Source organism: Eleutherodactylus coqui, chromosome 4, assembly GCF_035609145.1.
Source record: "Eleutherodactylus coqui strain aEleCoq1 chromosome 4, aEleCoq1.hap1, whole genome shotgun sequence".
NCBI lineage: Eukaryota > Metazoa > Chordata > Amphibia > Anura > Eleutherodactylidae > Eleutherodactylus > Eleutherodactylus coqui.
The window spans coordinates 110,140,075-110,279,039 of record NC_089840.1 but is presented as its reverse complement, the minus strand read 5'-3'; the positions used below and the strand labels follow the sequence as shown (position 1 = coordinate 110,279,039).

Sequence of the window (138,965 nt, the reverse complement as noted above, 5' to 3'; positions counted from 1 at the left end):
CATGGTTACATGCGTTAAAAACAGATCGCAGTCAACATCATGTGAGTGCAATCTTTTTCCTTTTTTTTTTTCTTTCTGCACCCACTGATTTGAATGTGCGGTTTTCCTCAGAATGTGCTTTTGTATTTTTATTTTTTTTTATACTCAAAATGTCCGTCAAATTAAGGCTACCTAGACACAGGTGAGTACGGTATCGCGCTCGTGAATGTGCGATTTACCCACGGATTTGAGGCATTTCTCAGGCAAAACCGCCTTGCATGGCATCTATGAAGATCCATGCGTGGGTAACCTCGCATCGCACTTGCATGCACATCGCGCAGCATGTAACGCATTACAGGTCCCATTGAAATCAAAAGGGTGCTGCGGTGTGAGGAACACGAAAAGCTAGAGCCTGCCACAATTTTTTCACACACTGCGTTGTGGGAAAACATTGCTTTTGTATAGGACGCCATTCAAAAGAGTGGGGTTCATATTTGCAAGAGATTTGTCCATCTCGCGATGCACAACTCTCACATGATTTTCTTGGTCATATGAAAGTGGTCCCAAAAAATAAGAAAATCGCTTCGTGAATATCTGCATTCAAATCAACATGTTCTATTTCAGTCCACTGTTTTCAGTCTGCAAATTGCAGATAAAAATCCTGTACGTGACGCCAGAGTGTATTCACGAGTGATTCTTCCATCCGAGTCCGAGATGGCCAGAACGTGCACAGAAAAAGAACGCATTCACTCAGCCCAACAGCTCAAGTTTGAAAGACCGCTGCGTGTCGTATTCTCGTCCGTGCGGCTGTCTGTGTTCCGAGAATCTTGGGTGCAACGTGCTATCAGCAGTGCGAATACGGCCTAAAGGCTACTATGCAGATTTGCACGCGTCTCAGTGTATTTTTGCGGAATGAACAATTCTTTTTTGCGCACGTATCAGCATATTTTACTCAACTTTTTCCGCCTGCAGGGCATGTTCATTTGCCCACGGCAAACAAGACGGACTGCTTGAAAAGACTAATTAGTTGCAGGTGTGTTAAGCTAATTTCACACGGGCGAGTGCGACATCAGTCCGTGGAACTTGTCCCAATATCGCTCTCGCCAACATGCGATGTTCCCACGGATGTGAGGCTTTTCTGTGGCCAAACCACCTTGTATCACTCAGGAAGGTAGCGATCCTCCGCCATGGCGGATCACGGAGCGTTTCCCATTGTGTTCTGAAGGAACACCCAATGATAGGGCATGCCGCGATGTTTCTCTCACACCGCAATCCGGGAGAAAATGTATCACCAGTGTATCACGCATCTCCTCGCATATTACGCCTCACCCTTGACTTTTAGAAGGACCATGAGCGCGCAAATGTGCAGAGACGTAGAGCATGCTGCGTTTTGGTTTGGCCAAAACATGCGTGCAAAATACTGAAATGTTAATGAACGCACTGAAAACACTGCGCTCTATTCCCTGCGTATTGCGCGGGTGAATACAGCCATGCGATGGCGCCCTAACGGTGATACGTGTAATCGCGGTCCGTGAGGTTGATGTGCACAACAATTTCCGCCATTAAAAGCCGAGCAGCTTCAATGTCTCTTATTATAAGTGTATGGGGTGTAACAGCCGCTATAGTGTGGCCCCTTCCTCACAGCCTCCTGCCCTTGTAGGGCAGAAGATGCCACGTACATGCGCGCTGCTCTCCCCGGACTCCTCCCCGAGTCCCAGGGAACAAAGCTCTCCACAGCGCCGCGCTACTTCCTTCATTCCGACCTGCGTCACACTTATCGCTACTGCGCATGTCCGCACTGAAAACTGCGGGAGGAGTTTACTGCGGAAGTATGGGTGACGTAACGGAGCCCGGTACGTGCGCGACGTGATTACGTCACCTACCAAAATATCAAGAACCATCATGGCTGCCCGGAGAGGTGAGAGAGAAGTGGGTTATGTGACTGGCGGCGACTTCGTGCTGCCTTATAGTTATGACTCCATGTACTCTTGTTCTTAGTTATGACGAGCACAGGTGATAATGCAGCCCTGTGAGTGTGTGGTGGGCGCAGCATGTCGTCCCCTGCCTGGTGGGCTGGAGGGTGATATGTTATGACATCAGTGAGGCTCAGCTGGGTGTGTGCTGCATCCTTACAGTGTCTGCCACTGTTTCCTGGTCACATGACCAGAGCGAATAGCGCGCAGCCCTTCGGGGCATGTTCATACGATGCAGATTATAATAGATCTGTGTGGGTGACCAGCCCCAACAGTGACTAGCCCCCACTGGGCGGACCCCATTGACTATAATGGGGTCTGTCTGCTTTCTGTCCAGTTGCCTGACTTTTGGCCAAAAAACCCCAAAACCCATGCAGCGCTTTTTCCTCCAGTACCTTTAGTTGCGTCTATGAAGGAACATCCGGCCGAAGGATCTAACCCAGGTGTGAAACCGGCCTAACGACCTGCAATGGATCCGCACGTGGATTTCGCCCTCGCGAATGGCTAAAATTCACATGTGGAGTTTCGGATTTCCTGTGATCTGCGTTTAGTGATGTCACTTTATTATTCCATTTCGAAATCCGTGTTGTGAACGCGGCGATGTGAATTCCGGTTTATACGACAGCGCAGGGGTTTTGGAGTGCACGTCATAGTCTGCTGTGTGATTGGACCTTTACCGATCATCTGCAGCTGATGTTCGTACGGCGTGGGCAGCGCTCACACCTGCGCCACGGGCACTTCAGGGTGTACAGTTTTGGAGGAGAGAATATGAAATGAAAATAGGGGGAAAATAACCCAGAAAGTAAACCGGCTTCCGTTTGCTTCCATTCCATCAGTTGTTTGTGGGTGAAGAAATAACGCTGCAGACTGCGCTAATTTCCCATTAGAAAAAAAAAATTTGAATCCATACAAAAGCAAGCTGAAGCCTTTCCGGATGTTCTCTGTTTTTTTTTTTTTTAAAAGCCCATTAAAAATAAATTGGGGGGAGGGGAGAGGTGAAATGGAAACTCAGCGGCCGTATCTGGCAATAGAATAACAGAAATGTTTCCTCTTAAAGGGGTTGTCCCGCGCCGAAACGGGATTTTTTTTTATTCAATAGGCCCCCCGTTCGGCGCGAGACAAACCCGATGCATGTGTTTAAAAAAAAAAAACGTTTAGTACTTACCCGAATCCCCGCGCTGCAGCGACTTCTTCCTTACCTTACTAAGATGGCCGCCAGGATCTTCACCCACGATGCACCGCGGGTCTTCTCCCATGGTGCACCGTGGGCTCTATGCGGTCCATTGCCGATTCCAGCCTCCTGATTGGCTGGAACTGGCACACGTGACGGGGCGGAGCTACGAGGAGCAGCTCTCTGGCACGAGCGGCCCCATTCAGAAGGGAGAAGACCGGACTGCGCAAGCGCGTCTAATCGGGAGATTAGACGCTGAAATTAGACGGCACCATGGAGACGGGGACGCTAGCAACGGAACAGGTAAGTGAATAACTTCTGTATGGCTCATAATTAATGCACAATGTACATTACAAAGTGCATTAATATGGCCATACAGAAGTACTGAACCCCACTTGCTGCCGCGAGACAACCCCTTTAATTTCAATGGAAACAAATCACAGCGCACTCGTGTATCGCATGGTGTGCAATGTATTTAAGGTCCCATTGAAATGGATAGGTGATGCGTTCTAAGGCCTCATGTCCACGAGGAAAATCAGGCCCGCTACGGATTCTACATGGAGAATCCGTAGCGGGTCCCTCCTGCCCCGCGGACATGAGGGCTTAAAATAAGAATTAACTTACCTGCAGCGGACCGGGGAGATCTTCTCTTCTTCACGGCCGTGATCTTCTTTCTTCGGCCGTCGAATGTACTCGGCACGCCGCCGTGCACATCCGCCCGGCCGAAGAAAGAGGATCCGGCCGTGAAGAAGAGAAGAACTGCCCGGTCCGCTGCGGGTAAGTTATTCTTATTTTAGGTCTCCCACGGATCCGGACGGCTTCCATAGGCTTCAATAGAAGCCTACAGGAGCCGTCCAACGGGAGACCCGCACGAAAATGGAGCATGTCACGTTTTTTTCATGCTCCATTTTTTAAAAATTCCCTTTTATTGACCATCCGCGGATATTTATCTACCCGCGGGTGGTCAATGCATCCCTATGGGATGCGGATTCGCATGCGGGTGATCCGCTGCGGATTTTAAATCCTATTTTGCCTGTGGACATGAGGCCTAAGGAACGCGAAAAATACAACATTTCTTTTCTTCATAGCGTTTCGGTGAGTGAAAACATCGCTCAGGTGTATGACTATTCAAAAGAATAGAGTTCCTATTTGGACGAGTTTTGTGAGTCTCGCAACGCACAAAACTCGGGCGAGACCGACCTTTTATAGTTTTGTGGGGAGAAAATTAAATATTCAACCTGTTCAGCTCATTTTGCTCTAAAACCTGACGCCGACAGATCAACTGCATTTTCAATGTGTTGGCCGGGCTCACACAAGTGCGTTGTCATCGTGCGTGCAACTTTGCAATGCCAACAGCACATTGATTCCTATTGGGCCACTTGCCTATGTGGTGGGTTTTCGCAGCATGTCCTGTGTTGGCACATGTTATGCGTGCATTGTACACCTGCTCGTGCGTGAGAGGCACGCATGCTGCGTGCAGCAACCGTGTTTCCCTGATAAGCCTTACCCTGATTTTCAGAGGGGAACTTGAAATATAAGCCCTCCCCCAAAAATACGCCCTAGCTACACTACATGAAAAAAAAAATACTCGCCTTGTGGGCGGCGTCCCGATCCCTCTCGCTGCTCTCCAGGCGCTGCGTCAGTCTTCCATGTCGTCCTCGGGGGCGACAGAGCATTCTCTTCCTGATAACGTGGGTTGAATCCCCTGCCTATAGCAACAGAATGCTGTGATTGGCTGAGGCTGTGGTCCTGAGCCAATCACAGCTATTTAATGATGTCATTCACTGAATGGCTGTGATTGGCTTATTAAGCGCCGGCTGTGATTGGCTGAGGCTGCGGTCCTGAGCCAATCACAGCATTTTCTTGCTGGAAGTGGGGTATTCAATCCACTCTACCAGGAAGCGAATGCTCTTTTGGTGCTGAGGACGACACGGAAGATTGCCGGCGTGGCTGGAAAGCAGCGAGTGGGACCAGGACTCCTCCTGCGAGGTGAGTTATAAGACACCCCCAAAAAATAAGACACTGTGCCTCTTTTGGAGCAAATATTAATGTAAAGCAGTGTCTTATTTTCGAGGAAACACTGTATTTACAGCCGAGTGAACTCGGCCTAATCCTGAGGTCAGGAAGAGAAGTTGTATAAACTGCTGATGACCAGGACACTTTGTAGCAAAGCAACATATTTCAACTTGAGGCCAATAATATCAACTTTCCTTACAGCATGGAGAGGTGTCAGTGTCTCCAAGCTGTAGTTGTCACTTTGTCACCTTCCCCAATTGATTACCTTGATTGAGATTAGGGCTGTTAGTATTGCTGAATAGAAGCAAAATGAGACTTGTAAAGCATCACGCGCTGCCAGTTGTACTCCTGTCTGATGGCCACATGGATGGCTCGTTACCGACAGACCATGTAGTTGCTGCCTTACAAGTGCTGCTGATGTACTCCTAGTTATTCATAGAGGCAGTGACAAAAGTATCCGTCCATCAAGTATACCTTCCATCCTCTATAGAAGAATACTAGCTGCTTTGTTCACCGCTGCAATGTTAAATGAGCTGACCTGCATTACAGTTAATATAAAGTGTGTTATGTTGTCCTTTTAAAGATCCCAGCAGTGATGATGAATCCTATGAAGTACTGGACATAACAGAATATGCCAGACGTCACCATTGGTGGAGTCGAGTTTTTGGACGGAATTCTGGACCCTTGACGGAAAAGTATTCTGTAGCAACACAGATTGTCATGGGTGGAGTGACCGGCTGGTAAGATATGTTATGCTCTGCACTCACAAAACTTCTTCATCATTAAGGGCTTTAAGACCTCTTTCACTCGGGCTACAAAATGATCGCTACAAAACGCATGTATGTGAAGCCCATGGTTTCCAATGGGTTCTTTCACATAAGAGATGTTTTGTAGCCTGAAAGAACTCATTGGAAACCATGAGCTTCACATACATGCCTTTTGTAGCGATTATTTTGTAGCCCGTGTGAAGAGGCCTAAAGGGGTTGTACCACAAGTGCAAGTTATCGTCTATCCATAGGGTAGGAGATAACTTGTTGATTGGTGGGGGTCTCACCAATCTCAAGTCTTGTGTCCCCCGTCGTCCTCACTGCTGGGCTACTGCCTCCACCACAGTAAGGACGTGTATGTCTTCATGTAAGGCCTCCCTCACACAGGCGTTTCAGCAGTGTTCTCATGCATTTTTTACAACATTTTGTCTGCGTTTTCAGCACAGCTGAAACTGCAGACAAGGAAGCTGAAAAGAAAAATCAATACTCACCTAGCTGATGCCATCCGGGTCCCTGCCGCTGTTCTCTGGAGCTCCCGGCGCTTGTCATTGTCGACAGAGGATCTATTGCTAGTGACGGGGTTTGAAGGCCCCACCTCCAGCAACTGATTGCTCTGATTGGCTGAGCCCGTTGAGTGTCAGCAGAGTCAGCCAATCACAGCCAGCGCTGGATGCACCAATCTCAGCTATTCATTTCATTTAGATTGCTCTGATTGGCGGAGCTGGGTCTAATACGTTGACTTGCATAGCAGGGTACTGGTGAGTGACTGAACTGCTTATATATCACTATTGACTGCAGCATGTAAAAGGGTAAAGTGTTACTGTTCTCTGCTCCCGGCCATTGGAGCAGGATTCCAGCTGCAGTAGACAGCCGAGCTTTGGCTTTTCCCGGTGTAGGATTTCTGTTCCAGCCTTAGTAGGCCATTGTATAAACACTCGCATGTACTTGTGACCACTATGGTTCCACATCTAGTCAGTTGCAGACTGAGAATAGAATGGTGTGCAACTAAATTTTAGCCCATAACCTCACAGACAAAAACTAATGCAAGCGTGTACAGTACTTAATAAATCTAGCTTTCATTATTTTACGTTGATCTAACAGTTCCGTAGCAGTGCTTGCCGGATTGATTGATCACTTGTACTTTCCATATTTTCAGGTGTGCTGGGTTTTTGTTCCAGAAAGTTGGGAAGCTGGCAGCGACCGCCGTGGGTGGTGGCTTCCTTCTGCTTCAGGTAATACAGTAATGTTCAGTGTGTGAATGCCCAGACAAGGCATCCATTGCTTTCCAGCAACATCTGATTATAAATCATATTTCACAATACTACCAGTAAATTTTAACTATATCAATAAGACACGTAGAGAACGATTGTAGTTGGAGGTAATATGACAGATGCTTCCAGGCAAAAGTGAACATCTGCCTGAGCAACAGAGTTCCATCAGTTAGAGGTTTGAACCACTCAGTTGCTGTTACCAGCTGGCTCCCAAAACCTCTCATCAGTGATCGAAATGCCACTCAGAAAAGACAGTAGTGAAAGTCATAAAACCTGGACTACGGAGCAAGTGAAGAAGGTCATTTGGTTGGATGAGTCGACCTTTACACTGTTTCCATCTTCTGGTTGAATTTATGTCTGAAGAATGCCATACCAAGTTCTGACAGCAAAAGGTTTCCCTACAGCATATTAGTCAGGGTGTTTCTTTTTTGTTTTTTGTGTGTGTGTGTGTGTGTGTGTGTGTGTGTGTTTGTTTGGTATTTTTGTCCACCTCCTGTACATGTGAAATCTTTTTTTTCCTCCAGTCCAGGCTTACACATAGCAGCTTGAAACTTTTTACTAGCGAAAATTAGAGCTTGACATCTGTCTATTGTACGTTCATCTCCTTGTCATCCAAATCGGCCTTTGGCTAAAGAAAAGCATATCAATAACTTCACCGAAACTGTGATATAAGGTTAATAGTCTCAATGACACAAACCCAGTAAAGTACAAGGGGAGGACAGGAAGGGGTTGAAAGAAATCTACTAGCAGGATAGAATCTGTTTACGGAGATCACCTATATTGCTTTTAAACAAATAGCTGGGGTGCTGTTGCACCTTAGCTTGGCAGGAGAGGCAAAGAACAGACAAGGTGGCTACATCTATGGCACTTTTGCAGAAAGCAGTGTGATGTGGCCACAATTTGTTCTCAGCCAGTCAGGAGCCTCTGATTTGCATATGGTGCGCAGTTGCTACCGTTGGGCTAATGGGAGTTTGACACAAAACTTGTATGTTTAAGAGCAATTTAGTGATGCCCTTAAGGTGCTCATACACCTTGGCTGTCAACCAAACACTGGTCCCCAACTCAACCATATCTTTGCACTCTTGGCTCACCAATTGAGGTGCAGCTTAACAAAGGTAAGGAGGAAATGTGCAGCAAAAATGCAGTCCTAAGCTCTAGCTCACGACCTGAAGGTTGCGGGTTCAATCGCCGCTTGGTTCAGGCTGCCAGCTCAAGGTTGACTCACCCTTCCATCCTTCCAAGCTCAGTAAAATGAGTACCCAGATTGCTGGGAGGTAAAAGATAACTAGGGAAGGCAACTGCAAACCACCCTGCAAAAACAGTCTGCCAAGAAAACGTCCCAATGTGATGTCACCGTAACCGCCAGTCATGACTCGGTGCTTGCACTAGCGGACTTTATCTTGCCTCAACCAATGTTGAAATCAAACACAATCCTTCTTTCCCAACTCCTCCTCTCCACAGAGAGATATACACTTGAGATAGTTGGCCGTCCAATCTCTAATGTATATGGGTAACGTTCATTAGAGGGATGTATCTTGGTGAAGAGAGACAGCTGCATTAATATTTATTAATTTAATTTCATATTTTCTCTTCCTAGATTGCGAGTCATGGGGGTTATATACAAATAGATTGGAAGCGAGTTGAAAAGGATGTAAACAAGGCAAAGAGAAAGATAAAGAAACAGGCAAATAAGTCTGTGCCAGAAATTAATAATTTAATTGAGGAGGTAAGAAAATGTCTATAGAGAATAAACTTTGTGTATTTAGCTTTACAGCTTGTTGTGTATTTGCTCTTCAGCTGCAGGCTCCAAACTGACACCTTGCTGTCAGTTGTGTCTGTAAAGGCCCATTTACACGTAACAATTATTGCTTAAAGGGGTTGTCCCGCGGCAGCAAGTGGGTCTATACACTTCTGTATGGCCATATTAATGCACTTTGTAATGTACATTGTGCATTAGTTATGAGCCATACAGAAGTTATCAAAAGTTTTATACTTACCTGCTCCGTTGCTGGCGTCCTCGTCTCCATGGTGCCGACTAATTTTCGGCCTCCGATGGCCAAATTAGCCGCGCTTGCGCAGTCCGGGTCTTCTGCTCTCTTCAATGCAGCCGCTCGTGCAGAATGCCGGCTCCGTGTAGCTCCGCCCCGTCACGTGGCGATTCCAGCCAATCAGGAGGCTGGAATCGGCAATGGACCGCACAGAAGAGCTGCGGTCCACGGAGGGAGCAGACCCCGGTGGCCATCTTCAGCAGGTGAGTATGAAGACGCCGGACCGCCGGGATTCAGGTAAGCACTCTCCGGTTTGTTTTTTTAACCCCTGCATCGGGGTTGTCTCGCGCCGAACGGGGGGGGGGGTTAAAAAAAAAAAAAAAAAACCCGTTTCAGCGCGGGACAACCCCTTTTAAATGTCATTTAAACAAACAAATTTGAGCGATAATCAGTGCAAACGCAAAAAAAGTCAGTGAAAAAAAACTATCGCTGGATAGCTGGCTTCTCGTTCTAGTCTAAATGCTCTGCACGAGCGCTGACTACCTTCTCGATTTACATCAATGCTTGTGCAGTTGTTTAAACGACTGTTGGCCCATGTAAAAGGACCATTAAGAAAGTTGCATTGTTTATAAATTGCTACTAAGGAGCAACTGGTAATACTAAATGGTTTCCAGCCGACTTTTAGCATGGCCGGACTAATGCCTCATTTACATGGGAAGGGCTGTTGTGTAAACGATGCCCAGCAGCTCGTCACAGTGAGGCTTGCTTCTATGCTGTAAAGGGCCATTTAAATGGGACGATTATCGCGCAAAAATCATTCAAACTAACAAATGCGCAATAATCGTCATGTCTGCAAAACATTGTTTACTTTTCTTCTGTTGCTCACTTTGAACCAGCATGAAAATCATCGCAGGATCGCTGACTTCTTGCTGCGTGCAAACGCTCCCTACTCAGCGCTGATCTGCCTGTCCTAATGCTCTGCACAAGCGCTAACAGCTTAGCAGTGACGTCAGCACTCGTGCGGTCATTTAGCCGACAGTCGTTCCATGTTAATGAAACATTACAAAGGAGCGAGTATCACTGGCATCGCTCAGAGCGCTGTTAGAATGGAAGTGGAGCGTGCCGGGAAGCGTTCTCCCCTCCACCTGCCACCTTTCCCAGTAAGAAGACAGTCATTCAAAAGTGAACAACTGCTGTTTATACTGAACGGCGCGTTGTTCTGTTTTCTGCATGTAGAAACTGGCTGAACAACTCTTGATCAGTCGCTGCATGCATTTACAGGCGACAATTATCGCTCAAATCAGAACAATAATCGTCACTTAGAAATGGGCCATTACTCTTTAAAATGGCTGAATATGGATATACATGTATAACATTATACATTTATGACATAAGTGTCCACCTCTGATGCTGTCTACAGTGATATGTTACAGCAATGATTACCGGCCATGGTCATTTCTATAGGGACTGGTGCTAAGCTATATCAACTCCAGAATGGCAAATTTGTAAATTTCTATGATCTTACTATAATGGCGTTGTGACAGTCAGTCACTGTGTGCTGCTATGGCTCATCCATTGTGATACCATGCACTAGAGATGATGCCAGTTTGGACAGCTCCTCTTAAAGGGGTTGTCTCGCGAAAGCAAGTGGGGTTAAGTACTTCTGTATGGCCATATTATGTATGGCCGATTCCAGCCAATCAGGAGGCTGGAATCGGCACATGTGACGGGGGCGGAGCTACGTGATGACGCGTAGAAGGGGGCGGAGACAGAATGCCGCTCGTGCCGGACCGAACAGATGGGAGAAGACCCTTCTGCGCAAGCGCGTCTAATCGGGAGATTAGACGCTGAAATTAGACGGAGCCATGGAGACGGGGACGCCAGCGCAGGGAAGGTAAGTGAATAACTTCTGTATGGCTCATATTTAATGCACGATGTATATTAGAAAGTACATTAATATGGCCATACAGAAGTACTTAACCCCACTTGCTTTCGCGAGACAACCCCTTTAATTCACTGGTAAACTGGCCAGATGCATAGCAGATTGTTTTTCTTTTACCCATTCAAACCAATTTGTGTAACCTAAAAAATCACCTCTGAACAGTATTCTACAAGTTACTTGTGATGTACTCGTCCAATAATCTGTACAAATGGAGGACACTTATTTTTGAGGAATATTTTTAAAATTCATTAAATGCCTTTTTCAATCTTAATTGGTTTTAATGATTTCCCTTCTGTTTTCTTATCTTGCAGTCACAAGATTTTATCAAGCAGAACATTGTAGTGTCCGGGGGGTTTATTGGCGGATTCTTACTGGGCCTTGCGTCTTAGGAAGTCACAAAGAGGCGGACAATGAGAAGTGTTACATAAAACTGAACACCGTGTGGAAGTGAATGGAAAATGCCCGTCTAACAAAGATGCCTTGTTCTGTTTCTCTGTAGGATGGTTTTCTTATAAATGCTTACCTACACGGAGTGCTTGCAAAGAGCTCATGGCGTAGTCTGCACAAACCTCTCCATACTGAACTTTGTATACGTTCTGCCAGAACATTATTGCATCGCTGTTCATCTACTGACATTAGTTCATTTCATGAGCAGTTTTCTTTTGAGATTATGTCATGACACTCTTCATGATGGGTCTAAAAAGTTTGTTAGCGATCATCAATGCTTTTTTTTTATATATATATATATTTAATGGTGTGTGTAACTTTTTTTTTTCTTGACTAGTGCCAAAACTATGTATGTAATTGGCAAACAGAGCCCAGTTGGTGAATGTAACTCTTACAGAAAAAAAATATGAAGTTATACTGTGCAATAGATTACTATCAAGAATTAGGAGTGGCAGAAATAAAACTGAAACCTACCATTTAGCTTTGTTTTTCTTAGATTTTGACTATTTTTTTATAAGGCTCCTTATACAATAAGTATAAGTAATGATCATTCCCCTCCTTGCTAAAATGCAGATGTGGCGGTGACCATAATCAAAATTTGCATGGAAATTCAATTTAGAATGTAAAGTTTTCTCTTTCCCACAAATGAATGGTGACCCATATCAAAACATTGTAGTAGTAAGGCCTCTTTTCCATGGCGCACGTGGATATTTCATGCGAATTTCTGCAGCAGAGGTACTGTGGGTCATCTTAAAATTGTTTTTTTTTTCTTGTGGGAGATCGCAGATTTTTTCCTCTCAAATGTACGTGGATGCACTACGGATCACCCGCACGGAAAAAATCCGCAACCTTACCTCCCAGCCTTTTCCCTCCACCTCCCTAATTGCTTCTAACATTCAAATCTGCATCGGATCCACAAGTACATTTAAATGTATTTGCAGATGCACTGCCGATCCTAAGCTCCCATAGAGATAAATGGAGCCAGATCCATTTATTAAATACCTACACTATAGTAATGCAAGTATCTCAGATGTATTGTTTGCTAAATACAATGTCCTAATCTTTTTGTTTACAGCAGTTTCATGAACCTGCCCCCTTATGTCCAGATTCACACCGGACCATTTGGTATAGATTTTACTACGTCTTTTGTAGCCACTTGATTTGGCTTAGAAAGAAGGAAGAAAAGCACAAACTGATGCTCTCATACATTGCCGTGCTTGTGAATGATATATGGATAGGCTCTGTTTCCAAATTTCTTGTGGATTTCACCTTCTCTATTGTGTGAGGTGAGATCCTCATGTTAATACTACATGCAACTATACTGCAAATTTTTAAAGGGTCTCTGGTATACTTTTCATTTTTTTAGGGTTCTCTCTTGTCTGCAGAAGCTGCCATGTGTGACTCTGTTTGCTGAGCCACACCAACTTCTCAAGAAGTGGCAGGAGCTGCATAAAAATGAGAAGTATTGTAATGTTTTGCACACATGGCTTTTTTTTTTCACCATCAGGATATTGGTGAAAATACATTGCTAAATTCCCTTCTATGATAGGACCTACATCAGAAAGTAAATGGCGGAAGTCTGTGACCCAGAAAACGGCATATAATATGTTATGAGTGCCAAGAGCTGACTGCATGTTCATGGAACAATGTTCAATTTACCCTAAGGCCACTTTCACACGGGCGACAAAATCGCAATACGACAGCGCTGCAAAACGCATGTATGTGAAGCCCATGCTTTCTAATAGGTTCCTTCACATTAGCGATGTTTTGTAGCCTGCAACATTGCGACACAGAAAGAAAATTAGCAGAGTGCTGAATATTGCCGCGATTTGCTATGTTTTGTAGTCCATGCTTCCCTATGAAGCCTTCCGCGGTTTTCCTGTGGTGTGATGCAATTTTTACTATAGGAAATCCTACTATTTCCCCTAAAATAAGCCCTAGCTGCATAAAAAAACTAACACGCTGTCTGCTCCACCACACTTCTCCTCCATCAGAGAGTTCAAAATTCCCAGCTTCAGGAAGTGTTGTCTTGAGGCTAATGAACTTGAGCGATAACTGTTCAGTGTAAATGCATAAAAATAGTTTGCTACTCGTTTACTATTTTGTTATCACTGACTTTCAGTTAGCATAAAGAACATCGATGGATCACAGTCGTAAATGGTGAGAAGCCCATGATCCAGTCATGAAGTCTTTTTATCTAAACAGTCTGCGCGACCGATAATGACCTTAGCAGTCATTTAAACCAGGGGTCCCCAACTCCAGTCCTCAGGGACCACCAACAAGTCATGTTTTTAGGATATCCTATAGTAAGAACACCTGTGGCAATGTCTAAGGCACCGACAATAATTGCATCACCTGTGCAACCCTGAGGAAATCCTGAAAACATGACCTGTTGGGGGTCCCTGAGGACGGGAGTTGGGGAACACTGATTTAAAGGACTGGTTTTCCCTCTAAATAGGGCATTAACAAGTGGGATCAATTGTCTAAAGTGCAAATGTGCTAAGCAGTTGGCTAGTGCATTTGTTATGGACATTTTTACTGTTACTCATGGGGCACTATGGGAATGAGCCACTTTTTTTTTTTGTAATCGACGGCTACGGTACCATTGCAGCCATTAGGATTAAGCTTAGCGCAGATCCCTGTGCCTTAAACCTACAGGTGCTGCTATCAATACAGACAGCGCATCTAGGGGATTTGGAGAGGGGCTTTCTCCACCGCATCAGCACCTCTACAATCGGCCCAATCAACAATGCCACAATTGCTGTTTTTGTTCACATTTTGCAAAAACAGCATAAAAAGAGATTTATAGAAAATCAGCACCCCAAAATAGTACCAATGAACATGACAACTCATTCCACAAAAAACAAACCCTCACACAGCGCGGTAGATAAGAAAAATAAAAAGGTATGTCTCTCTGAATACAATGATGGAAGAAAAATAATACATGAATTTGGTATTGTGTTACGTTGTGCTCCTGGGACCTGTAGTTCTCTGGGTTTCCAGGTGCACAGTACCACAGGTGTGGGATGATTGAGCTGGCTGGGTGTGTATTGCTACAGTCAGCCAATCACCACCGATCTGCTTGTAAATACCAGCCGCTCTTGCTAGAGGGTTCTGGTCATTTATCGTTCTTTCCTCTTGTGACCCTCGTATTTGGAGTCATGCATGTTTTACTTGGTGTTGCTGCATGCATGAGGTTCTGGGTAGGATTCCCTTGTCTATTAGTGTGAAGAGTGTCCTGTTCTCCTTGTATGCCATTTACCATCTACAGTGAGTTAGACCCCTAGGTGCCAGCATGGAGTCGTCCCTATTGGGACAATAATTGGGATAATAAGTTATCTTAGAGTAGAGACTCGCGAGACAACGAGGACCCTTTTTGCAGGCTCATGAGCTTAAGTATCTTGGCCAAAACACAAACCAATACCTTGTACGTACTTTAGCTATTCCATCTGCTTATGTATGTTGGTATTCTAGGTAAGTGTTTTGGTGGTTGTCATTGTTGGATGTCTACTCGCAAGTCTCGTTTACTGTTCAGAGCGTTTTGTGTGTGTGTGTGCGCCATGTGGCTATTTTGGTTTACAGTTATATCAAATTAGAAGCGGATGTGACCTATTACCATAGTTGTTCTGACTCGTAAAATAAAGTTACCGTAATTTGCACATGAATGTGGGTCAGAAACGCCATCTTTTCTCCTTAGGGACAGCACGTAGACTGTTAGTGAGAAGTCTCAAAAGGCCATTTATGCTCCTCTGGGTAATATGCAAATAAGGGAGATGGAATAATACCTCCACAGTGCCACCTATTGAAAGGCAGCATTCCTTCAAGCCAAAGTTAGACTCTTTATACAAGCCTAGTAACAATGACTGGGAAATAAGAGCAAAGCCAGACTCCATGTACATACAGCTGTTTCAGGGTTTTTGCCCTTCATCAGTATAGAGTAGGAGTCTGGCTTTGCTAGTAGTGAGAGGCCTGGAACAGGTGTCCGTAACGCTTTTCGCCTTAAGGAGAGCACCTAGACTGTGAGTGAGGAGACTCAAAATGTATGTGTGATGTACCCGCGGATATGAGGCGTTTTTGAAAGAAAAAATTTTCATCACTTCTGCCATGTAAATATCCTGTTTTCAATGGGAAGCCTCCATCATACTTGTGTGCACATCGCACGCCATGGAATGTGTTTTCCTGTCCCATTGAAAACAATAGGCGAAAATATAGGACATGCCGCATATATTAACACATGTGTATGACTCTATTCAAAATAATCGGGTTAGATTTGTATTCAACATATTCGTGTGAGATTTGTGCGTCTCACAACAGTGCACATGGGAGCTTATGGTAGCTGCCGGAGAAGGAAGGTGGGAGAGAGTTTAGCAGCGTGACTGCTAAACTCCCATCCCCTTCCCTGCTGCTCTCCTTGCTGGCTGTTTGCAATGGGAAGGGGTGGGATGTGGGCATAGCTAAGCTCTGTTCCGCCCCCTCCCATTGCTGGCTGCGACAAGGGGCGGAGAAGAAGCGGGTCTTGGCACACTACCTCCTGCCCTGTCCTGCCCGCTTCCCTTGCAGAGAGATGGTGAGGAAGAGGGGGAGAACAGCTTAGCAGAGCTAAACTGTCTCCCCTCGCCCAACTGCATTGCGGGCTCAGCGTATATGCTCCTGACTCGGGCCATCTGAACGGCCGCCCAAGCATTAGCTTTGTGCGCCCGTTCACGCATTTTTACGGGTAAAAACACCAACGACCGGGTGAATAAGCCCTGGGATGAAGAAAAATTAAAAGTTTGAATATTGCACAATTTTCAAAATTTTCTGTAAATGTAAGATATTTTTTAATGACTAAATGCAAAATGTTTCAATCAATTGACCACTGACAAAGTACAATGTGTCACCAAAAAACAATCCTACAATCACATTCCAAACATTACTATGTAAGGCAGTTTTCACACAGCCGAAAAAATCGCACAAGATTTGTGCGTAGTGGGACGCACAAATCTTGCAGGATATGAACCCTATTCTTTTGAATGGAGTCATATACATGAGCGATGCAATGCAGGAAACAAATCGCGATATGTCCTATTTTTTAGGCATGCCCCGATATCACCCATTGTTTTCAATGGGGATGGCGTCAGTATCGCCCCGAGTACTAAGTGCACACAAGTGCGATGCGATATCTCCTTATTGAAAACAATAGGAGACACTCCGTGACGATCACTACCTCCACGATGTAATGCAAGGCCATTCTGAAATAAAAACGCCTAGCGCCCGTGTGGACATTGCATGTTGGTGTGCACGATATCGGACTGTGATATACACCTGATATTGCACTTGCCCGTGTGAACTTAGCCTAAAGTGACACTTGTCAAATTTGAAAAATGGGGCATGGTCAGGAAGGCTAATATGGGCTGCAAAAGGAAGGTGTTAACAGACATTGTAGCACATTGTTTACAAACACACTGAAGAGAAAAGCGGTAAAGTTAGGGTGAATGCCCATGAACTATCTTTCGGGCCGAAATACGTTGGCTGCTGCATGGGCTCCTATGGGAGTCAAATGACAGCGGCCGGAGAAGGGAGGTGGGGGGAAGTTTAGCAGCGTGACTGCTAAACTCTCTCCCTCTTCTCTCCTCCCTTCCGGGGAGAGGGCGGGATGGGACGGAGATAAGCATCGCCCCGTCCAGCCTCTTCCCATTGCTGGCTGCAAACAAGGGGTGGGGTGAAGGCGGCACTAAGCTCCCACCTCCTCCCCGCCCCTTGTCTGCAGCCAGCAGTAAGAGGAGGAGGAACGGGGTGGTGCTTAGCTCCGCCTCTGCCCTGTCCCCTCCCATTGGAATCAGCCAGAGGGGAGGGGGAGGAAGGGGAAGGCTCACCGGCATGGCAGCCTCGCGCATATGCGCCGGGACCCACCATGCCGTGTGAACGGGCACACAAATGTTGGATTTGTGCGCCCACTCACGAGCTTTTACGCCCCAGATGGTAGCGTATTTCGGCCAGCCGTGAAAACAGCGGCTGATATACGTTCGTGCGGATGAAACCTGAGGGTGGTTTTATACAGGTGAGCAAATTGTGTGATTTTCAACTGATGCGAAAGTCAGTTAAAAAAGCAGATTATCTAACCAATGATTTTTAATGGTTTCCATCCCATCTGCAATGTTTTTATTAATGAGATGATGAGAGAACAAAAAATCACGGCATGCTCTATCTTTCAGCGATGTGCGAATCCCCCCCCCCAAAGTACAGTAAAATACGGCGATGCGTGTGTAAAAAAGCAACGTTCATCTTGCAAAGACGCTACAATCAAGCGTGCGAAAAATATGTGTACCCATATATGAAGCCGGCCTCAGTTCGAGACACATTACTGAAGAAATTGTAGATTCTGATTTATGGTGACGCTGTTAAATAAAGTTGCATAGTAAAAAAAAGTGTGACTGCTGAATAGCTGAGTCGTCACTAGGCAACCAGCAGGGAAACAATGCTGTCTCCATGGCAGCAGCAGCCAGTGACTTGCACCACGGACAGGGCTGCGGATCACCATGGCTCTCCCACTGCTGCCAGGAAACTCCTTTAACCGGAATGTAAGTAGCATTGTAACCTGCAGAATTATTCCTGTTCCCACCTGTCGGCGGTCAGGAGGCTGTCAGTCTATCAGAGCTGCCAATGTTCTGGAGGGTCCAATGCAGATCACACTTCAGTTACTTTTCTACATGTCCTTGCTTTGGAAAACTCTGTGTTTTATCTTATGCACTAGTGACAAAAAACTAATTAACTGAACTAATTTCACTGCAACCAGCAGGGGAGTGTGGGGGCAAGGAAGATAGCAAATGTATGGGTAGGTTATTAAAGTACATTGATTTTCATTGAGCCGCTCACACTAGCGTTTTTTTATTGCGTACAATACACTCATAAAAAACGCAGTTTGTAATTTATAGTGTACTGCAGGCGTACAGCCCTATTGTTCTCTATGGGTTGCGTATTAAACGCGGTACATACAAGATACATTGTGTATGTGCAATGCCGCTAATAGACAGTAGGGAATTAAAAAACAAAAACTACTCACACTGTGCATGACAGTTTGGGTGAGATACACATATGTAGTGATAGCTGTCTCACTGCCAGCTCACACAATGGTAAAACGCTGCAGAATACACACAGCTTTTTACGCATACTGCCATGTGAATGAGCCCTCAGACATGTACATCCATATGTCAGACTGTATGGATGTATAGACTACTTAGGGCGCTTTCAGACGACTGCATGCTCAACTATGCTTGCCACTATGGATCGGAGTTGCACATGAACAAGGGGTTTTTTTCCCACCGGCCGTTCAAATTCTGCGCCAGAACGCGGAAGTTTGAAAAAACCAATGGAAAGGTAAGTCCTGCCCTATCTTTCCCGCAAATAGTTAATTAATGGTTTTCTTTTTGCCCGTTATGGGACAAAACCACGCCCATGTGTTTAAACCCTTAATGTGCTTCTAGATGGAACGATTATCATTCAAAAAATCGTTCAAACGAGTACAAGTGAACGATAATCGTTTGGTCTAAACATGAGCAAGAATGAGCAACAAACGAAAATCTGTCACTTTTCGCTCGTCGTTTATTTTCTGCAGCCATAAAAATCATCGTCGGCTCGTTCACCTATCGTTGGGTATAAACACCCATCATTCAGTCTTTCACATTGGTAAGGCTCATTTTAGACAAGCTAACTCTCGCTTGAACGAGCGGGTGACATCATCGTTGGCTCGTCCACTTTCCTTCAGTCTGTTTAGACAGGCAGGTACATCATTGGCTCGTTCAGAAAAGCATCATTCAGTGTCATTCAGTCTTTCACAAATGTGAACTGAACAAGCGCCGCTTAAACTGAACGATAAGTGAACGATCCAGCGATGGTTTGTATGCTGGCATAAGGCTCCATTCACACGGGGCAGTTTGGTTGCAATAAAAACTGCACCAAAAAGTGTATTGGTGAAACCACGTGTGTCGTCTGTAGTAAAATGTGTCAAAAAATGCACGCAGTTTTGCAAATGCACTTTTTGGTGTGTTTTTAGTTGCAACTGAACCGCCCCTTTGTGAATGGAGCCTAAAATGAATGACAAGCGAAAAGGGAAGATTCTCGTTCGCTGCTCAGTCGTTGACTCGCGTTTAGCCCAAACATTGAACGCTGCTCCTTTGAACGAGCAACGATGTATCTGCCGGTCTAACTGGACTGCACAAAAGCCAACAAGCTAGCGGCGATGGCACTCGCTCCTTCAAACAAGAATCAGGTCATCTTAAAGGAGCCTTATATTAGCCTTGCACTGCGTCCGTATCTAATATTCGGATGTATGAATGCCATCCGGGATCATGAAAGGGAAAGGATCACTTTACGGATCTACTGCACAGCATTGTACTGTTCACTGTATTTGCTACCTCGGGGCACATGTGTTTGGAAGTTTGATGCATGCTACAGAACTAGAACAGGTATCTAACAAAAAGTGCCAGAGTGTCAGTGAGTCCTACTGTAAGGCCATGTGCACTTTTCATCCATAATCCAGAAATTACGTACGTCAGGAAACGTGCATCATAAGTATCCTGTCCAATCCATAACTGTTGAAAAAAAGTCTCATACAAGTTAAAGGGAGCTTAAAGGTGAAGAAACGGGGAGTTTGGGGAGCTGTGTTTCATGCTCACCTGATTCCCCATTCCTGCGCTGTGTCCCCGCGAAGATGACAAATGCACACAGCATGACTCTTTTCAGCTGTCTCTGTGCTCACACTCTCCTATAGAGATGAATGGAAGGTGATGACAGGTTCTCTTTAATGGCGTTTTCCATATGAGGAGTAAAACAAACAAGTGTTGTTACATAAAATTTGCATCATGCATCTCAAGAATGATGTTGATCCACTATTCATATAATATATGGATATGCAAGACTCACATTGGTAAGAGATTGGTCACACATTGCAGGTTTGGTCAGTGTTTTGTATCAGTATTTGTAAGCCAATACTGGACCAGAACTGGATCTTAGGGCTCGTTCAGATGAACGTAATTTTTGTGCTACTAGCAGCACACAGAATGCGCTTCTATTAGGAACCAATAGGCTGCTATAGAAGCATTCACATGAGAGAATGTTAGGTGCGCGAAACGGCGCCTAACTAACAAAGATAGGACATGAGAGTGCAGGTGGCATGTAGCTCCGTGGTGCGTACAAAAGATAGGACCTGTCCTATAATTGCAGCATGCTACACAGGACTTTCCATTGACTTCTACTGGGAGCCAGATAGTGTGCAGCGATGTGTGAACGGGCTACTTCAAGTAGCTGGAAGCAGCCCGTTCACGCGATCTTTACAGCGTGAAAATTAAGTTCGTCTGAATGAGCCCTAAAAGAGCTTTTCCAGGTAGCATCAGCTGGCAGTGCCAGGGCTACATCCAGGTCGGAAGGATAACCACTGCTCCGACCCCTGTGCAATGCCCGGCACTCGTAATTGCAGGCGCATGTGGATTAGCTTCATTGTCATTTAATTGAGCTAGGTCTAAAACACATGGACGTATGCACAACTTCACTCGGCGCTACAGGGAGTATTTGAGCATGAACAGATTTTTTTTTCCTGATATCTCCTGCCCTATCTTTTCTTGCATGTACTATTAACAGGTGAGAATGCCGCTAGTGAAAACTGAACTATTGAAATCAATGGGGGGTTTTTTCGTCACATTATGCGGCCGCGATTATCACGGCCGTGTAACGGGACTAAAACATGCCCATGTGAAGAAGCCATGAAGGTGCATATAGACTCAATGATTATCGTTCAGAAAATCGTTCAAATGACAAGACCTGAACAGAACCTATCTTCACCATTAATGAAAATTACTGAAACGGAGACCAAGGGGTCTCCGTTTCAGCAGGTTTCCATTTGTTTACAGCATTTTGTGCTGAAAAGATTACCCCTCATGGACCTTGTTATTCTTTCCTGCACAATATGAAAAGAACGAATGGAAAACCTGCTGAAATTTAGATATTAACTATTACTCTCTGTTTCAGCCATTTTTATTATAGGCAGAGATGAGTTTTGCTAAAGTCCCGTCCAGGGTGCTATTTACAGAAGTTTAAACGGAAAGTAGAATGGAACCCGTGGATGAATCCCATAACAAATGTGAACAGTTTCTAAGCATTGTTGAATTGAGGCTTCTTTCACACGAGTGCATATTGGCCGGCATTTTCACGGCCAGCCAATATACGCTTCCATCTGGGGCATAGAAGCTCGTGAACGGGCGCGCAAATCTAACATTTGCAAATCTCCATGCTGTCGACCATTTCCCCTCCCTCCCCATCGCAGGCTCACCTCTCGTCTCCTCCCCGCTTGTTCGCATTGCAGTGTTCATGCAAGTAAGCTGACGCCCTTCTGCCTTTTTCTTGTGTAATACGGATACGTTACAGATAATATTGCATCAGTGTTTGATCTGTATTTTCATAGTTACATAGAAAATAGATGACTGTGTCCTGAAAAAGACCCAGTGTAATAAATAGTGAAAGAACCCAAAATTTTAGGCCATCCAAGAAATAGCATCTACACCAAAATAACACAGCAGATTCTTGTATGCTGAATGTTACCTCTGGCTATATACAGGTAATATATTTTTATGGGTGTCAGAAGAAGGACTGCATTAGGTTGTACTGTTGTTTCCTGGAAAATAAATTAACACAGTATGAAATATAAGGGGGTGATTTCTTCTTCCAGCTAGGGAAAGAAAAGTTTCATAAGTCGCAACATTTTGGCTACTCTAATGATGTTTCCATGTGGATGGGTGAAGACAAGCCAGGTATTGGAGGAGAGATGCTTCTTGGACAGAAGTTGAAACCAAAATTCAGTTTCTTCCCTCGAGGAGTGGGCAGTGATGCGCCATCTTGGGTAGCTTTTGACAAACAGGTATGTACAGGGGCATAACTGGTGACTGTGAATGAAGACAGGAAGCCCTCAATGATCCCCAGCTCTGCCTCCACTTACGGCTTCTTTCCCACAAGCGTATATCGGCCACCATTTTCACGGCCAGACGATATACACTACTTTGGGAGTGATAAAACTGGTGAATGGGTGCACAAATCAAACGTTTGTGTGCCCGTTTAGACGGCATGGGTCCTGGCGCATATACGCCGAGACTACTATGCCGTCGCCCCTTTCCCCTCCCTCCCCATCGCAGGCTCACCTCTGCTCTCCTTCCTGCGTGTTCTTTCCAATAGGAGGGGTTGGGGTAGAGCTAAGTGCCTCCCGATTTTGCGCGATCGCGATTTTAACATTACAAATCCCATAGACCCCTGCAGAAGAAAAAACGCTGCGAACTTCGCAGTGAAAAAAAACTGTAGTGGGTAGTCACCCTTAGGCAGGGAGTTCCATAGTTTCACTGCTCTTACAGTAAAGAACCCCCTTCTATGTTGGTGTAGAAACCTTCTTTCTTCTAGACGTAAAGAATGCCCCCTTGTTACTGTCAACCTATTTATATTTTGCTCTCATTTCATTGTTTTGCTCCTTATTTTACTCAATTTCAGGTATTATCATTTAAAGCATACTTTGAAGAGGAAGTTCATCAGAGAAGGGAAGAAGTTTACCGTGTCCGTCAGTGTAAAATATATTTCTACCTGGAAGATGACACAATTCAAGTAGTAGAACCTGAAATGAAAAACAGTGGAATTCCTCAGGGTTTGTACTGTGCTTTTTTAATACCATTAGTCAGATTATTAGGTTCACATCCACAAGGTAAAGCCATGAGCGCGGACCACGTACAGCCATATGTTTAGCCCTCTTGCTTCTAATTGATTTAGTCCAATTAATTAGAAACAATTATGGCATTGCTCCATAATATGACATACAATTGTGCATGCTGTAATTGTTTCTAATTAATTGGACTTTAAAAGGATTGTTCACTTTGGATAATCCCTTTCTGTTAGAAGAGTCTGCAGATAATGATCTGATCACTGGTTCCTCTCTAGTTGGAATAAGCTATTATTTGTGGTGAATATAGTATTTAATTTCCCCTGCAGCTCACCACTAGGAAAACTAAGCACTAAGGCCTATGGCACACTAGCATGTTTGGGGTTGTGTGCTCTCCATGTTATTAATGGGCAGCATACAGCCCCATTGTAGCCTATAGGGCTATGCATATTGATGTTTTCTCATGCGGACTGATAGTCTACGTGAAAAACCTCATTGTATGTCTTAGGGCCCATTTACATGGAGGGATGATCGCTCAAAGATCGCTCAAACGACAGTTTGAGTGACATCTTTGAGCGATCATTTTGCATAAACTATTAAGTAGCTGCTCAGCTACTTAATAGCAATTAAGTGTGCAAATGAAGCCTTGGCTGAATGCAGTTAATAGCCAAGGCTATTATCTGCATTCAGATTCTTTGTTCTCCAGGAGGAAACAACACTATCAGCACTCCCCGTGGAGAACTGCTGATATGACTGAAGGACGATTTTTAGGTTGGACTGAATTTAACGATCAGCTAGCAGTGCCCGAAAAGCGCACGCGGGTCACTGCTGGGGCACGGGTCACATCCCACTGCAAAAATTCTGGCAGCAAGATCCAACCAGGCCGTCTGCTCTAAGCTCTTAGTTGGGAATCCCCAGCTCCAGTTTACATTGGGTCTGCGCAGCCTGGGGTTCATGCCGGAGGGGATGGAAGCTAGGGTGGGGGAGTTTATGGGAACGGAGGGCTTGCGGCCTCTGACGGACTTGTGAGGGACACGAGGGGGGGCCCCCGGGTTCTTGGATGCAATACCTCCAGATACGCAGTTATTTGGGGAATATAATGCCAGAGTGGGGCTGGAACCTGAGGATCACCCCCTTCGAGAAGCTGTGCCGTGTTTCGGAGGCACCTAGGCACATGGGTTTCATTGCTCTATAACAAGTTGCAAGAGGAGCGCCTGGACAGTCACCTCCCTAGATGGATAGGGGCATGGGAGGAAACCTTAAGTATGTACTTTCCCAGGGAACTCTGGGGCAGAGCCTTTCAGTTAACACACAAGATGTCTATATCTAACAAGGTCCAGGAGCTAAATTTCAAGATTATTTTGCAATGGTACATGACTCTGGAGGGGCTGCATAGTTTCTTCCCGTCAACCTCTGATGTCTACTGGCGCTGCCGGGCTGGGGTGGGCTTGATGCTTCACATATGGTGGAATACCCCCACATTAACCAGATGGCTACGGAATGGCACTTGTGAGTAAAACTATTAAACAGCGTAAAGAGGTGCATGCTCAGGAGTTCATACCTGGATACCTTCCTTCCCCCCTTCTTTTTCCTGACCCCTGTCTCCCACTGTTTGTGGTTTATGCGAAATAGTTTTTCATGTTACTAGCTATGAACCTAAAGTTTGCAATTTTGGCTTATAATTCTTTACAGTAAATCTATTCAGCAAGTAGCAAACTGCCATTGACATTCTCAATTGTACTGTACATGCTAATGATTGTGTAACATCAATAAACACTTATTGAACATAATAGAATAATTTCACATTTACACATTTCACAGCTAATCATAATAAGGTTACGATGGGTGAACAAACTGAACATCAATAAGTATTTAATAGAGAATTTAATTTCTGTGATGTAACATAAAGTAATTAAAATGAGAAGATGAAAGGGTACATCTAGTAATAATGCCAGTACATCTGGAGTACATGATTACATTTGTCTGGTTCAAAAGAACAGTTCATTATAAATGTGTTGACTTGTTGCTTTGTGTACTGTGATGAGAAGGAATGATACAAGGACATTTGTTAAAAAAGTATTCATTATTGTAAATTGTATTTTTCCATCGCTTTGTGAGCATATGAACTGGCTAAAGGAATAATGTGCTTTTAAACCATTATTAGTTACTTTCACACATGTGATCCTCTATCTGTCATCAGCCTACCTTCAGGGCTGAACGCATGTTTATTATTTTCTTTTCCTCTAAAATGGGTTTCTAGACTTTTTTTTATTGATTTTTTAAATCATATTTATGTAGGGTCAATGATCTATAATCTAGACTATTAAATCCCTACATAGTGGATTAACAGGCATTTGTGGGTATTTTTATTGAACGCCTTTATATTGGTCCAATTTAATAACCTGGTGCTTATAGTGATTGCGCCTAAGATACCCCTCCTTCATGTACTTACATGAAGTATTACATTTATTTGAGTTGGTGTTTTCCCATTTTAGATAGATATATTTTGTTTTGAATAGAGTCTTTTTAATTAGCAATAATAAGGCCTCCTGCACACGGGCAAGTTAGACACCGCATGCGGGATTCCTGCAGCAGGGTTCGACCCGCTGCCCGGCCGGTGACCCCTGTGTGGCCACCTGCACACGGGTGGGTCGGACCCCGCATGCGGGATTCCTGCAGCGGAGTTCGACCCGGCGCTAGGCCTGCTTACCTGTCCGGCATCTTCTCCTGTGCTGTCAATGTGTCGGGCGGCACATGTGAAGTACAGGGGACTTCGCTATAGTGATGACGTGACCTCTTGTGCTGTGAATGTGCTGGCCGCGCATGCGCAGTTGAGAGGACGCCGCGCCGTCACCATAGTGATGACGTTGCTCATGCGGCCATTCTGCAATGATGACTGCGGAATGGCTGCAGCACTAACAGCTTCCATTGACCTCAATGGAAGCGGGCCGTGTGTATCCCATGCTAAATCGCAGCATGCTACGATTTCTTTCCCGCAAGCGGAAAATCGCGATCGATTTCCACTGGTGGGCAGGAAATCACGTTTTTCCATAGCATGCTATGGGCTGGATTTGCTGAGAAATCCAGAGGCGGAATCCCGCTGCGGATTGCGCAATGCAAATCTGCCTGTGTGCAGAAGGCCTAAAGCTTATATTTTAGAGAATTCTTTCAGTGATAGGGACTTTCTCGGCAGGATTCTATTATTTGTTCAGTGAAAATCTATGATCCAAAAACTACACCCAAGAAAAGCACCATTATAAAATGCAGACATTATTTAAAAAAGGCAAGCAATATTACATGTTATAGTCAATATTGCATGTTATAGTGAAGGGTTGGTAGTCCATAGATTATTCTGATTTTCAGACTTGGAGTCGGGAAGGATTTTATTTCCCCTAAAGTGAGGAAAATTGGCTTCTACCTCATTGGGTTTTTTTCGCCCTCATCTGGATCAAAAATGCAGGAAAATAGCCTGAAATAGATAGTCTTTTTTCAGGTTCAAATACTATGCTACTATGTTGTCATGGAAATGAAGCGACTATCCATGTGGGTCTGACAGGTCATACAGAGAAGATTTCCCTCCGATGTCATTAATAAATGAGGAGCCTGAAAGATGGCCCAAGGAAATTAAGATATTAGAGCCTAAAATTATGGTAGTACAATGAAGAGGGACAATCAATGCCAGCGATGATCTAAAGTTCCTAGTTAGTTAGAAAACTACTGAAGGTATATACTATAGTTCATACATAGTGCTTGTTTCATTTCACATCCTTTGTGGTTTTTGTAGAATGGTGGTATTTTTACACGACTACGATCAGTGTCATAGTATCGTACCGCTGCAGTGTTATAGAAATCATAGCAATTGCTTTCTTTTAATGAAGGGACAATAATCAGACGTCATCGTATTCCACTTCCACCCCCTAATGATGACCAATTTTACACCGTGGATCACTTCAACATCAACAAAGACCTTGTGTTTTACTCAAGAACTTTCAAGATTGTAAACTGTGATGAATTTACTAGAAACTTCCTACGGAAACTTGGAATAAGAGTAAATCCACCAGGTTCAATCCCATCAGATCCCTACTCAACTATTCGCAAACAGGTAAATCCATTTGCCAATATGGTGCATGATTCCCCAAACACTTTTTATCATGCAATTTTTTTAGAATAATGGTTGTAAAAAAGCAGAATAATTATAACCACCATTTTTATTTCACATTTTTTTTCAATATTCTATACTTGGAAAATTAAATGCTGGTGCTTGTATTCTGCCTTCAACTACTAGCTGCCTTAAATTAGGCCATGCTATAGTTTAAGCAGGAGGGCAAGCACGGGCATTTTCAATTTCAGGAAAATATTTTTGTACCCCAGAAAGAGATATGAACCCACAAAAAAAATTTATATATATATATATATATATATATATATATATATAAATACTGGGTTTATGCATTCTAAATGTCTATGGAAAATTAGTTGTGTTTACCTAAGTAGACTATTGATTTATTTAAGTTGATCTTGGTGAGCACAGCCTACAAGCTACAGTCTATAGGGGAGCCAGGCAGTTCCCTGGCTGCTGGAGGAAACAAGGAACCAACAAGTGAAATTTGTACCAATGGGATTCTACTGGTCCCAGAGATAAGCTGAAAAATCCAATGGCTATAACCAACCTTAAGGCCTATTTACACGCAACGATTATCGCTCAAAATTCGGTCGAATAAACGCAAATGAGTGATCATTGTTGCGTTTAAATGCTGCCATCGTTCACTTTTTGGCTGAACAATGATTTTAAGGTGAGCTTAACATCCATCGTTCAGCCGCAGAGAGTAAACACAGGAGTCAGAGATAACATTGTATTTTGCCAACAGCCTGTGCGAGAACAATGGAGCTGTGTGCAGCTCTCAGAGCACATGCTGGGCTCTGCAAACAGCTCCCGGAGGCCCTTTTACATGCAAATGAAGATGATAAAGTTTTAATGAACATTAGTGTCCATTAACACTTTTTTGCAAAATGATCGCTAAAACTGTCAATCTTTCAATCATTTCAAAGATTGTCTTTGCATGTAAATGGGCCTTTACTCTCGTCCACTTATATCACACTGGATACACATTTCACTTGAGAGAGGTCAGTGATAAAACATGTCCAATGTTCATATATGTTCATGGTGTTGGTTTCCTTGAAAAATATCCATATATGTATTTCTACAAAAATACTATGACTGGTAAAATTCTAAAAATAAATAGAAAAGGAAGAAATATATAATAACATGGGGTTAAATGGGAATAGAAAGAAAAAGAAAACAGGAAGAAAATGGTGATGTTGCAGAAGGGGGATAGAGGAAGAAAAAGAGATTAAGAAGTATATGATGAGTAATGATGAGATATTTCTTGACATACATTTTTATTTTGATGGCTGAAGTGTGACACCTGCTTGAAAAAGGCTCGTGCCTTCAGCCGAAATAGTGGTTGTGGTATGCGGACATCCAACTTTGTCTTTCTATCCATGAAGTGTGATGCTTTCCTTTTTGTAGATGGCAGATAACATGAAGCCGCTACGCCCATATGAAAGTATGGATACTCTGAAACAGTTCCTAGAACACGACAGACAGGTTTTGCGGTTTTACTGTCTATGGGATGATACAGCTTCACCTTTTGGAGATACAAGAAAGCTCATATTACATTATTTTCTAGCTGATGACACAGTTGAAATTATAGAGATCATACCTCCAAATTCTGGACGGGACTCTGTTCCTGTCTTTCTTCATCGAGGAAAACTACTTAAGGTAATTAATACTAGCAGAAATGCAAACCTAATTGTATTGTAATTTACTGTATACATGGCTGATTAGTGCATAAAAAAATTCCATAGCAATCAAAAAAGCATGGCTGGACCTTGTTATTATATTAAAACCTGTGCTTTTCCAAAAAGTCTTTGAGTTTCTGGGCTAACCCAACTTTGATCACTTTTAGAGATGAGCAAGCGTACTCGGAAAAGCACTACTCGCTCGAGTAATTTGCTTTATCCGAGTATCGCTGTGCTCGGGTCTGAAGATTCGGGTGCCGCTGCGGCTGACAGGTGAGTCGCAGCGGGGAGCAGGGGAGAGCGAGCGGGAGAGAGGGAGAGAAAGATCTTACCTCCGTTCCTCCCCGCTCTCCCCTGCAGCTCCCCATTCCGTCCCGGCACCCGAATCTTCAGGGACGAGCACAGCGATACTCGGATAAAGCAAATTACTCGAGCGAGTAGTGCTTTTCCGAGTACGCTCGCTCATCTCTAATCACTTTCTTTTTGCATATTATCATACATGTCACTCCAAAACAAATATTTTCTGTCAATAACATACATTGTAGTTAGGGCTCGTTCACACTTGTGCTTCATAAATCCCTTGTTTGACTTCATCCTAAGAGCCAAACAATGGCAAAACCAGAAGGCCAGATCTGGTACATGCCAGAATGGCACCAGATGGTACCCATTTGCTATAATGGGTTCCGCCCAGCTGCCATTCTGCATTTTCCTGACATTTCTCGCCTTCTGAAGTTCTATTTCATCCTAGATTTTTAGTGTAACAAAGTCTTTCTTAAAAATGACCTTTGCACAAAATGATGGCACAATAAACCTTTTATATTACAAGGCAAACAATGACACAAAATTATGGTAAAAATATCACTGACATTGAAGAATATGAACTTTAAAAAGAGCATAACCAACCTTGGAGCCCAGTAACGAACTTTGAAGTGGGCCAATGGCCATATAACACAAAGGAACACACAGATATGGTTAGTTTATCTGAATCATTTACTCTGGATTGATGATCCCTATATTGAAGTAAATTCAATAACGAAAGTTGACATAGCAACACGGCCCACATTTGTCCTGTTTCTAGTTTCCCAGGTTGCTGGCTAGAATGTTCTTAACTGTTTTTTTTCAATGCATGCTTGAGGAGTATACGGAGGGTATGTGTTTATTACATGGTTGTAAAGCAAGTTATAAAGTATTATTTTCCTTCATATTGAATCCATCTCTGTACCTTTCACAGCAAGTCCCAAAAATAATGTACAACCCTGGAGAGATCACGTCTCGCACTGTCCTCAATGTTTTTGGCCCAATGGGACATGGAGGTCGTTATATTCTGGATAATCTTAAAGTAAGTTTTTTTACATAATTTTCCAGCAGAATATTATGATTACTTGTATCTGTAAGAGGAAGTCAATATTAATTTGATAACTATATTTGTATTCATAGTGTGATCTAATAATAAAGCTGGACTCTGTGTTAGCATTATGTATTTGGACGGCCGCTGTCATCTTCCGTCATCTCTTTCCTCCTGTGGTCACCAGCGGCAGACTTCACATCCTCCTGTTTCACGTGCCATCTTTCACTGCTGCTCTTAAGCACGTCCACCCAAATTTCCTGTCACTGGCCAATCCTGATGTCTTGTTCTATATGGGGCTCCCTGTCCTACTGAGCTCATAGTCTCTCTAGTGTGCAAAAGTGTTATTTGTCCTGTCTGCTTTCATGTGTTTTGACCCATGCACTCAGCTTTTCCTGTCTTCTCCATTCCTGACCACAGCTTGTTTATTAACCACACTTACTCTCTGCTGCCTGCCCTGATCCTTGGCCTGATTCATCATTACATAAGAGTACCGCCTGTCCCGAGCTTGGCTTTATTCCATGAACATGTCTCTTTCTGCTCCTCCAGTACCACGTTACTGTAACCTTGACCAGTTCACGTCAACTACCACCTAACCAAGACTATTTCTGGGGTAACGGTCTGGGGTTCTTTGTAGCAAAGACCAAATCCTGATTAGTGAGGTTAAAAAGTGAAAACCAGGGGACTCCAGATGCTGCTGCCAGATCTAGGCCTAAGTCAAATCAGTTTGTGGAATGGCCAGTCCACATCTGCTGTCTGGACGGATTATTTATGGAGATATACTTTAAGGCTGGGTTCACACTGGGCGGATTCCGGGCAGAGCTCTTGCGCTTTGGCTGCAGCGAAAAACCGCGAGATTTACGCCGGGAATCCGCTGCTTTAAAACCCGCAGCACTAGCCGTGGGTTTTGAAGCGGCCTGGCTGCATGCTCTTCCGCTGCAGCCGGCGCTCCCATAGAGGAGAGCACGGCCGCAGCGGAAGAAGAAAAAAAATGAACATGCTGCGGCTGGTGAATCTGCGCCGCAGCACCGGCTTTGCTGCAACTTATTCGCTGTCCTGTGTGGACGAGATTTCTGAGAAATCTCGTCCACATAGCTGGCTAATCCTGGGATTAGCGTCTGCAAGCGGATTTGCCGCGGCGAAATTCCGGATGGAATTTCCGCGGCAAATCCACCCAGTGTGAACCCAGCCTAAGTATTTCTAGAGTTTGAAGTACATAGTTCCCATTTGATGAACATTATTTTTACCTTTTATCATAAAGACAAAGGGACCCAGATTTTATTTACCCATGTTTAAGTAGACCCATTTAAAACACTTCAAGCACACTAAGATGTTAGCAGAGGCCTTTCAGAAAAAATGCTACAATGAAAAGAACATTTTTTCATCTCTTACTTTGAGCTGTGTGTGTATGGATGTAAAAAAATGATGATTGGAATTCATACAAAGTCTCCATAACAACTTTGCACCTGCGATAAATCATTGCAGAAGATGTTCAAGGTAAAATCTAGTATCCATTAAAAGTTCACAGCCTTATTGAAATCGAAGAGCAGATAAAACCTTTCTCAAAGATTGACTGCTTATCCATTTTGAACTCTTGTTTTTAATCACAGCATACAATAACACACATAAGTTATGTAATGCCTACTGCAGCAAACCAGCAATTGGCAGAAGCATATAGGTAGAAACTTACACAAAACCATGTGAAAAAGTCCCAAAGTATCAGCTGATGATCATTGTTTTTTCTACTTTTTTGATTAATTGTTTTCCTTTTTTTCTTTATGCGTTTTTATATGCTTTTCTGTAAGTTTCTAATTATATGCGTCCTCCCATTGGTGGTTTGCTGGAGTAGGTATTATATAGCATGTGCTTTCTTGTGACTATATGCTATTATTAAGAACAAGAGTGCAAAATGCATAAGCAGTCAATCTTTGAAAATGGTTTAATTTGCTCTTTGATTTCAAACAGATTCTATCATGCAAAACTTTACCTTGAAATTTGAACTTCCCAGTTCACCTGAGTTGCTGTGCACCCAAACACATATGTGAGTGTGGTGAGCTGACAGTTTTGTTTATTACAGAAGATATGGTTTATTGCCAGTGGCGTACATAGAAGAGAGGGGGCCCACAGCAAAAATAGAAATGGGCCCAGAGACGTAACTTGAAGCTTCTGGGCCCCGGTGCAAAATCTATAACAGGGCCCCCAACTATAAAGCTTTATTCACAGTACTGGGCTCCCAATATGGAGAACAGAGGCCTTATGGGCCCCCTAGGGCTCCTGGGCCCGGGTGCAACTGCATCCCCTGCACCCCCTATAGTTATACCCCTGAATGGGCCCCTTATTAAGTTGCTGGATTTTGGCACACAGAATAGAAGGGTCTGGTCTTCGTTTTCCCTTCCACTCCCTTAAAGGGGTTATCCAGGCAGCGGCTGCCAGGATACACTGGGGTTGGAAAGGAAGTACTGTTACGATCCCTGTGTAGCGACCGGCGCTCATAATTGCAAGAGCTGCTCTTATTGAAATCAGTGGGAGTTGTGCTTGCAATTACGGGCGCTGGCTGCTACACATGGTTCAGTAGTGCTTTCTCTCCGACCCTGGTGTATCGCAATGGCTGCTGCTTGGATACTCCCTTTAAGACAATTTGCAAGTGTCAGTTAGGCTGGAGAAGGGAGTCTTGCACTGGACATATACACCAAAAGATCCTCCCGACCTTTACTGCCAATGTATCTCACATAGATGTATACCGGCCCAAGGGAAGCTAAAAGGCACTCTGACTCGTGTTGGGTGCTCTATGGATATGCTCAGCATTTACACTGGGAGCTTTTTCCATTGCAAACATGATATGAACATAATCTTAGGCTGGCTTCAAATGGACGTATTTACATACATATTTGCGCAGAGAATAGAACCCATAGATTTCAATGGGTTTGTTCACATGTGTGGATTTTTCCTGCGCTTTTCAGTTGTACAAAAAGAATGCAGCATGCTCTATTTTCCTGTGCATTTGCGCACCAAAGAGGAGATGCGTGGAACACTGCTTAATTGCGCAGGACAGAGAACACATCTGGAACTCATTAGACTAATTAGCCATTTCATTTGTTACGTGATTTTTTGCTGAATGTTAATGCAAATGTTCTTGCGTGCGGAAAAAGTATAGTAGAATACACCTTTGCGCTTATAAAAAGCTTAGTTCATTCCGCAAAAAACTCTGTGCAAATACGCATACGCTCATGTAAATCTGTCCTTACATGTGGATTTTGGTTCAAATTTTCGGCAAACATTCTCAGTAACTCTATAAAACAATCAAGGTATGCTGCAAATTTGTAATTTCCTCAGCGTGCCCTGAAATATGTACTCACTTATTTTTGCTACATGTGAATGCAGTTTTGAAAACTCCATTGATATGTTTTGTAGTGTGTGGAATCTGCAATGTCTGAACGTGCCCATTATCTTAGAAGAATACAATAGTATCACAGTTTACCATTAGCATTAACATTCTTATCCTTTTACCGCCTTTTCAGACGGGATCTGTGCATCAGGAGTTTTACAAAGACAGTGACCTGACAATTGGCGCTGCTGTCAATGCATGGGGGAGAAAGATAATCTTGTGCGACTGCGATGAATTTACCAAGAATTATTACAGAACAAAATATGGAATTGGTAAGACGGTTGTACAAATAATACAGAGGATGCTTTATTGTCTATAGATTGTACGATTCTTCAAAAATCTTTAAAAAAAGTCAGCTGGGCATATAAGGGGGTGTTAACTTTCTATAGACAGGAAAATGCTGGAATTGATAAGAACTACTGACGTGAATTATGCAAATATGTGGTCTACTTGATATAGCAGACACTATTGTGGCCCCTGTGGACAATTTGCGAGTGTTTTCAATCCCAGACATGGTAGCCATTCTGAAATTTTACATAACCGATCATGGTGCTGGGTGGGACATGTGCATCTGTTGGATGTAGGGTAAGTTTTGGCCCACAGGGTGGTGCCTATGTTTACTACAAATTACGGGATGGGGTATGCAAAGTGAGTTACATTGTTGCTGCGGTGGTTGAGAGGGCAAGCAAGTATGAGAGGTCTGTGCAAAGTTGGGTTTGGTCTGACTTATGAGCTGTGAAAGAAGCCCTGGAGCCGGCTGAGGAGAGGTAGGAATAGAAACCATGGTGCCTCCTGGTTGAAGCTGAGAGTGCCCGGTCAGTTTGGATTGTCAGACTGAGGGGGTTCTGGTTGTTGACCTGTTGTATTGTTGTAAGTGGAAGGAAGTCCACTATAGATGCTATGATAGATACCAATGTGAACTGTTAGGCCTAATTCCCACGGGCGAAAATCCGCGGCTTTGCCCCACAGCTATTAGGTTCTATTGAACCTAATAGCGCAATGCTCACGGTGCGGAATTCCACCATGGAATTCCGCCCCGTAAAATTACCCGTAATCACCCTCAGCCTGTTCTTTTTGCCGCGGGCATACGCACGGACAGCTTCCATTGCAGTCAATGGAAGCTTTCCATCACGCTATCTTCTGCTGTAGCACAGTGGTAGATAGCGTAAAAATGCTTCTCCGCCCACCACCGCCCGCATCATTTGACGCTACCAGTGCGTCATGTGACGCTGTGGGCGTGTCATATGACGCTGCTGGCGCGTCACATGACGCTGCCGTCGCGTCGTGCTGTACTGCGCATGGGCAACGGCACGGGATGCAGGACATCGGGCAGCAGATCCGGAGGTGAGTATAGGGTCTCTGGGGGGCGCCATGATGGACCCCGCTGTGAAATTCCGCTTGCAGAGCCCGTCACGGCTGTAGGCTCTAGGCCTTAGGGGGTCTCACACAAACTGATTCCAATTGCGGAAGCATTGAAAGGCATAAACTTTCAATTTTTCCTTCGCACTTGTGGATACGAATTGCATATTCCGCGAGCGGAATAAAAATCGCAGCATGCTGTGGACTCCATGCAGACGGCCTCCATCGAGCCGCGGAAGTTATCCGCAATACATAAAAAGCAGGTACGTAGGGTGACTGGGCCGGGCTCACTGCTGGAATCACAGCGGGCGGCCTTCAGTGTGGCCACTGAGTCATGCCAGACCTGCTGAGTAATTAAAGAGACTGTGCCATTTAGACAGAACAATAGTTGCCTAAACGATTGCACGAGCGCTGGCGTCACCGCTTGGTCACTTGCGCTCTCCCAGAGTGTTTAAACACCGCTGGGTTCATGCTGGATTTTCGCTTAGTGCTTCACATTCTATCGTGCTCACCTGTGTGTAGGTAGGCTAAGTAAATGTTTGTATTGCCTATAAAATAGCAATGCTGGATCATCTTTTCTTACAACTCTGTGTTTTGCTTTCCTTTTCTCATACTCCTCCTTCTCCTGGAAAGTTATACAATTTCAAGTTGATCTTAGAATTCCCTTTGTCAATAGGGTGTGTCCTTGAACAGTCTGACCTTATTATTGGATACTAGACTGTGTATGGATGCACACTACCGCCAAGGGAATTTTGATGCCCTATTGTCAATTTATTCATACTTTCCAAGGAGGAATGTAAAAGGCACAATGCAGAGTTCTAAAAAACAGATTTTTCAGCATTGCTCTTTTGTGGAGATTATAGGTATTTACTAAAACTGACAAGTGAGGAGAGCTGAGGGGTGCTCTGTAATAGCAACATCCCCGGAGATGCCAATTTATTGCCCTACTGAGAATGTAATTGTTTTATAGATTGTCACTTCATTATTTCAAGCATTATATTTTTACCTCTTTGTATAAAATAACATGTCACCCAAAAGATTAATGTTCCTAAGAGAGGGGAGGGGGACAGTGGATGGAGACACTTAGAACAATACTGACCTGTCGAGAACAGAATCGCGGTATTGGTAATTTCAGTAAATTGATTTTAGATTCATCCAGGGCTTTATGGAAGAGAAGCTGAGTTTTTATTGCATTATTATTGATTACAAACACATCAGTGCAACTTAAATCAATTACATTTGTCAAATGTAAAGCAAATAAGGTACAATCAAATTACCGCTCTGCTCGGGTCAGCTCGATGATCACATTATCCTTGTCCTTGTAAGACCCTTTGGTAGCACACAGAAGGTAATTTTATTTGAAGTACTGATTTGCAGTGGATCGTAAGAAAAGATGAGTAGGAAAATATACAAATACAGTAAACTGGGGAATTTTGGTTTAAAGATTATTTCTTCATTGAATAAAAATGACATGTAATTATGAACCCTTAGGCCCCCTTCACACGGGTGTATTTGTGCACACATAATTTGCACACACAATACACAGAGAAGAGGCTCAGTTGATTTCAATGGGTTCGTTCACATGCGTGTATTCTCCTGTACATTTCGGTTGTGCAAAAAAACCTCCAGCATGCTCTATTTTCCTGCGCATTAAGGCCGGATTCACACAGGCGTATGCGCAAAAATGCATGTATTAGTTCAACATGTTTGCACCATGAATGTCACGCTTTTGCACATGTTTTTGCACATTTTACTGTCATTTTTGCCCTGTGAGAACTACCCGTCCTGTAATTTAAAAGGCTATGTAGCCTAATTACTTTCAGGTGGGTTCTTTTTCCTGCAAAATTGTGGGAGACCCACAGCGTTTTACAGATACGTACGTGGGCTTGAGTCCAAAGGGCTTAAAAGGGTTCTGTTATTAAAAAAAAATTCTATACTCGCCTATTCCTTCCCTGTCAGTCTCTTTACCACAGCTTCTCATCACTGAGCTTCTGCAGTGCCCCGGGTCACCTCACCTCCAGCCGGCCGGCTTGTTATGAAGGCTGCATTCCTCGCATTGTCTTCTGGCTGGGTCAGTGAAGGTCACATCCCTGTGCTGCAGTGTTCACTGCCTAGGAAGGAATTCTGGTCTATTGCAGAAACAGCGGACATAAATAGTCTCTGCAATAGCTCGGCATTCCCTCCTAGGCTGTGAACTAGTAATGTAGTGTACATTGCTGGGCAGGAAGGAGACTGCCTGTGAATGTACGTAACATCACAGGAAGCAGAGGAATCAGCCAGCTGGAGGTGAGATGACCCCCCCACCGGGACTGAAGGAGACAGGAGAAGATAGGTGAGTTGAAGATCTGGTAAGCAGACTGATGGGAAGGAAAAGGGAAGCATAGAGTTTTTGTTTTCCAATGACAGAACCCCTTTAACCCATCTATACACAAAACTTGAAATATTTTTTTTTTTGTAATGACAGAACCCATTGTTTTTAATAGGTTTATTCACACTTTCTCTTTTTCGCACCCATTTTGAGTCCAAAAAAAATACCCTGCAACATTTTTGTACGTATTTGCACACCTAAGGCACCATAGGTGCGCACCTGATCCCCGCAAAATTGCGCAATGACTTATTAGCCTGCACAGTGTTGACAACCGATGTTAACGATCCCTGGCAGCATAGAAAGTACAGTTAAAAGCGCCAATACACAAGCATATCTGCACCTACGCTCGTCTGTAGAAGCTTTAACAAGCAGTAAATATGTTTGGTTGTATACTGACACTCACCTCTTCACACTGCTGCATAACAAGACATTTTTCTCCCTCCGAAGTGTTAGCTGGCAGAACATATGGGAGATGTTATCACTGCCATATTCTTTGCCTATGAAATTGGTTGAAGGCTTAGGGACCTTTTAGACAAGCCAATTTATTGTTTGAACGAGCGAACGAGCAAATGACATCACTGCTAGCTTGCTTGCTCTTTAGACAGGTAGATACATCGTTGGCTCGTTTAAATGAGAAATTGTTCGGAATCTTTCACATTTGCTGTATAAGGCCCCCTGCACATGGGCGGAAATTCCGCGTCGGGATTTCCCGCAGAATTTCCGCCCGTGGAAGATGCCATAGGATTGCGTTAGAAAACACAATCCTAGGCAGACGGCCGCGATTTGTCCGCGCGAAATCACGCATAGAAAACAAATCGTGGCGCGCTCTATTTCTGTACGGGGCTCGCAGAGCCCCGCACCGAAATGTCACTTCCCGGCCACCAGCTCTGGTCTGCGCATGCGCCGGCTGGCTGGCAGCCGGCATATGAAAGAGTCGGAGCCGCGGGAGAGGTAAGCGCCACGCTGGTCCCTGCAGGGGCTCAGGTCGGGTCCCGCTGCAAAAATTATCGCAGCGGGATCCAACCCGGCCGTCTGCAGGCGGCCTAAGTGAATGAGAAGGATTGAATGAGTGCAGTTTAAATTAAACGATAAGTAAATGAACCAATGATGATTTTTATGCCTGCATAAAATAAACGAGAGGCAAAAAGAAAACAATTCTGGATCGGTCGGCGTGCGTTTGGATTGAACGATTATTGTACATCAGACTACTGACATTTTCAGAAAGATCTCATCAAAATGCCAAACCATAAACCCCTAGTGCTTTTTTTCTCGAAATGCTATACATTGGCTTCTTGATAAATTTCAACTCTCTAAGGACGGTTTCACACGGCCGAGAAACTCTCGTGAGAGTTGCGAAATGCACAACTATGACCTATTTTTTTACGTTCCTTGGAACGCATCACCCATTGTTTTCAATGGGACAGTAAAACACATGGCACAGCGTGTGATGTGCATGCGAGTGCAATGCGGTGTTTCCTAGTGAAAACAAGGGTAAACACTTGCCGATCCTCTAATGCAGCTGAAAGCTGCACAGGGGGATAGCTACTTTACTGAAGTGATGGGAGGCGTTTTTGTCCGAAAAACGCCTCACATCGGTGTGAAAATGTGTGAAACCACCTTTTAAAGGTTGCTATTAGAGATGAGCGAACCTACTCGGCCACGCCCCTTTTTCGCCCGAGCGCCGCGATTTTCGAGTACTTCCGTACTCGGGTGAAAAGATTCGGGGGCGCCGTGGGTGAGTGGGGGGTTGCAGTGGGGAGTGGGGGGGAGAGGGAGAGAGAGAGGGCTTCCCCCTGTTCCCCACTGCTACCCCCGCTCCTCCACGCCTCCCCCTGCCCCCCGGCGCCCCCCGAATCTTTTCACCCGAGTACGGAAGTACTCGAAAATCGCGGTGCTCGATCGAGTAATTACTCAAAACTAGTATATTCGCTCATCTCTAGTTGCTATCCAATGGTTGATGCTACAGAGCCTACTCTCCCTTCAGGATTGGAGCTTATTTAGGCTATGTCACATCTGTGCTGGAACTTCAGCCCAAATCTTGCACAAATGCTAGGAGACCAACCAACCCCATTATAGCGATTGGTGTCCTGCATGTGCCACATCTGTTGCCTTTTTTTTGTTGATCCACTTTTAGGCCAAAGCTGACCAATGAAAACCAAAGCACTGGTGTGAACCCAGGCATAGAAACGATATATCAGGTCACGCAACATATATTACTTCCCATAAGAGGCCGTCCTAATTTGTTCAGATAAAGATAAGTTGATCTGATGGGTCCTGCAGTTTTTTCAATAACTTTTTATCATCTTCTAGAGGATTTCACACCAGTCCAGTACAAAGCTCCCCAACTGCTAAAGATTGAGAAGCAAATTCCACCTTACAATGGTTTTGGTTCTGAGGAAGACTCTCTTTGTTTTTGTTTTGGACTCCTACCAAAACCGCCACAACGGGATTTCAAGAAGTTTATGGAAAAAGACAGGTATTTTATTGTATCACCTAAAATTCTACAATATATTAGTATGGTCCTTCATTACATATCAGTTGAGAAATGTAATTTGGATATAACTAGGAAACATACTTAAAGGCGTTATTTTCTGTAGAGACCTTATTTTCGAGCAGCATATATCCAAGTATTTTAGGTTAAACTGTTAGTCAGAACAGAGAGGCTAGAAATAGTTTATTTCTCTTTCTGGAGGACCCAGCAAGTTTGTGTATCACACAGACAGCCCAATGATTTCAGGGGACATTATGTAATGTCTTATTTCCTCTGTGGCGGTGTTGTAGGGGAATTGAACATATGTTGCTGAGTTCCTTGGCAGATTACGGTAGGACCTTGAGGGTCCTATTGACAGGACAACCTGTGATTAGCTTATTTTTGGGGGACTCTTCTAATGAACCAGATCGTATCAGGGAAGCTTTAAGGATTCATGCCTACAGGAAAGCCTGTGCCCTGTGCACAATGTACATGGTCTCCATGCCCTGCCATATGGTGCTTTAATGAGGCATAGTGAGACATAATGCTGACTGTAATGCTGTGTGACAGGAGTTTATGCATTATATTATATTTATAAAATAAATCATCAAGCATTAGAAGTAGTTGTCATTTTGCTGCTATAGTGACCCAGAGTGGGGTATCTTCGAGTGGTGTGTGCCCATCTCATGTAGTCTGTCTTTTGTTCGTCTGTGTTCTGTGTTAGTGCTACCAATCTTTGTGGTGGTGAGTCTGACTCCTCTACCTAGTTGATTGGAGAGTTAGACAAGCTAGGAGGTGGAGCCTAGAGTAGACAGAGAGAAAGAGTAGAGATGTAGGCAATGGGCAGAGCCTCGGGCCTATCTCATTTGCCATGGGATACATCCTCTCCAGGGACTGAAGCTAAGAGTTCGGATCCTGCTTGAGGAGTTGGTGGTCATGGTTGCACGTTCCCTGCTAATCAACTGGGTCAAGGGACAAGTTCAGCGTAAGGCAAGAGTTTACTGAGTGTGCAGTAACAGTCAAAGGAGAGACAGAGCAAGCAATGGAAGAGTGAGTTGTATGCATTCCTCTTCGTGTCAGGAGTTTACCTCCGGAGAATGTCCATCAGATAACTGAGACTCATGACGTCTAAATGTCGGGAGAGAAAATGTACAAGGAGTGTTTTACTTAAAGACTGTCAAAGTGTTTTATACTTGGAAAATCGAACTTGAAATTGTGAGTAAAGAAAACCGCGTGCCTCAGGTTTAAAACTATAATTTGGCTGTGGACTCATTTATTCAATACGGCTGACGGCTCACCCGGGAACAGACACTGGTGTCATGTGACAGATAAGTGATGGACTGATTGACATGGTTGTTAATACAACCTGAGCAAGGTTGGGCAATCCGGAGCTTTGGATACACCGGGAAGAGGCAGTAGAGCCAATCGTGACATACCATCAGGTTTACCCTGCTGTACTCCTGGCCCCAAAGGGCCGACCTGGCCCACTAGAAAGGCCCACTTGGCATCACAAACAGGATGATACCTCCATGCCTTTCATGTTGGAGTATGCAAGAATGGACTTTCGTTGCCTAAACTGTAGATTACGAACAGAATTTTTATTGGGGCAATGGCTGCTAAAATGCTCTACATGTTAAGAGAGGAATGTGTGGAGCTGCTCGGAGAGGTGACATTGCTAGACATTCAAAGGCCAAATGTCGCCCAGCCAACCCCTTCTTCCCGCCAGCAAAAGCCCAACAAATCTTCCCGCCAGCAAAAGCCCGCCAGTGGTGAAAAAAAGTAGGGGGGTGGAAATTCCCCACTGAAGAGCTTAAAGAGCGAGGCGACAGAAACCACCCTGGGATGAGTCAGCAGTGAACTCTGCAGTTGCAAAACTGTGCGCTCAAGAGTTGGAGGAAGAGCCTAGAGTGGTGAGCAGTGAGGACTCTGATGTGATGTCTGCTTCTTTAGTGATGCAAGGCGTGCCAGCCGGCTATCCACCTGCCAGACCCCAACAGTATTTTGGGGATGAGAGAGAGGTGCAGACCTTTTCTCTGTGGAGACACCGCTGTCTGGGGACTCATCTGGATTGAGTTCCGCTGGAGAGGGAGACAAGATGGACACCAAGGCTGTGCCAATCGATGCTACCCTCCAGAGCTGAGACAGGAGGTTGCGCTGCCTGACCCCCAAGCAACCCTTAGGGCTCAGCCCCACTTCTTCGGAGGCAATGTACTCGCTAGCTCAGGCCGAGTTGGCTCCCACTACTGCTCTTGTCAGGACAGAAGAGGAGTTAGTGATAGAGGTTGTTTCTGCTCCAGCGGGTGTGGTGGAGGACTTGCCCGCCGCAGAGACTCAGAAGCACTACCCCCATTTTACTGCCACAGGAGCAGTACTTTATTACTATCCACCCTGGATTCTACTGCACAGAGACATTATCGGGGCCCAGCAGGCCGTGCTGGCTCATTTACAACCTTTTATCAGAGAATATAGAGATCAGAACTTTCCCTGTGTTTTCCGAGATGACCGGACTATGGAGAAAAGGGGTCCGCCCTATTACACTGTCTCAGCTGGGATGAAAGAGCCTCATGTTTGTTTGCTGCATCTATTGCTGATGGGCACATGTGAGAGCTACCCAAGTTTTGTGGCGACTTCTGCAGTGGTAGAGGAGCGTACCGAGGAGGACATTGAGGTTTGTAATTTAATGTGTCCCAGTCTGTCCCTCTGCTCCTCCATCGGGATTCGATCATGGGGAAGTGATCCAACCCCCATGGGTTTCTCCATGGAATCGAAGACTGAGTAACCCACTCGCCCGATAGGACCTCGTGGTTTGAAGAAGTATTAGAAAAAAAAACACGTGGACAATTTTTTGTTGAACTCCTGTTAATAAGGTATAATGTGGTTTCTTTAATTTTTTTTCTTCCTTTCACCAGTGACAGAGTAGACAGAGAGAGAGTAGAGATGTTAGTCGGTGGAGGAGGACATGTGAGTGGCAGACTGAAGCTTTTGTGCTTTTGCCATGGGATACATCCCCTCTAGGGACTGAAGCTAAGGGTTCAGATCCTGCTGGAGGAATTGGTGGTCGTGATTGCATGTTCCATGCTAATCTACTGGGTCAAGGGACAAGTTGAACTTATATCAATGTTACAATCACACATAGAAAGTTTCATTGATTCCGACAACTCCTTCTAGGAGAGGGATTGTTTTACAATGAGTGAATATATCCAACTGCTATGAGATAGCTTACAAGAATGGAACTGAAGTCTCATAAGTTCAAGCACACAGAAGAGGATAATCCAATCAAGGGAAAACAATGGTCTCTGATGCTGAAGCATAGCTTTTACATCAGTCAATGTCACTAAAGCCTTTGAACTATACAGTGAAATGGGAAGCAGGAAAGATTATCCCTGTATTCTCTATATCACGGATGGAAGGGAAAGTTTTAATCAGATCACTGCTACCTATGAGCTGTGACTATGTATTTGCAGGGAAGGCATAATACTGCATAATAACGGAATTAATCTGGTGCCTTGATTGCCAGTAGATAAATAGCTAATCAAAAAATCATGTGAGATAAAATTAAACGAATACATAAATAAATTTAAAAAATGCCCTGTCCAAAATAAAGGCTAGAAAAGGACATTCATAGTAACATAAAGCATACTGTGCAGCTTGCTTAGCAATAGTTTATTTACATAAACCCTAAAAACGTAAATAAAAACGTAAAACCCTACATAGCTCTTTGGGCACTTTGGACGCTAAGTGATTACTACTGTTGTCTTGCAGCACTGGGTTCAACTCTTACCAACAGCAACATCTGCATAGAGTTTGTTGTTCTCACTGTGTTTGTATGGATTTTTTTCCACATGCTAAAAAACATACCGACAGGTTAATTTCGCAACCAGATTGAGACCAATATGAATGATGACAATTTCTGTACCATGTTATATAAATAAAACATATCAATAAATGATATGCTATAAGTAAACCAGTGGGTGAATTCCAAAATTTAAGATGTCTCTGCAATTTATGGGCCTCATGTATAAAGACGAGCAGTGGGCTACCATTCTTTAGCCATTTTAGTGCTACAGGGCTCTCTTCTTACATGTGATGCAGACACCTACTGCACCTTAATGGAGCACACATAATGTTTTTCTGCTTTGAGAAGATTATAAAGGAAAGAATTCTCCTGCAAACCTTCTGTTACATCCACGCATCAACAGGGCACCACGGCTCAGCCCGGACGCAAGGCTGCGTTCACACAAACGCCCTAAGCACACACAAAATGCATACTGAACACCAAGGTAGGACTGCAAACTGGTCTTTTGGGCAGACATAACATATCCCTACCCTAACAGGATAACCACCACGTGAAAACCTGCCTGCAAGCAGGGCGATCATCCTGACAAGGACGGCCCCCACGCTGGAACCTAGGGACCTGCCTATCCCTGGATGGCAATCGATCTAAAGCAGGACAGGACACAGCTCACACCAACTCACAGAACAAGACTGTTCACACTTGATGTCTGGAAACCTACACATACATTGAACATGTTGCTGTTCACACCGACACACTAGGGATTGCATTCAACACAGAACAGGCCACTTGCACAGACCCAATGAACACATCACTGTTCACACACATGTCCAGCCACCTGCACAGACAGGTACCACACATCATGCATAAAAGCAAAGCCTTAGGGTGACAGAGAAACCCAACACAGAAACCCGACTCAGAGCTCACATGCATACAGATAAACCATTGCTAGTGCAAGTGTCCTCACACCAAGGGGAAAGAGTCAGACACCATACTGACATACAGGGAACCGTGTCAGGCATCACCCACCTGACACATACATAAGAGATCAGACTACCGGAGGTTGCACCTGACAAAGGGAAGGGAAGTGGGGGTCTGCATATAATGCAGGTAGGGACTACAGGTGTCTAGACTGTCCTCAGGGATGGTGAGAGAGACACTACAGACTAGATATGCATAACACCAAAGCAAGCACATAGTGGGATTAACACAGAATGCATAAACAGGATAAAATTACTAGCATCCTCTAATCAGAGGAGCTGGTATTTATGTGCAGCAGACCAAAGGGAATTGGCTGGCTGGAAAAATCCACACCCAGCCAGCTCAATTATCCCACAGATGAGAAGGTGTGCTCATGGAATCTCATAGAACTTCAGATCCCAAAAGCACAACCTATCACCTTCATTATTTGATAGCTTAGAGGCATATAGCAGTAGTATGGTCGGAGACAGTATACAAATTACTTGCTGACATCTTTGAATGAAACCCTTCTCTTCCTCCTATTTTAGGAATGGCTTGGACAGCTATGTTCTTCGGTTCGTTGCACAACTTCTCACTGAGAATCCCATTGATAAAGAACGAACGTTCATCATCTCCTACTTCTTAAGTGATGACACAATAGCTGTGTTTGAGCCACTACAAAGAAATTCAGGTACAAAATCTGGACTTTCCTATAATTTTCTGAAAGCTCTTTCTACATGAAAGCTTTAAATGTAGGGTTAAATTTTTCCTTCTTAGCCTATATTCTCTGAATAAATGTAAGAAATCATACATTCTCTAAAGGAATTATTAGAGTAGACAGTCTTAAAAAGTACATTTTGAGAATTTTCACTTTACTTGTAGACCTCTAAATTGTAGGTAATACATAAGGCTTACCATAGACATGTGATTTTTGATAGCAGATCCTTCCCATTTCAATGACATTCACCAACAATAGCAGACATTTCTCCTTTAGCCCCGATCCCTGCACCCTCCACCAGTAAACCGGTGTCATTTTCAACACTCCAGACCTTTCACTGTTCAGGTCTTCAGCTGTCTTAGTATTTAAGCCAACTGAACCAGTGAAGGAGTTTTGCCCCCAAATGCGTTTTCCAATGCTGATTGTCTATTTAACTAATTAAAGGAGAAATTTTCACCCAATTGTTCTGATTATTCAATTATTTTTGGAGTGTTGTGCTGATCCACCAGTCTTTTTTTTATTTGTACTCCTCCATTCACCTATGCCCACTTAGGTGGAGCATTCTACTGGTGGGCAGCACCTCTAGAACTTCTTGCACACTCCAAACCTTCACAGCGCTTGCTTTTTCTGGCCCATTAATTCCATACAGGATTAATATTCTGTATCTATTCACTAGCAATTTCATGTCTATTCCCAAGTGTTCCCTGATAACAGTTAAGAGACTACATTTCAATCTGTCTATTCCGGTTTTCCAAGATAAGCAGTGTCAGAGTTGTCTGGTATTTGCTTTTCTATTTTCTTTCATAGAAATAATAGTCTCGGTAATGCGTCTGGAAAGGAGTCTGGACCCACTGTGTCAGTATTAGTTTTAGCTTTGGGCTAAATTGGAGGCACAGTCTAAAGGATCTAGCTATTTTCATCTTAAGACACCAGTGTTACTCAGGCAAGTTGTAGAAGTTTTGAACAGCTTTAAATAATTAGATGGCTGAGCAGCAACCGTCTGACTTGCTCCTGTCCATCGCAGCGAGTGGCATCCTGTTATAATAACTAAGCCAACAACTATCTTATGTCTATAGCTATTTCAAGACTTTTCAAGAGTCAGTTCAAGCTAAAAATGATAAATATGTATGAAATACTTAAAGGGTTTTTTTCATTAAAAAAAATCAATACTTACCTATTCCTTTCCAGGAAGTCTTCTTACCACATCTTCTCGCTGATATTCTCTAGTCCCCCAGATAACCTCACCGCAAGCCGGCTGGATCCTCTTATTCTTGTTATGTGTCCATTTTATGCATTCTTCCGGCAGGTCAGTGTAGGTTACGTCACTAGTGATGTACCGTTCACTGCCTAGGATGGAATGCCGATCTATTGCCGAGACTGCGCATATGCACTGTCTCTCCACAAGAGTTTTCATATGCTATTGCAGAGAGACAGCGCATATGCGCAGTCTTGGCAATAGCTCGGCACTCCCTGTTGGGCTATGAATGCTATGTCACTAGTAACATAGCGTACATTGACCTGCAGAGAATGGATGCTTCGTCACTGGAAGAAGAAGAATCATCTGGCTTGCGGTGAGGTGGCCTGGGGTACTGCAGGAGACAGGAGAAGATTGGCGGGGAGAAGATGCGGTAAGAAGACTGATGGGGAGGAATAGGTAAGCATAGAGTTTTCTAATGACAGAACTCCTTTAACCCATCTATACACAAAACTTGAAATTTGTGTATTTTTGAGCCAAAATACATATTTGTTTCTTAAAAAAGACCATACCTGTGTTTGGTGGTGCACATGTCATAGCAGATAGGTTTTTGCAGCCTTATCTGTGGGATTATGTTTCTAGGAATCATAGGTGGCAAATTTTTGGAAAGATGTCGCATCAAGAAACCTGGACAGGAACTATTCAAGACTGAGATATCAGAATATTTCAAAGCTCAAGACCTCTTTGTTGGTGCCCGGGTTAATTTCAATGGACACAAGTTTATCTTAGTTGATGCAGATGAATATGTCTTCAGCTACATGGAGAAGAATGTCCAGGAGGTGAGTATAATGTTACATTTGCTGTAATACCATTTATCAGGTAATTAGGAATATAAGAAGGGGTGGCGGGTGCAGCTCAGAGGGGTAAACACCTCTCCACTTAAAAATCAGTAAAACTTCAACCAATTATCTCATGATGGCAAAGGCGTATAACCTTAAAAAGTAAGTTATTAAACATGTTCAGGGTGCATGAAAAATCTGAAAAGACATTTTATGTAATACATAGATCAGCATGTAAAGAAAAAAACAACTTTGTACGTGGGGTAAATGGTTAGCAACAATTATCCCATCCAGGTTAAAGTCCTTTTAGACAAGTCGATTCTCATTTGAACAAGCGAGTGACGTCACTGCTAACCTATTTTCTCTCGTGCAGTCAAACGTTTGTGCACCCGTTCATATGGCCTGGTGAGGCTGGCGCAAATGCGCCGACCTCACCAGGCCATCTCCAACTTCCCCTTCCCCGTGCAGGCTCACCTCTCTTCCTCTCCACTTGTTCTGTGCAATGGGAGGGGATGGGGCGGAGCTAAGTACCAGTCCGCCCCACCTCCTCCCATTGATGGCTATGGGCAAGGGGCAGAGAGAGGTCGGACGCTTAGCTCCACCCATGTCCCGTCCCTTGTCCATAGTCATCAATGGGAGGAGGCGGGGTGGATCGGCTCTTAGCTCCACCCCACATCCTGTCCCCTCCCATTGCACAGAACGAGTGGGGAGGAAAAGAGGTGAGCCTGCAAGGGGGGGGAGGAGAACAGAGGGAGGGAATTTAGCAGCCACACTGTTAAACTCCCTCCCACCTACGGCCACTGCCATGGGCTCCCAAAGGAGCCCATGCAGCGGCCGACATATTTCAGCCCCAAACATAGTTCCAGGACTATGTTTTTTGGGTCCAACGTAAAAACACCTGGCGCTATATTGGCTTGGCCGGGCGTTTTTACGTCTCACAAATACGCCCATATGATCTAATGCACTGGAATCCAATGCATCAGATCAAAGCGCATATTGGCCGGCCGTGAAAAACACCCAACGTAAAAACACCCGGCGCTATATTGGCTTGGCCGGACGTTTTTACGTCTCACAAATACGCCCATATGATCTAATGCACTGGAATCCAATGCATCAGATCAAAGCGCATATTGGCCGGCCGTGAAAACATATATTTAACATTTTCTGCCTTAAAGGAGTTGATTTAAACAAGTTTTCCCCTACGTGATAGAGAATGTCAATTTCTGGGGCCCACGCTAATCTGAAGAACGGCCGTTTGAAGCATTCCTGAATGAATAGAGCAGCAGTCTCATGTGCGCTTCTGTTCTATTTATTTCAATGGGCCTGCTAGAGATTCAACTTACCAATGGGCTTTCATGCACTTGTCTACTAAAGCAGGCTCGTGTTTGAGTAAATTATTTGCATTTATGATAACATTTTTTTAAAGGGAACCTATCATAATGAAAATCCAGTCCATTCTGCAGGCATCAAGTTTTAGATCCGGAGGAGGTGAGCAGATTGATGCATTTAGTTTTGTAGGAAAAGATTCAGTATAACTTGTATTTTAATCAATTTAAGCTCTGCTCATACTGACCTTAGAGGTCCAGTGGGCGTGATTCACAGCCTTTTCTGTATGCACGTTCATACACAAATAACTATCAATCACTGATAGCTCCGCCCACTGGACCTTTAAGCTCAGAATGAGCAGAGATATAAAAGTATAAATTACAAGTTATACAGAATCTTTTCCCATAAAACTATATATCAGTCCGCTCAGCTCATCCTGCTCTATAACATCATGCCTGCAGTTTGGAAACACGTTCCAGCCGACAGGGTCCCTTTAATGACAAAATTTGTATTTATACCAAACAAAATAAATAATGAATGGAAAGGATTCTGAGAACTGTAAAACTATATTTAAGAAACAATTTTAAGATATCATATAGCATAGAGTGGGTAACTCGAGAGCCCAATACACCTCATAACCCGGCATTCCACATCAACTCTTACCCAAGGCATTGACATTGGCTCAATTGTGACAGTTAAAAATAACCACTCAAAAATCTGAATCATCATTTAGAAGTTGAGCTTGGCCCGAATGTGAACAAGATAAGAAAAATTTAGATGCTTTATCTTAAAATATTCACAATCTCTAAAAACATCACCAGGCAGCGACATTCCATGGTTTATTAATGCATTCTTCAGGCCAGAAACAGCTCATTTAGTTCCTGAACTGTGTTAGGGACACTTGGCATTTGTATTACTGCTGGGTATTTTGTAATTTTTTTAAAGATATTTTACATACGTAAACCCGCTTGTACACTCATTCTTTTCTTAGTCATCTGTGAAGGAATCAAATTGGAAAAAGACACTCATTAAAAAACCCTTTTTTTAAAATAATGGGACCACCTGGTTGATGCACACCTCCATATGTCTACGCTCTGACACATACCTGTGATGGAAATGGACATGATAGAACAAAGCCTTAGAGTAACTTTTGTATTCATTTGCGCACCAAGGGTCCTCATAAAATTCTATAGGAGGTGCACAAATGCTCGCACAAATGCAGAAAACACTGCGCAATTCTGTGAAAAAAAGAACACATCTCAAACTCATTAGGCCAAATAGCCATTTAAATCAGGGCGTCTTTGTCTGCCGCGTGCGCAAAAAGAACAATTAAAATGTGCTGGTACGTGTGCAAATACTTAGCACTGGGGATTGCAAAAAAACACATATGCCGATTTGAATCCACCCTTGAGGTGCTTTTAGGTGAGCCGATTTATCATATGAACGAGCAAATGACGTTGTTCAAAATTTTTTTTAAAGAATTGTTCAGTCTTTCACATTCACTGTATGAGTGACTGAGAACGACTGCACAACTGCCAATGATGGTTTTTATGCCGGCATCAAATGAATGACGAGCGAAAAGTGAACGATTCTCATTTGTCTTTCGATTGTTGGCCCACATTAAGACAGAACAATTATCGCTCACTTTTGCTTGTTTGAACGATAATCGTTCCGTCTGAAAGCACGCTTACCTGTGCATTGTAAGTACTTTTCTCACTCCAAGAAACGTGCGAGTCGCATGGTAAAGTGGTGGTGTCATCAATGCAGCTGCTTCTCTAAAGGCAGCCAAGCTGGTGATCATCTGTTATCACTAGAGGAAGCTGCTTATCTGCTGCATAGATAATCCACAGTCCACAGAAAAGTCTTCTTCACACTGGCGAGCGCGATATTGCCAAGAGAAAGTCGTGGCAAATGAGAATGAAACCATTGAAAAGCATGAGTTTCATAATACTGCATTTTCACTCACTCTCGCATCGTGTGAAAATCGCACGCTTTTATTGCCAGAGAGAAGGCAGCCTAAGGGCGCATTCAGACGACCGTATATCGGCCGAGTTTTCACGCCCAGCCGATATACGGTGTCCCTCTCTGCAGGGGAAGGAGGCTGGAAGAGACGGGAGCAGTGCTCTGAGCTCCCGCCCCCTCTCTGCCTCCTCTCCACCCCCTCTGCACTATTTTCAATGAGGAGAGGTGGGACGGGGGCGAAGCCAATTCCCGAAACTTAGCCCCGCCCCCATGCCACCCCCTATCATTACAAATAGTGCAGAGTGGCGGAGAGGGGGTGGAGAGGGGGCGGGAGCTCAGAGCACTGCTCCCGGCTCTTCAAGCCTCCTCCCCCTGCAGAGAGAGACACCGTATATCGGCCGGCGTGAATACCCGGCCGATATACAGTCATCTGAATAAGCCCTTATGCTCTGTTCAGACAGTTTTTTTTTATGTGGATTCTACAGCTAAACTGTTGACAAAATCCATGTGTTTTTCACCATGGTTTTTGATGTGGATCTGTGTTGAAATTTGCATGCTTTATGTGTGAATTTTGATGCAGCTTTTTGGGGGAACAATACATGGGTGTGTATTTGTCCCTTTATGCGGCCATGAAAATATCAGCCCCATAATGGGATGAAACGAAGCCATTGATTTCAATGGTTTCGTTTCCACTATCAGGATTCTCCGGCATTAATACAGCATGCAAGAAAAAATAGCACTTGTTCTATCTTCCCACTTTTTTTTTCAAACTTGCACAGAATAGCGTGGAGTTTGTAAGGTGAAAAAAATATATTTTTACCTTGTTCATGTGCAACTACACTCCATAGCGGAAGAAGCCCAAAAGAAGAAGACCTTTGGTGCACAAATTCATAAAGAAATAGAACATGTTCTATTTTTTTTTTTTGTTCACGACGAAAATGCGAATGATCCTGTTGAAATCAATTGGTTATATTTTCTACATATTCATTTTGTGTGCGCAAATACACCTGTGTGAAGTTGGCCTTAAGGGTGCATTCATACGACTGTATATCGGCCGCGTATTCACGCCGGCCGATATACGGCATCTCTCTTTGCAGGGGGAGGAGGCTGGAAGAGCCGGGAGCAGTGCTCTGAGCTCCTGCCCCCTCTCTGCCTCCTCTCCACCCCTCTGCACTATTTTCAATGAGGAGAGGTGGGACGGGGCGGAGCTAATTTCCTGGAACTTACCCCCGCCCCGCCCCGCCTCCTCCCATTGCAAATAGTGCAGAGGGGCGAAGAGGGGGTGGAGAGGAGGTAGAGAGGGGGCGGGAGCTCAGAGCACTGCTCCCGACTCTTCCAGCCTCCTCTCCCTGCAGAGAGAGATGCCGTATATCGGCGCGGCCGATATACGGTCGTCTGAATGCACCCAAAGGATAAGATTTCTTGAAATCTCAACCACATTGCTTTCGCTGTAAAATGCTGCTGGTTCCGCACATGCAAACGTGGCCTTAGGGTATGTTCACACACACATGCCAGTGCAGAATCCATGTAAATTCTTCCCATAAATCTTTATCGCATTGTTTCAGATTTTTTTATATGGATTTTTCAATCCTTGTCGTTAAAAACTGAAATGTTATGTATTTCACATGGATTCCACATCAAATTGGAGAATTTGAATCCAAAAAGGAATCCATGCAATTAAACTGTAGTAATAAGCTTAAACAGACAAACGTGATTGTGTAACTTTTTGCACATGAAGAAAGCTGGCTCTAATTAGGCATTTAATTGCCATTCTATTCCATGGGGAGGCTGTAACACGCAAGCATATCAACGGGCATTTCGATTAAAAAAAAACAACTAATGATCGATCTGCTTGCACGAACATATCAGCCTGCTTCTGCCATCTCCCAACCTCGTTCATGCGAAAATACGTTTCGTACCGGCGAACATATTTATGCATACGCTCATCCAGATAAGCCCTAATTGACATTCTAGCAGAGGAAACTCTTCTATAATTTCCATATGATGGGATCAGTGAAAAAAGGACCAAAGTCCACTTTAGCTGAAAATTGATCATTTTAATTAGAGAATTTTACAACTGGCCAAGCCCATAGTATGCAATGAAATGGAACTGTGAACACTGTAGTACACGCACAGAACGTTTCTAAAGCAGAAAACATGGCTGAAAGTCATAGAATCATCATCTGAAACATTACCCGATTGTTGCCGCAAGTGCAAGGGACTCTCACTGTTCTTCCAGCAACTGTGTTTTATTTGCACGGCTCTGTGATGACTACGATCATTTTTGTCATTTATCCACCTTCGCCAACGCATACTACAACATTAAAGCAGTTGTCTGAGTTATATTTTATGTTACACCCTCGTTCCCCATGCAGTAACATAGCTAGTATATACTCACCTCTGCCCACTGTGTTCCACACCACTACTTTGGATCTCCCCTCTAACATCAGGTTTATGGGATGCCACAGGCTGCTGCAGCCAATGACAGAGGACAGTGATTAATCGCTATGGTCTGTCATTGGCTGCAGCAGCCTGTGTTGTCCTGTAAACAGGCGGGACTGCAGCCTGTGGACAAACAATGGGAGTGGAGGACTGAGCAGCGGCGCAGGACACAGCAGGGAGCGGAGAGAGGCGAGTATATGCAGGTTAGTTATGTTACGGCATGGGGAACAGGGTTTTGACATAAAATAAAACTGGGGCAACAGTAATCTACAAAATGGCAAATTCTGTTTAAAAACACATATAAGCGAGCTTTGATAGTTTTTTTTTCGGCCCTAGGCATTCATTTGCCCTGACAGGGATATAGACAGGAGTTTCTTGCTAGGATTACCACCTTTAATAACAACCCACCCCTACACAGATATCAGTAATCAGGTGCACAGTTATGTGAAAACCAAACTCCATAGTCATAGTCACAACTACTGTCCCATAACCATAGTGCTACATAAGGCCAGAGTCACGCAGGCATGTTTATGCACAATACGGAGTGAATAGAACCTATTGATTTCAATGCGTTCGTTTACATGCGCATATTTTTCCTGTGCATTTCGGTCGCGCAAAAAAGCACGTAGCATGATCTAGTTCCTGTACACTTGTGCAACAAAACCCCCCATAGAAGTCAATAGGGATGCGCAAATGCACGCAAAATACACTAGGAGATGTGTGAACCAGTCCGTGATCGTGCAGGAAAAAGAAAACATCTGGAACTCATTAAACTAACTAGCCATTTCAATGGGTGCATATTTTTTTGCCACGTGCAACTGTTCATGCTGTAAAGTATGACAATGTGTGCGCAAAAAAAAAACATTGTTCGTTTCGCTAAAATGCTACGCTCATGCACTCTCAAATACGCATGCCTAAATGGCCTGAAAAACATTTTTGTTAGCATTAAAAAGATAATTTATGAACGTGTTGTGCAGAAATTGGGAATGAATAGCAGTAGCAAAATGGGATGAAACAAAATCATTGATTTTCAATGGTTTTGTTTTCACTATCGGGATGCCCGCACGATAATACTACCCGCCAGAAAAGAGAAGACTTGACCTATCTTTCTCACACATCGTTTTTCTACGTTTGAAAAACTGGCATGCAGTAGCGCGGAGTGTGAATGGTCAAAAAAAAGAAAAAAGCCCCTGTTCATGCGCCAATATGCTCTGTAGTGGCAAGTGTATCAGCGCATGCGCCCATGTGTTTTTACCCTAAAACAACAAAACCATGTATAAAATACATGAACACGACATGTCAGCTTGGATTGTAATCTTTCTTGAGGAAGGAACAGATGTGAGCTAAGAAATCTACGACACATCTCTGCATAACACAGAAGATAGATGAAGAATTTAGTTAGTAATGTTGTCATAAAGCTCTATAGAACTAAACAGCAAGTAATGAGCACTTACTACCACTAGGTGGAGTCCTAGCATAAGCTATGAACATGTGCGCTCAGGCGCTTTTACTTGTCCTTGTGGCTTAACCAAATGTTATCTTACAGTCATAATTGTGTTCTTCTACAGACAAATAGGCTCAAAAAAAACTTTTTACTGGGAAACCGTAAATGTTTCATCTTAATGAGTTCACATAATGCATTGAATGAAAATCCTTGTATGGTTATGCATTCTCAGCATCTCATGCCATAAATTTAGTTATAATTGCTCAGTGAATATTAGAATCAGAACAAAATAAAAGCACTAAATTAAAGGAGACCTGCTGTCTTGATGGGTCCTTATGGCTTATCTGAATATTGCAAACGATGATGGAAATGTATTATTACTGGCGCATCAGTATCTCTCTCCATGTAGTAAGATACATTAAATTGGCACAAGCCATGTTAATGACTCCAGTGTTGGCTGAAAACTTGATCCTCGTGGTCCTCAGTACGCTAAGGACATGTTCGACATATACATCTGCAGATTCATGGGTCTATGCAATAAACATACATTGGGTCACCATAGTAGTGCTGGGCTGGCCAGGTTGATGCTTGGGGTGATGAACCACAAATTCGTGTAAGCACCTCAGTATACAGGCACTGGTATATTTTTCATTGGAGGAGGCACTAAACTGAATCTGGCGTTGACGGAAGGCATAGTTTCATTTGGTTTGCTATGAGGAATTTCATCTCCAACTGCACCCACAATATTCTCTAGCCCAAAGAGCTATAATGTAGATAGTTCTGAACTATATAAGCCCTATCTGAATTTGATTTCAATGGGTTCATTTACACGTACATATTAAGCTCGCACAATTCGGACTCGCAAAAAATACACAGCATGCTCTGTTGGCAAATGCACAGGGAAAGAAACTAATGGCCATTTCAGTGGCTGAGAACATCGGTGCATGTTTTTTTTCGAAGCACAGTTATGCACGACTTGTGCGCGCAAAAAATACAGTAAATACACGCAAATGTGAGCTCAAATATGCAACGCCCATTTTGCAAAAATGCACTGCAAAAACATGCTCATGTGAATCCGACCTTAGGAGAAGCTGCTGCATCTCTTCATTGTTGTGCACCTTATAAGGCTAGTATTTGGAGGAATAAAAGGATCTTATGTTGTGAGTTGTTGTCTTATTGCATGAGGAGTATTTCACTACTTCCCACAGTGTAGTTTCCATTCTGCCTTTTTTTCTATTTTGAGAAGCACTTGCTTTTTTTGAATCCAGCCTTAGAGTCCTCCTTTTCCTTGCAGACCTAATTTTTCTAACTTATTTATACATTTTATATAGAGACAATTCTATATTATTTGCATTTGCACTCATTAACTACACTAAGACCATGACACAAGACCACTCAGGGTGCCACTAGAAAGCAAATCCTACATACTAGGTTAATCCAGTAGATGTCCTGAATTAAAGGCTAGATCCACTTACTGAAACTATATTTTCTATTGTCTCAAATCTAGAATGAAAAATGTAGCAAATTTTCAATAATTTTTGAAGAAAAATTACCGTTTTGTGTCTACAGCTCACATGCAGACTGTTCATCTTCAAGGTATTAGACAACAAATTCTGTAGTGTACCTGCATTCTTCCACTTGTTCTGCACTTTTTACTAATGTACATTTAGTGGATTAGTCAGAAGTACAGAACTGATAGAAGGGAATAGGACTGTAGGAACAGACTACACCGAATAATAATAACCTTTATTTATATAGCGCATGCATATTACATCACTTGGTATTGGGTTCTGCCCCCATTGGTGCTCGCAATCTATATTCACCGACCTGTATGTTTTTGCAGTGTGGGAGGAAACCAGAGTAGCCATAGGAAACCCATGCAAACACGGGGAGAACATACAAACTCCATGCTGATGTTGCCCTTGGTCAAGTTTGAATCTAGGACTCCAGCACTGCAAGCAAGAGTGCTATTGAGCCAGCATGCTGACCCCAGAATTTGTTGTCAGTTACCATGAAGCTGTATATTATGTGTAATGAACTGGTAAAAACAAAATGTTAGGATATTTTAATTAAGGGGTTGTCCAGCTGTAAACTATTTTTGACCTCTCCTCAAGACAAGCCATCAATAGTAGATTGGCGGGGGTCTTCTCTCTGGGACTCCCGTCAATCAACTCTTTACTTCATGTGCGCAGGAAGGCAAGTTTCCCAATCACTTCAATGGGAACTTTGCTCGTAACACTAAGCTGGACCACTGTAGTTGGAATGGAGCTGTGTGCTTCCAGCCTGGCAAACAACTAGTCCATGGGATCCTAATTAGTACTTTCAAATGTCACATTACGGCTAGTTTTACACGGGTGAGGGTGATATCGGATATTGCACTTTTCACCATATGAAACCCCTGTTGGTATGAGGCGTTTTCATGTGAAAACAGCCTCGCATCACTGCGAGGAATCCCTTCATCCCATTGCCTTCAATAGGGAGGCAGCAATCTCCCTCTTGAAAGCAATGGGTGAACTCCGCGATCCTCTGTGACAGCAGCGGCAGGGGATTCCTCCAACCTCGCGGGGAATCCTTTCACCGCTGCTGCGGCTGAAGGGATTCCTTGCGGGAATGACGGAATACCCTACCACTGCTGTCACAGAGGATCGCGGAGTTCACCCATTGCTTTCAATGGGGTCGGCACTGCTGCCTCCAGCCTCATTGAAAACAATGGGAAAAATTGCAGGAAAATAGAACATACTGCAATGTGTTTCTCGCATGGCATCGCATCACGGTGCTGTGCAGGAAAACATCGCTTATGTGTATGACCCCATTCAAATGAATGGGGTTTATATTTGTGCGAGATTTGTGCGTCTCGCAACGCACAAATCCCACACGATTGTGTCCCCCATGTGAAGTCTCATTCCCTATATCCCTACATTGCAGCATAAACTAACCATAAATCAGAACAGCCTCCATATCTCTATGAGGGACACCTCCACTACCCAGAGATGCACCAAACTTGTTTGTGATTACTCTCTGTGAGAAATTATCTTCTCTTAACCTACTAAAAACCATGGTTCTCTTATCTTAACACAACATAACTCATTGTAAAGTAATTAAAAGTATAAAGAAACTGCAGCACAGAAAGTTATCATAACATGTTGAACGTCATGTTAAACTCTGATACATCTGTACATGTAGCTACGCAAGAGGGAGTACAATGAGCAGGTATACAATGTATCATGTCATCTATGAGTTATAGCGTGGAACTCTGTTTTAAAAGAATATAGAACTACGAAGAAACTTTGGAATTTTCCACATCTGTCTGTCTACTATTATACAATTATGACCATAAATCCCATATCTATATATAAGGTTATGGCCTAACCATCCATTTCTCATTTTTCTCTTAGTTCCCTATGGCTGACATTGCTTCAATCATAAGTAAACTAAGAAGTATTGGCGAATCAAACTCTAGGGAGATAAAGCAACATTTTGTGGCTAATGATCCAAGGAACAAGAATGAGATGATGTATGAAACATTCAGGTATGGAATGAGAATGTAAAACACGGCTGTGAGATCATAGGGTGTTCTATATTCAGCACTTCTAAAGGGAGCCTATCATGCAAAAGCTTTGACTGTATGATGATTTCATGGTGACCAGACGGGGTCGAGGGTAGACTTGGCTTCCCTCTGGTTTCCACAGGCTCTCTATGTAGAGTAGTGTGCTGAGTGGTCTGATCTATCAGCAGGATTTACAAAGCCACCGAATGAATTAAGTGACCTCCATAGACCGTCAGCTTGCTCTTGAATATATTCACAGCTGCACTTCCTAAGCATATAACTATAATTCTTGTGTTTGCGGGACACATAGCACTTGGCATTTCAGCTACTGTATATATTCAAGATGTCAACACGTGAAAATGTTTAACCAGCTACTGACACGTGTTGCTACATCGCCTTATTAATAACATTAGCAGCAAAACTCCATGTGACAGCTTCTACAAAAATCTATATTACTATATTTGTATTCTTTATTAAGGTGGCACTCCAGTGATTTTTTTCTATCCCTGCTCCCCTCACCTGATTGCTTATTACACTCTGGGGGTCTCCTCTGTTTATTGCAGTCACTTCCATGCAGTGCAGCCCCCTGTCTGATGCTTATCAAGCAATCGTTGTGTTCTTTACAGCGCAAGGTGATCACTCAAACATTGAGCGATCACCTTGCACTCCAAGCAGGGGATGCAGTAGACAACCGGGATGTCCCCGCTGGTCTTCTGCATCCACCAGTTCTCTGCTCGGAGCACCCAGCTGTTATACAGCCGAGCGCTCCCAGCGGAGTATAGGGAATGCAGCTGGGACGGCTCTCTTCTTCATACCCAGCCTGTCTTCAGAGAGTGGAGTACAGCTGAAACAATAGTATCAGCTGCATCCCGCTGTGAATTCCTGATAACTGATCACTGATCTTTCAGAATACTAAAAGATCAGCGATCGGCGACGGCTTAACGAAAACTGCACGATGTCAGTGCAGTTAGACACAACGATTATCACTCAAAAGATGGCTTTGAGGAATTTTTGAGCGAAAATCATTGTGTCTAAAAGGGCCTTTAGAGACTGTATCATCTCTGCTGCAAGTAAACATTGCTAATGACATTACAATCTGTATTCACTTAAATAAGCTACAGCCCATAAGCATACAGTCAGGAGGATGAGCTGTGATCTCCTCTATTATAACTGTGTGACAAGAACTGTGTGATCATCATCAGTAACTATAACAGGAGTGCCTGTAGCCCCCTCTAAGTAGTTTCTGTAGTACAGTCGATGTAATAGCATCACACAGACTGAGAAACTGACTAGAAACTGAACACATAACCCCTAGTGAATCTGAGCCGGTCAAAATTGAGATTACATGACCATCTGAGGAGAAAAAAGGCCAGGAGTTTTAGATAGAAAGGAATAATTAGCCAAGATAATACTATCTGACTTATATATACTGGAGGCATAGCTGCATAATGAATAAATATTTTTTTTTTTAAATCACCGGAGTGGCCCTTTAAGTATAATTAGAACTCAGTGTTTATTTTCCATTTAATTGATATCATATTATTTGTTATATTAAACTTAAGGACATAAAATTGAAACTACTGTAGTCATTTTGTTATTAGTCTTCCGATCATTAAGTCACTACATGTAAATATAGAGAGACGTCCTGCTTATTACTTGCTCTTTTATTCTCTTCTATGATACTTTTGTGCTTTTTGTATCATTTTGGGATAGTACTGAAAGGGAAGGCCTTCTTTAGGCCTTCAACAACAATGATACAACAAACGAGCAAACACTCTTTTGTAAGCTGATCAGATATTTTCTGCTGCCGAAAATAAATGATCCTTTTTGTCAGTGCTTTTCCCCACTGTAATTGGAGGGTGTGCTGGTGACAGTGATGAAAATATATGGGGGACCCCTAATGAGCCCTTTGTAGCAATAATCATGCTCCAGATGACCTCCTGATAACAAACATGATGCCCCTTATGGCCCCACTTTAGTCATAATGCCCCTCATGGCATTTTTCTAGTAATATTGATGCCTCTCATAGGCCCATTTAGTAATACTGATGCCACTCATGGCCCCTGTATAGTATTAATGCCCCCATGGCCTCTTTATACCAATAATAATGCCCCTAAGCCCCTTTATAGTCGATATTAAAGCCCCTCATGGCCCCTTAATATTATTAATGCTTCCATGGCCCCCTTTTATAGTAGTACTGCTCCCATGGCCACTTTATAGTAATAATACTTTTTCTTTATTGTAATAATGGCCCCATAAATAGTCATAATAATACCCCTAATGTCCCTTTCTAGTAAGAATGCCCCCGTTGCCCCATAAATAGTAATAATAATGCCCCCAATGCCCCTTTATTGTAATAATGGCTCAATAAATGGTAATAGTAATACCCCCAGTGTCCCTTTAAACACATATTAAAATAAAAAAACACATGCACTCACCTTTATTTTCTTACCCCCAGCCCCAGCAGTTTGCGCCACACTGTCCCATACAGACTTCCAGGTTGAGTGATCAAGTGATCACTATGTCTGGGTTCTGGTCTCATCTTTGTTTAGCAACACTAAGGTTGAAGTCTGGTCACAGATTGCTCTACATTGCAGAGAACAGAGCGTGGCACAGAGTGTAAAGGCCGGGGTCTGGGAGCAGCAACATAGGCGAGTTTATGAGGTTTAGCAACACTAAGGTTGAAGTCTGGTCACAGATTGCTCTACATTGCAGAGAACAGAGCGTGGCACAGAGTGTAAAGGCCGGGGTCTGGGAGCAGCAACATAGGCGAGTTTATGAGGTTTTTTTACACCACTTCTGCTTCTCTCTGGGTGCGCCTCTCGTTTCCTTGGTGCATTCTCCACCTGCTAGTAAAAATGAGCACGTCAGAGGACAAGGCTGCATTTAGGTCGGGAGCAAAGTTGAGATCAGAGCCAGTTGTTCAACAAGTTTCAGTCTTGCTATCTGAAGGGCAAGACAGGAGTGTTGTCAAGGAAAGGCCAAGGTCAGGATACCATTGTAGGACTAGAGTTATAAGCCTGCATTCACACAGTGTTGCTCCATGCACCCAGCCTTACTGTTTTGGGGTTCTGTCTGGATTGCCCAAAATAGCAACCAGATGGAACCATCAACAGCCATAGTTTTTCATTACTAAAAGAGAGACCTAAACTGCAAGCTTTGGTCTCTATTTTAGCAGGTTTCCATTCCATTCTGTAAATTTGTACTGGACTAAATAAGATAGCCCAGTGTGCTTGTTATGCGAACCAAATGGATTCCCTGACTTCGCTGTACTGATCCAAATTAATTATTGAGAAGTGCATGCATGCAAGGTCACTGAGCTTGGCTCAATGTTTGTCAATCATCAGTACGCTTCTGGTTTATTAACATCATCATGGTACAAATATACCCCTAATAACGCAGAAATAGAAAAATATGCCCAGCCCAAAGTCATAAGAACTTATGATTGGCTCTAGGTGCTAATGGTTTAACATGTTAATGCCTTAAGGTGAGTGTTACTACTAAACATGTGATTTCTAAGAAATGAAACTGATTCTGTGTTCATTGCTCTACTAGCTCCTCTCCGAATGGAGGGGGTCAGAAACCACTATCTCAGGACATTCCTACGCCTGGGAATGATGTGTCGGAATATGTGCAGGCATCTCACTTGCCCATACCAGCATATAATATTGAACAAGTTAACCATTTAGATGCTGTCATTTACTAAGAAGGAGGATATACCAATATATATGTGTTTGCATAGGCTGATGTGAGAAACATAGGAAAAGATATATACGTATACAATAGAATATGTTATAGAATATTATTACCACAACAGTGCTATTCTGTCTGGCACAAATATTGAAAAGAAATGCAGTTGAGAGCGAGATGTGTGAGCATGTCACATGGACAATCTTTAATCCCTTAACACCACAGGGCGTACATTAACATCCTAGATATACAGGGTTTATATGAAGTGGGATCGCAAGCAGATCCTGCTCCTTAAAAGGCTGGTGCTGGCTGTCTATGATAGCAGACACCCACCTGCCACAGCTGTGATCAGCGTTAATGCCGATCACAGCAGTTAACCCTCTAAATGCCACTGTCATTAACATATCCCAATCATTATTTGGGGGTCCCAAATCCCCCCCCCCCGCCTGATTTAATTGTGGGGAGCCATACAGTTGTCATGGCAGCCAGTGGCCTTCTGAAGACCCCCATGTTTGCCATAAATATATATGCCTATGATGACGTGCCTATGAAAAAGTACATCCATAAAAGTCTGAACTTTCAAAGTAGCACATTTATCCCGCATGGTGAGCGACTTCAAAAAAGAGAAAAAACAATGCCATATAGCGAAGGGAGGAGACAACAAATACTACCAACTGAGGGAAAGTTTCAAATGAACTTGAATTCCTCACCTTATGCAGATCGTTGGTTGGGAGATGGCAAGATACAGGCTGATACACACGTGCCAGCGAACAGTACTGTAATATTTGGGTGCGAAATGCCAGTTCAGGCCAGCTGTCCTTTTTCCCCTATATTGTACGCAGGGAAATTCCCTCCCCTCCCTTTTTCTATAACAGCTTTCTGTGTAATACGGACAAAGATAGGTTAAGTACTATCTTTTCTTGTACGAAGATTTTGAACGCCAGAAACACGTTCATCTTAATGAATCCATTGAAATCAATGCCTTCACTTTGTTGCCTTATATGGGCGAGATTTTCATGCATGGAAATGCCTAAACAAATACGTTCGTCTGTTTAACCCCTTAGGGAGGTTTCACATACAGCATTTTTTTTAAAAAACACCACTGCAGTTTTTTTCAAACTAAAGCCAGTAGTGAATTCAAAAGGCATAAGGAATACAAAGGGATGACTTGTAATTCTCCTTCCTGCCAGATCCACTTCTGACTTTGGTTTAGTGCTTATTTAGACGACCGTATATCGGCTGGGTTTTCACACCCGGCCGATATACGGTGTTCTTGTCTGCAGGGGGAGGAGAATGGAAGAGCCAGGAGCAGGAACTGAACTCCCACCCAGTCTCCGCCCCTTACCACTATTTGCAATAGGGGGGGGGGGTGAGATGGGGGCAGAGCTAAGTAACAGCGCTTAGCTCCGCCCCATCCTGCCCCTCCCATTGCAAATAGTGCCGAGGGGCGGGGAAAGGGCGGGAGCTCAGTTCCTGCTCCTGGCTCTTCTATCCTCCCCCCCTGCAGACAAGGACACCATATATCGGCTCAGCGTGAAAACCCAGCCGATATACGGTCCTCTAAATAAGCCCTTAAAAAAACTGAATCAACAACTGCCACAAAAACAACAACAACAAAAAAGCATTTGCCTGGTGCTAAAAGTGGTTTATTGCTGCTGTAATTTTCTTTCTAACCTCTGGACAACTCCTTTAATTTTGGGGTCTTTGTGATTACATTGTTGTGCAGGTTGGCAATCCTGCTGTCTAGGATGGCAGGGCTATGTACTGCAGATGAACTGTGCCATACCCACATGAAGTGAATGTAATTAGGAATACTTCTGAAATCCCTGATCAGCTGTTATAGTCATGTGACATTTTAGCCTGCAATATGCTTCCCTGAAAAATGTCCTTGACTTATAGGACATATTAAGAAGGGGTTGTCTTAGTGACACAACAGCTTTAAGCTTATTGAGACGGGCGTATATCGGTCGGGTTTTCACGCCTGGCCGATATACGCTGCCCCTTTATGCAAGGGGAGGAGGCGGGCCGGGAATTAGTGCACTGAGCTTCCGCCCCCTCTCCGCCCCTCGCCACTGTTTGCAATGGATGGGGCGGAGCTAGGTTCTGCCCTCGTCCCGCCCCCTCAAATTGCAAACAGTGGGGGGGGGGGCGGAGAGGGGGCGGTATCTCTGCAATAGGTCCTGGCTCGGCCCACCTCCTCCCCTTGCAGAGAGAGGCAGCGAATATTGGCTGGGCGTGAAAACCCGACCGATATACGCCCATCTCAATAAGCCTTTAGGTAGGTGTCCCATTGGTGTATCCACATTTGTGTGCCTCAGGGCAACTTTTTTGTGCACTGAATGATGCTTTTTTGCACATGTACCAGCATATTTTACTGTACTTTTTCCATCCACAGGGCATGTTTATTTGTGTGCGGCAAAGACACACCAATTGAAACAGTTAATCCATTTAATGAGTTTCAGATGTGTCCTTTTGCCAGTGGAATTACGCAGTGTATTACGTATCTCCTTATGTATTGTGCGTGTATTTGTGTTCATCCCATTGACGCCTATGGGGAACTTTGGAGCACAAATGCACATAAAAGTAGAGCATGCTGTTGTTTTTTTTTTTTGCATGACCGAAATGCACATGCAAAATACGTAAACGTGAACTAACGCATTGAAATCAATGGATCCTATTCCCTGCAAGTATGCATGCAAATACACAAGTGTGAAGCATGCCTGAGTGTAAAAAACATATCTTGTCTTACGATCATGGATGAAGAATACGAAAGACTTTTTATAGGTTTTCTTAACTTTGTGACTTTGATATAGCTTTGACTGCAAAGGGATTATAGTAAATATATTATATATATATATATATATATATTTTTTATATATATATATATATATATATATATATATCAAATTTATTTACTACAATCACATTGCAATCAGACCCATATAAAAGTTGCAAAGTATATATAGTAGAAAAATAATACAAAGAAATATTATCAGTGTCCTTAACTATCTGAACACTGCAAAAAGATAAATCTGTTATTGCCTTGATTATAGTAAAGTCTGCATTGATGCAGGTGGTCCAGCCAATCTCTGACGTTATGTCTGCCCTCATTTGAATGGTTGAAAACAGATTTCATGATTAGTTACAGCTGCTACTATGCTGTGAACCATGATACAGATGGCAACATCTGCCAATTTAGATGGTTTTTAAGGCTATCACAAATGTGTTCAACTATTTAAAAGTAGTTGCAGTTTTAAAAATCCATATTTAGGAGCACTTGGGGCTCTTATCGTATAAATGACTCCAAATTTTACATAGCAACCATTATATACATTATATAAGCAGAGAAAACTCACTGAAGAATAGTTACACCCTCAGTTAAAACTCACTATTTTCTGCAATTTACGTTTCTCATTGGCTTGACTTTGCCAACAAAACAAATAAGGGAAAGAAATGGAGAGAAAATACCATATGCGTTGTCAGCTGTGGTTATATGATGTCATGCAACAATAGTTTTTGTGTTAAATATGGTATGTGCAGCAAATATTTGGCTAGGTCATGTCTTGTCTTCTGGGTGGTAGGACAGCGCTTTTGAATAGCTCTCACATTCTTCTTCAAGAGACCATTGTACTTGTACAGTTATTCTAAATTCAACTTGGCTCAGATACAAAGACAGCTTCCTCTTTTAAGTAACCAGCTTTCTTTTTCTGTCCTTCCCTGGCACCCTGAGGGCGTTCTGAGACACACATTGTGCACTGCTCAAGTATCAGTGTGAAAAGTTTGCATGTAAGGTGGAATAGAACATCGTGTTCCATGTACATTTGAGTCAGATTCCACACATGTAGTGGCTTTTAAAAAAAATAATTCTGTTAAAAGGCATAATTGGTTGGGTACGATTTGTATTTTTATAGCACTTACACTTGTGTCATACACACTTACACATTGGCCACTCCAATTCAGGTGAGCCTTTTCTGCAAGGTCAATGTGAACCTGAACAAAGCTTTGCATACTACATTTCAATATAAGAAAACAAGCAAAATGGAAAAAATCTTTTGGTTTGTCAGTCATGGAAAGGATGGGGTCAAATAAGCAGTATCTTTTTTTGTACCATAGCTACTGGAACCAGTATACATAGTAAAATAGTATGTTAGGCTGAATGAAAACAATGTCCATTTAGTTCAGCTTGTTTCAACCCCCCTTGTTGGTCCAGAGAAAGGCAGTCAGAATAATCCCTGAATCAACGTTTGAGTTGAGATTGGGGACAAATAAGCACTGACTGCTAAACTGAGCTCAGTCTTGATTTTTTGCTAGGAGAACTCTTGTTATTTTTAGTAGCCTTGCTCTTTAAATTTTAGATAAATGTTGTTGTTAGCAGATTAATCATTCACGACCTTCGGTGACCGTGGGGGCGGCTTCAGACGACCGTATGTCAGCCGGGTTTTCACGCCCGGCCCATATACAGTGTCCCTCTCTGCAGCGGGAGGAGACTGGAAGAATCGGGAGCAGTGCACTAAGCTTCCGCGCCCTCACCGCCCCTCGCCATTATTTGCAATGGGAGGGGCGGGGGCGGAGCTTTAGGGCTTATTCAGGCGACTGTATATCGGGTTTTCACGCCTGGCCAATATATATGGTCGTCTGAATAAGCCCTAAAGATGAACTTCCTCCATGTTTTTCGATTTTACACTTCTTCTCTCAGTTGTTCGATATCCATGTATCAGTTTTGACAGTAGCACACCATTGTGTTTTTTGGCGGTCTGGTCTTCTTTTGCTACCGATTATGACATGCCCTACAAGAGCTGTGTGTATCAGCACATTTAGTCAAGCTGATAAAATCACTTTATACCAATCAGGAAGCCACTGTGAGAACCCAGTATGGAGACATAGACTGATTTGGAATCGGCAAAAGCATCCGACAGGGCTGCATCCTCTCACCCTTATTGTTTATTCTATATGTTGAAGTGTTCATGCGGAAAATGGCCTAGACAAATCGAAAACAAGGGTGAAAATAGGTGGGAGAAACTTCAACAAGCTCTGTTGCGTGGATGACACAACTCGGCTTGCAGTCAAAGGCCTTGATGTAGTTGATAAAGATGTAGATAGTTTTTTTGATAATCCTGCCTACACATCAGGAATTGCTGCTTTAACTACTGATCTCTGTCTTTCCTGTATGATTTTAAGAAGGATCTTTCTTGCATATGAAATGAGAACCATTGTTTGGTTGATGCAATCCTGGGAATCACTTTTTATTAGCAGAAACACAAATTAGGGAGAGCGCCATAACCATGGAGAGGGATAGTAGAAACTGTCTTTTTTTATTAGCAGGGGATGAAGATAGATATTTTCCAATCCTGTGGCCATTGTGTGGATGCCCAGACTGCCTGGCACAGCGCCAAAATGGTTTTCACTGGTACTGGCAGTAATAGCTCTGCCAGTATGTTATCTATGCCTGGCGGTTTATTTTTGGATAGCTGTTTCATTGCCATAATGACTTATGACTCCATAATGGGGGGCTCCAAGTCCACAGGCTCCACCTCACACAATGGTCTAGGAACATGGTGGTAGGCATATAGTTCCTCTGTGTATTGTCTATGCTTGATACTCTGTTGGTCATTCAGTTCCTTCCTATGTTTGCCTTTGATTGTGTCGTTGTGTGCCATGAAAGGCTTTTAAGCCATCTTAACCTTTGAGAATAGACCTCGTATATGGCCTTTCATGGCTTCTGCTTCAAGTTGTTTGCAACGCTCATTCCAGTCCATTTCCTTGTCTTTAATTGCTGCTCACTGAAAATTGGCATTTAGTTGCCGAACCTAGTCTTTGTTGCCGGCATCCTTTGCTGCTCTTCTTTTATCGGCTATTCTGAGGGTTTGCTCGGACAACCAATAGCGTAGTTTTTCCTGCTTCTTATAGGTGAGATGCTTGTTAACTGTTTCCATAACCGTGGACTGTATATCGTGCCATAGTTCCTCTGGATGCTTTTCTGATGTGTCAAGCAGTTCAAATCTGTTTGCTACCTCAATAGTGTGTGATTTTAGAGGTGTCAATTTTTTTCAGTGCATTGCCTTTGTTAATGCTACAGAATTTAAACTTGATCTTATCTGCAAGGAGTACATGATCAGTGCTGCAGTCAGCACCAGGAAAGGTTTTTATTGCAACGACTGAACTTCACCAACAATGATTACACACGGATGTAATCAATCTGATTTCGATGGAGGCCATTAGGAAATGTCCATGTGTACAGTCAGCGTTTGGGTTGTATAAACCATGTGTTTATTATCCTGATCTGATTTTCTTGGCAGAACTGACCAGACGGCTTCATTTCTGTCACCAAATTCAAATCTTCTTGTGATGGTTACTTCTGGCTGACTGTCCACTTTGGAGTTGAAGTTGCCTATAATATAAATGATGTCCTTCTCTGGCACTTCGTTTAGAATTTTGTGGACGTCAGTAGAAAAACCTTCAATGGTTTCCTCATCGACGTCCATCGTTGGGGCATAGACCTGTAAGATTGAGATGTTCACTGGCTTACCACATATCTGAATGGTTATGATACAGTCGCTGATTGTTCTAAAACTTTCCACTGCCTTTAAGGTCTGCTTGTTCGTAATAAATTGATATCTTCGTGTCCGGCATAGTGAAATGTCAAGTCATCGGACTGAAAATATCCATTAACCGTCCAATGCAATTCGCTAATCCCTAGAATATCGATGTCAAGTCTTGTCATTTTCCTTCTCACAATATCCAATTTTGCCCGACTTATGCAATGTTACTAGTATGTAACCTTTCGTACAGCGCAGTCCTTTCCTTTCATCATGAGGTGCATCAGTAGCTGGGCTTCCCAAGGGCTTTCCCCCAGTTGCATCATGAGGAAAACCCCAACTACTTGTACTCAGACCTTGCTCTTGCTCAATAGCATTTAGAGTATCCTTTGATACTGCCATTGGATACCATATCTGAATCATTTGAGAGCTCTTTCATAGGTTTCCAAGGTCAAGATTTTAAAACGGTAAGTTGCTAGGTCTTACTTTAAACCTCCCCATTTATCTGGGCTTGGGAGCGGCATATAGGGATGAGTCCTACATGGCTGAGTTTTCGATGACTATAACCTCATTATTGTTTTACAGACACTATGCATTTTACCTGGTGTTTTTAGAGTATTCTCTTGTAGTTAACATGCAGCTGTCAGCCACATTTTATTACTAAATGGTAACATGAGTCATCCTGTAAATGAATTAGTACTTGTTAGCAGCCATTTATTATGGTATTAGAAGACTTTTTGAGAAGTGTGTATGTGTGTGTTCCTGTGCTGATATCCTCTACTGAAATCAATGATTTATTGGTATGTTTGTGTAATCTCTGACCACATAGACCTCACTTACTTACCACCTTCTTACAAAGATCAATTATTTTGTTATGAGAAAATATGTTAGTGCTTTAGTTACTCAGCTAGATTTGCTTTAAATCCCAAGTGGGCCATTCATTGTACCATGCATGACTATTTCTAGCTTGTGATGGGTAAAATGCCCTTGTGCTACATTTTCTATTCAGAGTTTACTCTAAGCACTCTGCATTCACACATATTTTTTTACTCCCATACCAATTATTGGAAACATCTTTGTAAACAGAAGGCCCAAAATCCCATGTGGAGGACATGCATTTTATCATACAGACAGTTGTAATTTGAACCCCTGATTGTTGTAGTCCATATCATTAGTGATATTTTAGGTTATTAAATCCATTAGAAGTGACTTTCTGATTTCAGATATATGTATAAAAACACATGTCCCTTTTCCTTTTAGATGCTCATTGAAGTCTCTGGTTACTTCTGTAAAGTACATTAGGCGCTACAATAATAATAATAATAATAATAATAATCTTTATTTGTATAGCGCCAACTTATTCCGCAGAGCTTTCAGGCATGGATAAATGCAAAACAATACAACATTGGGTTAGACGCAAATGGGTTGTGGTGGTACAGGAGGTGCAGGGAATAGGAAATTTTATGTACAGATCATTTATATGAGGACATTTTATGTACAGATCATTTATATGAAGGCAAACAGGGTGGGGCACCATAAGGAGGGGCGAGGGACTAGGTCAGGAGATTTGGTATGCTTCCCTGAAGACGTGCGTTTTTAAGGCACGTCTGAAATTTCGTGCATCGGGAATTGTCAGGATGCCTTGGGGTAGAGCGTTCCAGAGGATGGGTGCTGCTCTGGTGAAGTCCTGTAGGCGAGCATTAGAGGTTCGTATTACAGGGGTGTTTAGTCTGAGGGTGTTAGCCGATCGGAGTGAGCGCGCTGGGTGGTATACTGACAGTAGGGAGGGAGGTGATGTATGGTGGCGCAGCGCCATGCAGAGCTTTGTGAGTGAGGTAGAGGAGTTTAAATTTAGTTCTGCAGTGGATGGGCAGCCAATGCAGCGACTGGCATAATGCAGAGGCGTCTGTATAACGACTGGATAGAAAAATGAGTCTAGCTGCTGCATTTAGTATGGATTGGAGCGGAGCGAGTCTAGTGCGGGGGAGGCCAATGAGTAGCAAGTTGCAGTAGTCAAGCCGGGAGTGGATGAGCGCAACCACGAGCGTCTTTAGCGTGTCCGTGGTTAGGAACGGACGTATTTTAGCAATATTTCTGAGGTGCATGTGGCATGTTTGGGCCAGAGATTGGATATGGGGGGCAAAGGAGAGGTCAGAGTCCAGTGTGACCCCAAGGCATCGGGCATGCTGTCTGGGGGTTATGATGGTGCCAGACACTGGAATGGAGATGTTGAGGGGAGGTCGGTTAGAAGGTGGAAAGACAAGGAGGTCAGTTTTAGAGAGGTTTAGTTTGAGAAAAGGGAGGATATAGTGTTAGAGACAGCGGACAGACAGTCGGTGATATTTTGGAGGAATGGTCCAGAGATCTCACGAGAGGAGGTGTATAGTTGGGTGTCATCAGCGTAGAGATGGTATTGGAGGCCAAATCTGTGAATGGTTTGTCCAATTGGGGCAGTATAGATTGAGAAAAGAAGGGGACCAAGGACCGAGCCCTGGGGTACCCCGACAGCGAGAGGAAGTGGAGCAGAGATAGAACCAGCAAAGGAGACACTGAAAGAGCGGTCAGAGAGGTAGGAAGAGAACCAGGAGAGAGCAGTATCCTTTAGACCAATAGAGTGGAGCATAGTGAGAAGGCGATTATGGTCAACAGTGTCAAATGCAGCAGACAGGTCAAGGAGGATTAGTAGGGAGTAATCACCTCTCGACTTTGCAGTACAATCTCCTATATATCATCTCTTGGACATAAATAAATATATAATTGTGATTTCATTTTATTACCAGGAACGTCATGGTGGAAATTTGTGATGGAAACCTCACAGAACATGAGATAATGACTGTCGGACGCCACTACAGTGCACAAGAGAAGTTAGAAGTTGACTTAAGTCTTCTCATGGCTATAGCCCAGGAACAATTAAAGAAAAAGTCATTTGAAAACTTTTCTAAACTCTCTGATGCCTTTGTGTACAATGACCGTGAAAGGTAAAAACAAAATGGATAGCTAAGGATCTATCTATCTTTCTCCGGTTTCACATCTGCATTTGAACCTCTAGACGGAGATTTCGGATGGAGTCGTTCGACCATGGGGATTCCGCTTTCCTGACCTGAATAGCGCAGGAAAGCAGAACCCCGAGCGCAGATAGGAAACCATCCTATCTCATATCTATCTATCTCACATCTATCTATTAATCTAGCTATCTCATATCTATCTATCTATCTATCTCATATCTATCTATCTATCTAATATCTATCTATCTCATATCTATCTATCTATCTATCTATCTATCTATCTCATATCTATCTATCTATCTATCTCATATCTATCTATCTATCTATCTATCTATCTATCTCATATCTATCTATCTCATATCTATCTATCTCATATCTATCTATCTATCTCATATCTATCTATCTAATATCTATCTATCTATCTCATATCAATCTATCTATCTATCTATCTATATCTATCTATCTCATATCTATCTATCTATCTCATATCTATCTATCTATCTATCTCATATCTATCTATCTATCTATCTATCTATCTATCTATCTCATATCTATCTATCTATCTCATATCTATCTATCTCTCTATCTATCTATCTCTTAACATTTAATACTGTATAACTTAACTACTCATGTCAACGACTGCTACATCTGTGTCTACCTACCTGTCTGTCTTCTTTCATTTATTGACAACTTACTCAAGCTGAAATATTAATATATTAAATATTAATGTTTTGTAGGAAAGGATTGCTTCCACTCCAAGAAACTAGAATAATTTGTAAAGCCTTCAAAATACCCCTGGAAGACGACTTTCTTCGTCTTATACTAGAAAAGTAAGCAATTGAAACATAGGCTCCAGACATGGCCAATGTCTAGGGGTAGTCTACAGTATATGTTCTTTCAAAAGCAACTTCATGAAAATATATTGTCGGTAAAGTGAAGTATAATTGTCTAACTACGATGACTACACAGTTGATACATCAGCATATTAATGACAGTGGAGTACATGAAATATAGCAACTTTTTAATACTCTGAGAAACAGATTTCAAGTATAATTCTAGTTTCCAAGAACCTCTGACATGTTATAGAAATGTGCCAGACGTTCTTATTGATAGAGCACCATTTGCTGTAACTTACTAATGGCTAGAACTAAAAGACATGTGTATGACAGTATTTCCTTTCAGCACCTGACAATCTCTCTTGACATCACTCGGGCAAGATGAAGACAAGCTATTAGAATGTATTATAGTCTGCAGGCTGTCTGTTTTCCTCTTCAGTGATGTAAAGAACAGCCCAAATGAGCCAAATGACTTCAGCACCTTCTCGTTCTAACAGTCAGTGGTAGACTCCCACCAATAGGAACCTCTGACTTGGTTCTATAAATTGTCACTATTGGGAATTTGAATTACACATAAAAGATAAATATAGGATTGTTAAATAGAAATTCTTCTTGGTAGACAATTGGAAAGTGTAGGAGGATGCATTTAACCCCTTGAGTGGCACGCCGGGAAATTTTCCGGGACAAGCTCCACTGCCGATAGTGATATAGCCTGGAAGATTTCCGGGCTATGTATTACTATGGGAGCTGCAGAGCACAATGCCACAAGCTGTGACATTGTGCTCTGCCTGCACTGTCCCACAGAGAACAAAGCAAGGGCTTTGAACAACAGAAGCAGAAGATATTGCAGATCTGCTGGCAATCTCCTGCTTCTAAGTCTCCTGCTTTGTTTATAGGTTGCCATAGAGACCATCGGCTTGTCAGAAGCAAGCCGATGATCTCTGTGGCAGGGAGAGCTGGTGCTTGGCTGTCAGAGGACAAGCAGGCACCAGCTCTTACAGCAGAGATCAGAGAAAACCTCCAATCTCTGCTGTGTTAACCCTTTACATACTGCAGTCTATGTGACTGCAGCATGTAAAGGGCTGTCACTGCAGCATGTAAAGAGCTGTCACCATCAGACCCCCGGAAAGTGATCAGGGGGGCCTGATGGGTCCCTGTGGAAGTCCCCTAAAGGGACAAAAATAAAAAAAAAGTAAAAAAAAACAAACATAAAGTAAAAAAATTATTAAAAAAAACACAAAAAAAAAACTTGTCTCCCTTTACTTTGTAAAAAATGTAAAATAAAATCACACATGTGGTATCCCTGCGTCGTAATGACCCAGAGAAGGAAGTTGGTACATTATTTAACCCCTTAATGACATGGCCCCTTTTTTTCTTTTTTCCCCATTTCTTTTTTTCCTCCCTGAAACATAAAAACTGTATAAACTTGGTATCGCCAGAATGGTGCCGACTCAGAGAATAATGATATCATATTCTTTAGGCCTCCTTCCCACGAGCGTGACGGGCTCCGCCGCGTAATATTCCGCAGTGAAGCCCGTCACGGCGCCCCCCAGAGACCCCATACTTACCAGCGGAAGATCGCGTGAAGACGCTTCCCCGCCCCCTGCCGTCGCGTCATGTGACACGCCCACCGCGTCACATGACGCGGCCGGCCGTGTCACGTGACGCGCCGACCGCGTCATATGACGCGCGGCGGTAGGCGGGGAAGCGTTTTTTCACGCTATCTTCCGCTGGTTGCAGCGGGAGATAGCGTGAACGGACGGCTTCCATTGACTGCAATGGAAGCCGTCAGCGCGTACAGCCCGTCCTCACCCGCAGCAAATAGAGCATGCTGCGGGTGAGGACGGGAGAAATCGCGGTGCGTAATTCCGCGGTGGAATTACGCATCGTGAGCATTGTGCTATTAGGTTCAATAGAACCTAATAGCATGGTGCAACGCAGCGGATTTTTGCCGCGGATTTACGCGGCGTAAATCCGTTCGTGGGAAGGAGGCCTTATTCTGCATGTTGAATGCTGTAAAAATGAAATCCAAAAAACAAATGGCAGAATTTCTTTTTTTCCCCCCAATCTCCCTACCAATGTTTTTACAAAAGTTATACAATACATTATATATACCCAAAAATGATGCCATCAAAAAGTACAACTTGTGCCGCAAAAAACAAGCCCTCATATGGCCTGGTCAATGGAAAAATGAAAAAGTTATGGCTCTTGGAAAGCAACTGCAAAATTAGTTGAAATTCAATGATTAGACCATTTAAAAAACCTGCCCTGGTGGGCACGACAGGGGGGTAGGAAACCCGCCACTCAAGGGGTTAATTGTAGGCTGTGTATCTGATCGTCATAGCAACTAGTACAGTCTACTACATGAGCGAGTTGTTATGTGTACATATTCAGAGAGCAATGAAGGTATCTAATTGGGGCAGGAAGACTGTTTTCTTTTTTGTCATTCTCAACCACCGAACATATTGGAAACCCCATTGTTCTGTTTGTGAGTGGGTAGGGCAGTTGCATAAAACATTTGCATTGTCCATGCTGTTCTTTTTGGTTTGCATTTTCTATGTACAGCAAATATAATTCACCCATTTTTTAGCTCTTAATATTTAATATCCATTCATTGTTGACTGCAAGAATAATAATGCAAAAGTCTACACAAAGGGGTGTTTTGGATATTTCTTATTTGCTAGCAGGGTCTGTTGATTCATAAGCTGATCACAAAGTAAGCTCTGCTGGGACCCGCAGCAATGAGCTTTAATCTGTTGGGAAACTTGGTAGTAATTGTTCAATTTCCCTGCAGCGCCACCAGAAGGAAAATAAAGCATTAGATCTCATTCAAGTCAATAGGCTGTCTGTGTAAGGGCTCTATCACATGAGCGTATATCAGCAGCCGTTTTCACGGTCGGCTGATGTATGCTACCATCTGATGCATTGGATTCCAATGCATCAGATGGGTGATTTTCCGCCATGTAAAAGCGTCCGGTCGGCCAAGATAGCACATTTCAGCCGGGTGCTTTTACGCTGGGCAGGACAGATAGTCCTGGAACTATCTTTCTGCCCGGAATATGTCAGCTGCTTCATAGACTCCTATGGGAGCCTATGACAGCTGCCGGAGAAGGGAGGTGGGAAGGAGTTTAGCAGCATGACTACTAAACTCCCACCCCCTTCTCTCCTCCTCTCCGCCCCTTGCCACCTGTTTGCAATGGTATGGTGTGGGAATTAGTTGCTATGCTCCTGCCCCATCCCGCCTCCTCCCATTGCTGGCTGCTGACAAGGGACGGAGAAGGAAGGGGGAGAAAAGAGGGAGGGCAATTTAGCAGAACTAAACTGTCTTCCCCTGCCCGACGGCAATACGGGCTCGGCGTATATGTGCCTGGCCCAGGCTGTCTGAACGGGCGTAGAAACAACAGATTTTTGCGCCCGTTCATCCGTTTTCACGGCACTGGCAGGCGAACGTGAAAACACCTACGCCTGTGTTAAAGAGCCGGCTTCATACGGGCGTATTTGTGTGTGTATTTGCGAGTACAATACCTAGAGAGTAGAGCCCATTGATTTCAATAGGTTCGTCCACATTTCCGTACTTTGCACACACATTTTGTTCACACACACACACAAAAAATAATAGAACATGTTCTATTTTGCCAGATTTGCGCACCGAAGGTCCCCATAGAAGTCAATGGGGGTTGCGCAAATACTTGCAATACGCAAGGAGATGCATGAAACGCTGCGTAATTGCATGCAAAAAAGAACATACAGTCTTTGTAACTTCCCTCCCCTCTAGCCAATGAATGAGGATTGTAAACAGAGGACTCCTCTATTAACTCACTTATAGGGTATATAAAAAATGAGAACCCTATTTTAAGAAACGTCATTGTAAGATTCACACCCCAACATGTTCCATAGGCTTCAGCTGAAAAGGTCTTAGTAGCCAAATGACGCTTTTGTTATAGAAAAGCATGAAATCTTACACAACGTGGGTCAGCAGGATCCAGACAAGAAGCGATGAAAGAAGGAAAACAGTGCAAAGGCACTCCGGCCTCCCAACAGTGTAACAAACTAACCATGTCAACAAATGTAACAAAATATGTGTAGTAAGCAACAACTGCACGGTGGTCACATGTGTTTCTAGTTTGGGAAGCTTTTTTGAGATTGGTACTAAATCGGAGAGCAAAAAAAAAAATTATGAAACTGTAAGCCTGACCTCTGTGATATTCATTGGTCTCAATGCTGGATAGGAGCCAATGTCCGCAGTCAAACATTTAATTACTTACACGAGCCTCTAGTTGTCTCAATTGAATCTTACATGTTAATGTAACATCTCTTGTTTACTCTTTTCAGACATAAAGAAACGGGTGGTCAAGTTAATTATGTGAAACTGGTGTCTGGTCTTAATTGGAGAGAAAATCCCAATCCAGCAAGACAAACCACACCAATTAAGGTAGACTGTTCTGTAAATGTGGGCTTTATAGCAGTTGTTTCAGCATGGTTTCTCTTAATAATGTGTATGGTAATATATGACCAGCTATAACACTAAAATAAGGTGAAGGGTAAATGGAAAAAAAATTACCATGATTACAATAGCACCTGTAATTAGGCAGGAAGGGAACAGTCAGTTCTTGACATTCATGTGATGGATGCACTAAAATTGGTTAAGCGTAGGCCTCATTCAAACAAGCAGTTTTAAGTGGCCATTTAACCACAATAAAACATCATCCAAAAACCGTGACCATGTGAAGCATTGGATTCCAATGCATTCATTCACATGGGCGATTTTTGGGCGTGTGAAAAATCTCACCGTCAAAACATGAAATCGACAGCTCTTTTTGGTTGCCAATTTTTCATGCTGTGTCAAAAGATAGGTCTTGACCTATCCTGTGATGAAAAACGCTGGAAGCTTCTATAGACTCCTATGGGAACTGAAAAAAAGGGGGGGAGGGAGTTTACCTGCATCCGGTGCTCAGAAAAGAAGACAGCGGGCTCCATTTAAGCATTAGAAGTCATTCCGAGGATTTCTGATGACCAACGGAATTCTGCGCTGCAGAGTATTTTTCACGAGATACGGCCATATGAATGGTCGAGAAAATGCTAATTAATCTCGGTACTTGATCACAGCTATTCTTCATTGATGTGGTCGGGGTAAAAGCGCATCCGCCGAGTGAATGAGGCCTTAAGGATATGAATGACTTTGACAAGGGCCAAATTATAATAGCTGAACAAATGGGTTAAAGCATCTCTAAAATTGAAGGTCTTGTAGGTTGATTCTGATATGCAGTGGTTAATACTTAGCAAAAGTGGACCAACTGAAGAACAGGGTTATGGTTGCCCAAAGCTCACTAATGCACATGGGAAGCAAAGGCTAGCTCAAGCAATTTTATCACAAATGCTGGAAATTTCTTCAGGCACTCCAGCATTTGCATCGATGATTACAAATCCTGCATATTTTGCAAATTGTATACAGGAACTTTTATCTATGCAGTTGAGCCAAGGCCAACATGACATATAGGCTCAACTCACCTCCAAGCTATATATAATCGAAATAAAAGGGTCCAAAATCTGTCCAAAATCCGGGCAGCTAGGCGGAAAGCGGACGGACTGCATTATAGTCTATGGGGTCCGCCCAGGGCTGTTCGGTTTCGTCCAGAGACTGAGACGTTCAGCCGGAAGGATTCCCATTTCCTGCTCCCCGAACAGAGCAGGAAAGCAGAACCCTGAGCGCAGATGTATAACCACTAGAGCGAGCACGCTGGGTTACGGCAGATACTCGAGCGAGCATCGCTGTTCTCGAGTATCTGCATACTCGTCTGAACAAATGCGGGGGGTGGCAGGGCGAGTGAGAGATCTCTCCCCTGCCGCTTCCCCCCCCCCGCATTTGCTCAGACGAGTATGCAGATACTCGAGAACAGCGATGCTCGCTCGAGTATCTGCCTTAACCCAGCGTGCTCGCTCATCTCTAATAACCACCCTAACAGATGTGTGGAAGGAGCCTCAAAGTCCCTTACAATTCCCTGTGAGAGTGGCAATGCCAATTTACTGAAGTTGATCATACAAGAGCCATCATTGGAGTGATAGAAATATACAGTCCAAGAGTAGCAAGGAATGAATGTAACTCGTTCTCTTCTATTCTTGGGATACAATCGTGACAATTGATAGCGGAGGTTTTAGGATTCTCTAAGCTATATTTGGCCCAAACATGGGATCAAGTATGAAACTGAATTTCAGTCGTATAAAATCATAGAGCGCAAATACATTTTGCTGTGACTTAAAATACATGTCCACATTCTCTTTTTTATGTTCATAGCTCGCAGATAGATCATGTCTTTATTAATGATATCATTCATCTAGAAAATGTTAACTGCTAGCCCTTTCCTCCTCAGTGTGGGTCCCTAAGATCATAAATATCTACTTAAAGAGTCATTGAATGGATATATAGTAATATCTAAAAGCGATAGAGAGATATATAGAGCAGCCTTGGTCTGGGAGGGCAGTTGGTAGAGGTCCTGGGTACATGCCCCTTGTACCCTTGCTATAATGTAGTCCTGAGGGTAGTCTGCAATTACATAGTGTTTCTCACATCTCCTAGCATACTGCATGCACATTTGCACATCCCCATTGACTTCTATGGGGAGCTTTGGTGCGCAAATGTGCAGGAAAATAGAGCACACTGCTGTTTTAAGCGCAACGAAAATGCGCAGGAAAATGCTTACATGTGAACAAACGCATTGAAATCAATGGATTCTATTCAATGCGTATTCTGTAGGTGCAAATAAATCCGTGAGAAGATCATAAAACTGAGCTAATGTACATCTATATATCTCTTCACGTGATCGTCTTTTTCACGTCTTTTTTTAAAAACGCAACATTGCCTATATTTTTCCGTTTCTGCCTCCGTATTGCTATAATTTCGGGTCAGTAGAAAATAATAGCAATATGTAAGTAAACATTAGTGACATGCGGTTGTAATATCATCTGTAATATGATCTGTAGCCGGCGTGTAATCTGTCTAATCCCATGAATGAAGAATAGCTGCGATCAAGTCCCGATCTTAATTGGCGTTTTCTCATCCATTCACATAGGCGGCTGCAGCGTATCGACGAAGAAATACGCTGCAGCATAGAAATCCCTTGGTTGGCAGAAATAGGAGTCTATGGGAGCTTCTGGCGTATCTCGGCTAAAGATAGGGCAAGACCTATCTTTTGACACTGCGTATAAAATTGGCCACTGTTTTATGTCTTCTAGAAATCGCTTATTTGAATGAATACATTGGAAACCAATACTTGAGATGGTTTGCAATGGGAGTAGGTGGGGGAGCTAAGTTCCCGCCCCCCCCGCCCCTTGTCCATAGCCAGCAATTGGTGTGGGCAGGACAGAGCATAGCTTACCTCCGCTCCACCCCTCCCATTGCAAACTGCTCGGAGGGGAGGAGAGAGACAGAGAGTCGATGAGTGGGAGGGAAGGGGGGCACTGCTTAGATGGAAGTGTATATTGGCCGGCCGTGAAAGTGACGGATGACACACGCTCATGTAAATAAGCCCTAAGGCTTTAAAGTTTACCAGTTATGCCACATAAAATCAGGCAGTTTTTATAAATTATGGAGACCTTTTTTTTTTGGAGTTTACCAAGATAGGAAGGAGAGAAGATGATGAAGAGAAAGGAAGTTACCCATCTGGAGACGTCTCCCACACGTTTACACATTCCATTTCTGCTTGCGATTAAATGTTTTAATGATGTCATTATTTCTGCCAACTCATTTACGTATTTTATTATCATTTTCTTTTCAGTTTGATGCAGATTGGAGCGGACAGATGACATCAAACGCAGTGAAGACTGTGAACTACCTTCTTCTCCTTGAGGATTTGTTTGGAGTACAAGAATAAGACGTCTCTGATTCGTAATATATACATTTCTGTAGTTCCAATGTGCTCCGTAGGATACAAGAAAGAAACCTGCTGATTCCAACACAGGGAATAAAATGCTGCATGCAATAACCAGGGTTCTCCGCATTCTCATTACGTCTATGATGGATACAATCCGAGATCTTGACCTTTCGTTTGCCTCTATCCATGTCCATTAATAAGAAAATGCACTAATGTTGTTTTGCATATTTTCAAAACATTTTAGATCTAATTGGATTCTCTTGACAACCCCAGGGCAAATTTCCCATTTGTAGTCTGTGCATGGATCCAAGACATAACAAACTTTACTGTGTAGATCGCGCACAAGACGTTTTTCTTGTTTTTCCTATTTTTCTAAAACCATCCAAATGTTTTATTAACACCATCGCTTTAGACTTTTGTTTTCATACCAGCCAGCGTTCTTTGGGGGGGGGGGGGGTAATATTTGACACACTGGTATTATGTGTAGGACAGTGCGTGAAGATTCTTTATCATCGCTTTCTCTATTAATAACAGCCTGAATATATTGTAATTTTATTCGTGCTTTTGTCTGACTTTTCACCAGTATACGCGCAATTGTGCGCCACTTAGTGCAATGCATTTGTGCTATGTGGGTAAATACGTTTGTCACAACGGAGCGTATTTTCACATGAACTAGGTTTTGAAATTGCCCTAGACAGGCTGATACGCGCGTGTCAGCAAATATTGTTGCGCTTGAAATGCCAGTTGACATGCGCATGTCTTACTCCCTTTCTGTGGAGAGGAATGGCAATTCAACCCCAAATTTGGGCCAGCTGTCTTTTTTCCTGCACAGAGTAACTCCCTCCCACATCTTTTTTTTTAACGCTTTCTATGTAACACGGACAAATATAGGGCAAGTCCTATCTTTTCTCACACATTTTACATGCAAGAAACACGCTCGTGAAAATAAAACCATTTAAATCAATGGCTTCACTTCGTCATGTTTTACGGGTGTAGATTTCCTCCGTTAACACATTTGTCTGAATTAAAGGGGTTGTCCCGCGCCGAAACGGGTTTTTTTTTTTTTCAACCCCCCCCCCCGGTCGGCGCGAGACAACCCCGATGCAGGGAGGTAAAGGAAGTTTACCGGAGCGCTTACCTTAATCCCCGCGCTCCGGTGACTTCAATACTTACCGCTGAAGATGGCCGCCGGGATCCTCTGTCTTCGTGGACCGCAGCTCTTCTGTGCGGTCCATTGCCGATTCCAGCCTCCTGATTGGCTGGAATCGGCACGTGACGGGGCGGAGCTACACGGAGCCTGCATTCTGCACGAGCGGCTCCATAGAAGATTGCAGAAGACCCGGACTGCGCAAGCGCGGCTAATTTGGCCATCGGAGGGCGAAAATTAGTCGGCACCATGGAGACGAGGACGCCAGCAACGGAGCAGGTAAGTAAAAAACTTTTTATAACTTCTGTATGGCTCATAATTAATGCACAATGTATATTACAAAGTGCATTATTATGGCCATACAGAAGTGTATAGACCCACTTGCTGCCGCGGGACAACCCCTTTAAGGATGTTTGCAAGTGTGTCACTTATGTTACCCATCTTTTTCTGCCCACAGGGCATTTTCATTTGCATGCGGCAGACAAACGCACTGACTGAAATGGCTAATTAGTTCTAGTAGAATAACGCAATTCCTTGTGCATTGCACGCATATTTGCACCCCCCTCCCTCATTGACTTCTATGAGGACCTTTGTTGCACAAATATGCAGAAAAATAGAACATGTTCTATTATTTTTGCGTGACCAAAATGCGCACGCAAAATGTGAGAATGTGAATGATCCTATTAAACTCCTTTGTGTTCTATTCTCTACATATTGTGCATTTTGTGCTTGAAAATACGTGCCTGTGAAGCCAGCCTAAGGGTGCGTTCACACGAGCGTAGGCGTATTTCCGTTCGCACGAGCGCAACGTATAATCGCCGGAGAGAACGTTTTTCGACGATCACGACCAGAGCTAGAAAGCGTATTTTCGTTTGTTCCTACTTTGCAAACTATCTTTTCGGCCATCGAATATGCGTTGGCGCGTATTTCGGCCGCATATGTTGTTTTTTTTTCAGGTTGCCGTTTTTACGCGTCGTAAAATCGCCCATGTGAACGAATACATTCAAAACCATTGCCTCAGATGGTCACGTATATACGTTTGGTCGCAAAAACGCGCCGTTTATGCGCTCGTGTGAACGCACCCTAAAGCTGTATTCACACGAGCATATATCGGCCGCATTTTCACGCCCAGCCGATATATGCTGTCCCTCTGATGCATTGGTTTACATTGCATTAGTGCACATAGGCGTATTTCCACGGCATAAAAGCCCCCGGCCGGCCAAAGTGCATTTTGATTGGGTACTCTTATGCCGGCGGCAGCTGCACAGACTCTTATGGGAGCCTGTGACAGCTGCCGGAGAAGGGACTGCTAAACTCTCACCATCTTCCCTTCCTCCTTTCCATCGCTTGACGACTGTTTGCAATGGGAGGGCTGGAGATGGGGCGGAGCTAGTTGCTAGTTCGGTGGGCGAAGGTAAAAACGCAGATACCCATGTGAATAAGCATTAATTCCGGATTCACATGACCATATTTGCGTCTGTATTTGAAAAATTGATTTCAGTGGCTTTGTTCACAAGCACGTATTTTTGCATGCAATTCCATTTTGAAAAAAAATATGCAGCATATAGAACGTATGAAACTAATTAGGCCAATTAGCCATTTCAGTGTATGGGATCGTGGCTGCAGGTTTTTTGCACATACAAATACGCATGATTTACACGTGCGAAAACGACAGGAAAAAACGCAGTTATGTGTGCAAATACACAACACCCTACCGCCAAAACGTGGCACAAATATGCATACCCGCATGTGAAGCTGGCCTAAGGCTAGTTTCAGACAGGTATATTGTTCATTTTCTACTGGACAAATACTGATCTGTATTTGCCCACTAGAAAATACTGTAGTACGAAGGACGGATTCACACAACCGAAAATCTCACGCAAGACTTGTGCATTGCGAGACAAACACAGGAACCTTATTTTTTTTGAATGGGGTCTCGTATGAGCAATGTCTTCCTGCATCGCACCGCAACATGTCCTACCTTTGATCGTACCCTCGCATCGCACATTGTCTTCAACAGGGCCGGCCAGCAAGGGATTTTGGGGCTGCGCTGTCAGTGTTCTGCAAGACGCCACAACCAGCCGTGTAAACTTGCAGAGAATAGCCTAAGGCCTCTTTCTCATGGGCGTCGGTTTAACGCTCCGATAGCCATGGTAAAACAGCCTGGCTACTGTAGCGTTAAATCACGTGAACGAAGAGTAGCCGCGACCAAATCACAGCAAGTCTCCACAAGTTTACACGGCTGGCTGCAGTGTCTTGCAGTGCACTGACGCCACAGCCCCGAAATCCCCCGACCGCCAGGACAATGAAGGGAATTCCCCTGGGGACCCTCTTCATCCCCGCGGGGATTCTCTTCATTCCTCTAGCTCTCCCTGCTGCTAACCCCCATCACTCTCCCTTTTTCTGCTGGCGGGCAGAGAATTTAGCAACGGGGGTAAACTGTCATTGTTTAGCAGCGCTCTGTGCTGCTAAACTCTTTCCCCCAACGTTTGCTGGCTGGCTCCATAGACTCCTGTAGGAGCGTTGTGCCATCAAAAGATAGGACTTGCCCTATTTTTTGACAGAGAGAAATCTTGGCGTCCAAAAATCGTGCCTATTGCGCTTTCTCTTGATGCGCAATTTTTTTTTAGCACGTCAAAAAATCGTTCTTCTGGAAGAACCCAGATGCGATTTTTTTGACGTGCGTACTCAGCATCAAAATGTGTGAATGAGACCTAAGGGGGCTTCTTGTGGAATCCCCATTATTCAGAGGCAAGTACAGGTATATGACTCATTTTGTTTTCCTGCAGGGCAACTAGCAGTTTAAAAAGTCTCTTTTTAGTTGTGGGGTATATATCTAAGGGGTAGTTACTTAACCCCTTAAGGACCAGGTTGTTTTGTACCTTAAGGACCAGACACTTTTTAGGGATTTTACCCATGTGGCGGTTTAACTGCTCTATTTTTTTTCCTTTAGCTACCAAAATTATTTTTGCTGCGTTTTTTTTTTCCGTGACATATAGGACTATTTTTTTAATATCTTTTTCACTGACTTTTTTTCCGTTTTTTAGTTTTATTGGGGGTAAAATGCTAAAAAAAATGATTTTTTTAACATTTATAGTTTTTAAAAAAATTATTTTTATATTTACACTAAAATAAAGTATGGAAATGGGTTCCTCTATTTATTTCGGACGTTTTGATATATAGTATGTATGGTTTTGGTTTATAGGGCGCATACGGCGACAGTTTTTGTTGGCGTCTGCTTTGTGTTATTCTCTTTTTTATGTATATATTGTTGTTTTATTCTGTTGTTTTGTTTTACTGATGTATGTAATTGTGTTTTTTACTATCTATGTCCCCCATGACGTCATATAAGACCTCTGGGGGACACTCACTTTTTTTTTTTTTTACTTTATTTGATACTTTCCCACTGTAGCTGGGGCGTCCATAGGATCCCCAGTTGCAGGGGATAGCAACCCCTGTGGTGACATTAGTCACCTGCAGAGCTGCCAGGGTCTAGTCTGACCCCCCAGCTCTGCAGTAGCAGGGAATCCCGGGAGGTCACATGACCCCCCGAGGCTCCCGTAGTGAAAGAACTTCTTACTTTCACTTTGCCCCGACAGTGTTCATTGAGCACTGTATATCGGGGAAGTAGAAGGCAGGAAGGGTTAAAAACCCCTCCTGCCTTCTGCTCCAGGTTATCAGCTGTCACTAACAGCTGATAACCCGTACCTGTCTCTGATTGATTGCAGAGCAGGAGGCTTAGAGCACCGCCGTATTTTTACGATTGGTGGTCCTTTAAGCCCAGCACCAGCCGCCGTATATATACAGTGGCTGGTCGTAAATGGGTTAAAGGGGTTGTCTCATGAAATCAAGTGGGGTTATATACTTCTGTATGGCCATATTAATGCACTTTGTAATATACATCGTGCATTAATTATGAGCCATACAGAAGTTATTCACTTACCTGTTCCGTTGCTAGCGTCCCCGTCGCCATGGATCCGTCTAAAATCGCCGTCTTCTGGCGATTTTAGATGCGCTTGCGCTGTGCGGTCTTCTGTGCGGTGAATGGGGCCGCTCGTGCCGGAGAGCTGGTCCTCGTAGCTCCGCCCTGTCACGTGTGCCGATTCCAGCCAATCAGGAGGCTGGAATCGGCAATGGACCGCACAGAGCCCACGGTGCACCATGGGAGAAGACCCGCGGTGCATCGTGGGTGAAGATCCCGGCGGCCATCTTAGTAAGGTGAGGAAGAAGTCGCCGCAGCACGGGGATTCGGGTAAGTACTAAACTTTTTTTTTTTTTAACACATGCATTGGGTTTGTCTCGCGCCGAACGGGGGGCCTATTGAAAAAAAAAAAAACCCGTTTCGGCGTGAGACAACCCCTTTAATTTCTTTCTATTGTACTGAATACCCAAGGCAGGATGTCCTAGTTGCCCTTTTTTGTTCTGCTGACTGCCCTAAGGGATTCAAGCAACCATTGCATGAATGATATCTCCAGACAGATAGGAACTCTGTTTGTTATACGCAAGGTGTTATTGGTAATCTATGTAGTTGTGTCTTGATTATTCTGATGTTCTATTTTAGTCAAATGTCAGTATTTTCCATAAAATATACTTACATTCTACTTTCTAATCAGACCAGCCGCAGATTTCAAATTCATGCGCGGAATGGGAGAGGTCACTTTTGGTTACTCCATAAATAGTAACAAAACCCAGTGTATGGAAAATTAGGAGGTGTTGGGGAAACATAACGAGGCTTAGATAAGATCAGGGCTATATACATACTGGACAAATAAGCAATAATAGGCAGGGGAAACATGAAGTAACCTTTATAATTTTCCCAATGTTGCTGATTTGGCATGACTTCAGAGCTACCACACTGTTATAAAACAGAACCTTTATTTTACAGATGGGTTTCATCAACTGGAGACAAATTTTATACAATCTCCCTGTGTTTCTCTGTTTTGAAGAAAGTACAAAATAAATCCTTGAACCAAGAACATGCAAATTAACTCTGGCCTCGCGGAGTCATTTCTAAGTATTTCACATAGATAAAAAATATTATTTTTTCTACTTAATATCAGAAAAAAATAGTAATTCTCTATTATGGCATCACACAGAGTTTCTACAGCTCTATAATGCTGAATTGTAAGGATACTGTATGCTACTATCCAGGCTCCAAGAATATGATACGGACCCATAAGGACTCCATGTTGTCGCTATACAACCTCTATGTGCAAGGACTCTCATGCCAATTACTGAAAAAGACTTCTGATTATTAATAGAAGTATGGCTTCTCTGCCTCAAAATATTACCCCAACAGAAGGGTTTATACAATCCATAATAAATGTCCTATGTACTTTGATACAATAAACCTCCAATAAAGTCTGAAACACAGGACCAGATCATATAATTGAATATCATCATTTTATTACATGCTACAATAAATAACATACATGTCAAAAGCATACATATAAAAAAGAGAGACAGTATCCATATAGCTGAGATTCAGCAGTGCATTGAGCAGGGGCGAGGATGAAGAAAGCATTAATTGAGCTTTGTGGCAGAGATGGAGTAGTGTCCTCCATTGGTGAAGTGGGTGGTGATATGATTAGCGCATCACCCGCCTGACGGGCTCAGTAGGAGTGGTGCTTGTGTGTTACTGGTGGAAGAAGGGAGAGGTCCAGTTATAAATGCCAGCGAGTGCCATCTTAGAGGAGTAGTGCAGTATATAATGCAAGGATCCTCCTGCATGTGGGAAGCAGGAGGTACTCCGGGGCATAGCTATAAAGAGTGCAAAGGTTGCAGTCACTACCGGGCCCTGAAGCCTCAGTGGGCCCAAAGGCTCCTCTATTATACAAGAAAAGACCATGGTACATGGATGTTGTGGATACTCGGGGGCATAGCTATAGAGAGTGCAAAGGTTGCAGTCACTACCGGGCCTTTAAGACTTAGTGGGCCCAAAGGCTCCACTATCATACAAGAAAATACCACAGTACATGGATGGTTGGGGGACCATGTTAGAGATTTTGCATTGGGCCCCCTACATTTAGCCTGTCCATAATCTTTTCAAATTCTAGCTATGCCTCTGTCTGCTAGTGTTGCATCACCAGCCTTTTTAAGAGACCCAATGATGCAGAGGAAAGTTGTGGGAGAGCCCCTACTCTGAACTTTTACATCCAGGCGCACGCGCCTTATGAGAAAGTAAAAAAAAAGCCAGTGAGATCCAAATGATAAGCAGACACTAGATGCAGGAGGAGAGCGCATCTCCCTTTTGTGGTGTGCTCTGTAGAGAATGAATAGGAAATTGCAGGCCCCTGAAAATTATTCCTGTAGCCTAGGCAGTAATCACTTTGACTGTAGTTATTGAAAAACGACCAAGAGAGTAAGCTTCCATTTATGGAATGATAGGAAGTCTACTTCCAATGACTAGATGACAATGGTTGCAGAAATCAGCAGGCAGCAATCAAGACCATGACAAGAGTAGAGCTGACCTGAAAGGCTGCAGACCCAGGTACTAGGAGAATAAGCTGGAAAAAAAGACAGCTGAGAAAAGAGGGTTAATGCCACTAGGCCTGACTAGGAGCCAAAAAACTGGTCCATGCATCAGCCTCTGGGAGCACTGAAAAGTGGGAAGAGAGTTAACCTGAGCTAGTGAGTCAGGTAGCAGATATCCCAAACTGAAGGCACTTGAGGCTGGAGATACCTATGGCAATACCTCTGAATCATTGGGACTAGAGAATAGGTCAGTGACTCTTTTGCAGCAAAAGAGAGAGACTTGTCATTTTCCATTTGTGGTGTACAGGGACTGTTATCCACCCTATGTAGCCATAAGGCGTAGCAGAGATTGCTCATTTGCAATATTTAAAGGGGTTGTCCCGCGGCAGCAAGTGGGTCTATACACTTCTGTATGGCCATAATAATGCACTTTGTAATGTACATTGTGCATTAATTATGAGCCATACAGAAGTTATAAAAAGTTTTTTACTTACCTGCTCCGCTGCTGGCGTCCTCGTCTCCATGGAGCCCGCCTAATTTTCGCCGTCTAAAATGGTCGAATGGCCAAATTAGACGCGCTTGCGCAGTCCGGGTCTTCTGCTTTCTTCAATGGGGCTCCGTGTAGCTCCGTGTAGCTCCGCCCCGTCACGTGCCGATTCCAGCCAATCAGGAGGCTGGAATCGGCAATGGACCGCACAGAAGAGCTGCGGTCCACGGAGGAAGAGGATCCCGGCGGCCATCTACACCGGTAAGTATAGAAGTCACCGGAGCACGGGGATTAAGGTAAGCGCTGAGTGTTTTTTTTTTTACGTCCTTGCATCGGGGTTGTCTCGCACCGAACGGGGGGGGGGGGGGGGGGGGTTGAAAAAAAAAAACCCCGTTTCGGCGCGGGACAACCCCTTTAAGTAATGTACCCTCCTATGGAGTGATCATGCACGTATATTTGGCTGTTAATTGGACTAAGAAAGGAATTGTTTGCTGCGACACAGCAGCAGAGGAGCAGAGATTGCAGTAGTTGTTGGAAGTGCTGCTGGTGGGACAGACTGAGAGCGCAAGCCTCTGCTGAGTAGCGGCTGCCAGTAATGGAGGACAGTGTGGGACACATCTCTAAGTGTAAGAAGAGCTCAGCATCTTGGTAGTTAGGCAATGAGATCCCCTTGAATCCATTGAGAATGCTGCGTAAGGGACAGAGCTACTTTCTAGAGAAAGAATTACAGTTGCAAGTGCTATTCCAGAAGGCCCATGTGCTACTGACTGCCAGCTGGCGCATGCGCAGAGCGGAGCTGGGGCGCCGGGAGAGACATTTCTGTGCAGGCCTCTGCGAGACCCGCACAGAAATAGAGCATGCCGCGACTTGTTTTCCGCATGAGGTTTCACGCAGACAAATCACGTCCGTTTGCATAGCATTGCATTTTGCAATGCAATCCTATGCAGGCGTCCAGGGTCGGAAATTCTACGGAAAATCCCGCCTCAGAATTTCCACCCGTGTGCAGGGGGCCTAAGAGTGGATAGCAGTAAGTAACAGGGGAGTGAAGGTCAGGTTACTTGTTTACTCATACCAGTATTATTTACATTTTTGCATTCTTAAATAAACTCTGTATATTTTTGGTAACTCCGTCGGCTCCGTCGAATCCTGAAACGTGTTGCAAACCAGCTCCTGTAATATAATCGTAGAAGCTGAGACAGCAGCACAAACTATCTTCTGATGAGTCTCTCTGATTCTATTATCAATGGGACAATGACAACAGCAAGTCTGTCACAGAACCGTAAGTATTATTTTTCTGGGTAGGGGGTGGGGTAGGGTGCATGGACATAATTCATGTGAGGATGGATTAACCAGGAGATAAACTGCAACTGTGTAAGAGCCAACAATGATCAAAATGAAGGGCTAAAAGATCAAAATAAATTTTGCTTATAAAACACTAACATGTTCTGCAGCAATGTACAGACATCGTTATAATATAAGGAGTTACCCTAAAGAGTTAAACTGCTGCTATAGTGATGGACAGTAATATGCACCAATAATTGCATTAAAATCACATCACGCGCCAAAATTTGTGTCAAATATTGGCACAACAGAACTGAGCATGCTCACTGGGAAGTTTCTGATGGCTGGAGCAGAAGTGCTGCTGTGGAAATGTCACAAGAGGTGTAAGAGTCTGCAGAGGAGCTGCTGCTGCTGCTGCAGAGAGACAGAAAACGACAGCATAAGCCTAGATTCTTGGAGCTGAAAAGGCCATTTGAAGACGGCAAAGCACACGTGCCTGGAGACAAGAGACTGCTTACTACCAATAGGAAGAAAGTAACTATGCTACAGCTTCAACCTAGTGGAGGCATCAGATCTGCTACAAGAAACCAAGGGGACTGTTGTAGAGTCATCCTCTCGAGCCTGAACTAGCCTGGGCTGGTTTTAGAGAGGATTCTCATGTGACAAACTGTAAGTAGGGCTAGCCTTAATCCGACTACTAGGTGTGCACACTGCTAGGAACATGACTGGTCAAGTAACAGGCTTGTTGTATAGTAGGTGTCACGCTAAGGGACTTGGACTATTTAGCAAATTGCCTTTGCTCATTGTTACGGACTGAGACAGTGTTACAGGGGCATGAGCCTACATAAGACACTGGTTGAACGCTTGAGTTTCCAATATACTCTATTGATAGCAATAGAGTATTAATCGTTTAAAGAAGAACCATGTGTTATGTGATTTGTCTTTCTATTCTACAGGACTGTTCTTTGTACCGCATTCTTGATACTGTCCTGCGAACACTATTTTGTATTATGTGCAAAGTTGTACCATTCTTAAGATTTAGTTAGCTGTAGTTAGTGACAGGGTATTCCAAGGTAAAAGTAATGTTGCTAAATTATTATTATCTTATCATTTATCATTTTTATTTTTTGTGTATTTAAATAGATACTGTACATTTTGGTTACTCCAGCTGCTGCATCGTATCCTGAATCCCACATCGTAGCACCATCACCCAGTACAATTATTCATTGTCTGTTATGGGCTCCATAATCTAAATTCCCTACCTCAAAAACGTACATAGCAAACTAATTCACCTATCATTATATTTTTAGAGTGTGAAAGGGAACTGCAGTACCTAGCGAAAGAGAACATATAAACTCCATTCAGATAGAAATAGAATCCAGGAACCCAGTGGGTCAAGGCATTAGTACCAGCCATTGGACCAATGGGGGGTTTATTGTCTGGTGTTTTTCCTACAACATCAAAGTATTAAAATTAGAATTTCTAGAATTTTGATACAAGCCAGAAATAGCAAATATTGGGAAATTCTCTTTGAGGAACCCATTAACACTGTCTGTATGTCAACATACAATATTGGATCTAATCTAAAACTTCATTATAGTTATTCTTACAATCACTTTGCCATACACTTTGCATTTAGTTGTCATATTTTATACGTTCTAATGAGAAATTATTGCTATCTTAAGCCAAGCGACTTGCCAAAATATTTACCGATGAGAACCCATCATTCACAAATAGCCTAATGCCAACGATTGGCAAATAACCAGCTGTTTTATTTAGCAGAGATGCCTGCTCTGATGAGAAAGGAGGATAAATGCATTCTTGAAAAATATCAGCCTACTATGTGAGGTGACAGTGAGAATTGGAAAGCGGAGTAGTAGAGTCCTACCCACCAGATCAGTCAAAGGTTAAGCTGCACTCATACAAATATGTCCCATCTGACAGTTGTGCGAAGCAACACCAGTAAAAATAAAGATGTTTAAAGATAAGTTGCTTGCAAATAAACATATTACATGTCACAGCACCTGATTTGCTAATGGATATGGCATTTGTAGACAGACTGTATAGTCTAGAGGCAATGACAGCAATCTTCCAAGGCTCTCTCATTAATTAGTATAGCCTCAAGAAATAAACATGATGGCCAGAATTTACATAGAGAAGACTTCTCCTTAGATAATGTAACTTTAAATGAATGGTGTCTGCCGATATGATTTGTATTGAGGTTCTTGGGTTCATGATCATGAAGCATTCATATTATACATGGCTCAAATTTTAACATGCCAAATGCTTCTAAACACTTTTATATCCATATTCAAGGTCATTATAGTAGATCAGATTTCTTCACTTTTTAAATTTCAGATCAATAAATCATTATTCAGGTTGTCAACAATTGGACAACGCATAGTGTTTTAGAATGATCTTATATAAGGTCTTCATTGAGTGAGCCTATATGAGAAACCAGCATATATTACAATGTTAGAAACCATCGTGTACGTTGTAGTAAGGCTCTTATTTTAGAAAAGGAAAAAAATTGGAAAACCCCATTGGAGCACAAAGCACTTGGTGAGGGCTCTGTCACACAGGTGTTTTTTGGTCCGATTTGCAGGCGCGCTTGCGATCTGCAGATAAATAGACCCAATGCTTAGCAATGGGATGTGTCACATGGCCATTTTTTATGCGGATGTGCCGATGATTATATGACACAACGATTCGCAGAACACATGTAACTGGTGTTCTCTGTATATGTGCTCAATAAGGCCGGCGGCAGCAGTGCCGACCCCGTTGGGAACATATACTAAAGATCATTCTCCTCTGACCACAGCTGTAACAGCTGTGGCAGAGAAGAGCAATGTGCTGCTCTCAGCTATTGAATGACAGCTGAGAGCTGCCTCTGATTGGTCCCTGCGCTCAGCCAATCAGAGGCAGCACTCACTCACCTATTCATGAATTCATGAATGGGTGAGTGAGAGCTGCCTCTGATTGGCTGAGGGCTGTGACCAATCAGAGGCAGCCCATTCAGCAGGCGGGGATTTTAAATCTCCGACTGCTGAATACTACAGAAAGCAGTTCAGGAGAACTGCCGGCCGGACGCGGCTGAACTCCGGCAGCAGCAAAAAGGTGAGTATACATTTTTTTTTTATTTTTACACATTCTTAGGATGGTTTTCAGGGAAGGGCTTATATTTGAAGCCCTTCCCTGAAATGTAATACAGCTGTATTGCCAGCTCCATTGAATTCAATGGGCGAACATCGTTCTCCTCTCCTGTAGATTAAACTCTGCTGTGGCAGAGGATAGTGGGCAGCGCTCGTGTGACCGAGCCCTTTTGGCTGCTTAACGCTGCTAGCAGTGTTTTTGTCAGCCGTGACGCTGGCCTCGGTCACGCGATTTTTTTGAGCGCATCCGTTATGTGATCCGAAAATCTCGCGAAAAAATGCCCGTGTGACTGAGGCCTGAGCGTCAAGTCTGAGTTATCCCGTTTCGTTGATAGCACTTCCATGGTTACACAAAGCTTTTTGGACAGAACCCTGCCTATCCTTCCTGCCTCACGTGGCATGTAGATCAATAGAAATCTGCAGGCAATAGCTTCCCAAAACAATCTTATTTACCCCCTACATGAGGTCCTATGTTTATAATCTACGCCCTGCATGGATCAATCATACGAGTTAATGTTAGACATCCTCACAGCAACTAGAAGAAGAAAGGGAAAAGAAGCGCCAGAGAAAAAAGTAATGGGGCCCTCTTTATGAAAAACAAAAGAGGAAAAAGGATGGTTTCGGTATAAAACACCAAATCTCTCACCTCAATGTAGACCTTTCATAGTTCTGTATTGTAGAGAATATCTTCTCTTCACAAGAGGAGAGCCGCTGGAAATAGCTCAGGGATCCATCAAGGGAACCCCCATATGCAATGCAAAGAGATTAGACGTCAGGCTTATCAGAGTCGCAGCGCATGACGATGGAAATGCGCCGATGACCCACCACCCCCCTCAAGGGTATTTGGAATTACCAACATCAAGATGTGGAAGGTAAATATAAATCGTTTATGTTTTAATGTATGTATAACTTGATAAGGGTACAGAGTGTACCGAAACGCGTTGTTATCTGATCGTTTTGTGGATTCATCATACCAACATCGGTTTGATTTGTTATACCACCGTTTGGCTGAATTTTAATAAATTTAAAAGGAGAAAATTCTGGACTGGATGATTCATCTTTTGCAGTCATTAAGACCTGTGGGAAGCAGGAGGGGGAATATTGGGAATCATAACCCCCTTCTCCAAAGTAAGTCTCCTTCTTTTGAAGGAATATTTTTATTGTGTTTTTTAAAAGGTTCTGTGAGCGCAGGAAAGAATTTTTACTTAATGAAAAATCTCTCACAGCAACGGCTTCCATGTTCATTTCAAGCTGTGAGAAGGAGCTGAATTGTACAGTCTATGTCACAAAATGTCCAACTCTAGCAATGGCCAAGAGACCAATTAAAAAAAAAAATCACATTGGTATAGAGTTCTATCTACTAGAGATGAGCGAACGTGTTCGGCTCCGCCCCTTTTCGCCCGAACACCGAACTTTGCGAGCAATTCCGTGCTCGGGCGAAAAAAGTTCGGGGGTCGCCGTGGCAGCGCGGGGGGGTGCGGCGGGGAGTGGGGGGGAGAGGGAGAGAGAGAGGGCTCCCCCCTGTTCCCCGCTGCTGCCGCCCGCGCCGCCGCGCCTCTCCCCGCCCCCCGGCGCCCGCCGAAGCTTTACGCGCGGACACTGAAGTCCTCGGCAAAGCCGGTGTCCGGGTGCGTAAGTGTTCGTTAAGAACACGTTCGCTCATCTCTACTATCTACCCTACACTCATTATTTCTGTCAGTCTCGGGACCTTAAAGGGGTCCTTATAGTGCGCTAAAACCACGCTGGTGGGAACGGGGCAGGCCTTATCCCGAATCTTCTCTCACACAGTGAAATGTCTGCCTAGCTCCTCCTGTATGATGCCTGCAGAATGAACTAGTGCCAGGTTCTCTATAAGCTCCATGGAACCATACTGCAAGGGCGTGTTCCCACATAGCGGGATTGAAAGTCTGCATCAATTTCTGTGGCAAAAAACATGCATTTCAGACCACTGTGAATGCACTCTCCCATAGACTCCTATGGCATGGCGGTCTGTATACAGAGTAAAGTGAAATAAGAAAAGTACATCCCAGGAAAAAAATGTAGGGGCAAGAGCAAAACTGGAGTGAAACAGAAAAGAAAAAAACCTGCATTTTCATAATTTTCTCTTGACCAATTACCTGCTTTGGTCTGTAACGGAAATTTGTTGCCAGTTTTGTGATTTCACGGGTGATTTTTTTTGGGGGGGGGGTGACCGTGTTCACGGTAGTAGTGCAATGAGGTGTATGCAGCGCTGAGCTGTAATAATAGAAGCTGTACAGAAATGCTCAGTCAATGCCTTCTATGTGACTAATATTATTCTGGGCTTATTATGAAATATCAATTTGGTATGGTAAAATAAATCTTTCCACACCGCGTCCATGTACATAATTCCAGTATGTGTGGAGATGGAGACAGCTGCTGCAAACACTCGTTCGCTGTCAAGACGACAAGGCAACCAACTGAAAGTGATGATCATTTGTCCAACTGGTCCTACGGTAGCACAGACTATAACACTGTAGACTGAAAGTGTCAGAAAAGTTAATATTATGATACAGCTACATACCAACCTGTTGGGTTCACATGGCTGTCATTATGCATACACTAACAAACGCCATTTATAACTTGTAATTATATTAGAATATTGAGATTTTGTTGTAAAATTGGTTTAATTAACCTGCTACCCAGAAATCTTCATCAAGAAAATCTGCACCAAAATCTGTGCATGACTTGGTTGTGGATTTTAGTGTTGACTTTCACCACCGATTTCACTCATTGCATCACAGATAGAGCATGCTGTGGGTTTTAAAATCTACAACATGATTTGATTTTTCGGTGTATTTCTTCCTCTGTGAATAAATGGAGTTTGTTCAAATCCCATTCACTTACAGTACACTGAGGTTGGAAGTGCTGCTTCGATCCCTGTGTAGTGGCCGGCACTTGTAATTGCAGGCACAGCTCTCATTGAAATAAATGGGAGCTGCACTTGCAATTGCAGGCTGGGGGTCCCATGGATCTTAGTGATAGCCTGCAATTGCAAGCATTAACCACTACACAGGGGTTGGAGCAGTGCTTCTGCTCCAACCCAGTTGTATTCCAGCCAGCGCTGCCTGGAAAACCCCTTTAGGCCTCCTTCATATGGGCAATTTTGCATACACAAAATCGCTTGCGCAAACAGCATCCAAAAGAACCAATTGGTTTCAATGGATTCATTCACATGGAGCGTTTTCGCGCCCGCATTTCCGTGGGGTGAGAAAATATACATCATGCTCTATTTTTGTACCCATTTGCGACCCGGGGCTCATTGGGAGTCTATAGGCGTGCGCAATTGTGCACCTCAACTTCACAAGATCGCTCACTAAATGGCGCAATTTTGCGGGGAAGACTGATTACACCTGAAACTAAGTAAACTGCCCCGCATACTAAGTAGGCTGCCCCAACTGTTCAAACATGGAGCAGGTATGTCCTACGCCAATGTTAACTGTCCTGGCAGAGTAAAAAAGTATAGTAAACAACATGGATCCACTTGTGAGAGGACATGATAGCGCTCAATTCAGAGCACAATTACGTTGCGCTATTGCGTCTTTCAAAATGTCACGCTCGTCTGCAGGAGCCCTTAAATTCTAAAAATTGCTTACATCACGATGCTACATTTGGCATAATAGACATTGTTAGCATTCATGAACACTGCCTTATTAGGGATCTCTATTGTATCAATGCTTTGGTGTCCATAACATGCGTATCAGCGTATTCTGTACCTCCATGTACATATCATTCTTCACAGAAGCACACAGAAGCTTTAAACAGGGTGGCTGCCATGATAGAAGTCTACTGACATGGGAGAATCCTAGTCGACCAGTTCTTTGCCGGCTTGGCTTCGGACAGAGATAAGAATGGGAAAGCACTATGAAAAATAGATGACTTTCTATTTCAATAATTTCTGACGATTTTCTAAAGGCGTTGTACACAAGATTAGAAAAACCAGTATTCTTCCAAACACAGTGCCACACCTGTCCAAAGGTTCTATATGGTATTGCAACTATTCGCTTCAGTGCACCTGAGCTGCATTACCAAGCATAACCTATAGACAGATGTGGCACTGTTTGTTGAATAAAGCAGCTGCGTTTTCCTAATTCTGTATAATAACTTTAAGGATAAATAATTGTATTTATGCAGAATGCAAACAATAGACCTAGATTATGTAGATTAACCACTGCTAGATATAAACGTTTAGGTTTAACGCGCACTTCTCTATTCATCTAAAGCGACATAATTAGCTTTGTGTATAAAGTAAAAAAAAATGCTCTGATCATCATGATGTTAAGAGGATTCATTATTTCCATAATTATACCTAGGAGACAGGACGCGAGCAAAATGCTGCATTTTCCAAATAAATCTCATTAGAGTTCAGCTTTGCGGCGCGGTCTCCTAATGATGGAACTGACACTTTTATGCTAGTTTTCCACATTAATATTTTGGTGTCGGTTTTCCAGCATTGTTTATCTGCTGACATTTATATGCCGGTCTTCTGATACTAGAGAGACCATATTGTTCCACTACGGTTATTATTGGCCCCTGCACAGTTTTGCTGACTCTACTGAATTCCGTCACCGGGGCCAGCTAATCCAAATAGCTAAAGACAAACCAGATTTTATTTGAATTAAAAGACAATAGAGTTTAGCAACGCTACATAATATTGTACCAGTTCAGGCATAAATCCAAGAAACTTAGCAAGACTACAGACAGAAAGACTTTACTTGTAGTTTAGGGGTATAAGACATGGTGATGTAGATGTAGAAGGGTTAACCAGTTGTAAACTATTGATGGCCTATACCACCAATAGTTGATCGGCAGAGGTCCATTGTGCGCTACCCCACCCTACAACTATTTGTGGGGCTGGTGCATTTGTGTACTGGGATGATTTCTGCAGGAAATATATATATATATTGCAGTGGCCAGTCATGTTATTCCAGGCTATGCCTGGCTTCACATGGATATATTTGCGAGTGCAATATGCAAAGAATAAAACCCATTGATTTTAATGAGTTAATTCACATTTCCGTGTTTTGCCTAAATCATAATATCAGATAGCATGCAAATAACAGTGCTCACATAACACCTCCATACAGATACAGCATGTGCTGTACCAACGTGATCACTACTGCACTACTTTAATAGCATAGGCGAACCATGATCTCTATGCTATTTGCATAGTGCAGCCATTGACCTCTTTGAATGGACAGCACCGGACAAATAATGTACAGGCGCCATACGAATAACAAGATTTATTTATTTTAAAGAGTCTCAGTAATACCACAATAAAATGCCTGATTAATACTGCCATATGATGCCCAAATAACACCACTGTATAATGCCTAATAATCCTCAGTGTGTTCTGTGCTAAAGTTAACTATGGAAACATTGGTGAACATAGCATTCATAAAGGAAGACGGATGCTGTGCTGCAGCTCCTCGGGACGGCTTCCATTCGTACTTTGCCAGTAAACGAGGTCTTACTAGTAGGAAGCTTGAACTCTTATGCCTGCCAACTGCTTGCTTATAGATTTAACACTGAGAGCGCTCTGACCATGAAATACTATCTTAACAATTATGTTAAAGTGTAACTAAACTTTTAGAGAACTTCTGACATGTCATAGTGACATGTTAAAAGTTTTCTGTGATCTTGTAGATATGATGGCTAACAAAAAGAAATGATGTAACAGCAAGTTTTCAAATCTAATCACATTTCTTTACCAAGCATGTCATAATAGGATAAATCTGAAGTTTCTTGAGAGTGATGATTCTTTGGCTGTGATAGACACTTAATGCACAGCCTTACGGACCACATGGGCATACAGCACATGCGTAATATGTGGTTATTATACGCCCATGTGAGCTCGGTCCAACTATGATATGTCAGAAGTTTTCTTAACCGTTCAATGTTAGTGTGACTTAACCCTTTCCAATCCAATTTGTATACTGGTTTTCCTAGGGGGCTTACACTTTTTCTGCCGTTATACAACGGCGCTATCTGCTGGCTAAAGCCAGTACTGCATTAGGTGATACGTCGGATAGGCTCCGACAGCAGAAAGGGCTGGCTATATACAGTAAGAGAACCCCGACGGACGTCTTCCAACCTCGGAGCTGTACAGCCTTAAGTCATAATGTCTGCAGATGTCAGACAGTGGACTGGAAAGGGTTAAAGGTAGTCTGTCATCATGTTCTTGCAGCCCTCACTGAGAGCAGCATTAGGCAGTGCCTGTCACACTGATTACAGTGATATGTCTGTTGTATGTATATGTGCAGTAGCTTTGGAGAAACTTGCATTTTATTAGTTGTAGCCAGATACAAAAGTAGTCCTACATATTCATGAGCTGCAGCCTAGCCACACCCACCCCACCCTCCAGCCAATGATTAGCAGCTCTATCTCTATGCTCAGTAATAAGCAGACAGCAGTCAATCAGTGGCTGGAGGGTGGAGCGGGTGCAGCTCGCCTATGGCTCATGGATATCTAAGACTACTTTAAGCAGTCCTCTATACATGTGCTAGAACCAAACACCCCAGGAATATCTGTGGAGCAAAAAAATTGAAAGGGTCTGCACTACTTGTGCATTTACTATAAATGCAAAGAATAAATCACTTAATTTGGGGAGGGTCTCCAAGATAAGAGACCCCCCCCATGGAACCAATGGCCTCTGAGGTTAATAAAGAGGTAATCCAATCCATGGTGAAACAGGAACGGAGTCCTTTCTTTTTATCGCATTTGTTTTTTTATTTTTAGTTAGGCAGAATAAATTCCCATACACAAAACAAATAAAGTCTGAAAATTGAGGTCAATTTTGTGATGTGTTTCGGGGCACACGGGCACCTTTCTCCAGCATAAAGTATGTATACATCAAAGCAAATATATATCATTAAAAGTAATGCTCACCCTAGATGCAGCTGTAACGGAGGTGTGAGAACGCTACCGGGCGCCATGAGAATTGCGTCATTCTATACATGTGCCGCTACTGATAAAAGGCAAGTTTCTCCAAAACTACTGTACAGATAACACAGCCAACATATCCCTGTAATCAGTGTGACATGCATTACTTTGTGCCTGGTGCAAAAAGATGGTGACAGAGTCTCTTTAAAGCTGATGTAACCAAAATTATATTACACTAGCTGATTACCCGGCATTAAATGTGTGTGTACTGATTTCATATATTAGTATATGAGGAGGAGGTCGTCTGTGTAGTATCTTACTGCATGAGGAGGAGGTCGTCTGTGTAATATCTTACTGCATGTGGAGGAGGTTGACTGTGTAGTATCTTACTGCATGGGGAGGAGGTCGTCTGTGTAAGATCTTACTGCATGTGGAGGAGGTCGTCTGTGTAATATCTTACTGCATGAGGAGGAGGTCATCTGTGTAATATCTTACTGCATGAGGAGGAGGTCGTTTGTGTAATATCTTAAGGCCCATTTACACTGGACGAGTGTCGGGCAAACGATGCCTGACACTCGTCCCTGTATCCCCGCGCTCCCGTGCTCCTGCATGGGAGCTAGCACAGCTGGCTTGCACACGTAGCAGTGCAGGAGATTTCTCTCCTCTCGCTCCCCCGCCCCTCTCCATTGAGATACACAGCGGCCGTTTGCTATTGAATGGCGGCTGTTTAAACTGCAAGATTAGCAATGATCTTTATCGCTCATCATTAATGCTGCATAAAAGGTGAGCAATGAAGATCATCGCTCATCGTGCGCAGGGATACAGGGACGAGGCTTGGGCATCGTTTACCCGACACTTGTCCATTGTAAATTAGCCTTTACTGCATGAGGAGAAGGTCGTCTGTGTAATATATTAGTATATGAAGAGAAGGTCGTCTGTGTAATATATTAGTATATGAGGAGGAGGTCGTCTGTGTAATATCTCACTGCATGAGGAGGAGGTCGTTTGTGTAATATTAGTATTTGAGGAGGAGGAAGTTGTCTGTGTAAGATATTATCTGAGGAGCAGGAGGTCTGTGTAATACTAGCATAATTAAAATCAAAAACTCACCAACTTCCCCTGTAATTTTTGTTGCCAATAGCAACCAATCACAGCTCAGTTTTCACTTGTTATACTGCTGAGGTAAAATGAAAGCTGCGCTGTGATTGGTTGCTATGGACCACACAGATTTCCTTTTGGACAGCTTTCATGAGATTGGGTGCTGGGCTCATTTTTGTGTGGTACATATTGGCTCAGTGCTGGTGGGAAGCTGTGTGGTAGTTGCAGCAGAGGGGGAGGTTGTCTGTGTAAAATATTATAATCTGAGAAGCAGGAGGTCTGTGTAATATATTAGTATTTGAGGAGGAGGAGGTCGTCTGTGTAATAGATTAGTGTATGATGAGGAGAAGGTCGTCTGTGTTAGATAAGACTGTGAAATAAAAATTATCTGCTCAAGTGCAATTCTGGCATTCCCCCCCTCCTACTCCCCTCAGGGGTAATGGGGCTGTCTTACCCCCCCCCCCCCCCTCCAAATTTGTCCCCATGGGATGAGTTATATATGTACCAAGTTTGGTTGAAATTGCTCCAGGCGTTCATGAGTTATGGTGGCACATACACACATACAAACATCCTCTTTCATACATATAAATTATAGGGACAAGTCAGCTCTACTATTAGCCCAAATGGCACAAGAAAAAATATATAAGGTGCTGTTTGACTAATAGCATCTGGCAAAGAATACAGCAAATTCTCTGATGTATTAATCTGTGGCATGCTCCGAGTGATCTCAAAGAGAGGAGCGTTGTTGTAACAGTAGTTGTTATTGTTTGTGGTAGCAAGCACCTATAGTGTACCAAGTACCTTGGAAAATTGCTTTTGGGAAACCAGAGGGAAAGAATTAATGGCCCTAATAGATCTACTTTACCACTCTTTAAAGGGGTTGTCCCACTTCTAGTTGTTTTGCTGCTAGAAGCAGACAGCTCCATACATCGCGCAGTGGCCTGGGGTTGTACTGCAGGTTGAGTTCTATTGAAATAAATGGGATTACGCCTACAGTACCAACCAGGGAGCTGTTTGTGTGGAGCTGTTTGCTTCTAACAGTAAATCAGCAAGGAGTAGGACAACCTCTTTAAATCTTTGTGTGAGAAATATGCACCTATATACACACACACGCACATATATATATAATCATATATATTTTTATGCAGAATGAAGCCAGGAATGTGCAATAAACAAAAGGTTCAGCTATGTTACCTCAGAATTGGCAAATCCTAATGAAAACTACAGCCAAATGATATCTGCAGTACATGCGTATGAAATTACACTGGTAATTGGTACCATACACTAAAGACATTCTGTATATTTCAAGCCCATTATTTGTTTCCTGGGAGTCTGTTGGCACAAATGAAAATAATTTATGCATATTTCACATACGCATAAAGTGAAAACACCCCGACTTTAATACTTTATCCAGCGCTTATCATTTGATGACCGTCCAAAAGTCACAGTGTTCTCACATCTCCTGGTCTTGCCAGGACACTCTATATGGAACTAGAACAGGGAGGTCTGTTTTCCCAAACGCCTGATGTACTTACTATACAGAAGATATTGTAGATAGTGATACACTGGGTCTTCAGGCTGGATATATAGACTGATAACTTTAACTCCTCCTTTTCTGGTATTTAGAATTTTAACATCAATTTTCTAAACATTATCTACTTCTTCTATCAAGTGCACTTTTAGAGTACATGCAGCCGAAATTATCACAAATCTGCATCAATTCTGCAGCACAATGCACATGAGTTTGCAGCAGATTGTGTTGTGGATTTAGGTTCCCTTCATGTGGGCATATGTTTATTTGTGCGCGCCTGAGAGCTGCATATTTGTGGGATAAACTATGCTTTTTTGGTGCGCATTGGCATATTTAATGGTACTTTTTTTGTTTGCAATGCATGTTCTTTTACGCATGGCAAAAAAATATGCACCAATTGAAATGGCTAATTAGTCTAATGAGTCCCAGATGTTTTCTTATTTCAGCACAATTACGCAGTGTTTCACGCACCTCCTAGTGTATTGGCACATATCCATTGACTTCTATGGGGATTTTTGGTGCGCAAATGCACTGGAAAATAGTGCATGCTGCTTTTTTTTTTTTTGTGATCGAAATGCACAGGAAAATACATGCATGTGAACGAACCCATTGAAATCAATGTGTTCTATTCTCTGTGTATTGCACATGCAGATTTTGCGTGCACAAATATGCCCATGTAAAAGGGGGCCTTAGTGACAATTTCGTCCTATTCATTAAAATGGTGAGATTGCATGGCTTTTCAGCAAGATAATGAGCATGCTGCTGTACATTGTATTATAGTTCCTTATCCTCAGTATAAGTTGTCAATGTTTGCTGAGTGAGGTTCTCAGGGCATATACAGAATTTTTTTAAAGGGGCTGCCAAAGCCGTTCAATTTACGTGGAACACGTAGCATGCCGTGGCAAATTTTCAATCAATATTAAGACATACCTCTAACCCCCCCAATCTCGCACACTCTCCTTTGTGCCTCCACACAGTAATAGTGTCTTCTATGATATAAATACAGCTCCATAATCAAGTTCATAACATAAATACAGAAGAAACACATTGTCAATGAAAACAAAGGTTTGGTACCGTGTTAGCCAGTAGAGCAAAATGTGATTGTTCCCAGCAAGATAAACCATGTAATCTTGTTGGACCTTCCCCCCTCACCCCCCCCCTGCAATAGTATTTTAGGGACCATAAAACTTTCACTCCGCTATCAGTGCTTAGACAAAAAAAAAGTTTGTTTGCTGTTGCAGAATTCCTTTTAAGTGCGAACCAATCCCATCCATATCTGTGCCTTGTCATAAGTATGTATGTTATAAGTATGTATAAATATCCATGCCTCTTCAGATCCAATCCATAAGCCTGAAGAAGAACCCTGTGTTGGTTCGGAAGCTCGCTGTAACATCATGTATTTTTGTTAGCCATTAAAAGGTATCATATCTACAAGATTACGCAGTAATTACTGAATATGTAATTAGCAATACTACAACCACACAAAAAAATATTTGGCCACACTATCCACCATCCATGCCATTTTGCCCTTTATATACACATGCCACACTGCCCAGCTATAAAATGCGCCACTCTGCACCATACAAACTTTATGTGCCACTCTTCCCCATATGAACTCAATGTGCCACTCTTCCCCATATAAACTCCATGCACCACTCTGCCCCATATAAACCCGAAGTGCCACTCTGCACCATATAAACTCCATGCGCCACTCTTCCCTCATATAAACACCATGCACCACTCTGCCCCATATAAACTCCATGTGCCACTGTACCCCCATATAAACTTCATGTGCCACTCTGTCTCATATAAACTCTATGTGCCCCTCTGCTCCATATAAACTCTATGTGCCACTCTGCCCCATAAAAATTCTATGTGCCACACTGTCCAATATAAACTCCATGTGCCACTGTGTCTCATGTAAACTCCATGTGCCACTGTGCCCCCATGTAAACTCCATGTGCCACTGTGCCCCCATATAAACTCCATGTGCCACTCTGCCTCATATAAACTCCATGTGCCACTTTGCCCTATATAAACTTTTTCTGACTCTGTACACCTAGCTAAAAAAAATTAGCTCCACAATAAAACAAAAAAATTACTGCTCTGTACTACCCCCCCTGCCCTGCTATTTTAGAGCCTGAATGCACCTTCCGGCTTGCGACCAGTGGAATGATGCAAGTGGCACGATGATATTATCATGCCGCCTGCATTACTGTGTAGACAAGGGATGGCTGGGCAGTGAGACAGAAGCATCAATGCTGCAGTCAGTTGTATCTCTGTCTTAAAGATGCTGTTACAATTTGTATTGGGGACCAGAGAATGGTTTGCAGCCAGCCAGAAACCCTCTTGGTTGCACTACTGGGTCCATTCCACAGGACCCTGGCGGACCGGCGTGATGAAGAGTCATGGCCGGGTTCTAATCAATGAATGGGATAAGCAGCTGCACCAGACGCAGCCACCCATGCAGATTAGCTGTTGTTCCTCTGTAAGCAAATATCTTAGCAGTCTCCTCATATTTATAAAATGAGGATAAATAACTTGGGTTACCTGAAATGGGGTCATAATGTCATAATTGGCCCTAATGTCATTATTTGAGTATCTTCCCATTTACAAATTTTTATTATTCACAATTCTTTTAAATGGAAAGAGACCACCCCACTCACCCATACACTGCCTGAACATAATCAGTCACCCAGGCATTTCTAAGAACAAGCAAGGTCGATACATTTATACTTTTAACACACATCATTTATATACCAAACATATATTCACATTTGGAAGTTGAATGTTGATTAGTTGGCATTGATGGATTTCAGGCCTGGCAGTTAAAGGCCCCCATGTCCAACCCACCAATAACAGTAGAGCCAGACAACTCTAATGTGTATGGGGGTGGCTCAGCATTTCCCCGACAGATGATGTTGGGGGAAAGAAGGAGCTAATCTAAACCAGGAGACTATGATGTTTGTTCTGAACGCAACAGCAGAAAATGCCACACATTGCTCTGATGGATGAACTTGAACTTAACATTAATTCTTTAATAATGCACATATTGTTTTACTTGATGACAGAAACTCGATAGCGCTAGTTAAATGCATATACGTTTTTATTTTCTACAGTAATGAAGAAAAAAATATGTCAGTATACAGCAGCTTATCAGAGGCCAACAGGCCAATTTTTAAGGTTATTTTAAAACAATTGGGACTTTAGAGTGTGAATAAAAATTTGGAGAAAGATTTTGACAAATGGAAATTAAATTTAAGTTCCCTTATTTGCTGTAAGGGGTATAAGTGGCTTGTGGAAGTGCCCAGCGGCTCTACAGACAGAGGGGTTTATGAAGTATACAGTCTCTCCAAAGTCAATAAATTAAATAAACAATTGTTGTGCTTCACAGGGCATTGAAACACAAATCAACCAGGAGCAAGTTCTTCTTTCTGATCCATAAGCAAGGTGGGGGACTCAGTACTAAGTCCATAACCACTGCAATGGAGTTTAGCACAGCAACGTTTTGCATTTAGAAGAAAAACAAGCAGGCAGACAGAGGGCAATTAGATATGAACTGTTGTTGTTTTTAGTCATTTATAGTCATTCATGACCCTCAGTGACCCTAAAGGCGAGCTCCCTCCATGTTTTTTGGTTTTGCATTGCTTCTTTCAGTTGTGTGATATACATGCCAGTATCAGCTTTGACAGTAACAGCCATCGTGCCCCTTGGCCGGCTATGTCTTCTTTTGCCACTGATCTGTCAAAGCATTATAGATTTTTCTAGCGACTCTGCTTGCATTACATGGCCAAAATACGTGAGTCTGGTCATCTTCCCTTCCAGTGATATATCAGGTCTTATACGATTCAGGACTTCTCTGTTTGTTACTCTCGTCATCCAGTGTATATGCAGCAGCTTTCACCAGCACCACAGCTCCAACACATCAAACCTCCTCCTATCAGCTTTTTTCGCAGTCCAGCTTTCACATCCATACATGGCCATGGGGAAAACGATGGCTTGCACTATCCTGCGTTTAATTGCTATACCGATATCCCTACTTTTTCAGATTTTGTCCATGTTTAGCATCCCGCTTCGCCGCAATGCTATCCTACATTTTATCTCTAGCATAGATTCTCCAGCCTGGTCAATCTTTGAGCCAAGGAAGATGAAGTCTCGCATGCATTCTATGACCTCATTGTCGATTTTGATTTGAATTTGGCCATTTTTTGCAGTTGTCATAATTGTAGTCTTCTTTAAATTCAGGTAGATGCCCATTTTTTCACTTTCAGTTTTAATCTTACATATCAGCTGCTTCAGACCTGCTTCCGTTTCTGCAAGCAGAGTTGTGTCATCCGCATAACAGAGATTGTTGATGTTTCTTCCACCTATTTTCACCCCGATTTCCAATTCATCTAGGTCCATTTTATGCATGATCACTTCCGCATTTTGGTTAAACAAGAAGGGTGAGATGATGCAGCCCTGTCAGGCGCCTTTGCCAATCCCAAACCAATCTGTGTCCCCACACTATGTTCTCACAGTGCCTTCTTGTTTGGTATAAAGCGATTTTATCAGCTTGACTAGATGTGCCGATACGCCCAGCTCCTGTAGGACCTACCATAGCCTGTCATGGTCGACGCAGTCAAAAGCCCGGTAATTAATGGAGATACAAGGGACTGAAGTGGAAGTTGTACAGTGATGTAGCTAGATGGACTGACAAGGCATGGACACAGGGTCCATAAGCTACAAGGCCCTATTCAATTCTGCTCCATTATATATATTGTCTCTGATTAACAGGTACCAATCCACATGCAACCACCGCTCTACCACTAACAACCTCCTCATACAAAACCCTCATGTCTGTTCTAGACATCCTACTCTCATTCCATCCTAATTAAAACCATACAAACCTCTAAATGCTTATTAAAAACTTGCTCTAGCAAACATAAAGCCTAGCCTAAAGAGTTCTCTAACTCCCCTCCACCTCTCATGTCAAGAGCTGTTTACACCCTTCCTTGACCACTTGTATCACTTCCCTATTGCTTATACATTGTAAACTGATATGTGCAGGACCCTTACAAAATGCGTCCATGTTGATACCATGTTATGTTTTTTAATTGTCACCACAATATTAAGTTTTGTAAAATGCTACAGAAATTGATGATGCTGTGTAAATAATGAATACAAATCATATACTGTTATGTTATCTCTTTGTATATAATTCATGTACTACATCTTATAAACACTTAAAGGGGTTGTCCCGCGCTGAAACGTTTTTTTTTTTTTTTTTGCATAGGCACCCCGTTCAGCGCAGGACAAACCCAAGGGATGTGTTGAAATTTAAAAAAAACATTTTACTTACCCGAATCCCCTCTCTGCAACTTCTTCCTTCTTTTCCTCCAAGATGGGCGCCGGGATCTTCCCCCACGATGCACCGCGGGTCTTCTCCCATGGTGCACCGTGGGCTCTGTGCGGTCCATTGCCGATTCCAGCCTCCTGATTGGCTGGAATCGGCACACGTGACGGGGCGGAGCTACGCAATGACGCGTAGAAGGCCGCTCGTGCCCGGACCGACCAGAAGGGAGAAGACCCTTCTGCGCAAGCGCGTCTAATTGGGCGATTAGACGCTGAAATTAGACGGAGCCATGGAGACGGGGACGCCAGCAACGGAGTGGGTAAGTGAATAACTTCTGTATGGCTCATATTTAATGCACGATGTATATTACAAAGTGCATTAATATGGCCATACAGAAGTGCATAACCCCACTTGCTTTCGCAAGACAACCCCTTTAAGGATGCTTCAAGTATTCAATTAGATTGTATGTGGGATTCTACTTTGACCTCGATGCATACTGATCTTCCAGGGCAAAAAAAGTAGAGTAATGATCCTTAAGATATTTTTTGCCTTTTACCCCCTATAGTGTTAATAAATGTAAGTTCACTTTATTATATGCATTAAATGCTATGAACTTCTGTTAAACTGCTAATGTCGGAAATCTAAGTTCTATATAATAGGCTGTAACCTAAAAAAAAAATATCACCCATAGAGTTTAAATCATATCCTGGTATTGGAGATTAGGTAACGTAAACAATCTCGAGTCAGGCTTTAGAAAAGCTCCATAAATTAAACACAAACAGTCTGACGAAATAGCATCTGGCCTCCAACGTCCTGATTTATTTGAGCTCCACTTCCAAAAGTGAAGTGATAAATGATCTCAGGTAGATGTGTTCTTTGAGAAATTGGTTGTGATGGATAGTCACCAGTTGGCATTCCACACTATATTGTGTGTTCCATTTCCCTCATGGGCCCTTCAACATCAACATTAAAAGAGATAAACAGCTGCTTAGGAATGTCTTTTATTAAGCCTCAATGTTCTGTTAAGGAGGTAAACGGTTTCTGATATCTGCCTTATTATATTCTATTAACTAGATGTAAAGCAAGACACAGCACTTACCGTAAGAACAACATTATATGGACAATATTTTCCCTTAATTTTCTGAAAAAAATATCTTAATCAGGAAAAAATATGTAATTGATAATAAATTACATACAATGTGCATTCTAAACAAGTCCCCTGTTGCCTATAGGTTAGTAGTAAATGCACAAAGAAGTGTTTATTCAACATTGTATGGTTATATAGTGGAGCCTTCTGTAAGAGACGTATATTTGGGAATACTAATACACATATGTCTGATGGAAGGCACACGTGTGATGTCAACAGAACCTTAGCTATTATTCCCAACAATCCCATATGCGGGCTTGGCCCTATGCTGCTGATGATTTCTGCTCTTTCAACGGGTCGGTTTCCACATGTGGGATACTGCTGTAGAATCCGACCCTGTGCCTGTCTGGCGTCCGCGAGTACCTGTCCGCCGTCTTCTAATCTGTGCTGTGGATGTGCCGCGCAGGCAATGATGTGGATCCTGTGACCTTTCCGCAATAATGATTGCAGAAGGGTCACAGGGTGGATGGCTTCCATTGACTTCAATGGAAGCTGTCCGCACGGAAGCCACACAGAATTGCAGCATGCTGCGATTTCTCCTCTACAATCGATTTCCGCTTGTGGGCTGGAAATCACGTTTTGCCATTGCATGCTATGGGCAGTATTTGCTGGGGAATCCAGAGGCGGATGCCCGCTCGGGATTCTGCAATGCAAATCTGCCCGTGTGCAGGCAGCCTAAATTCGACACTAACATGATCACAGACAGCTGTCACACAACCTAGAATACCTAGTACAATAGAAAGCTATATATCAACTTTTACCATACACTACCTGGTTCAAGGGATATTGTTGAGTCTCTGTTAATAGAAGTATATGGAACTATCATAAAACTGTCAGATGAAAGTCACAATTCCTATTGACTTTTAGGGAGTGTAGATGTCACACATTAGTATTAAATCTAGTAATCAACCAGAGCTTTTTTTGGCCATTATTCTTTGGCTTTTTGTGTGACATATATTGTATTCATCCACCAGAAACCTGCTGTACACTGATGAGGGGCAATCAACCCAAAACAGCTGTCTGTACATGGTTATCTCCTCCTTCTGAAGAAGATTCTGGCTATGACTCATAATTCCCAGTCATTGTTACAAGACTTGTTAAAAAGTCTGACATTGACCTGCAGGAATACTGCTTTCCAATAAGTGGTGCTATAGAGGTATTATTCCATCTTCCCATTTTCATATATCCCAGAGGAGCATAGATGTCCTTATATGTCTCCTCACACTTTCTAGGTATTATCCCTAAGGAGAAACAATACCTTTCTTGACCCACGTTTATAGGCCTCTCATTAGCCAAGCCAGAAACCATGTCATTGTTACAAGGCTTGTTAAAAAGTCTGACATTGACTTGCAGGAATTCTGCCTTCCAATAGGTAGGTAGGAAAGGAGAGGGGTGGAGCAAAGCCGATGGTATTGAAGGTTTTAATCCCAGATGGTGTCTGGAAACAAAAAAAACCTTAGGGTGGGCTATGAAAGTTGAAGGAGTTGTGGAGGTGCTGCCAACCAGGAAACCCACCGATGGTGGGCACGACAGTTATGTGAAAAGTTATAGAGAGAAAAGATATAGAGTTGGAGAGTTGCACCTATCCACCAGTCTTTTCTCTCTCTAGCCTTCCAATAGGTGGCACTGTAGAGATATTGTTCCATCTTCCCATTTGTGTTCATCTGGCATGCTATAGAATTCAAAGTTGACAGGCAGTGCGAGTCTACATTCACCCAATCCACTTAAAAATATTGCAGACTACAATGTAAAAATAAATGTGCTTAGTTTGTTTTTCTTGACTTGTGCATTTTGAGAGACCCCATAGCAGTCATTGAGGCAAATTAGAATTGCAAATTAGCCATTTATGGATCACATTTTTGTGAGTTATATTAAATTTGGGAAATTTTAACATGTACCTCTGGTGAACAATAAAAATGTCACATTATCCTAAAATACCTTTGTGAAGCTTTTCTCATCAAAGCTTATCCTTTTTTGCTGCAGATATTGCTATTTTCCTAATTTACTGCCAGGAAGTTATTATTGTCACCTATTTTATAGTTAAAGTAGAGCTCCAGCCTGGTAATGGTAACCATTTGTACAAGCCTGCTAGCTTACATGCCAATTTCCACCCCTCCCTCTTCTTTCTTCATTGCTAATAGGTTTGAATCAGTGCTGGTGCTGCTGTGATCACAGGGCTTTATTAACTCGCAAGTTCTTTCTAGGGACATGCAGGTGCCTTGCAGTTTCTTGTTTGGAAATTAGAATTATTTTCGCTGTATCTCATTCACCTCTGTCTAGTTATCTCACTCTTATACAGAAGGAAATAAAGGGCTATAGTGACCTAAGTCTCCTAATACTCTTCCCAATATTTAAATAAATAGAGTGGACTTCCTGCATGCAAATGTGACTAATAAACATAACTATAAGGAAACCATAATGCATTCTAAGAGGTTTTAAACTAGTGGAGATATAATATGCTTTAGCTTTGGTGTAAGTATTGCACATCTGATATTATTTTTATGTAATTTGCAGTATATTACAGGCCCTCAATCACCAAGGTACAGTTATCTGAAATGTAGGCTCAGGAATGTGAGTCTGCACTACTGTGCTATGATCCAGCACACAGACTTGCCTAATGTAGTAGTACTGGCTACTTTCAGTGTGATGATAGATTTCTAAGAAAACATGTTATATGATATTTATGAGCATGTCCATCTTTCTAAGGAAAAGGAAATCTGGCTTGACATTGTGCACAGCAGGTATAATGCTAAAAAATACTTTACAAGTTTGACTGCGCTTGGTACTTAAATCAATTTAGCACAGGTAATAAGGATATCATGTACTATTTGCTGTGGTTCATAAATACTATTCACTGTCAAAAACTTAACATATGAAAATATGAAGTTACAGACCTGAAATTGAGCCAACAGCAGTACTAGCAAAGTAAAAAAAGTTTAAGCAATTCAGTTATAAATTTCATTAAAACATATATGTATGTAGATATATATGAAACACCCCATTTAACTATAGGCGATTCAAAGAAATCTATCTAAACAAGGGTATATTTAATATAAATATTCCCTATATTTGCTCTGGAGCCTATGGAAAGACAGAGGCCCACCTTGGCTGTTACCATCCATCTTCCTCAAGCAAGCGTAGTAAGTACTTGCCACAGGCTGGGCAATGCCAATTTCTCCTTAAAGTGATAGGAAAGGAGGTCTCATGCATGCACTAGGCTATCCTGCCCAAGGCATACAGGCATAAGTTGTGGAAGGAGTTTGAACGAGGAACAGGAAGGGGGTTTTAAAGGGAAAAATGTAGAAAAGATAGATCTTCCAGCACTTCAAATTAGATAATTATAAAAAAAACTTGATTTGCATTCAAAATTCGATTGAAAGCACCTTGTAGGAGGCAGAAGATAGAATTTGCATGGAGCACTTTTACGCGTTTCAATACGCTCACATTGGGCTCTTAGTCATAATGCAGATCCTTAACCATTACTTTCACATTTAAAATCATACAAGTGTCCCTACTAGAGATGAGCGAGCATACTCGCTAAGACAAACTACTCGATCGGGTAGTGCCTTATGTGAGTACCTGCCCGCTCGTCTCTAAAGATTCGGGTGCCGGCGGGGGAGAGCAGTGAGTTGCGGGAGTGAGCAGGGGGAGCGTGGGGAGAGAGTAAGATCTCCCCCACGTTCCTCCCCGCCCCCCTCCGGCACCCGAATCTTTAGAGACGAGCGGGCAGGTACTCGCATAAGGCACTACTTGCTCGAGTAGTTTGCCTTAGCGAGTATGCTCGCTCATCTCTAGTCCCTACACATGGGAAGCATTATTAATCAGTCTATAGACATAATGAAGCAAGCCTAAATTTTTATTCATAATATTTTAGAACCCCTTTTACTCATACATAGAAATCAATAAATATACATCAAATCTGTTCTATAACTTTGACTTTTAGGCTGACAACTGTCAAAATGCATGATCCAAAAAGCCTCCTTGTTGTGGAACTTACTATCCCAGTTGCCACCCCTAAAAGTTCTATTAACCCTCTCTGAACCCTGTACCTGAAAAAAATCCAAACCGCCTGCATGGGTCTGACAAAGTGTCGCGATACAAAGATGCCTTGTGACTACCAATGTGTATTAAAACCTGCGTATGTCTTCCTATTCTCTTTCTCAAAGGTCTTATTGTAGAACCAATATATTGCATATTGAATAAAGTACAGGTCATACTATACACTACATATGTACTTGAGAAATTCATAAAATACTACAGAATATGGGATTTTCCAGTATCATATATATATATATATTCTGGAAGGGTGAAATTGGCGCAACCTTTTGATGTGAAAAAATTTTTTGTATACACGTTTAAGCTGTTGGAACCTTTTCCTCGGTACTTACTGGGGTTATACATCCAAAGATGCTAGCCATACCTAAAGAACTCATGGTTAATATGCATGGTTAGGATCTTTGGATGTATAACCCCTGTAAGTACTGAAGAGGAGGTCCCAACACATCGAAACGTGTATACAAGCTGGTTTTAACAATAAACTGAGATCTTTTTAGCTAATACACCTTTCTGAACTAATTTTTTCATGTCAAAAGGTTGCGCCAATTTCACCCTTCCAGAAAACATATTGTGAGACAGTGACCGGCAAAGTGCTGGAGGGCCGTTACATTTCGCCTAGGATGCTCTCCAATGCGGCTTTAGGGAGCACTTGGGCAGATATGTGCCACCGAGCAGCCTGGGCTCGGTGGAGGAAGCCGGCAGTATGGTGTCAGTAACATTAAGTCACTGACACGTTGTAGTGTGTAAGTGGTTCCAAGCCACATAATCCGGGCCGGCTTTTCCTGGAGTGGTCAAAGCGAATGGGTGGGATGGCCACTCCCACGTACCAGGTGAGGCTGGTACCAGGCCTTATAAAGCCTGGGCCTACAGGTCCTGAAAGAGAAGAGCTGAGACCTTTGCAGGTCTAAGAGCCTGGCTGGCTGTGCGCAGGAGCCATTTGGTTACCAGTGTGTAGACAGGGATGCTCCATGTTTAGTAAGTGCTCAGACGAGCAGGCTTTACTTTCTGTTGGCCTGAAGTTAAGGCCTGTATTTTGCTTTGTTTGCTTGGAAATAAACCCAGGCGAAGCCTGGACTAAAGACTTTATCCCATGTGTCACTGTCTCTGACTGCTTATGCCCAGGTTGCTACCGATCCTAAACGCTAATCCCTCACAATATATATATATATTTTTTTTATTTTTTTTTCTCTCATACATTGCACTGCAGGTTTACCTATCAGGTATAATGTCAGTTAGGGTGGGAAGCACCTTTGGAATATAAGTTTCTTCATCTTACGACAGCAATTCAGCTTGATACCTCCATTTTCCATCCCATCTTCTCTACACTGTGGTTGCTCTACTTTTTTCCATTTTTTTTTACACAGTAGCACAAGACAAACACTTCTTAGAATTTACCATGTATCTGCAACATTCACATAATGCAACTTTACATTCATACAAGCACACTATAGTTAACCAAGTACTAAGATTTTGCTTTTTTACACTGAAGGAGAAAATGTATTTCTAATTGAAAAGCCTCTTTTGGCAGAAAAATTACTGCCCTTTTCTAATATAGTTTTCAACTTACATATCGGAATGCAAAATAGGCCAATACTGTTTAATAATGGATAGAACTTTGTCAAAATCCACAAAGTACTGTGTAGTAAAGGTGGGTTTATCATAATATCAACTATATGTTTCTATGATTGTATCGAAACCCAATCAGCTGCCACCCATTATTCACTTCACTGTAGATGAAAAGATTTCTGCTATGGAAGATAGCATTACAAAAAACTAAAGTAATACGTTTGTACTAGAGATGAGCAAGCACCAAAATGCTCAGGTGCTTGTTACTCGAGCCGAGCTTTTTGTAATGCTCGAGAGCTCGTTTCGAGTAACGAACCCCACTGAAGTCAATGGGAGACCCAAGCATTTTTCAATGGAGCCGTGGCTGCTGCCAGTGGCTCCATTGAAAACAATGGTCTGCCGACACCCATGCATTGTTTTTCATGGAAGGGCTTTACATATAAGCCCTTTCCTGAAAAACAAAAATTTTAGTGTAAAAAAACACCAAAACTTATCTATCTGCCGCTGCCGTGTCCCCCGTGGGGATGAAGAAACATCTGCCGCATGCTGCAAATGTTTCCTTCATCCCTGCTAGTAAAAAGAATTCCCTGCTGCTACATCTGCCACATCTTTCATACATCCGCAGCTGTCACACATGAATGACAGGCGAGAGCTGCCTGTGATTGGCTGAGCGCCTTAGCCAATCCTAATCAGCTCTTTCAGCAGGCAGGGATTTTAAATCCCCGCCTGCTGATAGATCAGCACTACAGAGCCGGGGACAGTGAGGAGAAGATGCGGCTGAGCCCCGCCAGCTAAAGGGAGGTGAGTATCTTTTTTTTGTTTGTTTTTTACACTACTTTTACTGGATTTTCAGGGAAGGGCTTATATTTAAAGCACTTCCCTGAAATCCATTCACGGGGTGCCGGCAGCAGAATCCTCTACTGCAGCTGTCATGTGTGACAGCTGCGGTAGGAAATTGAATAATTCCTCTGCTGCATCTGTCACCACCTTTTGTACAAGCCTGCTAGCTTACATGCCAATTTCCACCCCTCCCTCTTCTTTCTTCATTGCTAATAGGTTTGAATCAGTGCTGGTGCTGCTGTGATCACAGGGCTTTATTAACTCGCAAGTTCTTTCTAGGGACATGCAGGTGCCTTGCAGTTTCTTGTTTGGAAATTAGAATTATTTTCGCTGTATCTCATTCACCTCTGTCTAGTTATCTCACTCTTATACAGAAGGAAATAAAGGGCTATAGTGACCTAAGTCTCCTAATACTCTTCCCAATATTTAAATAAATAGAGTGGACTTCCTGCATGCAAATGTGACTAATAAACATAACTATAAGGAAACCATAATGCATTCTAAGAGGTTTTAAACTAGTGGAGATATAATATGCTTTAGCTTTGGTGTAAGTATTGCACATCTGATATTATTTTTATGTAATTTGCAGTATATTACAGGCCCTCAATCACCAAGGTACAGTTATCTGAAATGTAGGCTCAGGAATGTGAGTCTGCACTACTGTGCTATGATCCAGCACACAGACTTGCCTAATGTAGTAGTACTGGCTACTTTCAGTGTGATGATAGATTTCTAAGAAAACATGTTATATGATATTTATGAGCATGTCCATCTTTCTAAGGAAAAGGAAATCTGGCTTGACATTGTGCACAGCAGGTATAATGCTAAAAAATACTTTACAAGTTTGACTGCGCTTGGTACTTAAATCAATTTAGCACAGGTAATAAGGATATCATGTACTATTTGCTGTGGTTCATAAATACTATTCACTGTCAAAAACTTAACATATGAAAATATGAAGTTACAGACCTGAAATTGAGCCAACAGCAGTACTAGCAAAGTAAAAAAAGTTTAAGCAATTCAGTTATAAATTTCATTAAAACATATATGTATGTAGATATATATGAAACACCCCATTTAACTATAGGCGATTCAAAGAAATCTATCTAAACAAGGGTATATTTAATATAAATATTCCCTATATTTGCTCTGGAGCCTATGGAAAGACAGAGGCCCACCTTGGCTGTTACCATCCATCTTCCTCAAGCAAGCGTAGTAAGTACTTGCCACAGGCTGGGCAATGCCAATTTCTCCTTAAAGTGATAGGAAAGGAGGTCTCATGCATGCACTAGGCTATCCTGCCCAAGGCATACAGGCATAAGTTGTGGAAGGAGTTTGAACGAGGAACAGGAAGGGGGTTTTAAAGGGAAAAATGTAGAAAAGATAGATCTTCCAGCACTTCAAATTAGATAATTATAAAAAAAACTTGATTTGCATTCAAAATTCGATTGAAAGCACCTTGTAGGAGGCAGAAGATAGAATTTGCATGGAGCACTTTTACGCGTTTCAATACGCTCACATTGGGCTCTTAGTCATAATGCAGATCCTTAACCATTACTTTCACATTTAAAATCATACAAGTGTCCCTACTAGAGATGAGCGAGCATACTCGCTAAGACAAACTACTCGATCGGGTAGTGCCTTATGTGAGTACCTGCCCGCTCGTCTCTAAAGATTCGGGTGCCGGCGGGGGAGAGCAGTGAGTTGCGGGAGTGAGCAGGGGGAGCGTGGGGAGAGAGTAAGATCTCCCCCACGTTCCTCCCCGCCCCCCTCCGGCACCCGAATCTTTAGAGACGAGCGGGCAGGTACTCGCATAAGGCACTACTTGCTCGAGTAGTTTGCCTTAGCGAGTATGCTCGCTCATCTCTAGTCCCTACACATGGGAAGCATTATTAATCAGTCTATAGACATAATGAAGCAAGCCTAAATTTTTATTCATAATATTTTAGAACCCCTTTTACTCATACATAGAAATCAATAAATATACATCAAATCTGTTCTATAACTTTGACTTTTAGGCTGACAACTGTCAAAATGCATGATCCAAAAAGCCTCCTTGTTGTGGAACTTACTATCCCAGTTGCCACCCCTAAAAGTTCTATTAACCCTCTCTGAACCCTGTACCTGAAAAAAATCCAAACCGCCTGCATGGGTCTGACAAAGTGTCGCGATACAAAGATGCCTTGTGACTACCAATGTGTATTAAAACCTGCGTATGTCTTCCTATTCTCTTTCTCAAAGGTCTTATTGTAGAACCAATATATTGCATATTGAATAAAGTACAGGTCATACTATACACTACATATGTACTTGAGAAATTCATAAAATACTACAGAATATGGGATTTTCCAGTATCATATATATATATATATTCTGGAAGGGTGAAATTGGCGCAACCTTTTGATGTGAAAAAATTTTTTGTATACACGTTTAAGCTGTTGGAACCTTTTCCTCGGTACTTACTGGGGTTATACATCCAAAGATGCTAGCCATACCTAAAGAACTCATGGTTAATATGCATGGTTAGGATCTTTGGATGTATAACCCCTGTAAGTACTGAAGAGGAGGTCCCAACACATCGAAACGTGTATACAAGCTGGTTTTAACAATAAACTGAGATCTTTTTAGCTAATACACCTTTCTGAACTAATTTTTTCATGTCAAAAGGTTGCGCCAATTTCACCCTTCCAGAAAACATATTGTGAGACAGTGACCGGCAAAGTGCTGGAGGGCCGTTACATTTCGCCTAGGATGCTCTCCAATGCGGCTTTAGGGAGCACTTGGGCAGATATGTGCCACCGAGCAGCCTGGGCTCGGTGGAGGAAGCCGGCAGTATGGTGTCAGTAACATTAAGTCACTGACACGTTGTAGTGTGTAAGTGGTTCCAAGCCACATAATCCGGGCCGGCTTTTCCTGGAGTGGTCAAAGCGAATGGGTGGGATGGCCACTCCCACGTACCAGGTGAGGCTGGTACCAGGCCTTATAAAGCCTGGGCCTACAGGTCCTGAAAGAGAAGAGCTGAGACCTTTGCAGGTCTAAGAGCCTGGCTGGCTGTGCGCAGGAGCCATTTGGTTACCAGTGTGTAGACAGGGATGCTCCATGTTTAGTAAGTGCTCAGACGAGCAGGCTTTACTTTCTGTTGGCCTGAAGTTAAGGCCTGTATTTTGCTTTGTTTGCTTGGAAATAAACCCAGGCGAAGCCTGGACTAAAGACTTTATCCCATGTGTCACTGTCTCTGACTGCTTATGCCCAGGTTGCTACCGATCCTAAACGCTAATCCCTCACAATATATATATATATTTTTTTTATTTTTTTTTCTCTCATACATTGCACTGCAGGTTTACCTATCAGGTATAATGTCAGTTAGGGTGGGAAGCACCTTTGGAATATAAGTTTCTTCATCTTACGACAGCAATTCAGCTTGATACCTCCATTTTCCATCCCATCTTCTCTACACTGTGGTTGCTCTACTTTTTTCCATTTTTTTTTACACAGTAGCACAAGACAAACACTTCTTAGAATTTACCATGTATCTGCAACATTCACATAATGCAACTTTACATTCATACAAGCACACTATAGTTAACCAAGTACTAAGATTTTGCTTTTTTACACTGAAGGAGAAAATGTATTTCTAATTGAAAAGCCTCTTTTGGCAGAAAAATTACTGCCCTTTTCTAATATAGTTTTCAACTTACATATCGGAATGCAAAATAGGCCAATACTGTTTAATAATGGATAGAACTTTGTCAAAATCCACAAAGTACTGTGTAGTAAAGGTGGGTTTATCATAATATCAACTATATGTTTCTATGATTGTATCGAAACCCAATCAGCTGCCACCCATTATTCACTTCACTGTAGATGAAAAGATTTCTGCTATGGAAGATAGCATTACAAAAAACTAAAGTAATACGTTTGTACTAGAGATGAGCAAGCACCAAAATGCTCAGGTGCTTGTTACTCGAGCCGAGCTTTTTGTAATGCTCGAGAGCTCGTTTCGAGTAACGAACCCCACTGAAGTCAATGGGAGACCCAAGCATTTTTCAATGGAGCCGTGGCTGCTGCCAGTGGCTCCATTGAAAACAATGGTCTGCCGACACCCATGCATTGTTTTTCATGGAAGGGCTTTACATATAAGCCCTTTCCTGAAAAACAAAAATTTTAGTGTAAAAAAACACCAAAACTTATCTATCTGCCGCTGCCGTGTCCCCCGTGGGGATGAAGAAACATCTGCCGCATGCTGCAAATGTTTCCTTCATCCCTGCTAGTAAAAAGAATTCCCTGCTGCTACATCTGCCACATCTTTCATACATCCGCAGCTGTCACACATGAATGACAGGCGAGAGCTGCCTGTGATTGGCTGAGCGCCTTAGCCAATCCTAATCAGCTCTTTCAGCAGGCAGGGATTTTAAATCCCCGCCTGCTGATAGATCAGCACTACAGAGCCGGGGACAGTGAGGAGAAGATGCGGCTGAGCCCCGCCAGCTAAAGGGAGGTGAGTATCTTTTTTTTGTTTGTTTTTTACACTACTTTTACTGGATTTTCAGGGAAGGGCTTATATTTAAAGCACTTCCCTGAAATCCATTCACGGGGTGCCGGCAGCAGAATCCTCTACTGCAGCTGTCATGTGTGACAGCTGCGGTAGGAAATTGAATAATTCCTCTGCTGCATCTGTCACCACCTTTTGTACAAGCCTGCTAGCTTACATGCCAATTTCCACCCCTCCCTCTTCTTTCTTCATTGCTAATAGGTTTGAATCAGTGCTGGTGCTGCTGTGATCACAGGGCTTTATTAACTCGCAAGTTCTTTCTAGGGACATGCAGGTGCCTTGCAGTTTCTTGTTTGGAAATTAGAATTATTTTCGCTGTATCTCATTCACCTCTGTCTAGTTATCTCACTCTTATACAGAAGGAAATAAAGGGCTATAGTGACCTAAGTCTCCTAATACTCTTCCCAATATTTAAATAAATAGAGTGGACTTCCTGCATGCAAATGTGACTAATAAACATAACTATAAGGAAACCATAATGCATTCTAAGAGGTTTTAAACTAGTGGAGATATAATATGCTTTAGCTTTGGTGTAAGTATTGCACATCTGATATTATTTTTATGTAATTTGCAGTATATTACAGGCCCTCAATCACCAAGGTACAGTTATCTGAAATGTAGGCTCAGGAATGTGAGTCTGCACTACTGTGCTATGATCCAGCACACAGACTTGCCTAATGTAGTAGTACTGGCTACTTTCAGTGTGATGATAGATTTCTAAGAAAACATGTTATATGATATTTATGAGCATGTCCATCTTTCTAAGGAAAAGGAAATCTGGCTTGACATTGTGCACAGCAGGTATAATGCTAAAAAATACTTTACAAGTTTGACTGCGCTTGGTACTTAAATCAATTTAGCACAGGTAATAAGGATATCATGTACTATTTGCTGTGGTTCATAAATACTATTCACTGTCAAAAACTTAACATATGAAAATATGAAGTTACAGACCTGAAATTGAGCCAACAGCAGTACTAGCAAAGTAAAAAAAGTTTAAGCAATTCAGTTATAAATTTCATTAAAACATATATGTATGTAGATATATATGAAACACCCCATTTAACTATAGGCGATTCAAAGAAATCTATCTAAACAAGGGTATATTTAATATAAATATTCCCTATATTTGCTCTGGAGCCTATGGAAAGACAGAGGCCCACCTTGGCTGTTACCATCCATCTTCCTCAAGCAAGCGTAGTAAGTACTTGCCACAGGCTGGGCAATGCCAATTTCTCCTTAAAGTGATAGGAAAGGAGGTCTCATGCATGCACTAGGCTATCCTGCCCAAGGCATACAGGCATAAGTTGTGGAAGGAGTTTGAACGAGGAACAGGAAGGGGGTTTTAAAGGGAAAAATGTAGAAAAGATAGATCTTCCAGCACTTCAAATTAGATAATTATAAAAAAAACTTGATTTGCATTCAAAATTCGATTGAAAGCACCTTGTAGGAGGCAGAAGATAGAATTTGCATGGAGCACTTTTACGCGTTTCAATACGCTCACATTGGGCTCTTAGTCATAATGCAGATCCTTAACCATTACTTTCACATTTAAAATCATACAAGTGTCCCTACTAGAGATGAGCGAGCATACTCGCTAAGACAAACTACTCGATCGGGTAGTGCCTTATGTGAGTACCTGCCCGCTCGTCTCTAAAGATTCGGGTGCCGGCGGGGGAGAGCAGTGAGTTGCGGGAGTGAGCAGGGGGAGCGTGGGGAGAGAGTAAGATCTCCCCCACGTTCCTCCCCGCCCCCCTCCGGCACCCGAATCTTTAGAGACGAGCGGGCAGGTACTCGCATAAGGCACTACTTGCTCGAGTAGTTTGCCTTAGCGAGTATGCTCGCTCATCTCTAGTCCCTACACATGGGAAGCATTATTAATCAGTCTATAGACATAATGAAGCAAGCCTAAATTTTTATTCATAATATTTTAGAACCCCTTTTACTCATACATAGAAATCAATAAATATACATCAAATCTGTTCTATAACTTTGACTTTTAGGCTGACAACTGTCAAAATGCATGATCCAAAAAGCCTCCTTGTTGTGGAACTTACTATCCCAGTTGCCACCCCTAAAAGTTCTATTAACCCTCTCTGAACCCTGTACCTGAAAAAAATCCAAACCGCCTGCATGGGTCTGACAAAGTGTCGCGATACAAAGATGCCTTGTGACTACCAATGTGTATTAAAACCTGCGTATGTCTTCCTATTCTCTTTCTCAAAGGTCTTATTGTAGAACCAATATATTGCATATTGAATAAAGTACAGGTCATACTATACACTACATATGTACTTGAGAAATTCATAAAATACTACAGAATATGGGATTTTCCAGTATCATATATATATATATATTCTGGAAGGGTGAAATTGGCGCAACCTTTTGATGTGAAAAAATTTTTTGTATACACGTTTAAGCTGTTGGAACCTTTTCCTCGGTACTTACTGGGGTTATACATCCAAAGATGCTAGCCATACCTAAAGAACTCATGGTTAATATGCATGGTTAGGATCTTTGGATGTATAACCCCTGTAAGTACTGAAGAGGAGGTCCCAACACATCGAAACGTGTATACAAGCTGGTTTTAACAATAAACTGAGATCTTTTTAGCTAATACACCTTTCTGAACTAATTTTTTCATGTCAAAAGGTTGCGCCAATTTCACCCTTCCAGAAAACATATTGTGAGACAGTGACCGGCAAAGTGCTGGAGGGCCGTTACATTTCGCCTAGGATGCTCTCCAATGCGGCTTTAGGGAGCACTTGGGCAGATATGTGCCACCGAGCAGCCTGGGCTCGGTGGAGGAAGCCGGCAGTATGGTGTCAGTAACATTAAGTCACTGACACGTTGTAGTGTGTAAGTGGTTCCAAGCCACATAATCCGGGCCGGCTTTTCCTGGAGTGGTCAAAGCGAATGGGTGGGATGGCCACTCCCACGTACCAGGTAAGGCTGGTACCAGGCCTTATAAAGCCTGGGCCTACAGGTCCTGAAAGAGAAGAGCTGAGACCTTTGCAGGTCTAAGAGCCTGGCTGGCTGTGCGCAGGAGCCATTTGGTTACCAGTGTGTAGACAGGGATGCTCCATGTTTAGTAAGTGCTCAGACGAGCAGGCTTTACTTTCTGTTGGCCTGAAGTTAAGGCCTGTATTTTGCTTTGTTTGCTTGGAAATAAACCCAGGCGAAGCCTGGACTAAAGACTTTATCCCATGTGTCACTGTCTCTGACTGCTTATGCCCAGGTTGCTACCGATCCTAAACGCTAATCCCTCACAATATATATATATATTTTTTTTATTTTTTTTTCTCTCATACATTGCACTGCAGGTTTACCTATCAGGTATAATGTCAGTTAGGGTGGGAAGCACCTTTGGAATATAAGTTTCTTCATCTTACGACAGCAATTCAGCTTGATACCTCCATTTTCCATCCCATCTTCTCTACACTGTGGTTGCTCTACTTTTTTCCATTTTTTTTTACACAGTAGCACAAGACAAACACTTCTTAGAATTTACCATGTATCTGCAACATTCACATAATGCAACTTTACATTCATACAAGCACACTATAGTTAACCAAGTACTAAGATTTTGCTTTTTTACACTGAAGGAGAAAATGTATTTCTAATTGAAAAGCCTCTTTTGGCAGAAAAATTACTGCCCTTTTCTAATATAGTTTTCAACTTACATATCGGAATGCAAAATAGGCCAATACTGTTTAATAATGGATAGAACTTTGTCAAAATCCACAAAGTACTGTGTAGTAAAGGTGGGTTTATCATAATATCAACTATATGTTTCTATGATTGTATCGAAACCCAATCAGCTGCCACCCATTATTCACTTCACTGTAGATGAAAAGATTTCTGCTATGGAAGATAGCATTACAAAAAACTAAAGTAATACGTTTGTACTAGAGATGAGCAAGCACCAAAATGCTCAGGTGCTTGTTACTCGAGCCGAGCTTTTTGTAATGCTCGAGAGCTCGTTTCGAGTAACGAACCCCACTGAAGTCAATGGGAGACCCAAGCATTTTTCAATGGAGCCGTGGCTGCTGCCAGTGGCTCCATTGAAAACAATGGTCTGCCGACACCCATGCATTGTTTTTCATGGAAGGGCTTTACATATAAGCCCTTTCCTGAAAAACAAAAATTTTAGTGTAAAAAAACACCAAAACTTATCTATCTGCCGCTGCCGTGTCCCCCGTGGGGATGAAGAAACATCTGCCGCATGCTGCAAATGTTTCCTTCATCCCTGCTAGTAAAAAGAATTCCCTGCTGCTACATCTGCCACATCTTTCATACATCCGCAGCTGTCACACATGAATGACAGGCGAGAGCTGCCTGTGATTGGCTGAGCGCCTTAGCCAATCCTAATCAGCTCTTTCAGCAGGCAGGGATTTTAAATCCCCGCCTGCTGATAGATCAGCACTACAGAGCCGGGGACAGTGAGGAGAAGATGCGGCTGAGCCCCGCCAGCTAAAGGGAGGTGAGTATCTTTTTTTTGTTTGTTTTTTACACTACTTTTACTGGATTTTCAGGGAAGGGCTTATATTTAAAGCACTTCCCTGAAATCCATTCACGGGGTGCCGGCAGCAGAATCCTCTACTGCAGCTGTCATGTGTGACAGCTGCGGTAGGAAATTGAATAATTCCTCTGCTGCATCTGTCACCACCTTTTGTACAAGCCTGCTAGCTTACATGCCAATTTCCACCCCTCCCTCTTCTTTCTTCATTGCTAATAGGTTTGAATCAGTGCTGGTGCTGCTGTGATCACAGGGCTTTATTAACTCGCAAGTTCTTTCTAGGGACATGCAGGTGCCTTGCAGTTTCTTGTTTGGAAATTAGAATTATTTTCGCTGTATCTCATTCACCTCTGTCTAGTTATCTCACTCTTATACAGAAGGAAATAAAGGGCTATAGTGACCTAAGTCTCCTAATACTCTTCCCAATATTTAAATAAATAGAGTGGACTTCCTGCATGCAAATGTGACTAATAAACATAACTATAAGGAAACCATAATGCATTCTAAGAGGTTTTAAACTAGTGGAGATATAATATGCTTTAGCTTTGGTGTAAGTATTGCACATCTGATATTATTTTTATGTAATTTGCAGTATATTACAGGCCCTCAATCACCAAGGTACAGTTATCTGAAATGTAGGCTCAGGAATGTGAGTCTGCACTACTGTGCTATGATCCAGCACACAGACTTGCCTAATGTAGTAGTACTGGCTACTTTCAGTGTGATGATAGATTTCTAAGAAAACATGTTATATGATATTTATGAGCATGTCCATCTTTCTAAGGAAAAGGAAATCTGGCTTGACATTGTGCACAGCAGGTATAATGCTAAAAAATACTTTACAAGTTTGACTGCGCTTGGTACTTAAATCAATTTAGCACAGGTAATAAGGATATCATGTACTATTTGCTGTGGTTCATAAATACTATTCACTGTCAAAAACTTAACATATGAAAATATGAAGTTACAGACCTGAAATTGAGCCAACAGCAGTACTAGCAAAGTAAAAAAAGTTTAAGCAATTCAGTTATAAATTTCATTAAAACATATATGTATGTAGATATATATGAAACACCCCATTTAACTATAGGCGATTCAAAGAAATCTATCTAAACAAGGGTATATTTAATATAAATATTCCCTATATTTGCTCTGGAGCCTATGGAAAGACAGAGGCCCACCTTGGCTGTTACCATCCATCTTCCTCAAGCAAGCGTAGTAAGTACTTGCCACAGGCTGGGCAATGCCAATTTCTCCTTAAAGTGATAGGAAAGGAGGTCTCATGCATGCACTAGGCTATCCTGCCCAAGGCATACAGGCATAAGTTGTGGAAGGAGTTTGAACGAGGAACAGGAAGGGGGTTTTAAAGGGAAAAATGTAGAAAAGATAGATCTTCCAGCACTTCAAATTAGATAATTATAAAAAAAACTTGATTTGCATTCAAAATTCGATTGAAAGCACCTTGTAGGAGGCAGAAGATAGAATTTGCATGGAGCACTTTTACGCGTTTCAATACGCTCACATTGGGCTCTTAGTCATAATGCAGATCCTTAACCATTACTTTCACATTTAAAATCATACAAGTGTCCCTACTAGAGATGAGCGAGCATACTCGCTAAGACAAACTACTCGATCGGGTAGTGCCTTATGTGAGTACCTGCCCGCTCGTCTCTAAAGATTCGGGTGCCGGCGGGGGAGAGCAGTGAGTTGCGGGAGTGAGCAGGGGGAGCGTGGGGAGAGAGTAAGATCTCCCCCACGTTCCTCCCCGCCCCCCTCCGGCACCCGAATCTTTAGAGACGAGCGGGCAGGTACTCGCATAAGGCACTACTTGCTCGAGTAGTTTGCCTTAGCGAGTATGCTCGCTCATCTCTAGTCCCTACACATGGGAAGCATTATTAATCAGTCTATAGACATAATGAAGCAAGCCTAAATTTTTATTCATAATATTTTAGAACCCCTTTTACTCATACATAGAAATCAATAAATATACATCAAATCTGTTCTATAACTTTGACTTTTAGGCTGACAACTGTCAAAATGCATGATCCAAAAAGCCTCCTTGTTGTGGAACTTACTATCCCAGTTGCCACCCCTAAAAGTTCTATTAACCCTCTCTGAACCCTGTACCTGAAAAAAATCCAAACCGCCTGCATGGGTCTGACAAAGTGTCGCGATACAAAGATGCCTTGTGACTACCAATGTGTATTAAAACCTGCGTATGTCTTCCTATTCTCTTTCTCAAAGGTCTTATTGTAGAACCAATATATTGCATATTGAATAAAGTACAGGTCATACTATACACTACATATGTACTTGAGAAATTCATAAAATACTACAGAATATGGGATTTTCCAGTATCATATATATATATATATTCTGGAAGGGTGAAATTGGCGCAACCTTTTGATGTGAAAAAATTTTTTGTATACACGTTTAAGCTGTTGGAACCTTTTCCTCGGTACTTACTGGGGTTATACATCCAAAGATGCTAGCCATACCTAAAGAACTCATGGTTAATATGCATGGTTAGGATCTTTGGATGTATAACCCCTGTAAGTACTGAAGAGGAGGTCCCAACACATCGAAACGTGTATACAAGCTGGTTTTAACAATAAACTGAGATCTTTTTAGCTAATACACCTTTCTGAACTAATTTTTTCATGTCAAAAGGTTGCGCCAATTTCACCCTTCCAGAAAACATATTGTGAGACAGTGACCGGCAAAGTGCTGGAGGGCCGTTACATTTCGCCTAGGATGCTCTCCAATGCGGCTTTAGGGAGCACTTGGGCAGATATGTGCCACCGAGCAGCCTGGGCTCGGTGGAGGAAGCCGGCAGTATGGTGTCAGTAACATTAAGTCACTGACACGTTGTAGTGTGTAAGTGGTTCCAAGCCACATAATCCGGGCCGGCTTTTCCTGGAGTGGTCAAAGCGAATGGGTGGGATGGCCACTCCCACGTACCAGGTGAGGCTGGTACCAGGCCTTATAAAGCCTGGGCCTACAGGTCCTGAAAGAGAAGAGCTGAGACCTTTGCAGGTCTAAGAGCCTGGCTGGCTGTGCGCAGGAGCCATTTGGTTACCAGTGTGTAGACAGGGATGCTCCATGTTTAGTAAGTGCTCAGACGAGCAGGCTTTACTTTCTGTTGGCCTGAAGTTAAGGCCTGTATTTTGCTTTGTTTGCTTGGAAATAAACCCAGGCGAAGCCTGGACTAAAGACTTTATCCCATGTGTCACTGTCTCTGACTGCTTATGCCCAGGTTGCTACCGATCCTAAACGCTAATCCCTCACAATATATATATATATTTTTTTTATTTTTTTTTCTCTCATACATTGCACTGCAGGTTTACCTATCAGGTATAATGTCAGTTAGGGTGGGAAGCACCTTTGGAATATAAGTTTCTTCATCTTACGACAGCAATTCAGCTTGATACCTCCATTTTCCATCCCATCTTCTCTACACTGTGGTTGCTCTACTTTTTTCCATTTTTTTTTACACAGTAGCACAAGACAAACACTTCTTAGAATTTACCATGTATCTGCAACATTCACATAATGCAACTTTACATTCATACAAGCACACTATAGTTAACCAAGTACTAAGATTTTGCTTTTTTACACTGAAGGAGAAAATGTATTTCTAATTGAAAAGCCTCTTTTGGCAGAAAAATTACTGCCCTTTTCTAATATAGTTTTCAACTTACATATCGGAATGCAAAATAGGCCAATACTGTTTAATAATGGATAGAACTTTGTCAAAATCCACAAAGTACTGTGTAGTAAAGGTGGGTTTATCATAATATCAACTATATGTTTCTATGATTGTATCGAAACCCAATCAGCTGCCACCCATTATTCACTTCACTGTAGATGAAAAGATTTCTGCTATGGAAGATAGCATTACAAAAAACTAAAGTAATACGTTTGTACTAGAGATGAGCAAGCACCAAAATGCTCAGGTGCTTGTTACTCGAGCCGAGCTTTTTGTAATGCTCGAGAGCTCGTTTCGAGTAACGAACCCCACTGAAGTCAATGGGAGACCCAAGCATTTTTCAATGGAGCCGTGGCTGCTGCCAGTGGCTCCATTGAAAACAATGGTCTGCCGACACCCATGCATTGTTTTTCATGGAAGGGCTTTACATATAAGCCCTTTCCTGAAAAACAAAAATTTTAGTGTAAAAAAACACCAAAACTTATCTATCTGCCGCTGCCGTGTCCCCCGTGGGGATGAAGAAACATCTGCCGCATGCTGCAAATGTTTCCTTCATCCCTGCTAGTAAAAAGAATTCCCTGCTGCTACATCTGCCACATCTTTCATACATCCGCAGCTGTCACACATGAATGACAGGCGAGAGCTGCCTGTGATTGGCTGAGCGCCTTAGCCAATCCTAATCAGCTCTTTCAGCAGGCAGGGATTTTAAATCCCCGCCTGCTGATAGATCAGCACTACAGAGCCGGGGACAGTGAGGAGAAGATGCGGCTGAGCCCCGCCAGCTAAAGGGAGGTGAGTATCTTTTTTTTGTTTGTTTTTTACACTACTTTTACTGGATTTTCAGGGAAGGGCTTATATTTAAAGCACTTCCCTGAAATCCATTCACGGGGTGCCGGCAGCAGAATCCTCTACTGCAGCTGTCATGTGTGACAGCTGCGGTAGGAAATTGAATAATTCCTCTGCTGCATCTGTCACCACCTTTTGTACAAGCCTGCTAGCTTACATGCCAATTTCCACCCCTCCCTCTTCTTTCTTCATTGCTAATAGGTTTGAATCAGTGCTGGTGCTGCTGTGATCACAGGGCTTTACTAACTCGCAAGTTCTTTCTAGGGACATGCAGGTGCCTTGCAGTTTCTTGTTTGGAAATTAGAATTATTTTCGCTGTATCTCATTCACCTCTGTCTAGTTATCTCACTCTTATACAGAAGGAAATAAAGGGCTATAGTGACCTAAGTCTCCTAATACTCTTCCCAATATTTAAATAAATAGAGTGGACTTCCTGCATGCAAATGTGACTAATAAACATAACTATAAGGAAACCATAATGCATTCTAAGAGGTTTTAAACTAGTGGAGATATAATATGCTTTAGCTTTGGTGTAAGTATTGCACATCTGATATTATTTTTATGTAATTTGCAGTATATTACAGGCCCTCAATCACCAAGGTACAGTTATCTGAAATGTAGGCTCAGGAATGTGAGTCTGCACTACTGTGCTATGATCCAGCACACAGACTTGCCTAATGTAGTAGTACTGGCTACTTTCAGTGTGATGATAGATTTCTAAGAAAACATGTTATATGATATTTATGAGCATGTCCATCTTTCTAAGGAAAAGGAAATCTGGCTTGACATTGTGCACAGCAGGTATAATGCTAAAAAATACTTTACAAGTTTGACTGCGCTTGGTACTTAAATCAATTTAGCACAGGTAATAAGGATATCATGTACTATTTGCTGTGGTTCATAAATACTATTCACTGTCAAAAACTTAACATATGAAAATATGAAGTTACAGACCTGAAATTGAGCCAACAGCAGTACTAGCAAAGTAAAAAAAGTTTAAGCAATTCAGTTATAAATTTCATTAAAACATATATGTATGTAGATATATATGAAACACCCCATTTAACTATAGGCGATTCAAAGAAATCTATCTAAACAAGGGTATATTTAATATAAATATTCCCTATATTTGCTCTGGAGCCTATGGAAAGACAGAGGCCCACCTTGGCTGTTACCATCCATCTTCCTCAAGCAAGCGTAGTAAGTACTTGCCACAGGCTGGGCAATGCCAATTTCTCCTTAAAGTGATAGGAAAGGAGGTCTCATGCATGCACTAGGCTATCCTGCCCAAGGCATACAGGCATAAGTTGTGGAAGGAGTTTGAACGAGGAACAGGAAGGGGGTTTTAAAGGGAAAAATGTAGAAAAGATAGATCTTCCAGCACTTCAAATTAGATAATTATAAAAAAAACTTGATTTGCATTCAAAATTCGATTGAAAGCACCTTGTAGGAGGCAGAAGATAGAATTTGCATGGAGCACTTTTACGCGTTTCAATACGCTCACATTGGGCTCTTAGTCATAATGCAGATCCTTAACCATTACTTTCACATTTAAAATCATACAAGTGTCCCTACTAGAGATGAGCGAGCATACTCGCTAAGACAAACTACTCGATCGGGTAGTGCCTTATGTGAGTACCTGCCCGCTCGTCTCTAAAGATTCGGGTGCCGGCGGGGGAGAGCAGTGAGTTGCGGGAGTGAGCAGGGGGAGCGTGGGGAGAGAGTAAGATCTCCCCCACGTTCCTCCCCGCCCCCCTCCGGCACCCGAATCTTTAGAGACGAGCGGGCAGGTACTCGCATAAGGCACTACTTGCTCGAGTAGTTTGCCTTAGCGAGTATGCTCGCTCATCTCTAGTCCCTACACATGGGAAGCATTATTAATCAGTCTATAGACATAATGAAGCAAGCCTAAATTTTTATTCATAATATTTTAGAACCCCTTTTACTCATACATAGAAATCAATAAATATACATCAAATCTGTTCTATAACTTTGACTTTTAGGCTGACAACTGTCAAAATGCATGATCCAAAAAGCCTCCTTGTTGTGGAACTTACTATCCCAGTTGCCACCCCTAAAAGTTCTATTAACCCTCTCTGAACCCTGTACCTGAAAAAAATCCAAACCGCCTGCATGGGTCTGACAAAGTGTCGCGATACAAAGATGCCTTGTGACTACCAATGTGTATTAAAACCTGCGTATGTCTTCCTATTCTCTTTCTCAAAGGTCTTATTGTAGAACCAATATATTGCATATTGAATAAAGTACAGGTCATACTATACACTACATATGTACTTGAGAAATTCATAAAATACTACAGAATATGGGATTTTCCAGTATCATATATATATATATATTCTGGAAGGGTGAAATTGGCGCAACCTTTTGATGTGAAAAAATTTTTTGTATACACGTTTAAGCTGTTGGAACCTTTTCCTCGGTACTTACTGGGGTTATACATCCAAAGATGCTAGCCATACCTAAAGAACTCATGGTTAATATGCATGGTTAGGATCTTTGGATGTATAACCCCTGTAAGTACTGAAGAGGAGGTCCCAACACATCGAAACGTGTATACAAGCTGGTTTTAACAATAAACTGAGATCTTTTTAGCTAATACACCTTTCTGAACTAATTTTTTCATGTCAAAAGGTTGCGCCAATTTCACCCTTCCAGAAAACATATTGTGAGACAGTGACCGGCAAAGTGCTGGAGGGCCGTTACATTTCGCCTAGGATGCTCTCCAATGCAGCTTTAGGGAGCACTTGGGCAGATATGTGCCACCGAGCAGCCTGGGCTCGGTGGAGGAAGCCGGCAGTATGGTGTCAGTAACATTAAGTCACTGACACGTTGTAGTGTGTAAGTGGTTCCAAGCCACATAATCCGGGCCGGCTTTTCCTGGAGTGGTCAAAGCGAATGGGTGGGATGGCCACTCCCACGTACCAGGTGAGGCTGGTACCAGGCCTTATAAAGCCTGGGCCTACAGGTCCTGAAAGAGAAGAGCTGAGACCTTTGCAGGTCTAAGAGCCTGGCTGGCTGTGCGCAGGAGCCATTTGGTTACCAGTGTGTAGACAGGGATGCTCCATGTTTAGTAAGTGCTCAGACGAGCAGGCTTTACTTTCTGTTGGCCTGAAGTTAAGGCCTGTATTTTGCTTTGTTTGCTTGGAAATAAACCCAGGCGAAGCCTGGACTAAAGACTTTATCCCATGTGTCACTGTCTCTGACTGCTTATGCCCAGGTTGCTACCGATCCTAAACGCTAATCCCTCACAATATATATATATATTTTTTTTATTTTTTTTTCTCTCATACATTGCACTGCAGGTTTACCTATCAGGTATAATGTCAGTTAGGGTGGGAAGCACCTTTGGAATATAAGTTTCTTCATCTTACGACAGCAATTCAGCTTGATACCTCCATTTTCCATCCCATCTTCTCTACACTGTGGTTGCTCTACTTTTTTCCATTTTTTTTTACACAGTAGCACAAGACAAACACTTCTTAGAATTTACCATGTATCTGCAACATTCACATAATGCAACTTTACATTCATACAAGCACACTATAGTTAACCAAGTACTAAGATTTTGCTTTTTTACACTGAAGGAGAAAATGTATTTCTAATTGAAAAGCCTCTTTTGGCAGAAAAATTACTGCCCTTTTCTAATATAGTTTTCAACTTACATATCGGAATGCAAAATAGGCCAATACTGTTTAATAATGGATAGAACTTTGTCAAAATCCACAAAGTACTGTGTAGTAAAGGTGGGTTTATCATAATATCAACTATATGTTTCTATGATTGTATCGAAACCCAATCAGCTGCCACCCATTATTCACTTCACTGTAGATGAAAAGATTTCTGCTATGGAAGATAGCATTACAAAAAACTAAAGTAATACGTTTGTACTAGAGATGAGCAAGCACCAAAATGCTCAGGTGCTTGTTACTCGAGCCGAGCTTTTTGTAATGCTCGAGAGCTCGTTTCGAGTAACGAACCCCACTGAAGTCAATGGGAGACCCAAGCATTTTTCAATGGAGCCGTGGCTGCTGCCAGTGGCTCCATTGAAAACAATGGTCTGCCGACACCCATGCATTGTTTTTCATGGAAGGGCTTTACATATAAGCCCTTTCCTGAAAAACAAAAATTTTAGTGTAAAAAAACACCAAAACTTATCTATCTGCCGCTGCCGTGTCCCCCGTGGGGATGAAGAAACATCTGCCGCATGCTGCAAATGTTTCCTTCATCCCTGCTAGTAAAAAGAATTCCCTGCTGCTACATCTGCCACATCTTTCATACATCCGCAGCTGTCACACATGAATGACAGGCGAGAGCTGCCTGTGATTGGCTGAGCGCCTTAGCCAATCCTAATCAGCTCTTTCAGCAGGCAGGGATTTTAAATCCCCGCCTGCTGATAGATCAGCACTACAGAGCCGGGGACAGTGAGGAGAAGATGCGGCTGAGCCCTGCCAGCTAAAGGGAGGTGAGTATCTTTTTTTTGTTTGTTTTTTACACTACTTTTACTGGATTTTCAGGGAAGGGCTTATATTTAAAGCACTTCCCTGAAATCCATTCACGGGGTGCCGGCAGCAGAATCCTCTACTGCAGCTGTCATGTGTGACAGCTGCGGTAGGAAATTGAATAATTCCTCTGCTGCATCTGTCACCACCTTTTGTACAAGCCTGCTAGCTTACATGCCAATTTCCACCCCTCCCTCTTCTTTCTTCATTGCTAATAGGTTTGAATCAGTGCTGGTGCTGCTGTGATCACAGGGCTTTATTAACTCGCAAGTTCTTTCTAGGGACATGCAGGTGCCTTGCAGTTTCTTGTTTGGAAATTAGAATTATTTTCGCTGTATCTCATTCACCTCTGTCTAGTTATCTCACTCTTATACAGAAGGAAATAAAGGGCTATAGTGACCTAAGTCTCCTAATACTCTTCCCAATATTTAAATAAATAGAGTGGACTTCCTGCATGCAAATGTGACTAATAAACATAACTATAAGGAAACCATAATGCATTCTAAGAGGTTTTAAACTAGTGGAGATATAATATGCTTTAGCTTTGGTGTAAGTATTGCACATCTGATATTATTTTTATGTAATTTGCAGTATATTACAGGCCCTCAATCACCAAGGTACAGTTATCTGAAATGTAGGCTCAGGAATGTGAGTCTGCACTACTGTGCTATGATCCAGCACACAGACTTGCCTAATGTAGTAGTACTGGCTACTTTCAGTGTGATGATAGATTTCTAAGAAAACATGTTATATGATATTTATGAGCATGTCCATCTTTCTAAGGAAAAGGAAATCTGGCTTGACATTGTGCACAGCAGGTATAATGCTAAAAAATACTTTACAAGTTTGACTGCGCTTGGTACTTAAATCAATTTAGCACAGGTAATAAGGATATCATGTACTATTTGCTGTGGTTCATAAATACTATTCACTGTCAAAAACTTAACATATGAAAATATGAAGTTACAGACCTGAAATTGAGCCAACAGCAGTACTAGCAAAGTAAAAAAAGTTTAAGCAATTCAGTTATAAATTTCATTAAAACATATATGTATGTAGATATATATGAAACACCCCATTTAACTATAGGCGATTCAAAGAAATCTATCTAAACAAGGGTATATTTAATATAAATATTCCCTATATTTGCTCTGGAGCCTATGGAAAGACAGAGGCCCACCTTGGCTGTTACCATCCATCTTCCTCAAGCAAGCGTAGTAAGTACTTGCCACAGGCTGGGCAATGCCAATTTCTCCTTAAAGTGATAGGAAAGGAGGTCTCATGCATGCACTAGGCTATCCTGCCCAAGGCATACAGGCATAAGTTGTGGAAGGAGTTTGAACGAGGAACAGGAAGGGGGTTTTAAAGGGAAAAATGTAGAAAAGATAGATCTTCCAGCACTTCAAATTAGATAATTATAAAAAAAACTTGATTTGCATTCAAAATTCGATTGAAAGCACCTTGTAGGAGGCAGAAGATAGAATTTGCATGGAGCACTTTTACGCGTTTCAATACGCTCACATTGGGCTCTTAGTCATAATGCAGATCCTTAACCATTACTTTCACATTTAAAATCATACAAGTGTCCCTACTAGAGATGAGCGAGCATACTCGCTAAGACAAACTACTCGATCGGGTAGTGCCTTATGTGAGTACCTGCCCGCTCGTCTCTAAAGATTCGGGTGCCGGCGGGGGAGAGCAGTGAGTTGCGGGAGTGAGCAGGGGGAGCGTGGGGAGAGAGTAAGATCTCCCTCACGTTCCTCCCCGCCCCCCTCCGGCACCCGAATCTTTAGAGACGAGCGGGCAGGTACTCGCATAAGGCACTACTTGCTCGAGTAGTTTGCCTTAGCGAGTATGCTCGCTCATCTCTAGTCCCTACACATGGGAAGCATTATTAATCAGTCTATAGACATAATGAAGCAAGCCTAAATTTTTATTCATAATATTTTAGAACCCCTTTTACTCATACATAGAAATCAATAAATATACATCAAATCTGTTCTATAACTTTGACTTTTAGGCTGACAACTGTCAAAATGCATGATCCAAAAAGCCTCCTTGTTGTGGAACTTACTATCCCAGTTGCCACCCCTAAAAGTTCTATTAACCCTCTCTGAACCCTGTACCTGAAAAAAATCCAAACCGCCTGCATGGGTCTGACAAAGTGTCGCGATACAAAGATGCCTTGTGACTACCAATGTGTATTAAAACCTGCGTATGTCTTCCTATTCTCTTTCTCAAAGGTCTTATTGTAGAACCAATATATTGCATATTGAATAAAGTACAGGTCATACTATACACTACATATGTACTTGAGAAATTCATAAAATACTACAGAATATGGGATTTTCCAGTATCATATATATATATATATTCTGGAAGGGTGAAATTGGCGCAACCTTTTGATGTGAAAAAATTTTTTGTATACACGTTTAAGCTGTTGGAACCTTTTCCTCGGTACTTACTGGGGTTATACATCCAAAGATGCTAGCCATACCTAAAGAACTCATGGTTAATATGCATGGTTAGGATCTTTGGATGTATAACCCCTGTAAGTACTGAAGAGGAGGTCCCAACACATCGAAACGTGTATACAAGCTGGTTTTAACAATAAACTGAGATCTTTTTAGCTAATACACCTTTCTGAACTAATTTTTTCATGTCAAAAGGTTGCGCCAATTTCACCCTTCCAGAAAACATATTGTGAGACAGTGACCGGCAAAGTGCTGGAGGGCCGTTACATTTCGCCTAGGATGCTCTCCAATGCGGCTTTAGGGAGCACTTGGGCAGATATGTGCCACCGAGCAGCCTGGGCTCGGTGGAGGAAGCCGGCAGTATGGTGTCAGTAACATTAAGTCACTGACACGTTGTAGTGTGTAAGTGGTTCCAAGCCACATAATCCGGGCCGGCTTTTCCTGGAGTGGTCAAAGCGAATGGGTGGGATGGCCACTCCCACGTACCAGGTGAGGCTGGTACCAGGCCTTATAAAGCCTGGGCCTACAGGTCCTGAAAGAGAAGAGCTGAGACCTTTGCAGGTCTAAGAGCCTGGCTGGCTGTGCGCAGGAGCCATTTGGTTACCAGTGTGTAGACAGGGATGCTCCATGTTTAGTAAGTGCTCAGACGAGCAGGCTTTACTTTCTGTTGGCCTGAAGTTAAGGCCTGTATTTTGCTTTGTTTGCTTGGAAATAAACCCAGGCGAAGCCTGGACTAAAGACTTTATCCCATGTGTCACTGTCTCTGACTGCTTATGCCCAGGTTGCTACCGATCCTAAACGCTAATCCCTCACAATATATATATATATTTTTTTTATTTTTTTTTCTCTCATACATTGCACTGCAGGTTTACCTATCAGGTATAATGTCAGTTAGGGTGGGAAGCACCTTTGGAATATAAGTTTCTTCATCTTACGACAGCAATTCAGCTTGATACCTCCATTTTCCATCCCATCTTCTCTACACTGTGGTTGCTCTACTTTTTTCCATTTTTTTTTACACAGTAGCACAAGACAAACACTTCTTAGAATTTACCATGTATCTGCAACATTCACATAATGCAACTTTACATTCATACAAGCACACTATAGTTAACCAAGTACTAAGATTTTGCTTTTTTACACTGAAGGAGAAAATGTATTTCTAATTGAAAAGCCTCTTTTGGCAGAAAAATTACTGCCCTTTTCTAATATAGTTTTCAACTTACATATCGGAATGCAAAATAGGCCAATACTGTTTAATAATGGATAGAACTTTGTCAAAATCCACAAAGTACTGTGTAGTAAAGGTGGGTTTATCATAATATCAACTATATGTTTCTATGATTGTATCGAAACCCAATCAGCTGCCACCCATTATTCACTTCACTGTAGATGAAAAGATTTCTGCTATGGAAGATAGCATTACAAAAAACTAAAGTAATACGTTTGTACTAGAGATGAGCAAGCACCAAAATGCTCAGGTGCTTGTTACTCGAGCCGAGCTTTTTGTAATGCTCGAGAGCTCGTTTCGAGTAACGAACCCCACTGAAGTCAATGGGAGACCCAAGCATTTTTCAATGGAGCCGTGGCTGCTGCCAGTGGCTCCATTGAAAACAATGGTCTGCCGACACCCATGCATTGTTTTTCATGGAAGGGCTTTACATATAAGCCCTTTCCTGAAAAACAAAAATTTTAGTGTAAAAAAACACCAAAACTTATCTATCTGCCGCTGCCGTGTCCCCCGTGGGGATGAAGAAACATCTGCCGCATGCTGCAAATGTTTCCTTCATCCCTGCTAGTAAAAAGAATTCCCTGCTGCTACATCTGCCACATCTTTCATACATCCGCAGCTGTCACACATGAATGACAGGCGAGAGCTGCCTGTGATTGGCTGAGCGCCTTAGCCAATCCTAATCAGCTCTTTCAGCAGGCAGGGATTTTAAATCCCCGCCTGCTGATAGATCAGCACTACAGAGCCGGGGACAGTGAGGAGAAGATGCGGCTGAGCCCCGCCAGCTAAAGGGAGGTGAGTATCTTTTTTTTGTTTGTTTTTTACACTACTTTTACTGGATTTTCAGGGAAGGGCTTATATTTAAAGCACTTCCCTGAAATCCATTCACGGGGTGCCGGCAGCAGAATCCTCTACTGCAGCTGTCATGTCTGACAGCTGCGGTAGGAAATTGAATAATTCCTCTGCTGCATCTGTCACAGATGTGGCAGATGTAGCCGCAGGGAATTCTTTTTACTAGCGGGGATGAAGGAAACATCTGCCACATGTGGTAGATGTGTTCTTCATCCCCGCGGAGGACACGGCAGCGGTGGATAGGTAATTTTTAAAATTTTTTTAATTTTTTTACACTAAAATCCTTGTTTTTCAGGGAAGGGCTTATATGTAAAGCCCTGCCATGAAAAACAATGCAGGGGTGCCGACAGACTATTGTTTTCAATGGAGCCCCCAGCAGCAGCCGCGGCTCCATTGAAAACAATTTAGTGTAGAGAGGGTGAAATGTTCTCGAGCACTCGAGCACCCGAGCACCGCGTGGTGCTCGCTCGAGTAACGAGTGCTATCGAGTATGCTAATGTTCGAACGAGCATCAAGCTCGGTCGAGCATGCTCGCTCATCTCTAGTTTCTACATGATCTACAGGATTACAAAGATAATAAGATGCTTCCATCGCAATGCTAGATAGGGAACTTTATATAACTGAAGCGTATCGTATGCTTCACGATTCCACTACATATGTACAAATGAGAGGTGATCCCACCATTATGATACAGTCAAGGTTTTACCGGAGGAGTGACTTGCACTAGGAGTAAAATATTAAAAACAGGAATTTTTTAATTTGTGGATTATCCTAATTTAGAAGATTTTCATGCACTACCTGAGTTACACAGACCTCAGTTTGTTCCTCCATTGAGACTTATGGTCTCTGGTGTGGGATCACTATTGCAGTGATTATCAATGGGGTTGGATGGTTCTTTACAGCCCATTGAGACTACTACCTGGATTTGTAAGGGACACATGTGATGTTTGGGCCAGTTTAGAGAATGTGGTCTGGAGATAGGACTATATGTGGGTAACGTGCGATATTCCTGTACTGTATACCTTGAGACCCCACAAAGTTCTATTGGCTTTGGTACATTGTTTTGATAAATATACTGCATTTTTTGAAGAGTGTTATGAATATCTTATTTCCTGGGCATCCTCACAGCAGCACAT

At 42.7% G+C, this 138,965-nt stretch overlaps 2 protein-coding genes across 2 annotated transcripts; both read left to right on the top strand.

Moving 5' to 3' along the window:
• The first annotated feature begins 1,778 nt into the window (after nt 1-1,778).
• Nucleotides 1,779-12,034, top strand: FUNDC1 (FUN14 domain containing 1). The gene is made up of 5 exons (XM_066599984.1): nt 1,779-1,897; nt 5,723-5,879; nt 7,063-7,138; nt 8,775-8,903; nt 11,419-12,034. The coding sequence occupies exons 1-5, from the start codon at nt 1,882-1,884 to the stop codon at nt 11,494-11,496; spliced, it is 456 nt and encodes a 151-aa protein (XP_066456081.1). The 5' UTR covers nt 1,779-1,881; the 3' UTR covers nt 11,497-12,034.
• Nucleotides 12,035-18,004: 5,970 nt separating this feature from the next.
• Nucleotides 18,005-81,076, top strand: EFHC2 (EF-hand domain containing 2). Its single transcript, XM_066599983.1, has 15 exons — nt 18,005-18,114; nt 22,254-22,442; nt 23,060-23,210; nt 27,101-27,324; nt 28,753-29,004; nt 30,256-30,363; nt 33,888-34,026; nt 39,792-39,957; nt 45,253-45,395; nt 47,260-47,456; nt 58,026-58,159; nt 71,184-71,381; nt 72,146-72,238; nt 76,577-76,676; nt 80,017-81,076. Exons 1-15 carry the CDS (start codon nt 18,073-18,075, stop codon nt 80,110-80,112), a joined length of 2,232 nt encoding a protein of 743 aa, XP_066456080.1. The 5' UTR covers nt 18,005-18,072; the 3' UTR covers nt 80,113-81,076.
• The last annotated feature ends 57,889 nt before the right edge of the window (nt 81,077-138,965 follow it).

What these genes read in the sequence shown, in the direction of transcription:
- FUNDC1 (XM_066599984.1), top strand. An exon ending in ATGGGTGGAGTGACCGGCTG is followed by an intron (nt 5,880 to 7,062) that starts GTAAGATATGTT and finishes CCATATTTTCAG; the next exon opens with GTGTGCTGGGTTTTTGTTCC. An exon ending in GTGGCTTCCTTCTGCTTCAG is followed by an intron (nt 7,139 to 8,774) that starts GTAATACAGTAA and finishes TTCTCTTCCTAG; the next exon opens with ATTGCGAGTCATGGGGGTTA.
- EFHC2 (XM_066599983.1), top strand. Translation starts at nt 18,073, where the DNA reads ATGGCTCTCCCACTGCTGCCAGGAAACTCCTTTAACCGGAAT. An exon ending in AAACAGTGGAATTCCTCAGG is followed by an intron (nt 23,211 to 27,100) that starts GTTTGTACTGTG and finishes CTTTTAATGAAG; the next exon opens with GGACAATAATCAGACGTCAT. An exon ending in ATGATGTATGAAACATTCAG is followed by an intron (nt 58,160 to 71,183) that starts GTATGGAATGAG and finishes TTTTATTACCAG; the next exon opens with GAACGTCATGGTGGAAATTT.